Source organism: Rhipicephalus microplus, chromosome 6, assembly GCF_043290135.1.
Source record: "Rhipicephalus microplus isolate Deutch F79 chromosome 6, USDA_Rmic, whole genome shotgun sequence".
Lineage (NCBI taxonomy): Eukaryota > Metazoa > Arthropoda > Arachnida > Ixodida > Ixodidae > Rhipicephalus > Rhipicephalus microplus.
In genome coordinates, this window is record NC_134705.1 from 184,555,990 (window position 1) to 184,684,177 (window position 128,188).

At 45.9% G+C, this 128,188-nt stretch overlaps 2 protein-coding genes and 1 long non-coding RNA gene across 3 annotated transcripts; 2 read left to right on the forward strand and 1 right to left on the reverse strand.

Annotated features, from left to right (window-relative positions):
• Positions 1-1,632: 1,632 nt before the first annotated feature.
• Positions 1,633-23,208, reverse strand: LOC142765077 (uncharacterized). Its single transcript, XR_012884051.1, has 3 exons — positions 22,953-23,208; positions 22,705-22,838; positions 1,633-2,257 (listed from the first exon to the last, which is right to left on the reverse strand). It is a non-coding gene; the product is annotated as an uncharacterized LOC142765077 (long non-coding RNA).
• Positions 23,209-23,247: 39 nt separating this feature from the next.
• LOC142766107 (uncharacterized) lies at positions 23,248-115,468 on the forward strand. Its single transcript, XM_075867950.1, has 6 exons — positions 23,248-23,291; positions 23,360-23,489; positions 60,147-60,231; positions 106,219-106,264; positions 112,666-112,802; positions 114,720-115,468. Exons 1-5 carry the CDS (start codon positions 23,248-23,250, stop codon positions 112,709-112,711), a joined length of 351 nt encoding a protein of 116 aa, XP_075724065.1. The 3' UTR covers positions 112,712-112,802; positions 114,720-115,468.
• Positions 115,469-115,681: 213 nt separating this feature from the next.
• Positions 115,682-120,903, forward strand: LOC119167900 (amblin). The gene is made up of 4 exons (XM_037419382.2): positions 115,682-115,905; positions 116,345-116,524; positions 118,611-118,793; positions 120,566-120,903. Exons 1-4 carry the CDS (start codon positions 115,851-115,853, stop codon positions 120,829-120,831), a joined length of 684 nt encoding a protein of 227 aa, XP_037275279.2. The 5' UTR covers positions 115,682-115,850; the 3' UTR covers positions 120,832-120,903.
• Positions 120,904-128,188: the final 7,285 nt, after the last annotated feature.

Consider the following 128,188-nt stretch of genomic DNA (forward strand, 5'->3'; position numbering starts at 1 on the left):
TACTTACTGATCATTTCTGTGAAAGTATAACACTTAGATCTCATTCGTTAACTTTAACCTTCGTTTGAGAATTGATACCCGTGGTATTGCCATTATTGGCTGCGAGCATCACGACGACACATGAGGTGCATCGAGAAACATTCAGCCGGGCCCCGAAGTGAGAACTATTAGGTCCACCCCCAGAATCGTGGTGCACCTGCCCTTCACTTGTGACAGTTGTGCTCGCCAATTTGCCCTGAAAACTTTTAACGATTTTTTTTTGGTTTAAGTAGATACTGCGCATATTAATAGATGAAGGTTCGTTGTTACCACTAAAACATTACTCTCCGGTGAGCAGCGATGACAGAAGTCCAAATCCTTGCTCGAATTTGCCAAGAAGTTAAAGTTCCCGGCCGAGCAACCAGCAACACAAGCCTGTCGGTATGGGAGAGTCACCTATCTCAAGCAATATGGAAGGGCATAACGTGACGAAATGTAAGGGCACTTATTGCAGATTCTGTGACAGTGATGATCTGCGCAGAGATGTTTTCTTAGGTTGTAACAAATCATAGAAATGAATTTCAAGGCTGTCTTTAAGTAAGCCGCATTTATATACGCTCAAAACACTCGCGTATAGTTTGTTTCAATCAGCTAATCAGTGACCCATGCCGGGAACCCTATTGTGCGGTTCAGCGATGCAGTCATTCTAGGCGAGATGCAAGGTAATACGAGGCAGGAGAGATACGAGACATGGGTAACGACAAGTGTATATCCACAAAAAAGGGCGACGTGACCAACGGAGCGCTTTTAACATTTACGGTGGTCCTCGTACCGCACGCAGATACGCATCGGCCATTGGCAACGACGACTCCAGATGTAAGAGCCTCTGGGTGCATACTGCACACGTCTCGTTCTTGGTGATGTAAGAAACGTGTCACAATGGCCAGCGCCCATCGCATTTACATTGTTTTCCTCCCTACGGTGTGGTCTTCTGTGCATTCTTGATACCTCCTTCTCCCAATGAGCCATGCTCCCTGTAGGAGGATGGAGATCGACTTCGCTTGTCTAAAAACGAATCAGGTTTGCCCTAACGAGTGCCTTCGATGCCCCTTGTATAGATTAGACGGATGCTGGACTGCCATGCGAGGTGTAGGCCTGCTATATCTGACAGGGTAGGAAGAACGCTTTCTTTGCTGGGAATATGATCACTGTTGCAGCTGGAGACGATAAGTGTACAGTTTCCGAAACAATGTGTAATTGCACCAAAGAATGTCTCTTTGTGTTGATGCAATTATCTCATTTCAGCCACATTATGTTATATCTGTATTGCAAGAAGCGTCTATGTCTTTTTTTGAGTTACACAAAACAAGCCCTCAAGGCTTCGCAAGGCCGCACTATTAACCAGGAATGCCCAACACTTACAGCGACTCAGTCGGATTGAGCAGGATATCCAGCAACCACACGTCAGATGCACTTCTACGTGCGCGGCAAGTTACTTCTGTTGAAAACCGAATCAACTTTGCCTCTCATGTTTGCCAAAAGTTTATATTTTTCCATACAGTGTTCATGGAAGCGATTTACGTACTGTGAGAGAGACTACAGAGAAAAGAGCTTCTGTTTTCAATATAGGCGAAATAAGATAACACACAGAGAGAGAGAGAGAGAGAATACTTTATTCACAGAATCCTGCGTGGGGAAGGTGCCAGCCTCGTAGGGCGTGGTGTACCCTTCTAATGTTCTAGTCTATGCAGTCCTAGAAACACTGGGCCAAGAACTCGAAGGTTGAACCTGACCCGACAGAGGATACTTGGGTTCCCACGCCCCACGCTTGCGGGTCACGAGTTCCCGTTCTCCTCTGCCCGGCGAGGGCCCCGTCGAGCCGCTGGATCACCCATTTCTGAGATTGGCAGTCCACCGAGCGGATCCACAGCTCCATCTGCGCTGGCAGTTCTTGGCGCGCGGTGCTGTCGTCGGCACCAGTTACTGCGCCATGAGATTTCCCAGCCCTGCCACACACATCACCGTCGGCACCGTCGCACGAACCGGCGCCCAGTATCGCTGCACTGTCACACCTCACTATGGGTCCTAGTGTCGCCAGTTCTCGTTCGCATATGCTGCACATCGGGCTACATCTCGGGGACATATGGGGCGCGCCATCGCCGGGGTACACGTGCACTTCACTTGTAGGTGACGAAGCAAGACTCCGCTCGGCAAAGTTTTCGATGCGGGGCCGGGTATTCTCTTCTTCCTTCCCTGTGCCTTCTGAGTATCGTACCACCTGCGCGGAAAGCGCAGCACAGTGACAGTGAAAGCTAGAAGAGCGGCCTTTCAGAGAATTTTCAAAACACTGATTTGGTAACTACTGCAAGCACACTTGCCTCATGCCCACTAGGGCATTAATAAAATAATTTTGGGGGTAGTAGGCTGGCATTCGCTATGCTATTTTTTTGTCACTCTTCTGAGAAGCGTGGTATCCGCAAAAAACTTGCAAGGAACTTTGTGACAATCGGTCATGCAGTGGCTGACGACAACTAGGAATCATGGCTGAAGTGGGTATGCGCCACAGTTAATGGGGGAACAAGAACAAGCTTTTGTTATGGGTCGGATCATTGGACAGCCCACTCATTAAGCTATTCGCATGGTGGTAGGACTGGTTGTTCTCTCGCTGTTTTAAAATGCTTCATAAGTCGTATTACCGCGATTGCTTTCCTGTCATCAAGCCTGCCTGAGGCAAGTTTGCCAAAAAGTCACAAGCACCAGCGTAGCTCAGTGGCCGGCACCCAGTGGACCCGGGTGCGATCCCCACAGGGTCATTGCTGCTCGATTTTTAATTTTCTAATTTCGCACGATGTGGTTACGAATACCGGCGGTGGCGGACAACTGCGCGTAACCGGAGTTGCGATATTCTAACATATTTCGGTGCAAAAGGATAATAAAGGAAAGCATCATTGTGTTTGGATTAGAAGCTTGTTTTTTGAAAAAGCTTAATGCCCTGGCAAATCCCCGAATATTACAAACCTATTTAGTGCGTGCCTCGTACCATGCTAAAAATCATGATTGGCTGAGTAGGGACGACATACTTGAAGTGTTTAGAACAAACGTTCGATGACCTAATGTTTGATGTACTCTACTATAAGCCCGCTGCTAGTTAAAAAATGAAGTGCTCTATGCACAGAACATAATTTATGCGGGACAAATGAGCTTTCAGCGATCCACTTACATTTTCACAATCGTACATCACAAAAACTAACATTTTTGCAAAGAGCGAGCAGCAGAAGTCGGATGTGCATGGTAAGAGTGAATAGCGATTCCGTATACCTCGTACTCTACTGTGGGAGAGCAGAACATTGAAGCCAAACGAAAGAGACGTTTTATCCCTACATTGACCCTCGAAAATGCCTACATCATAAAAACATATGTTAGATAATATTTTCAATGTCAACATTCAGGCTAATTGACTCTTCACGAAGTATATAAACGAAAACGTACTCTGTGAACAAGCGTATGTAATTTTTTAAAGTAAAATTCACTATTAACCATCTTTTAGGTATTTCTTTTCTACACGTTCTGGTGGCATATAACGTGCTTGCGAATTGCACCTGAAGCCACCGAGACAGATTTGCATGTCAGATTCACTTTCACTTTGCACATGCATTGAATACATAAATCAAATTATCTGGGTCTAGCTCATGTCTGCAGAGCATGCCTTTCTTGTACTTGCAGCTAGACAGCTGGTGCTCTATTCTCACTTTTACACGTTTGCAATCACCTTTTGCAATATTTTAAGTTGTCAGTGAGCGCTCTATTACCGGCTTATAGCTACACCTTTCTTCTGTACTTTCAATCAGCTCCTTGTTTGGCCAAATTTATTTGTCACTTGTCAGTTTTTCATTCCCATGTAAAGGGCGTGACGGAATGACTGAAACACCCGAACAGTCTTCTTGCTTCCCCGCAGGTCACGGGATCGAATCCTGGCTGCGGCGGTTGCCTTTCCGATGGAGGCGGAAATGTTGTAGGCCCGTGTGCTCAGATTTGGGTACACGTTAAAAAACTCCAGGTGGTCGAAATTTCCGGAGCCCTCCACTACGGCGTCTCTCATAATCATATGGTGGTTTTGGGACGTTAAACCCCACATATCAAGTCTTCTTGCTTCTTTTCATCACACCCTTTCCGCACTATTGAAACCATACCCACTTACCAAATCTTCAATCCTACTTTCGCAGCGTTCTGTAACATTCCTGGTTATTTCACATGAAGACATTGCTCAGAGAAGGCATGCAGTGAGCGTAGTCTTCACTTGTGCCTATGCATACTACAAGTCAAACTGTATCTTTGTTTAAAGTGCAACAATCACTCCTGGCGCTCGTGATACGCGCGTACTCAGCTCCTACGGCTAAAGAGCTTAATTTTCCCCAGTATGCAGATTATAATAATCCTGTATTACAAAACTGCTATCCCTTTCACATGGACCCATCAAAACATTAGGGCTGCCCTATATAGAAAAAAATAATAAAATGGCCTAAATTGTCCATTTCACAGCTTTTCCCGTTGAAAGAGCGTGATCACTTGGTAATGCCTTTAATCTGACTATGTAATGTCACACTTCCAGAGCCTTACAAATATCCCTAGATCAAACTAGAAGGACGTCAAAACCACTAAAAAATGTTAAAAATCCCGAGATATAGGAAAAAATCCCTAGGCTTTGCATCTTTGCAGCCGGAGCCGTGTTTATAGAAAAATGGCAGATCCCACGTACAGTGGGAATTGATGTAATGCGAAGCACGAATGAGAAAGGTTCATACGTCACTTTAAAATCAGCTCAACTTTACGAGATGGAGGTAAATGATGCCGTAACTGACTTCCGTGTCATGAATATCGTGCTTGTATGTGTCGTTTACCTACGTCACCTATTCACGTACCGTGACACCAAATTTAGTATATGTGGAGCTAGCGAAACGGCCGCGAGCACGCTATGAGCGTGGTATGTCGTCATGTTCTTACATGACACGCGTGTCAGGATTGTCGTGTTTGCACCAGTCATATATTACGTCATCCATTGACGTCACGTGACACCAAATTTGGTATATGTGGAGCTAGCAAAACGGCCGTGGGCGCAGGCAGCATGAAGGGCCCAATATACTCCAATGTAGGGTTGACATGCGTGAACGGTGGGGACAGCGACGCTACGTTAGCAAAACGCGAGCACTCTATATATGGTCTGATGCCAGGCGCCACCAGCGTTCGTCGGCATGGCCAAACGGCAACCGATGCGAAATGCGACATGCTGCATTTCGCACCGATGCGTTACCCAGGCAACAATGCGTCTCTTTTTTTCGTGACGAGGGGACGCCGGACGCGCTGATATGCGCATGCGTCAAAGCTACGCGACGCGCCGCGCGCCTGCGAGTATATAGCCGGACCGGCGCCTGGCGTGGGAACGCCGGCGTTACGCAACAAAATGAACGCCGGCGAGCACGCGCACAGCGTCACGTCGAAATGTATTGTCGCCTTCACTGTGGTATGTAGTCAAGACTTCACATGACACGCATCTCAAGACTATCATGTTTGCACCAGTCACATACTTTCGTCGTTCACTGGCGTCATGTAATATTGGCATATGGGAAGCTAGCGAAAGACCGCGAGTGCACCATGAGTGTGGCATATAGTCATGTTGTTACATGACACGAATGTCGTGATTATCATGTTTAGATGAGTCATTTACCTATGTCACCCATTCGCATCACGTAATTCCGAGTGTGGTACATGTGAAGCGAGCGTAATGGCCGCGAGCGCATCATGAGCGTAGCATGTAGTCATGTTGTTATATGACACGCATCTCTAGCTTGTTTATTATGTTTTGCACCAGTATCATACTTTCGTCATTAATTCACATCCCGTAAACCATATTTGGTATAAGGAAAGCTAGCGCGCCAGCACATCATGAGCCTGGCATGTAGTCATGTTGTTACATGACCGACATCTCACGATTATCATGTTTACACCAGTCACATACCTTTGTCATCCATTCCCGTACCGTAATACCGAATTTAGTATATGTGACGCTAGCGAAACGGTCGAGAGCGCATCATGAGCGTGGCATGTAGTCATGTTGTTACATGACACGCATGTCATGATTTTCATGTTAGGGTCGGTCGCTTGTGTCCGCCATGCACTCATGTCATACCATACCAGTTTTGCAACATGCCACGTGAACGAAACCAGCGCAAGAGCTGCAGGACCATGAAATGTAAATCATGACGTTCATGACATACATGCCATGATTTTCATGTTATGACTAGTCATATATGTTCTCCATACAGTCATGTTATGCCATACCAAGTTTGGTATTGATACCATTATCGAAACGGCAACGAGAGCTTAAAGTCGTAGGCGGATAGATAGATAGATAGATAGATAGATAGATAGATAGATAGATAGATAGATAGATAGATAGATAGATAGATAGATAGATACGCTCAAAGTCGCCGAAGCTCGCTAAGAAATGCTTCGGATTGAAAAGTGTTTAACAATTTCAAGTACTTCGAACTCATCTATGAGAGCGCAGTAAGCCGTCTCGATAATAGAGTATGCTTAGGAAGACGCGGGACGTTAGCCTGAAGCTAGAGAGTGCTGACAGTGAAAGAACGACTCAGCGAACATCGCCGTTGAAGCACACAGACAACCGCTTCAAACGGGGCTTTCCGTACAGGGGACAGTTTCGTCAATAGGAAACTTAATCGTGTAATTGTTTCGTATATTTCCTATAGCAATCGTGTACTTGGTACTTTTAGTACAATACCCACATTCTTTTTTTTTATTTTGCAAGCACACCAAGAAATAATGTTAATGAATAAGTAACCAGGGATAATAAAAATGCCCTTATAAAAGTCCAGCTCGCTTTCCAAATCTACCCACGGGGCCACTTCCTGCCGGCACTCCCGCACTCGTCGTTTGCAAGCGACACGTGCAACTTACTCTGAGCGATGCGGCGCACATCTTTTGTAAGCTCTGGGTACCGAACCCACGCGTACTTTGTCTCAACAGGCAAGGGTGCATTCGGACGGCACGTCTACCTTCCGGTCGAATGCGGGGGTGCTGGATAATTGGGCGCTTGTTGTGAATGAGCCCACGTGCCCAGCGTGTATACGCTCGTCCGAACACTTGGTGCTTGAAGAGCAGCGTGAATTGCTGGACCATGAAAGAGAACACGCATTCAATGATGTACATGCTACGCTATACTTGAAACGCGCATGCTCATGGTTAGAGAAGAACTCTGGCAAGCATACGTTTGAACGCTTTTTAAGGGGTGGGCCTTTAGAACACCCACTCGTCGCACAATTCGGATGTCTTTAAGCCTGGCGTGATGTTACGTTTCTGCCAAGGAATATTAGGGAGATTACTTCCACTACATGTTGATTCGTATTAGGGGCGAAGCTCCTCATGACATCAGCCGTTCGTTTCCCGTTATGTTCGTAACCAGCGGTGGCATATACCCGAGAGAGCGGGTATGTGCCGTAGGAATAGACATTTAAGGGCGAAGCTCCTTAAGCCGTGGGTGGTGCGTCCTCGATGTGTGTAGTAAGTAGCCGCTTCTTGTTTAGTTCTTGGAATGTCCGCTAGATGGCGGTACTTGTATATAATCAATACATGATGAAAACACGTCAGATAGTGGTACTTAGAGTGTTCACTATAGAGACGAACCGACGTGGAGACGGACAGACGCATGGACGGAGAGATTGACCCGCGGTTGGACGGATGAACGGATGCACGAACGGACAGACAGACGCTTCACCCCACTCATCATCATTCAGTCCGTGAATATCCTGTATTTTTGTTTTGCCCCCCTCCCGAATTCCTTTCAAGCAGTAGCGTGGTTCTCTGATAAGACACCTGCTTGCCATGTAGGCTGCCGGGTGCGATCCTTACATGGAAGTTTATAATCATTTATTTTATTTTCGTCTTTCTTGATTTTTTGCTCACGTACAAGAGTATTCTTCACTCACAACCAAACACGCCGACACCAAAGCCGGAACAAGAGTTTCAGCGTAACCAGCGCCTTAACGCTCCCGCGTTAAAACGTTGTTCCCCAGCCTGTAAAATAGGCATTTCATGCACTACAGCTTCGGAGGCATCTTGTTCCCAAAAAGGTGCCGGGGTAACTTGGAAGATAGTTAAGCCATCTCTAATTGCATTTCTGTAAAATGCTCGTCCATCAACAGCACATGGGGGGCAAGCATTTCCTATAAGCATCCCCCCTTCCCTCATGCCGTCCTGTCTTTTCGACCGCCACCAGCACCTCAGCTATACCACTTTCATTTTCAGGTCGCCCTTGTCCTTCAGCGCGAGAGCAAAAAAGGCAGTTCCCCTTTCCGGTCCCCCTCCCCATTTGTGTAAGGGGGGCACCGAGTCAACCCCATACCTTTCAATAAAGCCGACACGGACTACTTAGTGCGCCTGTTTGATGCTGTGTAACGATATGTCATGCGATGGGGATTTCGACACGATTTCCTTCTTTTTTACACATTGGTATTTACGCTGTTACCATAACATATAAACCACATTTGTTAGCAGAGCTGTGTCATCGTGCTTCCTCGCGCTAAAGCATAAGATCCGCACCTCTGATCAGTAAGACCTGTGCTGTCATATTTAGTGCGCTGAGTCTGTGCTCCTTTTTCAGAATGGCGACCGAGGATGTTTAATGTTGAGTATGAATAATAGTTTACCACCTTTAGAAAGCAAGGTATCATAGGCAGTTCGTTGTTAGAAGCATGCATTTGTTTCATTAACGCTTTTTTTTTCTTTCAACACTTGCCAAGCTTGTCTTTTTTTTTTGCCGACTCAACCGTTGGGTATATGAGAGAGAAAACTGCGGGACACTTGCCCCGCCCCATCACCTCTTCGAAACGAATAACCATGGGCGTGGCGTACATGTCCCCTTGCTACTTTCGTCTTGTCTTCAACCACGAATGACTTCCCGTCTTGTCCTCACCCAGCATGAATTACACTGGCGTGGAGTTCTACGACGTAATCTACGTTCCACGAACGTCGTTTCCCGTTCTCACTTTCCTCGTTGGTGGTGGAGTAAGAGAGGTGCGGAATCCATGAATGAATCCACCTACGACAGAAACAAAAGTGAAAGCTGAATGAACCGGTTCGGCGTAACGGTGTGCCGCGTATAAGTGCCGTGTTCAAGCGCACGAATCGTCAGCGACAAGGTTACCGTGCGAGCAGCAGCGAGGTCATGAAGGTTGAGAGTGTACAGGGCTCGGCGCTGTTTCCGTGCCAGCTGGATAGACGGAAGAGCAGACGTGATATCCCCTCGTACTTGAGAGAGAGAGAGAGAGAGAGAGAGAGAAAGCGAGATTTAGAGTTCCCAGCCTAACAAAAAACGTAAAGCCGTGTTTCACCCCCGCAGTATATACATGGCAGAGTCGTTGTGGGGCTCCCGAAAGTCACGAGTTCAATCCCACTCGTTACAATCACGTGTTCATGGAGAACAAATGCTAGTGATTCGTCTACCGGGTGTTGCCAGTGCTCGCCAAAAAGCGACAGATGGCCTAAACTACCGGAGCAGCTTCACTATACGGCAAGCCCTGAAAGGGTGTTGTGGTTTTGGCGCACAAAGTCGTAAAGCGTTTTTTTCATAATTCTTTTTTTTTGCTTCATTAATGACATTTCACGATACGCCAACAAGACGCTATACATCACAAATAATCGAAAGATTACAGGTAATCATGAAGTTGACCAGAATGTTTTCACAAGGCAAATCACTCAATAAAAAAATACCGCCATATCCACGAAGTGAATGATGATGAGTGGGCGAAGCTCCGGAGGTAAACCTGGTAAACCAAGAATCCTCTGTACATTTTGCCCACTCGATTTTATTACATCGCTTCCCCTAGCGTACGTCGCCGCACTAAATCGAACGATTGCCTTCAACCAATGACACGCGCCATATGTAACATCATTCTTATTTTATAAGATATCGCGTCTTTCATCAACTACAAGTACCGCTTTCTAGTTTATAACATCTTGCATCTTTTCATCATCAGCTACAAGTGCCACCATCTAGTAAACACTACAAGAACTAAACGAGAGGTGGCTACATACAGGAGACGGTACCGCCATCTAGTGAACACTGCAAGAACTAAACTAGAGGTGGCTACATACAGGGGACGGTACCGCCATCTAGTGAACACTGCAAGAACTAAACTAGAGGTGGCTACATACAGGGGATGCACAGCCCACGCCCTAAGGAGCTTCGCCCCTAAAAAAGTTTGCTTTGAAACAGAAATTTCGGTAAATTGCGTAAAAGCCTCGCCACTCGAGATATGTCGCAAGCAACCTTCCAACAAACAAAACAATACTGATCGGACAAGAAAGTGTCACAATAAGCGGAGATGTCGAACTCTCGGGGCCTGCGCGTAATCATTCCACAATTACGGCAGTTACACATCTTTAATTTGGCGGTGAATGCTGTTACAATCGGAGCCCCTTCGTTTTTACACAACCGCGGCCCTTCGCTAACAGAACCTTGGAATCTTTATTTATTTCAGCTGCGCTGAGCGCACAATGAATGAATGAACTAACAGAATACTTGTTCAAACGACGGCATAGATAACGAGCGGCAAAAAAGTGGGCTTCAAATTACTGTTTCACGCATGGTGCACCCAGTATACGCCCTTATGACGTCCGATCAAATTTTTTTCATTGAGGCGGGTTGTGTCGGTACGGTGAATTGGCACAGTGTTCTAGTACGACCCGATATGGCTAGGGCGATGAGCGGATCGAGCCAAGGAGTCTGTTTGTGGATTACAATCTACCCTGAAGCTACCACTGCATCGGCTCCATTACACTAGCTATGCCAGGCCTTGCACCTCTCATTAGTCACAGCGCCACGTGCCATGCAAGATATCAGGTGTGAAAAGAAACCGGGAAAAAAATAGCATGAACGAGCGACATGTTCCACGGTACGAGTGGAGCGTTAGTTACTCTTGCTCTCTTATAACTGGCACATTACGGTGCAGTACGTGAAAGTCCCACTAATTCAACTTTCGATGGTGGGCTGGTACCATGCGTATTTGTGCCGTTTTCGAAAAAAAAAACCGAGTTTTTTTTACCTGTTTGTGATTAATAAAGGCCAGTGAAGCTGGTGTAAACATTTTGACGGTGAGGCGTCGCACATGCGTTCGTTTTCGCTTGTCCTACCGCCGTCGGTGGCATTGACTCGACGGCGACACGCAAGCTCGCGCTTCTTGGGGCACCGATGTTCGTCATATACTGCCACTGCTCCTCTTTGTGAATAATAATAGACGGCGCCGCCGCGGTGGTCTAGTGGCTAAGGTACTCGGCTGCTGACCCGCAGGTCGCGGGATCGAATCCCGGCTACGGCGGCTGCATTCCCGATGGAGGCGGAAACGTTGTAGGCCTGTGTGTTCAGATTTGGGCGCACGCTAAAAGAACCTCAGGTGGTCTAAATTTCCGGAGCCCTCCACTACGGCATCTCTCATGATCACATGGTGGTTTTGGGACGTTAAACCCCACATATCATTCAATAACAATAGGCGTTCGACTCATAGTGAGTCCAAAAGGGAATAGAGCACGTCGCTAGCGCGATCTCTTACGTCACTATACAACTGATAAATGCGATTGATTGAGGAGACGTATTGGAGCAAGACTGCGGTGTCTCATAAAAGATGGCTGCGCCAAGAGCATTGTGAATACTAGCGTAGACGCGCGCACGTGAGTACCATTGTCAACTAGGTCAGATAATGAAGAAACAAAATCTAAGCTCCTTCGAAACCTTCGAAAAGTTTGGTGTATAGTGTTCAATTTTGGCAATGCAAATATGAAACGCCGCCAACTCTGAGTTCTATACGACGCCACAAGATGGTGCGACGCATCGGTAGATTAACAAAACAGCTGAGAACGCGCTTAGACAGTGCTAATAAACTGGCTCGTCAGGCTATAATGCATTGAACGCCACCACGCGTCAGGCGACGCAGAGGGGTCACCAAAAGCCGCAGTTTTTTGCCCATCCGTCCGTCTTTCCGTCCACCTTTCCGTTCGTCTGTCTGTCTGTATGTATGTCTGTCAGTCCGTCTATCTCTCTGTACGCCTGACCGTCCGTCCGTTCGTCTATCTATCTATCTATCTATCTATCTATCTATCTATCTATCTATCTATCTATCTATCTATCTATCTATCTATCTATCTATCTATCTATCTATCTATCTATCTGTCTGTCTGTCTGTCTGTCTGTCTGTCTGTCTGTCTGTCTGTATGTCTGTCTGTCTGTCTGTCTGTCTGTCTGTCTGTCTGTCTGTCTGTCTGTCTGTCTGTCTGTCTGTCTGTCTGTCTGTCTGTCTGTCTGTCTGTCTGTCTGTCTGTTCATTTAGTGAACACTCCAAGCACCGCCATTTCACATCTTCACGGTTTACCGATAAAAGCATGCGAAGCTTCCCCCCACTCATCATCATTCACTCCGTGGATGTGCTGTAATTTTTTTATGAGTGGCCACGCCTTGAGTTAATGCCTGCGTGTTATTCAACTGGGAGAAATCCTTTAAACATAACAACGTTTATAGACACATATTTGTTTGCATCAAAAAGTTAATTTAAAACATAGACGGGATTTTGATATAAATTACCTCTGTTTTTTGTTTTAAGTTAACTTTAACGGTGTTATCTGTTCTGATTCAATTGCAACACCGCGCCACCCAACTGGTACATGACCAGTGGCTTTTCAAAGTAGCATACGTTCACTGTACTTGTAGCTGCTCAATTTCACGTACAATCTGATAATATTTTTGCGAGGTTAGCGGGATGACTCGGTGCTCTTCCATAGTTGAGTACGAAGTACTCGAAATCGTTAAAACATTATTTCTAAACAAACCATGATTGCCAACTAGTCCAAGTCGAAGATTTAGGCTATACAGCATGAAATGCAGCTCTTGCACGGGAGGGCTTTGTTCTCTCCCATAGTAGAGTACCTAGTGCTCCTTATCGTTAACCATTTTTTTCTAAACACACAGGAGCTGTAATATTTTGTGACTCATTTTTGTGTCGCTGTGTTTGTGTGCATCATCGAATGTACTTGTTTTTTCCCCGTCATCTCATATCTATGCTCACGTAAATGAAATCTGTTTTGTCAACATCATTATTTTATGTATAAGAAAAAAATGTCCAGTTGAAATGTTATTGACGTCTGTAACAAAAAAGTTTTCAACATTGTCATCGTAATTCTGCTTTAGGGACAGCTGTTTGCTCTCCCATAGTATAGCGTACAAAGTACCCTGAATCGTCAAACACGGTTTTCAAACAGAGGCTATAGGTTTGCTTACATATACGCTATCTTATAAGGGACATCTATCTGCTCTTTATTAGCAGAGAACAAAGTACACTAAATAGTTCAGCGCTTTTTCTAAACATACATACATACAGTCACCTTGTACGTACTGTGGCGGCGACGCTGTTTAACGGAAGTATGCCGCAAGCATCATAGAGGCGCCTATCTCGTGGCTCCAGAAAAGACGCCTGATATTGTGAACTTACCTCGATGAGCAGCTGTAAACGCACGGCGAAGAGGGTTTCTTTCGACGATAGCACACACGTTCCTTCAGAATAAGCAAGGCACAGGCCTGGTTTCTAGTCGTTTCATACAAACCGAGTGCCCACTCCAATACCCATGAATGTGTAAAATTCCCCCAAATGTTAGCAATAAATCTATTTTATTTTCCCTTCAAGTTGTGACATTCGGCTGCACAGAGATGAATTGATGTTCTAGTGTTCATTTTTAAGGTCAATACACTGTTTTTGCTTGCCTACTACGTTTCATTTTTGTACAAATTACATGTATAATACACTTCCTTTCGTTCATTCAGGGACCGCTCAGCGCCCTCATAAAATAGTCTTAATAAATTACTCTAGCGACCACGGTAGGATGCACCATATCTCTGAATCATTAATCTTTTTCACGAGAAGCTCTTAGTTACTGACCTGTCACGGGGGGGGGGGGGGTTGTCCCCAAAAACCTTCCTCTCCTGCACCTGGCTCGGGCACACAAAAGAAATGACAAATAAGACAATAAATTTCCTTCGGGGGCTCGGGTTTTCTACATGCTTCGTGCGGTCTGAGTACGACAGCATGCTTGCCCAATGTGAACTGAAGTCCATGAATGCGTTCTACCGACGGTGCGACGAAAACTCTTGATAGCCGTACTACTGTGACACCTGAGGAAGAGCTTGTCATGGGCACCCAGTGATTCTCGTATGTTGAATTGCCACTGCTCCGTTTCTTAAAGCGTCGATAACGTCGATGGTGGAGGTCAGCATGTAACATTTGCCCGCCACAAATAGAATCTTGCTGCCCCGCCGCGGTGGTCTACTGGCTAAGGTACTTGGCTGCTGACCTGCAGGTCGCGGGAGTGAATCCCAGTTGCGGCGGCTGCATTTTCGATGCAGGCGAAAACGCTGTAGGCCCGTATGCTCAGATTTGGGTGCACGGTAAAGAACCCCAGGTGGTCGAAATTTCCGGAGCCCTCCACTACGTCGTCTCTCATGATCATACAGTGGTTTTGTGATGTTAAACCCCACATATCAAATCAATCAATCAATCAATCAATCAATCAATCAATACAATCTTGTTATGGAGATTCGCAAGCTCGGTTTTCTCAATGTGCCCAGCTTTTTGCTCCACTCTATCGACGTATCCATGCCCGTTTATATGGACCATGGAGCGAAAGCACACTTGAGCATTGACGCAAACAAAAGCGTAATTACGGTAACCATGTTGGTAAATTTTACGCAGCTTTGGCAGGAAAGGAGCTCACATTATTGTAGCAGAGCGCCGCTCGTTACAAGGCGTACAACTTGCGAGGTTGATGATCATGCGAGGTCAAACAGGGATGCCCTCAATCAGCATCAAGCAGTGTTGGTGAGATTGCATCTAGATGCACTAAATTCTAACAGTAAAGTTGAACTCGCTCAATCACTCACGTAACTACGTGTGCCGCCATGGTAGGTTCAGGCGGCATGCACAAACTTCGAAAACGACAGAGAAAGTAGAAAAGAAAAGTGACATTTAATCTTAAAAAGATACGGTAGAAAGAACGCAATTACGAGAACTGATGCAACTCTTTTGTGAAACGTGTGATACAGGCAAGTTCGCGAGACTCCAACAGGAAACTGAAAACAAAATGCAGAAAAAACACGAAAAAAATATAACCGCACGAAGGGGCATAGCCAACAGCACTTATATGTGTCTATATGCGTAGTATGTAGGGTGGACCAGGAGGTATAACGTCTCTGTGGCGCCACTTCGTAACGTGTCGTGCCAAGAGCAACGTTCACATAGGCTGCCGTGTCTACAGTGAAGCACACTACTTTTCTCCTTCTGCTAAAGGTGGTCGTAAAGAAACTCCATTTACTCTTACGAGAGACATTTCCGCCTTGAGAAGAGACAAAAGTATACGAGTGCGGACGCTTGCATGCAGCGTCGCGTGTACGTAACCCGGGCCTCGTAAAAACGGCCGTTATCTCGACTTTATTCCTTTTCGATCCTGCGCGTGAAGTACATGATCAACTATAGGCTACGCTGTCCCAACCCCTAGAATGTTTCCCTTCCCCTTGTTTAGAGTCGTAACTAAACTTTTTACGGCGTTACTCCGGAAAGCAAATATTTGCCTGGTCAGTACCCCGCCTTCTGTCCTTATCTTGCTGCATTTCCGATACTGCAGAGCCTATAGCCTATGCCTCGCGTGCTATCCCCTTGTTAGCGTCACTGTTCTCGGCCCTGCTCTCACTTTTTGAAGCCGTTTCACTGCCTTGGTTCTCGTTGAAGCGCTCGCATATGAAGGTGCCGTGATATGAGCCGGGGTATTGCAACGGGTTCACGTTCAGTGGTAGTATGGCACGTGCTTTTATGTATCACCCAGCCTTGGTCTACGAGACGTGTGTAATAGACGATACTGTGAATTCTTTCACGGTAAGCACTTCCAAGCATTAAATTCGCGAGTGCATCTCGTGCTTCTATATGAGAGCAAAAGAGGCGAAAGATTGTAGTAAAAAGCCATTGGTGAGGAGGTCAATAAACTACCGTAAAGGGCGCCCTTGGCGCAAAGCAGTAAAAAAAAAGTGAAGGTACTGATAGGTAAGGTGCTTCTTGCAGACAATGTACTAGCTGTCAGAGGTGGCTATGAAATTGTGATTAAGTTTGAAAAATACGTTGACAAATGTTGACTATGCGTTATATACCTTCAACGTATCTTAAAAAGTGTATGTAAAGAATATTTTTATTGGCGGGTTCATGTCACGAGAAGCTGGTGGCAGCGCTTATTGGTTTAAATGCAAGCTGATCTTTAATAATGGCTCAAGTTGCAAGTTATAATGTTATCTTATTCATCGATTGGCTATGATAACCAATTGAAACATGACCAGTCAGTGTGTGATAAGCACTAGGTAACTCTATCAAATACACCTAAGAACACTCTGCCGGCGTAGTAAAGTAGTTCAGAGCTGCATTCGGGGAGTTACGTCCACTAATCTCTTCTTCAAGATGGGACAATATACGGCAAACACGGTTCCTTACAAGTTTCATGAAAGCACGACGCAACGAGTCCGCGAAGCTTGTGCGTTTTGGAACACTATGTACACTAGAAAAAGGACTGCACAGACACATCACTCCACCGTAGAAACGCCTCCCAGGATTACATTTCGTCTTGAACAACGTATAGCGGGCTGAACGCTGCTTCTACATGGCAGCCCACCAAATGCCGCTTGCAAGCAGTGGGCGACATATCTGGCCGACGTGGCTTAATGCACCAAATGCAAGAAATTTTTGCCACGATGGATGAGGTTGCATTGGTAAATAGCAAAAATAAAGACAACTTGACATTTTCGGTTTGAGTGTGCACAAAGGTCAGGAGAAAAAAGAAACAATCCACACGATGATGTCTCAATGAAGAAAAAAAGAGTTGCATGGCTTTCTAGCAAATGGTATCTCTCAGGCAAAGACTGGATTGTGCTAGTTCAGTTAGTGAATCGAGTGTCAGAGCCTTCAGAAGACATATAACTCATAAAAAAGCATGACGAGCGTCTTAAAAAATGGCCGCAAATAAAACCTTGAACTGAACGTCGTGTTGCGAAGTAAATGTGAAAATGCGGTGATTTTCCGAAGGTAATTGCTTGCGTGAAACGTTCTCGCAGGCTGCTCAACGAAAAGTGCAGTGTACAGTCAATATAAAAATTAGGGTACACTAAAGCTTCGCATTTCGGAGTTGAGCGCAATAGCGATATTCTGTGCCTTGTGCGTACTTCAAACACTTAACTGCAGCTCTGTATAGACTGGATGATCGGCCTTTGTTGGAACAAAGAATTCTGGGTCATTGGCTGAGCCCATCCTCAGCCCAGAAGGCTTTGAAAGCTTTGCTATGCTTTTCGTGGACAACTGGCCTCAGAGACAGGCTCTAGTGTCATATTTTTTGATGTTGACTTTTTCTGTCGCTATTTTTTTGTAATTTTATCTCTCTCTCTTTGCAACATTTCTTTTTATCATCTTTTATTCTCCTCACCCCTTTCTCTAGCACAGGGTTGCCAGCTGGTCTAAGAACTGGCTAACCTCCATGTCCTTCCGCTTAAACTTCCCTCCTCTTCTAGTGCATGAAACCTCTTCGAACTTGCTCTGCACCCACTACGTAGCTTTGAGGGAATGGGCCCAGCAGCGTGGATGCCTTTTGTAGTAAGTGACCGGTTTCAAACCACGAAGCCATTACGATAATCAGATGTTCTGACAGCCACTGGCATTGGGCGCCTGTAGCACGCATTAGTACTGCTGTATGTCATGTTGCCGCATGTGGTCGTAAAGCATGAAAGCTACTTTCTCTTCATTTCCAAGCAGAGGAAGTTCTTTTGCACTGTATTCGCAAGCAGACGCGGGGCAGTCTGGAAGGACATTAGCTTGCCACACGAACAACCCGGGTTAAATCCCTACTCGGCCCCAAACGACCCTGGTTCAGTCCCCACTCTGACCCATAGTTTTTTCTCATTTGTTTCATTTGCATCGTTGTCAACTTTTCGGTCACGCATGAGATCATGATTTTTTGCTCACAACCTACGACGCCGACACCGACACCAACGAGCTCTTTAACGCTGTCACGCTAAAGAAGTGCAAAGTACAGTCAACAGAATACAGCCAATCGAAGTACAGCTAGAAGAATAAATGTTTGCTATTTCAGCATCGCTCCTTAGCAAGAGTCAAGCCACACTGGTGCCAAGAAGACACATGGTGCGCTGTAGGTGGCAACGTGGTGCGTTCGCAGCGTGCGGCAACACGAACGTCACTGCGACGCCACCTTCCAAAGTTTCGCTCCGTTTCGGTTTCTCCTTCTTTACATAGTACCTGACCTGTGGCTGGCTTTTCTATACTTAAGGTATGGACGACCAGGTCAGTCGTGTATATATCACGAAGACCCATACGCACGTCAAGCTTGCAGGTCCTTGCTGTTTGTGTATACCTGTAGCGTCCTTTAGGAGCATGTTGGGGCCCTTCACTTGATGCTGAGTTATGGCCGAGTGAAAGTGCGACATCGTGGCCTACCCACACTGAGCAGGACGAACAGCACTTTCGAAAGCTGTGTTTCATAGGTCTCGCCCTGAAGTTTCAGTAAAAAACATATTGCAATCGGCGAGAAAAGTTCTACAAAATGTACTTACGCAACAGGGAACATTGCACAGTGTAGACTGAGCTTGGAAAGAATTGCTTGTTCGGCTAGTTGGTTTGACATTAACACTGCAGTAATCTAGCACACACAAAAAATCAATACTTGTGTAAGAGATACACAAAAGAAGACAATTTCAACGCTAGTTTTTCTGTGTTGGACAGAATCGTAATAAAGGCCAAGACTATAGAGTCCAGGAAAGAGCTTGATTTGAAGGGCTTCGTTGTCTGTCGCTTCTCACTAAACATGCCTAATATGGCAACATAACTCACACAAGACGTCTGAGAAGCTGTTCATCTCTTAAGGTTGTTGTGGTTTTGGTTTTTGCTATCACTTTCAAGCGAGGAAAGGGAGCTTGACAGCCTCCTAAATGTATATATTTTGGAGGCGAGAGGACGTACGAATATCTAGTAGCTTGCGGTTGTCCTTGTATGTTGTATTACTCAGTTGTACACGTGTAATTTGTCGCCCAAGGTACGTCCTTCAAGCGATAGTAGAATCTATTCACAGCCCCTGCATTTAAAAAGAAGGAGTTTATATATAGGGAGTAGTAGGCAAGAGAAATCACAGAGCTATGCATACCATGACAATGCGTGCAGTGGTACAAGTATACCTTCAAATGGAGCTTAGGTATCTAGAGTTTGATTATTCCAGACGTTTGCATAATCAGACACACCTTGTGGTTCGTAGTTATCGCACTCGTACCAACAGAGTATGCCAAGCTTTCCATTGATGATATATGTTTTGCAGCAATCACCTGGACATACTTAAAGACTCGATAATTTAGCCGACGTGGTTAGATAGAGACGCACAAGATCGAGTGACGTTAAGTGGAAAAAAGTCCAGGAGGTGCTTCCAGATGACCTTGCGATACTATTATAATTATACATAAACGAATAGAACGATGCTTGGCGTGCCATAAACCACCACGTTAGCGTTGATCGTTAAAGTGTTCGTTGCGACCAGAGGAGCAATCACAAGCTATGTTAACAAGTTTGGTGTGGTAATGAGCTCTTAGTTTCCTGTTCACTTTTTTTTTGAATTTTTTGCGCTTTAGTTGTATCGAAGCTGGGAAGATGCATGTGGCTCTTTAGCTCTCTGCGTCGCTGTTAGAAAGGGGGATTCCCCATCGCTCTTTTCGCTACGTCTACGAAACTTTCATGACAGGAAAGTAAATCGTGAAGTGGTAGAGTGAGAGGAGTGCACCTCGGTACTGAAAAAAAAACAACAAAAACAAAACACGATACAGAAAGACACAGGCACACTTTTGGCGTTCATCCATTCTCTGAAGCCAGAGAGGAAACAGCAATAGAAGTACATTTCGCAGCAGTGGTGCTTCTGCGCCGACCTTGACGAAATGTTTCGGAAGGCCCGCCTCGCGACCTATACGTAGGTGTCTGGCACTTGTGTATACTGTTGTAAGTCCTCATCCTATGAAGCGGTGTACAGAGAGTGTGGGTTGTGATATCTCCCCTGGAAGTTTTTAGTCTTTCTTTTTTTGCTTGTAATTTGTGCTGTTGGCCCCGGTATAAGCTTATTGGAGAATATCAAGGACGTTCATTATCGATGTTGTTGTTTGCTTTCTCTCCTCCATTACGTCATGCGTAGGACAGTAAGCATTAAGGAGCGCATTCATGACTGGCCGCAATCGTGCTTGTAGACTTTCTCAATAATAAACAAGTACACTGTAGACAGGGGCAAGGGCACTACGTGAGAGTAATGAAATAATGCTGAAGTTCGCTTGAATTTCGTTCAGTTAATAGGAAAGAAAAACAACCATTTATCTTTCCACGTTATTTTTCGTGATACTGTACACGTTAACGCAGTAGCCGATTTGTCAGCTTTGACGTACTTGTATATTTGACGCTGAGGTTTCTTTAAATACGCGAAACGATCGGAAAATGAGTCGCCACCCTGGTCCTGCTATAGTGGCTAGCATTCAAAGCTAGAGAAAATCACCGCTGAAATGACCATACAAGGACATTCACGCAAAAGTATTGAAATTCGGCAGCCGGCATCGGCGGTTTATGACATGCACTATACCAGGCCCCTACAGACGGGGATAGCTTATGAAGCTTGGAATAGCTAGAGCTGAGCTAGGTGGGGCGTATTTGCCCTTTTTGGCATTTCAATCCTATAGCAAGTTGCGGAAATACGGTACACAAATATGGTTAGACAGTATGGTATCGCTCCTTCTTTCTCGCTTGTCGTGCTTTTGCCGTTTCTATTCGCAGTGAAAATGCGTCCTCCGAATTGCAGGATCAGAGTTAATAACGCGTATAGGCCGACAGGCGACAAAGAGGTGCCACAACCCCACAGCAATTTTAAGAAATATATATTTTGTGATGTCTTTCCACTGGCAGAAACGCAACGACCGGCAACGGAGGAGCGGTACTGTCATGCGGTACCATGTTTGCATATGGTACTTCCGTAATTTGCTAAAAGAGTGAATTAGTCGACGTCTTTCATGTCCTACTTTTCCTCTTGCGTCCGTGTCTGCACGCTTTGTCTTCTAGCACAGTGGTGTCCGCTCTGAAGCGGAGCGTTGCAGTTACTAATCATACTTGAAACGCACTTTGACAATGATTGTAATATTTAGCGCAAAACAATTTGTCGTCGGCCGTATTGCGCTCAAATAACACGGTACTGCGCTGTGACTCGCCTGCGAACGGTGCATGCGTTAAGAAATCTATAGCTTGGTACTCAATCGAGTTTGCGTATCACGTTATTCAGGAACCGTCACTCAACCGTGCAACGATGAGCCATCGCATCGCACGCTCATCTCCCGAACAGCCTGATTATTTCGAGCAACTCTGATCCCCGTATCCTAGAACTTTCCTTCACTCAACGCTTCGCCTTCACTTGAAAAAGCCCACGGGAGCGCCGTCTCTAGTACAGAAGGTCACTGCACATCAGCGATAGTCTGCTGCAATTTTTGAGAAGCGCAGCGTCATTTTCAGCCGAGTGGTGGCGCAGTGCTCAACACTGTTAAGTGAAGGGTGAAAGTTGAGTGGAGGAGTGTTTGTGAATACGGGGGTAAGTAGCAAGACGGTGCCTGAGTCGTCAAGCGCGTTTTTTATTTTATTTTTATTTTTTAGTCACTAGACCCACACGTAACGTTCATTCTTTATCGGCTCCCGAGGCTACAAGAGCGTAAAAAGGGAAAGAGCGCCTAAATCCGCTCGTGATTGTCAAGTGGGCGAGAGACACGCTGCGCTCCTATATCGCACACAGGCGGCGCTGCGAATACACGCTGCGCTCACCACCAAGGAGGATGAAAGAAATTGCTGGAGTGTAAATCATTGCCTAGGAGTGAAGCCGTGCCTCTGGCAAGATGGCGGCTGCGGCAGCCATCTAACTAGGGGCATGATAAAGTATCACCGTTCAGCGATTAAGAACGGAGCGTTTCTCTCGAACGCCCAACGAGTGTAACGTGGAAACTTTTTTCGGGTCCCATAGTGCTCCAAGTGCGTCTTAGTGTTACTAGTTTTCCTTAGTGCCCGCAGGTCGCGGGTTCGATTCCCGGCTGCAGCGGCTGCATTTCCGATGGAGGCGGAAATGTTGTAGGCCCGTGTACTCAGACTTGGGTGCACGTTAAAGAACCCCAGGTGGTCAAAATTTCCGGAGCCCTCCACTACGGCGTCTCTCATAATCAAATGGCGATTTCGGTACGTTAAACCCCAAGACAAGACAAGTATTCCTTAGTGAGCCTCCGATTGGAAGCAAAGTACTTGGGGAAACTCAGTCACCCATACTCGTCTCTGTGTGTTATCTCGTCGGGAACAAACTGTCTTTTAATATAAAACTATCGTAGAATTTGCACTAACATATCAAAGCACTTGATCTCTAAGTGGGCACTATCACAAAAGAGCATGTTTCCGCCATCTTGGCAGGGGCAAAAGATGGCTTCACTTCTGCTGGCAAGGCATTGCGAGAGATTCCACTCCAGCAATTTTTCTTTAATCCTTCTTAGTTTTTACTAGCCAGGCTTACGATCAAAGCGTACCTTACCGGAGCGTGGAGTTATCAGCCGTTGGTAGTGGTGATGCAGAGATTCGAAGCAGCATGACATCTGTCTCGATGGCACGATTGTGTATGAAGCCGCACAAAAAGGCACTGTAGCATGCGCCAGCAGCGACACAACACTGACGATGAAGAACAGTATTGAAATAATAATTTTGACAAGAATGTAACGCAAGAAGATGCAAGTCCTTCTACTAAGAAAAGACATAAGACCATAACGAAAATTGCACACTGACCAGAGATAGGAAGTCATCCTTTCTTCGTTTAAACAGGTATAGCCCAAGCTGGCCTACCATATTAAAGCCACTTGATCTTTAAGTGGGCACCATCAGAAAAGAGCATGTATCCGCCATCTTGGCAGTGGGAAGAGATGACTTCACTTCTGCTGGCAAGGCATTGCGGGAGCTTCCACTCCAGCAGTTTTTTTTAATCCTCCTCACTCACCGCACGTACAAGGCGTGGTACAATAGCGAGGCTGCTGCAGATGCGTCAGACAGCCGATCCCACCGAGTGACGAACCGATTGTTCGAGATGGTCACGACCTGCGTGCGAGAGAGAGCTGTAAACAACCGGGTGTGATTGACAGCGACCGCGAAACCGGACGCGAGCGCCACCGCGGATTCAGACTCGCTCGATGAGCGAGTGTTTCGTATACTCGCCCTCGGGTACGTACGAAACGAAACGAGCCGGACGCAATTGCATCTTCGCAGACCTGTCGCTCGCTTTGTAGAGTCCAGCAGCTGCGCAGCAGGGGCTGTACATGCTCATTGAGAGTGAGTTTGTTCAATGCATATAACGAGCGCGTGCATACAGGCTAGAATACGAAGCATGCGTTGTGGTATTCGCGGATCTTGTGGAGGCGTGAAATTAACGAGATCCAGGAGAAACAGGATATTTATTTATTTACTTTATATTTATTTATTTATTGCGGGATCAAATCCCGGCTGCGGCGGCTGCATTTCCGATGGAGGCGTAAATGTTGTAGGCCCGTGTGCTCAGATTTGGGCGCACGTTAAAGAACCCCAGGTGGTCGAAATTTCCGGAGCCCTCCACTACGGCGTCTCTCATAATCATATGGTGGTTTTGGCACGTTAAACCCCACAGATCAATCAAATCATTTATTTATTTATTTATTTATTTATTTATTTATTTATTTATTTATTTATTTATTTATTTATTTATAAATGTTCTAATCTCTGGTTCTGATTACAGTAAATTGGGAGGTTGGCAATACATGACCTTGGTTCAACGAAATGTGGAGAACATAGGCGTAACCGGGTCACATATTTCGCGAGACTGCAAACAGAAAGTGGCGACAAAATACTACCTACAACAAAGGAAGGCCAGCTAACCATCTGTATGCACAAAAATACATTCGCATACACATGTTGTGTAATGCTTAGCACAAATTTATGCATACGTAAGAGAAATAAAAAAATGCAGGTTTGAAGAGTGACAAATCACTGTACACGCATAGGCGTTTCAAGGATAAATATGTTCTCATACTAAATACAAATATATTCAAAGCGAATATGGTTCCTCTTTATGTATAGGAGAGGATGTAAATTCATTTATATTAAATACAGAGAGCTCTGCGTTTATGAGTGAATGACCTATACAGTAGCAAAGGTGTGGAAACAGAAGCCATTTTTTTAATAATGAAGCAACAGTATGGTCATATTAGCAATCACTTGCCAGATTTATGCAACACTATCTGTATTAGCTATCTCTTAATTAGCTGACGCTACTTTACCTACAGGTGGTAGTGTGCGACCAAGTGTGCCAGAACAGAGCCATTTACCCCTCACTATTCTATAAACGTGGTAGCGGGGGGACGCAGAATGTATACACCGAGGTTTGCTGTCGCATTCAGGTAGACTATTTTGAGCTCCGGATGGCATTTTGACAGTTGCATATAAAATATCACATGTGCTGTTAATTCTAAAAGAATGTTTTAAATGCGAAACATTTCTTAGCAAACTTGGGCGACATTGAGCGTATCTATCCATCTATCCAGCCGCCTACGACTTTTAGCTCTCCTGGCCGTTTCGATAATGGTATCAATACCCAACTTGGTATGGCATAACATGACTGTGTGAAGAACATATCTGACTAGTCATAACACAAAAATCATGACATGTATGTCATGAATGTCATGATTTACGTTTCATGGTCCTGCAGCTCTTGCGGTGGTTTTGTTCACATGGCGTGTTGCAAAACTGGTATGGTATGACATGATTGCATGCCGAACAGAAGCGACCAACCCTAGCATAAAAGTCATGAAATGCATGTCATGTATCAACCTGACAACATGCCACGCTCATGATGCGCTCGCGGCCGTTTCGCTAGCTCCACTTATACCAAAATTGGTGTTACGTGACGTCAGTGGATGAAGAAATATATGACTGGTGCAAACATGATAATCCTGACACGCGTGTCATGCAAGAACGTGACAACATACTGCGCTCATAGCATGCTCGCGGCAGTTTCACTAGCTCTACATGTACTAAATTTGTTATCACGTGCCGTGAATAGATGACGAAGGTAAACGACACATCCAAACATGATAATTATGACACGGAAGTCACGTACGGCATCATTTGCCTCCACCTCGTCATGTTGTGCTGATTTTAAAATGACATGTCTGTCAAGATTTCTCATTCGTGCTTCGCATATCACCGATTGTCACTGTACGTCGGATCTGCCAATTTTTCCACCGTACTCTGTCACCGTCTGTACAAGCGCAGTCCTATGACCAAAGCAGGTGCGTTTCAGTAGAACGTGTTGGAATGAGAGAACTCGTTCGTACTAAATGCAAACCGCGGACTTGTATACTCTCAAAAGCCGGGAAACGATTCTTATGGACGTGCGTTCCAAAACAACTACAGGATTCTGAGAGACGTTGTACTGGAGGAAAATATCGAGCCCCTGAGGTTCTTTACCGTGAACCTAAATCCAAGTACGTGCCCATCTAACACTTTTCCTCCATCCACATGTTGCTGCCATGGTCGGAATTCAATGCTGCGACATTCGGTTCAGCACTCAAGCATCCTAATCTTTAGACCACCCAGGCGGGACAAACCGATACATGGCATTGGACTTTCACATCAGATCAAATTCTGCAGACCTTCTTGCGTCATCTGCTTGATGGTCAGAAATCAAGATTTTACAGTACTCGTAAACCTTGTTTACGATTACTGTGTTTACGGAATCATGCCAGCGAACCACGATTCGACAGTAATCGTAATCGTAAACCATGATTGTGTCCAGCAGTAATCGTAAACCTTGTCCAGTGTGTGGGCGCTTGATAATGACTGACCGGCACACTTGTCGCAAGACTCAAGGTGAAAAAAACGTATCATACGACGGATACACCACGCAAAAGACGTACGTGCGTGTGGGAGATTGTGATCTACGCCAGAAACGAGAACTCGTTCATTGAGGCTTTTACGCTATTACGCACCTCGGGTCAAGGCTATACCGCACACTGATGTCGGCGCAAAAAGCCACACCTATATCTTTGCGCAGCTCTGCTGCCCTTCGGCTTTGCGACAGCGTACGAAACGGCAACACTTATCGGGGAACGTGGGCTAATTAGTTGGACTATTTCTGGTCGGCTTGCTTTGACTTATACGCTTGTTTGATTTTCGTTTTTTTTCTGCAATATGGGCTATAGTCCTGACCCTTCCACTGAAACGTGCACTGGCATATGAAATAAATAAGCACGCTAGCTGCTCGGAAAGAAGTGTAAAGTACATAATTGTATCTGCGCCTTATGCGGAGATATGAATGAAAGCATTTCTTAAAAACCTTCACCTCACTGTCGTCCAATGAAGGAGGACCTGTTGCGTAACCCACTGACTACAGAACGAAGGCCACTGTCATTCGCAAAAATCTTTGTTTAGAGAAACTAGAGCTGACAGAGCTCTCAATGATTTGCTGCAGGACTTTTAATTGCATTGCAATACTGCAACTTGACAGCCGACAAAACACCTCGTGTCCTTTGATGTAGAAATGATAAGAGCTGTTGGATAACAGCCGGACAATCATTTGCGTAAAGCTATGCGAGAGAACGAAGTCGGTAATTGCACAAGTTGCAAATGCTTGGAAGGCTGCAGTGTGTCCAGCCGTAACGTCTAAGTTGTGTGTGCTTGCCTAAACACGTTCACCGTTTGCTGCATCCGACATCTCGAGATCGGATGTAGCGTAGCTATTGCAATGTTAGATAGAGTGAGAAAAGAGACAAATTTGAAAGAAAGGTATGTTTAACCGTCAATTTATCCGGTTCGCTGCCCTAAACATTCCAGAAGGAGAGATGAATGAAAAGAGATGTAGAATAGAAGAGAGTGAACAATAGTCACGTATGCAACTGAACGTGCACGTCATGTATACAATAGGTCGCGAAAACTTGTCGGCTTGAGGTAGGCCAGCAATGCCTTAATTCTTTTCTGCACTAAAGACATGCGTTCTTACAGTTGCCCTCAATATGAGTTTGAACATGCTGGCTGTGGTTAACGTGATACCAAACCAGAACAACGACGCCGACAAACGTTAAATTGGTTCAGAAAGTACTGCCAATTGAGATAGTTTTGTCCCTTGTTTTTTATGGGGGTGATATTTTGCAGTGTTGGTGGCATTTTGAGTGAAGACAGCGCATTGCAACTCTTACTGAGTGCCGCTGCGAATGCTCCGAGAATGCATGGCCTCCGAGCACATTCATGCATCCGGCCATTTCAATGCTGTCCACGCTGATACACACGTCACTCTTTTTCCGTTTCCATCACATCATATATATATAGTCACTGATATTGAAGTTATAATGCTCTTGAATGAATTCACCCCTCTTCCGTGGCTCGTTGTTTGGCGTCCATTGTGAAGCAAGATCCGCGCAGATACCATTCAACAACATTGATTATGGTGTCCACACATGTGGACTCCACCCTAAGACGTAAGGCACTCATGTCGGCGCGTGCCCATTGATGAAAAAATTTATCAGCACCTCTCTTTCCTTGACAACCTAATAAGCACGTTGCTCTAATATAAGTCGGCGAATAGTGCTTGAAGCCTGCACGGAAATGCTCTGGCACGTAATTGTATACTACTGTCGCCTATTGAAGCTTTGTTGAATGCAACTAGATGAATGCGGCAACCAGTTTTTCTGTGCTGTAATACGCATAGCAAGAGTTCGAAAGGTCAATAGCTGGTTTCTGTGCCTCAAAAAAAAAAAAAGAAAAATGCGCCGCACAGTTCGCACCTCAAAAGCATTGCAGCGACGTGCTCTTCAGCCATATTACAATAATGTGCGTAGAACTTAACGAGAATAACTAGTGTCACTATACAGTGCAGCATCAGATGTGCTGGTATTCGCTTGGGCAGCAACGTACCTTGTTAGGAAAATTTATCACCTACTCAGAATGAAGGCCATGGTGTTGCTACGTATTCATTTGTGAGGGAAGCTTCGCGGCTCTGGTTGCCGATTCAAATATCAACGAGGTACTATTGAGCCGTTTGAGGCAGGGTGCTTTCCGAGCTATGTGTAGCCTATTAGTTACGATAAGCGCCAGAGTCGTTAGTTAAGACGGTGTACAAAGGAGAAGATGAAGAAACTGGACTTCGCCAGATGTGCATTGAACGGTAGGGATGGACAAGCAGTTGAGCGCCCTCCTTCATTGTGGGTAGTTCAGGATATGACTCCCGGTGCCACCTGGTATCCACTGGTTCTTCTAAGCGGAAGAGAACGATTTTGATCGAGTCTGTCTCGGTGGAACAGTGGCTAGAGCGCTCGGCTGCTGACCCGCAGGTCGCGGGTTCGGTCTCAGCCGCGGTGGTCACATTTCAATGGAAGGGAAATGGTAGACGCCCGAGGGCTGTGTTACGTCAGTGTGTCTTAAAGAACAGAAAATGGCGTAATTTTCGGTGCCCTCCACTCTACAGCCTCTCTCGTAATGATATCGTTGTTTTGAGACTTACAACCTCAGATAAAATTATTAAGTATATGGACGAGTTGCATGGGTTCTCCTGGTGGCCTCCTTTTTTTTTCTCTTTTCAAGCTTTCTCCCCTTCCCAAACAAGCGGGACGCTCAATGGTATTTATTTCACTCGTCTGAAACATCGTGCTACCTCAAAAGTCTCCACACAATTTATGTTCCGTTCATCCTATGTAATTTGCAATTCATTAAACCACCCTACTGTGTTGGTGAGCTAAAAAGTCATGGGTCTTACCAATGGTGACTCACTCATTTGTTCCAAGAAAGTGAAATGACAAGCTACACACATGCACATGTGCCTCTCACTGCTATCAATTTCACATAGCATGCGTGTATATAGGACTTCTACCTTGCTAACACCATGCCACTTCAAATGGCGCCTGCAGTCAATTGGGTAATATAGAACTACAAGGAACGTGGCACTTCGGGGTGTCAACACAGAGGCCTGGTATGCATTAACAGCGATTCCAGATTTGCGCTTGTGGTCGGAATGTTTACCTAAAACCATTAATAAGATCAATGGGACGTGTAAGTGGGGAAGGTTATTTTCGATCCATCTAAAGAATTAGATCACGACCGTGTCTACATGGTAAATGCTTTGAAGCACTGTGTTGCACCATCTCTTTAGACCACTTATTTCTTTCGGCGCTCATGCTTCACTTAGAAGAGACCTCGCCCCAAAGGCCTTCAATATACAGTAACTGCTAAGTATGACCGGAAAGATCGCATGCATCAATAACCCTTGTGCCACCATTCGGGCTTTTTAAAGTATGGTGAGGTAGTACGTCTTCCTAAGGCTTTGATTTCTAGCAACTCAATAAAAAATCGTTTGCCCCCTTGCCACCTGGGAAAAGCTGCAGTTTTGGAGATGGGTATCTGTATACTTACGCAGTAAGTACTGGCGTTGCATCGGCGATAGTTTATGCTTAGCGTTGATATTCGATAATTACATGGCAGCTGCGAGGTCAAAACGGCTATCGCCAAAACAATTTCTTGGTGTTCCAGCAATTCGTGGCTGCGCGTGACTAACTTTCCAAAACATATCCCCTGGGTCTCTATAAGACGCCTTCTAACAAGGCAAACAAAAATTTAAATATCAGGTAACTGTAAAATATTGACGAATGTTGGTTTTCATACGGCATCGCAATTATTGAAAAATCACACAAAGGAATACCTAATCGAATTTGACTTGTGCTTAGTACAACATTGTATGTTGTATCAGTTTGTATTTTCTTTATTAATTTGTCTCCTGTCACCACAGTGTACTCAACAGCAGCATGTTTTAGGCTTGCAAGTGTGGCTGACTTTGTAATTATGTACTTGAGTTTTCTGATGTCAGACTGCACAAGGGAACCGAGGCCTTAGTCAGGCACTCCAGCCTTTAGGCTTGGCTTCCGTCTTTGTATTAAATGATAATAAACCTCACGCAGCTTCAGTTAAGTATAGGTAAAATAAACGGTCTCCTCAGTGTGAGTTGCTTTAAAGGTTGTAGTATTTATATTGTTATTTTATCGACACCCTTTTATAGTGCCGATAGAGGTGGCGATAGAGGAGGCAGTGGTTTACGCGATTCGGGGGTAGAATGGCAAGAAGCAGAAAATAGACAAAAAAAAAACACGTCCGGAATCTGAGTGTAGCTCAAGCTTCCCGTAAGACGAAAGTCGAACTTCCGCGTACCATATCTTGGACATGACAGAGACGCCATCTACCCAGCATGTGTGAAATCAAAACAGTAGCTCACACATTAGAAATTTCGCGAACTTGAAAGCGCAGTTGAACGTCCTGAGATATTTGATGAGGAAGACGGTGTCCTAACGTAACGAAGGTTCAATTCGAGTGAAGCTTCAATTTGTGATATGATCGATAACGCAAGCATGAGTTTAACGACACACGTTTGTTCGGTCGTTCGGGAAAATCTTTGCGCCATATCAGTTGGAGTATCGTGTTGCATCCACAGGGTTGCCGCATAATTGGGTAACCTAATATAAAGAAGTCAGTGGTATGTTATAGAGCGTGCCTTTCCTATATAATACGTGGTAGTGAATCAGTTCTTTGGATGCTTGCAAAACGGGGGAAGTGTAGTAACGAGCAAAATCGCGCTAATAAGTGTCCTTTACTCTGATTCGCTACTCCTTTAAGAAACGTGTGGCCTATGAACAGGTGTATTATATGTACGATTTTTTGTGTGATTTATTGCTCTACTTGGGAGATAGCATCCTGTCTCACATTCACTACTTTGGCTCAATTCTGAGCTGTAAATACATGCTAGACAATTGGATTTGGGCTGTTATGTGAGGTCCACACCGACCTATAATGATTGGTGTCTGCAAACTTGCGGTCGACTGTACAAGCAATAATTATTCACAAGCAATCTCTTTTCCAGTACCGTTATCGGTGCTTCGGGTTACTGATGGATCCTCCTGAGTGAGACGTATAGTACACGCCAGCATACCTGTGAGACTGCTGCGAGCGATCACAGTAAGATGAAGGCGGTAAAGCGTCTTTGCGACCACGTCCCTGACATGACAGCCGGGGGCCTTCCGTTCCACCAACAACAACGCGTCCGCTCCCAATTACCTGTCTGTCATTCGGCCTGTCCCTCTGTGACGTCTAACCTTTATCATCGCACCGAAAGTCAAGCCTCGGGACAAGCGACGCCTCTCGAACAGCTTGACAAGCCGTCCCGATCTTGTCACCCGTGACCCTTCACATCACAAAGCAAGAATGACTGGGAAAGACTGGTCGTTCTTTCTATACGTATAGCGATGCGTAGACATCCCGGTGCAGGGAACTCACAACCTGAACTGATGCGGTTGCAACTCGGGTGGTGGCAAAGCCTTAAACGCGTTCATAGATCGGCAAATTGAATCCATGTCATCTAGAGTCATTAGCATTATTTAAGGCTTAATCGAATTCAGAGTCGCCGAGATTCGATTCTATCCGCCTCAAAGCAGCTCCAGTCGTCACTGTGACACTGAAGCGTTAATCATTCAAACGCAGACACTGGAAGGTCTGAGCTTGGCTGGAGTGACTCATAAGGGCGTCTATAGCGACATGTGGACTCCTCAATATAGTAAGCGCCTGTTTCATCGTTAGGCAGAGTCAAATAAAATCATCGGACAGTGAAGTCAAGGAATGAAACTTGAGCCTTCTTAGCTGCGTTTCCTGTGAATTTTCCTGCGTATTTTGTATGGAGCTCGAAGCTTGTGATACTCGCTTGGCATTGATACCACTATATTTAAAAGCAGGAAATACCCTTATAAATGTTTCGAGTCCACTATTGTCATTTTTTTGCGGGTAGATTTGTTTACGAACCTATCACCACGTGATTCTACCATGCAGGTCTGCCACTGGCTTGGAGTGACAATCTTAAATGAATATTGAGCCACTCTTGGAAAGGTTGATAGCCCATTGTGGGAGCTCTGTGGGTGTTGCTAAACAATCACGTATATACATTTCTCTACGAGTGCACCAGCTTGAACAGCCTCTCAGGGGCACTGACTGATCCGGACAAGCGAAACGAAATTCTAGTGCACTGACCTTCTCCGACTCTAACGCTGGGAGCTTTGGGAGCATTGCAGTGGTTTCTGAGAGAAAGAGAACTGAAGGACACGCTGTTACACTGCATTGACAACGTCGATGCGTTGTTATTAGACAGTGCCTGCGTCACGACTTACTATCATCGTCGCAGGATCATCAGTTGCTTGTTTTGTACTCTGCTACAGTTTCTGTCGTTTTCTGTTTTCCATATGTATTACTTCGTACCTAGATGTTTTTTTAATCGCCTATGCCCTTCCCTTTTTATTTCGTACTCTGACTAGTTAGCTGTTTTTTTATTGTTTTTGCTGTTAAGTAATGCGTTTTCTTTTACATTTATATATAGTCCCCCTTGCAGTCTTTCCACTGTGGGACATTTTTTACTAAATTGTCTTTATTCTGTATATACAGTCATCTTTGAATAAATTTCAAATTTCTTGCTTCAAAATTCTCCCCTCGCTTCTCATCCGAGAGCAGAAGGTAGCCGACTGAATACCCTTCTCTTTGTTCACCTTCTCTTGTGGATCATACCCACTGTGGGGAATCGGCCAAGAATTGAGTGGTCCTATGGACTTTTAGAATAAAAGAGGTTATAGTATAAAAACGACCTATCTCCCAAAACCTTCTATTCTCTTCTCCGTCCTTTGCTATTTCATTTACATCCCCTTCAACATTTCGAATGTATTTCGAGTTCTTTGCTATCTCACAATTCTCTGCGCTGTATTTAAATTTAAGGGCCGTTGTCAGTTTTCCCGTACGAAAGTGGTCCTATAGCAGACCTGGAACATTTTTCTGCTCGACATTTGATCAGAATAAAATAATAATTTTATTCCGCTAATATTTACTTGTAGCCGACTTGAAGTTTCGTAGCGAAGTATGATTCAATGAGCCGACATTTGAACCTGAGAAACAACAAATGCTTTCTAGCTAGGGCGTCACAGTACCGCCACTTGTGAGGTCTATTACTTCAAGCGAGGCGGGTTTGACAGCGCCTCAACGATCATTTTAGCGCATACTGCTTGACGTGGGGAAGCTGCCAATTTGATACTTCATTCAGCTGCAGGAAATGTCTTAAGAGATGAAACGCTGTAAGAAAAGTGCCAGCCAGCTCAATCAGCTGCCGCACGCCGTCCGTTTATCCACGCTTCACAAAGCTTGCGTTGCGGGCTCTCTGTATCTGGTACCCTCTCTGTTCGTTACGTTGACGTCTGACGCCACTCTGACGTTTCTAATTACCTGAAAAGCCGGCGAGTCCCCATAGAGGCTGCCAAGGCACGTGTGCCTTGCGCCAACAGTGTAATGCAGGCGACGGCTACATCTGTAGACTGAGGTGTCCAATGAAATCCCCACACCTTTTCATAGCAATCTTTTAGAAGCAAACTATTACCATGTGACTTGATATACTTGTGTTTTTTTTCTGTTGTATCTGCGATCAGAGCAAAATACTTAGGCCAGACTGTTTGTTGTTCTTCTGTATTGCAAAAAAAGAAAAATGTTACGCAGTTCCATGCCGTGGATTTCGTTGCACAGCGAAGCTCTGCGTGCGAGTGTGTATGGGATTGCCCAGTGAGATCCCATTCATTACCAACCATTCGGCACCAGGTAATTAGTTTAATAGCCTTGCTTTGCCCTGTTTTACTCACTTGTCAGTGGTTACGTGGTCTACGTGACGCTTACTACTACGCCGGCTACTACTAATACTACTTCTGCGGCTGCTACTAATAACACTAACATGCCGCTACAGTGGTATAGTAGTTATGTTGCTTGGCCGCTAACTCACCGCATTAACGATGAAGGTGAAAATGCTTGAGGTCTGTTTACATAGATCAAAGTTCACTGTAATGAACCCCAATGTGAACGAAATTTCTGGAGCCCCCCCCCCCCCCCCATGGCGTCTCTAGTAGTCATATGATGGTTCTGGCATGTTGAAGCCTAAAAATTGTTATTTGTAGTATTTTAACACTAATTCTCATGATATATTATCACACTACCACAACAACAAGTATACTACACCCACAGCGGCTGCGATAGGGGGTATACACTAGGACAGCTTAATGTTACCGTTTTTCGAAGCAAGGCGCGTTGTCTGACTGGGTAGAGCCACACTGGTGTCCATACTGACCACGGGTGAATGCGATGTTTTACCACGTTTTCTAAGCTGTATAACAGATCCGCCTTGAATTGCACGTCAGCCATTCAGTACACGGAGTGAACCTCGCAACGAATCGTGGTGTCGGAGAACCCACAGTTTGCTAAATAAAGCTCACAGGGCGAGGAGCAGCAACAAGGAAAACAATCGGAACGTTGTAAGAGGGTGTAGCCTGTGCATTATGATAATGCCGGAACTGACAGGGAAAGAGCTGCGCAAATGGATCGCGGGTGGGCGGCAGGGACAAAAGGTCCCAATGGCCGTACACGGCGCACGTGAGCGAGCACTGCAATCACACACAATGCGCACACGGCCATTATTATGACGACGCTCGAGGACCAATCACGTGGTGCCCGGCCAGATAACGACAACACGCAAAGCGTCATTCGCAGCGGCTTCTTTGAACTTTGGCGAGTTCTCTTAAAGCCAAGTGACCATGGGCTCGATTGTACTGAGCCAGCGCGGCGGTGTCTAAGCGTATCATCTAAAGCTGTATTCACGCGATGGACGTGATCGCGGACAAATCAGTCACGTGACGTGTGACGTAATTCGGATCCCTCCACAGCCAGCATTCACACGGTAGGGGAGAATTCGCTCCACAAGCGAGGATTTCGACATTCCTCCCCGAGGACCCCAACAGAAATTCGTGCTTCTGTTGTTTCGCGAATCGGAACGCGCGCACCGAAACGGGAACGCGTTTACGACTGACATATCGTGCCGGAGTGCGCAATACATAGGCTCAAGTCGCACTTTGGTTTGTCGTGTGAATACATGCTTCAGAATGCTGAATAAAACGGAACGCTAGGGGAATATATCAAAGGGGTGTTGGCACAAACACTTTCTGTTTTTTTCGTCCATTGAGAGAACCAGCCCACAACAGCCCTGAAAATAGCACTGATAAGCGTCAATGCACCCTGAAAAAGTAGTTGCTGAATTTTTTACGTAGCTTCAGTTCCAAGTGCGTCCTGATGTCAAAATGCGGATGTCCGCTCCCTGGCTCCATCTGAGACGTTCAAATGACCATTTTGATTGTCACCACTACCAGCCATATACTGGCACTTGCAGTCACCAGAATAGACGCTGTTGCCTGACGTCACAATATAGTGTGGACTTCATTAGGTAAATCATGCGAAAATCAACCTAAATGTCAAAAGAAACTATCACTATCATTCGAGCTGCACTCCTCCTCTTAAGAATTTCTTCAACAGTAAATTAGTATGGTCTACTGATATCAGCTTCGAGAATTGATGTTTGTAGACCAAAAGGTTCTTTTTAAAAGTACTGAGAAATATAATGTTTTCATGTATTAGTTAGACTTAGTAGATCGCTTTTAAACTCGAGTCTTTGTCCACGTCTTTCAGCTCTGCCGTGCTGAGTGTTCTAAAGCACACCAACCGGCCAAGCCGAAAAGTTTTTGAGTTCATCGCGTGCCCTTGCCGAAGCTTTCTTGTGTGAATTCCTCGTTTAGAATTACGCGCCTACACGCCGAACGCACGGCATTAATCAACTTTCTGCCCTATGCGTAGCAGTACCAGAAATAATTGCTTGTTGTAGCCTGTTTTCAAATCCGCGCGAGTGAAACACGTAGCGCTTTGAAAGGGAACCGGCCACTCATTTAACAGCACTTCAGGTCAGCACAGCAGTGCGCTGTCCACATTGCAGCGCATACGCACTCAATCGTGTCTCCGTAAAACGGAACCGACTATATTAGCGAGGAATACTTCTGCGCTTTGGCGCACTACCTTTGACAAATTTATTGACCTCTGTTCGCACGGCAGTTTGCACAATGACAAACGATTTTGCTCTGACAGCTTCACGTCTTAGCCGGGTGCGTTCATTCATCCTGCAGATAATTCATTTCTGTAGTACAAAGGTCCGGAAGACCCGAGTATCTTTCTTTTTTCGCAATATTTCTCTTCGCCTCAGATTAATTTTTTTCACTAGCGTTCAAGGTCTCTGTGTGTGTGCTGGCTGGAAAGGGCGTTGCACTCGAAGATGAAGTACAAAGAAAAGTCACACAAAGTAGAGACCAGATCAAGGTAGGGACTCCGTTATAGCTCTACTGTAGGCTGCGGTAGAGCAACATTTGTACAGCAATACGAGAACAGCAGTGAGGGAGAGATAGAGAGAAAAACGAGAATGGGTGGGCATGGGAGCATACAGTCATAATCAGAGGAAAACGTATCCAAAGCTTGTCACGCCATCCAGCCTTACTTGAACGTGAACCGAAGTTCTTGCAGTGTGTTATGGTTCCACCAGCACTGACGCCGGCATCTGAATAGAACACCTGAACGGGTAGTCATTGGTCAATCATTCTTCCAAATGTAATGTTGCTGTCAGCAAACATTACCACTGGTGAACTTTCATTGGTTCCTAAGAAGGGGGGAAATAGTTTCATGAAACATTCAGCACCAGTCGATACAGAGCAGTCACACAGCGCATCGTCCCGCCAGTACATTGACTAAACTGAGACAAAAAGAGAGGAAAATAAAAATAAACGCGGAATACCGAGCTGTTTGACCAGTTGGTTCACAATCTTGCGTACAGGATTCGCTTCTTGCTTAGGCTATAGAACTAATGATTTGTGCGGAAGTGTGTACCATGGCGGGGTGGAGGGTACTATGCTAAGACTCACTATCATATTTCTCCCTCTTTTATAGCTCTCTCTCGGTGTGTCGTCGGTGTCTCCCTCTTCATTAAGACAGCTTGCCGATGAGCATTGTACCAGTTCCCGTTTCCCGCCTCAGTTCGCAGTGGTGGCAACCGGCCGACCAGTGTGGCTTGTCCTGGCTAAACGGCTCTGATTCAATTACAAAGGCGAACACCATGTTTTCTTTCGTCCCACTTCTCCTTGAGTTGGACCTCAAGCGTGTGGTACCGTAGTCATCAGCGAATCTATCGACAAAAACAGCTAAAAGAAATACCGAGTCCCACACCCTTACCTTGTCGGCATGCGTCGGCAAAGTAGCCGAAAACGAAGTGCTCTGCGTGTGTCTTTAGGTGCGCAACATCCGGTACAGAAAGAGCAGGCCCGGTCAACCACATTGAATGCCTAATCGCACTCCCTGGGTGCCAGCAGGTGTCTCCACTGCCGGGTCGCATGGTACGGAGCTACGTGCGGATGGGGGCGCCCTCCACTGTCTGCCATTACGGGCCACGGGGGTTAAACGAATCCACGGGGTTCCGCTTCCAAGACGCACTGAGCTATACCTCTGTGATTGTTCGCTTTGCCGTTCTTGTCTCGGCAAACCTTGCATGCGCTTTGTATGTACTTTGTTTTGTATCAGGTGTATGCTATTGCCCCGTTCGAAATATGAGAGGCTAGGACGGCAACTGCGATGGAGAATCAATTTCGCGCACCATTAAGTGTTACGCGCGAAAACCGCAATATTGTTGAGACCTTCATGACGCTCAACGCAAATAGGACACTCACAATCCTAATTAGTATGTTCTAACTTGCACAATTTGCTATATGATTGAGACGTGTCGTAGCACAAAATTATACGAATAATTTAGCCCGAGAGGGTGGGGGGTTGTCTTCTTTTGTTTTATTAAAATGAAAATAATTGAAAGAGTACGATGCCATTGTCACGTTCGACACCGTCTTATTGGCCAGGATGCGAACCGCTATAGTTCAAATTTAGTCCCAAAAACGTCATAAGCAGTAAGTTCATAACAATTCCAAAGACATGTTACATAGGTGAGCGAAAGTTGGCTGTTATGCAGTGCTTGCTAGAAAATAAGAAATGTCGTAAGAAATTTCGACCACGCTTTTCGCCGCCTGACGGGAGTGTACAGAGTTTCATTCAACCTCGTGTCGCGTTTCGTATTAAGCCTGATGTGCTTCGCGTTTCGTACTTAGTTCTTTGTGCTTATGTGGCGTGACTTAGAGTGTTCTAATTTGAGTAGTTGTTTAACTTAAATACGTCCCTGCTTGTCCTCATGTCGCATCTGTTTTGGCTTGCTTTTCATGTGCATTGTAGAATAAGTGCACTCTGAATTTCTCATTTGTGATAATTCTTACTATCAGTTCTACCTTGGTCTTTCGTATTTATTGTCCACTTCTTTTTACAGATACATCACGTCATTTTTAATAAAGATCCTATAACCATTAGTCTTAACATTTAGAGTTATAGAAAGAAAGGTACACTTATAAACATGGCGCAGAAACAATCAAAAGCTTGTAAACACTACCACTGCACTCACGTACCATACGACACAAGGCATCCGGATCCTTCGCAAGGTCATAAAACAGCGGACAGCTGCAAAATAAGGGTGCTTGCAAGCACACTATCACTTATCGCGCCATATTTTGTAAGAACTGGACACGTAAAAGTGATCGATTACCAAGGAGTGAATATTTATTTTTGTACATTTAAGTACAGGCCTGCTGTAAAATTCTGCACCGCGAGCTTCTTGGCGATTGGTGTACTCGTTTTTATTTCGGTTTAGCGTAATTTGCGTTATTAGTGCATGCTGCGTGTTTGGGGTCAGAACTTTAAACGATCTGGCCGCTCCAAGCCAGGTGTAACAGTCTGTTCAAGAATATTTGTAAGATAGAACATACGTGATATGAAACAATAGTACATAAGTTTACGGCCCCTACGTGTGTCGATAAGTAATGATCTGGGTTGCCTTATTATTATTCCGCTCAAGCGCACTATTCATTGCGCCTGGATAGAGAAAGAAATGATATGTAATGCTGTGCCTTAGTTGAAGCTATGAATGTGTCTATACCTTCTTCAAATGCCTTTGATTAAGGTTTATGAATGCCGCTGTTAGTCATAGCGTGCTTCAGCCACGTATTTTCTGTGTGTCTCAAGCATTCATAATGTTTGATCGGGGCTTCTTAAAAGATCGTAGCTTCCTTAGTCCACTTCCGCCACATTTTGTGCTTTTTCAGCGTTATTTGTTAATCCGCGTCACTGGTGTTAATTCAGCTGCCGTGTTAATAGAAACAATAATTAAAAGGCACTGGTTAGGCGATAGAAATTTGCTGTATTTTGTGTCATTGGGAGAACGAAGTAAATAGCTGCACGTGTTTTCTTTATTGATATGACACATTAGGAGATGTCGGTATACAGGTATGGCGCCGGCTACTCCTTAGCCCTTGAGTTGAACACGTATCTGAAAACAAACAAACATACAAAGCAGTGCATGGAAAGTAGGTTGGTATGTGGGGTTTAACGTCCCAAAACCACGATATGATTATGAGACAGGCAGTGCATGGAAAGTAGAACACTCGGGCGCACATGTCACATGACAATTAATGATAAGGAAATGTTCAAAATTCAACAAATAAAGTCTCTAATAATGTTTCTCGTTAATAATCAATCCAACCAGCACAAAACAGCAGAGCACACGTCTGGTCTTAATGAAGATGTACTCGCTCGTGTGTACATAACAGTCGACACGTCACTCACTTTAATACACACATACGATGGGTGTCATATGATACTGCGCCTAATAAGTACGACATGTGCTATACAAATGAAAGTTCGTTATTTCTTAGTACTTGTTAGCTATTCCGCTGTCTTGTATTGTACAAGTTCCTCTTTCTGCGCCTCATTCACGTAAATGAGAAAATAGTAATAAGACACTTAAACGTGGGGTTACGTAAAGGTGCTGGTGTCGAAGTCGCTGTGAATGAGTAGCCCTGTTGGATGCAATTGCAGCTGTTTACTAACAATACCACATGTGGCAAAAATGTTACCGATTAAATCTAGCCATTTACTGTACCGTGGCTTACCTCGGAAAAGTACAGACACTTTGACAGGTGCAAGGTTACGCTGACAAAGCATCAAGTAAATACGAATGCTAATACATGACGCCTAGTCAGCGGGGGGTGGACAGTGGTGCGTGAATTCCGTGCCTAGTCATACTCACGTAATTGCCCATGCATGTTGGAAATGGACGCGGTCATCTCTTCATGTAGCGGTTTGGTTCAGACTCTGCAACTTCAGGTATGACCGGCATATCGCTTGGTGGCCACGCCCGGAAGCTGAGCGTTACATTAAAAAGGGGCTGCTGCCTACCACTGTCAAATGTGCCTTGCTCGACTATATATAAGGACCTCTCAAGACGCGGCTTTGAAAGGTGTCCGTACTTATTCGTGACAGCTTTGAAATCTGCGCGTTTTACTCGTTTGTATCGCACGAAACCGCCCACGCGTAAAGGCCGTTTCACGTGACACAAAAAGTAGTGATTTTCAGGCTGCGAATTCGCTCGCAGCAAAAAAAAAGCAATTTGCTCCCGCCGCAGCCGTCGCGGCGAGCTTCCAACATGTTGGAAATTTTCGCGCTGATCGCAGCGGCGGGAGCAATTTTTGGTCGAGACCCGTCGAAACAGGGCTGGTCCGGCCAAGCCGTCGAAATAGAGTCGACGTGTTTGTTTTGGTAATGACCGATGCTGTGCATTTTAAGAATGAATTTAGACTGGAAAGCGTTCCTAAATGACGAAACAAGTAGGCCATTCGTTACCGTTCACGGAATCTTCATGATATGATAATGCACATATTGTTATATTACATTCATGCCTGTCCCTAAGAGCGGTGGCAAGAACTCGCCGCTCCAGTCGCAGATCCAAAATCACGGACCGTTCACGGTCTATGTGAAACAAAACCGCCATTAGCGACGGTAGCGAACAGAGCAATTTGAGCGAACGGAACGATTTTTTTTCGCTGCAATAGCAGCAAGTGAAACAGCCTTAAAAGTCATATGTAAGGTACCCTGACGTGTCCAATGTCGCACCTCTGTACAGCACTATTGCAAGGCTCGTCCAGGGCAATTACTCGTATACAGAGATCTTGAACGAAGCGCGTCGTTTGGGGCGTGACGCACCCAATGATGCGCCGTAACCAACTTATCTCAAAATAACGTCCATGTTCACGATTTAGAGGAGCGGATGTTTCTGATGGGCCAGGTAGAATGTTATGTAAAGTTGATATGACGTCTTTGGATTCCCGCGGTAGGTGGTCAGATTATTGGTTTGATGGTACTGTCAAACGGCGCAGCATTCATAGTCTCAATTTACGTGTACTTCTATGATTTCCTACTAACACGTGCACTGTATGATTGGCGTCGCCATATATTGTGCGCATACTGAATGGGCGAACCAATATGAGTGGGAACACTGAACTGTTACACAAGGGGTGGTCGTGGTAATATATTGAACACCGTCATGTGCTGATGTGTCAGAAAAAAAAAGAGTTTTCAAAAACGCAAGACTTTGTTTTATTTTGCCCCCTTCTCATTCTGTACTTATAGACGTTGTCAAGTTCATTTCTTTGCTTCGTCGACTGGCACGTCCTGCATAACTTTCCATGTTTGGATCACGTGGCTATAACTTATCAAATGCCACTGCAGTCGTCTTTTTTTATAGTACCAGCGTTCCTGGTAGGCCACGCAACGACAGATAAGAGCTATCTAATTCCAGAAAACAAAAGAAGAGGGTCAGATTGCATGCTTCATTTTTTCTCTGAAAAATAACTCGGATGATGCGCACCTGGTTGGAACGTGACCTTCCAACCAGGCAGCTTCAGTGGCTCGAGGCTCGCTGTAAGTCGGCAAGCCTGAAAAGAGATTGACTCCTTACCCCCCAATCATTTCCGCAAACATTTGTTCAACACATCTACGGCAATGGGCGATGGCATAGTTGGTGTCTTGCAATTAGATTAAAGCGGTTCCGGCAAAGCTAGTCCTCATTCTCACGGAACACCTCGGGGCTGTTAACGGGGAAATTTCCTGTATTTTTTTATATTCTTTCACTGAACGCCGGCATGTTCTTGTGGTCGAGTTCTGTTTGTAGGTGCGTGTGCCTGTTGCAAGATGCCAGAGGCAGTTACGCAAGCGCTGCAGAAAGATGCCTAGAGTGAAGGACCCATCATTAAGAGCACGAGGGTACTTGCACGTAATGGTTCGTCAATAAGTGCTCGTCCAGTGCGATTACTCGCCGAGAGAGCTTGAATGATCTGCGTCTTCAGGGGCGCGACGCACCCAATGATGACCCCTGACCGATTTATCTTAAAATACGGTCCATGTACACGATTGAGAGGAGCGGATGTTTCTGATGGGCCAGGTAGAATGTTATGCAAAGTTGATGCAACACCTCTGAGTTCCCGCAGTAAGTGGTTAGATTATCGGTTTGACGGTACTGTCAATCATCCACAACGATTGAAATTCAAAGCTTATCCCCAACAAGGATAAGTGATGAAGAGGAGAGTTAAAAACTCCGAGAAAGCTTGGAAGTGCCGATCCTCTCGTACCTGGGACGTAGGCAAAGTTTTTTACCTAGTTTCTTTTGGGGGGGAAGGGGGGGGCACCTCTTTGACCTGAAGTGCGGCTTGGTTGCCATAAGTGGTCGAGTGCAATTATAAGCTTTTTATGCCATGGCGAAAAAAATGAGAGGGGGGGGGGAGGCACGATCCTGCTGTGCCACACCCTGGCTAGGCTACGGCGGCGAACGCAGGGTAACATTGTAACAGGCTGCTAAATGACTGCGACCTGGTAGTGAAAGTTCGAAAACCTCTCTGTGAAAACAGCATATTACAGTGAAGGCATAAAAGAGAGAGAGAAAAGGAAAGATAGTCGTCGTATTATAATTTAAAAAAACATCAAACGCTAAAATGGTTTAAGTCTGTTACCTTTAAACGTTTCTCCAGAGCACATTCCTAATAAAAAGTGGTTGGAAAGTTTGTTTTATTCGTATAATGTTTACCCAGCCAGACATATATCTGTCAAATATGTTTATCAATGAATAATTTCAGCTCGTACAAACTCGGAAACTTTCATATTCTTTTTTCTATATTATAAATAAAATCAAATTATAATTATATTATTATTATTATTATTATTATTATTATTATTATTATTATTATTATTATTATTATTATTATGACATCTGTATATTTATGAGTGGTGCGTTGGCTTCTATGTCATCTCCATAAGTTCAGGTCACTCATGAGACACACTGGTTTTCAACGGTACTTCACTCTAATGGTATTTTGTCTTCTCAGGTTCTTATTAACAATCACCTGTCTTCTGCCTCCACTATTCTATCTTCCTTTCTCTCCCTCTATCGCCCAACATCCTTATCTTGCACTCGAAACTTCTCTGAAAGCTCATACCACCTTGAAGTATTTCTGTTAGACTGCTCCATAACGGCTACCGACAGAGCAACGTGGTCTTAACTTGAACACTCCTCCGCCACGGACAAAAAAAAAAAACGAACTGTGACAATACCTCGAATACTGCGAGCCTCCGTGAAACTCTGGCTGATTACCGTTCTTGTATCGATCACTCGGATAAACATATGAAGCGTTCTAATGAAAACGCCTCGGATATACAGCTGCATTGCGTATACACAAAGTACATATCACGATTTTGTATACTGATGATTACTGTTTGTCTTACGACCAGAGCATAACTACCTGTTGTACTTAACAATGAAGCGCTACCTCACAAGGTTGCCCAATAAGAAGAACATATAAGCTCTTCATCGAGTGATCATTTATCTCCAAGTTAGGACCATATACATGTCCGTTGTAGTTAACACTGTGGTGCGGGCTTTTAAAGTAAGTTTATATTCGGCTATTTTCTGCGAGATGAAAGTGCACTGGTTTCACGAAGCACGCGATGAGCTAGGTGTGACGCAAGCTCGAAGACCACGTGACATAAAGACGCTATCGTTTTACCTTTCCGAATGTATGTCATACATAACCAATCGAACGCCAGCATACAGTGAGCACCGAAATGTGCCTAATCGCAACGTCAATCAGCAGCAATTTCTGCCTTACGACATTCACGCCTGAATTTATTCCTAATCGGAAGCGCAGTTTTTCCGAGCACTCCCCTGTAGGTACCGATAGATGCCAGCACAGTTAGGCTATTACAAGCTGCCACGTGAAATGGAGGGCAATAAATTTGAACCCATCTGCGCGCGCCGTACAGAGTGCCTTACATCTTCATGTGGCGCTCATTCGCAGTTCGGAGTGACCTCATAATCAGGATGGTTGAAACTGCCCTCCTCTTCATGATCGGGAAGTGTAGCACATGGTGGATGAAGTCTACGTCGACGTAGGAAATATTAAAATGAGAAGGCAGACTCCGATCAATGATTGCAGCTGCGACTTGGCGTTTTGACGAGCAAAAGAGCGTTACTTTAGTCTGCACAGATCCTCAAGTTAAACACATAAACAAAAATCCACCCAAAAGAAAAACATCAAAGGATCAAAAAGACACCAGTTTTAAAAACCAAACACACGGTAGGGCGCGCTGGTTGAAGTGAAGAAACAAGAAAACAAAAGGACAGCACAAGCGTCGTAATGATCAATGAATTAGCCCACTAGTACACTTTCAACATTATCAACACATGGACACTCTTTCAGGAGCTAGGGACAAGCCTCTTCCTGACAAATTTGGTTCTACGAATTACTTTTTGAGGCGGTTTAGGTTATATGTCCTTAGCATAGGCACTAATAGCTTGAAGAGAAGTCCTCTCGTGAAGTGGTTGTGAAGGAAGAGTACAAAATCAATGGTTTCATAGCTACGCAATTCAACCAGGCAATCAACTCGCACAAGTTGACGCAGACATGTCTCTGTAACCAGTCGATGAACAAGGGTAATCTTCTTCACTAACTCACACAGACTGTAGATGGCCGGTGCGACAGGTTTCCCTTCTCCTGCCCCTATTCAAGCGCAGCTGTTGTTTTACCTTCATTGTTGGTGAATATTCGACCAGTCAGAAACGTCTAGAATTATTTCAAGGGTCAGCAACACGTATACCTAGGATGATCTAAAGCTAATAGTTCCGAATCTATCAATTCGGTCACATAACCAACGAGTTATGCGCCGGTACGCATACCCCACCACTCAATTCGCGCAGATAAAAAAAGCTCGCAATAAACGCCATGCCGAGCTGTACATGAAGTTCACTTAATATACTGATCACGTTTAGAGTCCTCAAGTAAACGCGGAACAAAACTAAAACACTCGGCGGGATAGCAGCGCCTGATCTCTTGCTTTTGCACGTGTGGTGCTAAAGATAGAGCACCTAATGTTTTGTCGTAAATGTGCCCTATCCCACGCTACATGCAACGAAACTGAAGAGACTTCTTTTTAATGACGATGTTGACAGCTATGAATCTCCACCTCGGTTGCCACAGCTCTGCTCGGGCTACATTATTCCAACTGTTTCTTTTTCTTTTTCCTTACCGCTTACGTACGTACCCTTCAGGTATCGCCTCTAACCCTGTCGGCATCTCTTCTTGAACTGAAACCGTAAAAATACAGGCTAGACACAATCACGCTGGCGTGTTTCAAGCAAACTAGCTGCGCTGAGTTAAAGACAAGGAGGAAATAATATAAATTCAGCTCCCTCTTTGTGCGGGTTAGGTTCCTTGCTAATGCATGACACGGCACCCAATAGCACGATGTCCTCCGGTTGAACAGCTCCTCAAAGGCACACTAGCGTGTATAAAATCACCTAGCAAAGTAAACATTTGCTTGAGGCGCTATCTATATGAGAGGAGCGTTCACAGTTGGCATCGACGTTCACCCATGTCTCCATCAAAGACCTTCTCTGAACGCTGTCCACGTCCGTCAACGGAAGTTGAACGCACTGCAGGTTAGGACTCATTTTATGGCCGATACCGTGAGGCGGACAGCTTAAAGGTTACGAATACGCAGAACTGAGTTACGTAATTACTATATTCGATGCCTTATATGAGAACGACTAATTGCACCGTTGACTGCGCAGACAAAGCTGCTGATGGCATTTCGGGGTGCTTCATCCGTAAAATTTTCTTCATTTTCATCACTGTTCTTAATTGATTTGTCGGTTTTAACGTCCCAAATTTAACATGTGATTATGAGAGACGCCGTAGTGGAGGGCTCCTGAAATTTCGACCACCTGGGGTTCTTTAACGTGCCACCAAGATCAGCGCACATGGGCGTACAGGATTTTCGGTTCCGTCGGAAACGCAGCCGCCCCAGCCGGGATTCGATCCCGTGACCTGCGGGTCAACAGCCGAGTACCTTAGCCACCAGACCACCACGGCGGGGCTCATCAGTGTTCTTGTCGAAGCGAGAAAAACGACGAGACTGTGATTTAGTGATTATCATTCTCTCGGGGCTTTTACAAGAGTTCTGCAGAGCATGCGAGTACAACTTCAGTAATGGCTTAGCGTGTCATTGTGTAGGTCCAGAATCGTGAGTATGCCGCTTCCACTGTTGCTCCTATACTCTATATGCTCGTAACTGGTGATCATGCAATTAGTGATGCGCAAACGGTAATTTTTTATAAAATTATCTCACACCATTTGAAGAAATAGTTTCAATTGAGAACGAGGCTGCTTACACGGGAACGTGACTCCGAGGAAAAAAATGAGAATAAATGGAATAAACATTCGATTGGCTGCCCTTCTGAGAGGGAACCAAGTTAAAATACACGAGCTTATACAAGCCGGTGCTCCTAGCGTAGGCATTGCCGGTTGCAGCCGGACCCCGTCCATGGTGTCCAATAGTACCAACGAGGGGAACAAAAGTACGATTGCTTATAAAATAACCTTCATTAGTTTGTACTGAAGCGGGCACTTTATCAACTGTGCTGCACAAATATAAGTGGACGGTTGTATGTAGTGCGTATCCAGCAATGGTGTGCGCACGGGGGGTGAGGAAGGGGGGGGGGCACCGCAAAGTCAGCCCTATACATTTACATGCAAGAGATGGGGAGGCGCGGCGACGGAATTCTACTTCCGCCCCCACCTAAACGGGAATTCTGCTCATGCTGCCCCGCCGCAGTGGTCTAGTGGCTAAGGTACTCGGCTGCTGACCCGCAGGTCGCGGGTTCGAATCCCGGCTGCGGCGGCTGCATTTCCGATGGAGGCGGAAATGTTGTAGGCCCGAGTGCTCAGATTTGGGTGCACGTTAAAGAACCCCAGGTGGTCGAAATTTCCGGAGCCCTCCAATGCGGCGTCTCTCACAATCATATGGTGGTTTTGGGACATTAAACCCCACATATCAATCAATCAATCAATCAATCAATCAATCAATCAATCCTGCTCACGCTTACGGTATCCAGCTTGGTGCGTAGAAGCGAGGCCAGCCATCGCTGTGCAACGCGTGCTTTTTGCTCGTTCTTCACTGAAGGCACACAGTGTCGTAATGTACGGAGGAGAAAGCGAGATAAGATCAAGTGGTACGGAACAAATATTTGTTTTCTGGGGCTGCCCCATAAAAGAAAAAAGCAAATAGCCCCTCCTCCCCCCTTCCCAAGTAGTGCGTGCGTGCGTGTGAGTGTGTGTGTGTGTGTGTGTGTGTGTGTGTGTGTGTGTGTGCGTGCGCCTACGACAGAATGCGAAAGGAAGAAATAAAGTGGGAATAACGGCCGCTTTTATGTGTCCGGGTTATATACGGATTTCGTCGGCTATTGGGACTTCACCAAAGTCGGCGTAACTGAAAGCGTTTTAACGACCGCCGCCGAAGAGGTGCCCCGGACGTGGTGCTGAGTACGCCGCACTTGATGCGGACGATGCCTTCCCCTGGCGCCGTAGATTTTTTTTCATCTTTCTAGTTGGTCAGAGGGTTCCTGTTTGATTGTAGTTTTTTTGTTGTTGTTCGATTGGGCACTTACGTGGCGCCACTAGCAGCCCACTAAACTTGGAGCAACTAGCTCTCTCAGGGGAGATATACAAGATGTCGTGTCCGTTTTTTATTGCGCATCTCAACATCGCCTTATCCCTAATAAATCTTCTTATATCTCTCTAAAGTCGCGGCTCTACTTTTAGACCGCATACGCCTGAATATGTTGATCTGTCCTTTCATCTGTGCGGCGGTTTCTTGTACTTTAAGCCATGCGCCTTAATATTGAAGTGACAGTACTATTGGTAGAATCGTCACACACACAAAAAAAAAAATCCATGAATACATACTGAGCGAATGCTGATGACGGTGTGAAACATTTTGTATCGGATCACGAATGGCGGCCTTCCATTTTGTTCGGCATGGTTGAGCGACTTTTATTTCGTTCTTGTGAACCTTTTGTTCTGTCGAATGCTGTGACAGATGGGTGGGTAAAACAGATATATCTGGCATGAAGAAAGGCGGGGAGGTTGCCGGAAAGCAAGCATCTGGTTTGCTACCCTGCACTGGGAAAGGGGGAATGGGAGACCCCAAAATAAGGAAAAGGCAGTGAGAGAAAGAGAGTGGAAGGGAAGCGATGTGTGGGTAAATGTGGTTGCTTATCCGGTGTAGTGGCCTTTTACTTTCTTTGTTGTGGTTAACAGCCTATTGTAAACCTTTGTGTTTCTCACAAATGTATCGGTTTCTACATTATCTGAAGACGCCGGGCGGTGGGTGCTTTACGGATGGAGTGATATCGTGCGGCCTTGAGTTGCTCCTCCTCTAAGAACGACTGTTAGAATCCAATATGAACGGAAGAGGCTTTTCGTTTGTTTATATAGATGCACAGTTCGAAACAATGCAGTCCTTTCATGTCCTGCCTCTTTCCCTACCAGAAACCTACAATCTGGGACTCTGGCGTACATGCACGATAGCGTTGGTGGCTCCAAATGCGCACATACTCATCAGTGCCAGCCATCTTCGTTCCGATTGCACGATGTAAACCTTACGATTGTCCAGAACGACAGCATATTAGCGCTGCAATTGAAGCGTGGAAGAGTGGTCAAGGCGTCTCCAGACAAGTATGGTATATCGAGAGACATTTCGACGTCGCCTGCCAGAACGGTCGGCAAGTCCGGTGCAGTTTTCGTCGGCTGTATCTCTTGGACCCAAGAGGCCACATTGCGGTGTCGCGAGGACGTTGAATTTAGCGTTAGAAAACAGAGGTGGCCATGCTTCGCGCAAGGCGATTGACGAAGTGGGCGAAAAAGAGGGATTCTCGTGAGCACGCAATAAAACAAAAAAATGAACTATTCCAAATAGGCAAAATGAGTGCTGATCTCTGTTATTTCTTAACAATCCCGTTTTGTTATCGTTAGAAGTACATGGAGCTACGAGATTGGTGTTAGTGCTGAAGATAGATAGATATGTGGGGTTTAACGTCCCAAAACCACCATATGATTATGAGAGATGCCGTAGTGGAGGGCTCCGGAAATTTCGACCACCTGAGCTTCTTTAACGTGCATCCAAATCTGAGCACACGGGCCTACAGCATTTTCGCCTCCATCGAAAATGCAGCCGGCCCAGCCGGGATAGTGCTGAACTAATTGATCCACAAGCTACGATACTCGTGCGAAGCCATCACATTGTTCTTCGTCGTGCAAAACTTAAAATGACACCAAACAAGCATTTCCTTTTTTAATAATGATGATGAATTCTGACAGTGCCCTAAGGACAACAACGTTTTTTTTTTTTGTCACCGTGTTCACGAGGTCTGAAGCGCCATGCATGTTGTCTTTGGCGTCTCGTGAGAGTTGGCTGTGCAGTCAGCGTTTTTCGATGCTTCTTTTTTAATGGATCCATCCCCCTTTGTTGTTCCCGCCTCAGCAGAGGCGATAAGTGGCCTAATGAACGTTCAATAAGACCCTTCGGGAACTATTCTCTGCATGCACAACTCACACTCTGGGTTATCACGTATGCGTCTTCTTCGTCGTCCGAAACAGCCTTCGTCTCACCCATAGCGCATCTGATCACAAGTTCCGGAAGCGCTTCCACAAAGCGTAGTGGCTTGGAGCTGCCGAGGTTCGGTGAAGGTGTCTGTTCCCCTGCCCGGCGCGAAGGGCGTTCCGGGCGTGGGCGGCTGCGCTTATCTCCGGCAATGTAATCGAATTAGGGGTGGGAGTGGGAGCGAACGAGAAGTGTTTTGATGCGGCGGCAACTGGGTGGCTGGTGTGAACGAAGATATTAATATCACGTGGTATGCTTGGGCCTCGAGCCCCGTAATGGTTCGCCACCGTGTGATTTATCGGTCACGGCAGCGGGCCTGATTTCGGGGTTGCTAGCACGGTTAGCCACACGCCGTTGCGGCCGCTTTGTTCTCGGCTGTTGTGGACCGCTGCGCCGGCACTGTAGTACATGCGTTGGAGACCCTTGCTCCTCTGCATGTGGCACGTGGCATACGTTTCAATTTTCCTTGTTCTTCGTTTTCCTGCATGTTCACTCAAGAGTTAAGCTTTCGTAAAGGCCGTATCTGTTTCTGATTATTGCACGAACGAGCTGCACCTCTGAGTTGTTATATTTTGCCGAATAATCCCAGATGAATCTTTATTAGCCACGTTGTTGATTTATTGATATGTGGGGTTTAACGTCCCAAAACCACTATATGATTATGAGAGACGCCGTAGTGGAGGGCTCCGGAAATTCCGACCGCCTGGGGTTCTTTAACGTGCACCCAAATCTGAGCACAAGGGCCTACAGCATTTCCGCCTCCATCGGAAATGCAGCCGCCGCAGACGGGATTTGATCCTGCGATCTGCGGGTCAGCAGCCAACAACCTAGGCCACTACACCACCGCGGTGAGGGTTGAAATAAAAGCGCAAACTAACGATTGTTTGGTGACATAAAGCCGCGGGTTAGTAACAGCCACTTTTGTTACTGGCATTCAGCTCCTTAACAGAACGCATATTTTTGACGTCCATACAGGGTAGCTAACAGTGTCTGTAATGTCATAGTTGCTAGTGCTGAAGTGTTAATACAGAAGAAAATCTTTGATGTTTGAGGCCTAGCGATGTTGACAGTCCGTACTGATGGAAGCTTTTAACACAGGCCATCACTGAGGTGAAGACGATCCTTCTGAGTTTTCAGTGGCTAGGTGGTTACTGGTCAGCTTTAGTATGCTGAGCATGGGCATCACCACGCACGACGGTGCTTTGTGGAAATGCCAATCTGTTACAGATAATCTCCATCACATAACGTGCTTCGTGCACGCCCTTGTGTCGTACAGAGCGTAAAGCGATATCAATTTTGATATGCATTACCTAGGTTTCCCGACCTATCTGTCATAGTTATAGGGAACAGCAGCCATCTGCAGAGCCTTCACTTTGGTTACGCTGCTTCGTACATGATAATGGTTTGGGTTTACGCGTGGTATAACAGCTCTTAACCATGCAGAACCAGAACTCAAACCTCGTTAATAATACAGGTGCATGCGTGGCAAGTTTTGATCGCCATCATTTGCACATTAGCTTCACTGGGCCTTAATTTGTTGTCAGGGCATGCCGTTAACTCATAAACACACCTATGCACTGGAAGTTAAGGCAAGAGTACCAAACACGCAGTTGGAGTAATAGTTTACCCACCCGATATTATAACTAGCAGCTCTATTTCACAACTCAAAAAAGATTGCTTTGCATACAGGAACGTTTTCAGCCGCTTTGCTGTACGTGTTCAGGATAGTGAAAGACCAAAGCTAAAAGTTTGTTTGTGTGCTCGGAACCTTTGATATGTCTCGCATCTGGATACTCGTACTTAACTCTTCTAAGGCGTTCAATCATAGATAATTAGCAATTTTCGCAATCCCATACTCATGCCCTCTTGCCACGTCCACCTGCCACCTGTCTCGTGCGGTCTGCTGAGAGCTTTGTTCAGGATATGCGTCTCAGCCTTTTTTTAATATAGTTCGAAGGGATAACTGATAAAGCAGCAATACGAGACTTGATAATATTAGTGTTTTTCCGGTGATGTCACGATGGATCAGTCGCCACGGCATTATCCTGGTTCGGTAGCAGGTAGCCAAGAGTTCCGGCGTGAAACCTTGTCCGATAAATATTCGACGCATGCGCGTTCCAACAAGATTTCTAAATTATAAATGGTGTTCACGCATTTACAGGAGCTCACACGAACAGAAATGTGTACAGCACACTGAAAGTGTGCTTTATGAATGCAAGCAAACGGGACGCTAAGCTTGAGCGTGCAGAAATGTTGGCTATACACTTAAGCGTAATTTGATGTTTAGAGCAACCGACCAGCGGCAAGACATCAAGACCATTTCGCACGTTGTACTATCAGGGAGGGCCTTCTAACCTCCATGCAGTCGCACCCGGATGTGAACCACGCCAGAATACTGAGAAACGAACAAGGACCTCCTCTCCGTTCCAGTGACTGTTGTAAAGCACAGAAGACCATATAGGTATCGGGTGCACCTCTCGTATAAAGACATCCCGCTTCCAGCACGAGAACTCACGCCACGGAGAGCGCAGTACAAGAAGCGAGAGCCGTCGCGAATCGGTCGAACGGCTGAAGGCACGGCTGCTGACAGCTCGCGTGACCGACGTGGCCCCTCCGGAGTGGCATGGCCGGGTAATGCGAAGATCACGACCGGCGCCAGTTTCTTACGAGACTACGGTGGTCAGTTGTACAACCGCTTTCTCATTTTTTTCTTCTCTCTTTCTGTTCTTCATTATTGAGATACACCTGTACCACCTTCGGCGACAGCCAGAACCAGCTGAGTGCGAAGGATCTTTAGTGGCGCCAATGACAGAACGGATGTAACAGCCCTCGAAAGTCGCCTTCACCTCATATAGCAGCGCGTTTTCTGCATGGGTACACACGTCCTGCATACCATTCTAATAAGGCCGTATGCTTCCACAAAAATTGTTACTGAAATATAAGAAAATATATGGCACATATACGGATCCTATAAATTTTTTTTAGGGGCGAAGCTCCTCAGGGCGTGGGCTGTGCGTCCCCTGTAGCCTGTATGTAGCCACTTCTAGTTTAGTTCTTGCAGTGTTCACTAGATGGCGGTACCGTCCCCTGTATGTAACCACCTTTAGTTTAGTTCTTGCAGTGTTCACTAGATGGCGGTACCGTCTCCTGTTTGTAGCCACCTCTCGTTTAGTTCTTGTAGTGTTTACTAGATGGTGGTACTTGTAGCTGATGATGAAAAGATGCAAGATGTTATAAACTAGAAAGCGGTACCTGTAGTTGATGAAAGACGCGAGATCTTATAAAATAGGAATGATGTCACATATGGCGCGTGTCATTGGTTGAAGGCAATCGTTCGATTTAGTGCGGCGACGTACGCTATGGGGAGCGATGTAATAAAATCGAGTGGGCAAAATGTACAGAGGATTCATGGTTTACCAGGTTTACCTCCGGAGCTTCGCCCACTCATCATCATTCACTTCGTGGATATGGAGGAATTTTTTAATTTGGAATTCACAAAGTATTGTAAAGTGTTTTAACCCACATGACGCGGCGAAATTGATTGATTTGTGGGGTTTAACGTCCCAAAACCACCATAAGATTATGAGAGACGCCGTAGTGGAGGGTTCCGGAAATTTCGACCACCTGGGGTTCTTTAACATGCACCCAAATCTGAGCACACGGGCATACATTTCCGCCTCCATCGACGCGGCGAAATCATCATGACTACTTAGAATATGGGACAAAGAGTAATCACGGAAGGAAAACAAAATATCGGTTAGAGCACACAGTACCGGTACTACCATACCGTGCCCAGCAGTTATCTTGTAAACAGGGAATGTGTTTAGAGAAGGTGTTTGGCGATTTAGAGTACTTGGTACTCTACTATGAAAAGTTGAGAGCCGTCCCAAATACTATGACGTCCGCTTCGGCGGATTCTAGAGCATTTGAAGAAACGAGAAGTGGTGTAGAAAAAAAAGCGGTCGACAATGCAGAACACGATGCACTCTACAATTGGAGCAGCGTGAAAGAGCCAATGTGTTTTTTTAAAGTTAATAATGAAATAGAGTACTTGGTACTCTACTATGAGAGAGCATAAAGCCGTTCCTTAGAGCCCTCAACCTTGACAGCAAGTGGAAACTGTTTCAGCCCTGCTTACTAGCAGTAATTTTTAACAAGGAACGAACATGATATGGCTTGTGTTGCCCAAAACAAACCCCTCAATATGTCTCTCGTTTTTCTAATCACTTCCGAATATATAACGTGTTCTACAAAGAAACAACGCGAGTGTTCCAAAATCAATTTTATAATTAGCTACTGCACCCGAATCATTTTATACCGTCTTATTATGATACTTTATCCTTCAGTTCCTTAGGGATCGGAACACCTACCGCTTCCCCCTACGCGAGGCCGTGATATAACCGCAGAAAGATATGAGCCACCGTATCTTTCATATCTTGAAGCACCCTTTCGGAACGCTCTCTGGGAGTGTTGTGAGTGATTTTAGATGAAAAGAAAAGTGAGCCCCGTAACAGTCTTTCAGGGGAAGGACACCTGAACAGTAGCTCACAAGGGGTGGGGGTTAAGGAGGAATTAAAAAGATAGGATTAAAAGATAAAGAGCTAGAGAGGAAGGAAAGAGTGAGGCGCAGGGACAGCGGACGACAGAAAACGACGAAAGTAAGGAGGAGATGGGAAAGATGGACACGGTCGCAGGAGTCCGAGGACGGAGCACCACTCGGCGAGAGCTCTTGTCGGCGTCAGGAGATGGCGTAGGGGGAGCCCAGTCGGCCAGAGCTGCACTGTCGTCGGATATCGCGGGGGCACAACCAGTCGGCACGAAATCCAGAGAGCGAGTCAGCGAGTGGTGTCCCGTATACACGTGGTTCAGTCTGCGGCAATTAAACGGTGCCGCCTCTTGCTTCATCGTCTCGCAGTGGCAACGACACACTTCACAGACCCTGATAGTATGTGATTTGTAAGTAGCCCTTACTCTACGAGGAGTACTTTATCTGTTTGATACGAGTGGTCGCGACGGATTCGACATGAAAAGGCAGGTAGGCGAAGGTTCCTTGGGCGTGACGTAACCCTTGAACTTTTATCTTTCCTGGCCTGGAGGTGTCGCTGCTTTATCACGAAGTTTAAGCGCATGCGCTAATCTGTCTTATTGAATTCTTGACACTTACGTACGGGCCTTCCTCTTATCGATTGATTGATTGATATGTGGGATTTAACGTTCCAAAACCACAATATGATTATGAGAGACGCCGTAGTGGAGGGCTCTGGAAATTTCGACCGCCTGGGGTTCTTTAACGTGCACCCAAATCTGAGCACACGGGCCTACAGCATTTCAGCCTCCATCGAAAATGCAGCCGCCGCAGCCGGGATTCGATCCCGCGACCTGCAGGTGAGCAGCCGAGTACCTTAGCGACTAGAACACCGCGGCGGGGCTTCCTCTTATTGAGGCATAAAGTAAACGCATCCATGGAATTACAAGAAATACGCGGGTGTCATTGAAGGTCGTTCGTTGTTTGGTATTTTACAGTTCGTGGTGCATCGTTCACATGTCAGCATAATAGATGACGAGATATTACTGTTTATGTCAGTCCTGATGGTTGTATTTTGCTCCAAGGCCGGACCATGGCACTAGGGCGCACAAAATAGACAGCGATTTTCAGGTTAGATTCTTCAAGTTTACTGGCACCCGGACAGGATACATACCTTATCAGAAGTGACCAATTTGGGATTGTATACTCGCAGCTTCCACTCAACACTACTCCCCGTTATCCTTATAATAATAGCACGAGGTAAAAGGAGACTAATTCAGATCTGCAAAGTCCGGATGTTTCACGCTTGTGTGTAAAGTGACTGAAATAATAACGGTGCGTCCAGAACGGTGGCAATCAGAATAGTGATAATGATGATTATTTTGCTGGTGGTAATGTGTGGCGTACTATCTAGATTAAAGGAAATGCGAACATGAAAAGCGTTGCTTTGTACTCAATCGAACTGTGACATGCCTTGGTGGTGGCAAGGCAGAATTTTTTCTCTAAGCTGGCGTCATGGTAGCGCTAAAATCTCGGTCCGCTTGCACTCATGCACGGCAAGTGTTCATCACTTGCTAGTTATGCCTGGCCCTCGGAACACACACGCAGTCTGACATCTTTTTATAATGTTTGAACTAGTATGCTCTTAGCGGGACTGCTCAGTGCTCTTCCACAGTTGAAGACGAACTACTCAAACTCCTTAAACATTTTTTCTAAACAAATTGCAAGCCAGAACGAAATTTCACGGTTCTATAGTATGCGGAGACACCGGCTGAAAGCTCAGATTTACCGAGCAGCATCCAAGGTACGTCGCAGTTCGATTGAGTCGTTGCCACGCTTTCCGCGCCATGCACGTTCTTTGAATCGCGATAGCGCGCCGTTACAACTGCACTAAACGTACGCGGTGCTTGCATCAACGTGTGAGTCGTAATATATCCTATAATTGGCATGCCACCTGAATGCGAAAGAAAACGACAGTTGTTTGGTGTCGCATATTACATGCTTAATAAACGCAAATCGCTGCTGCACAGCGAAACAGCTGGCGTCTCGCTTTAATAAACGCAATAAGTATACTTACTCGTACCCTTTTACTGGGCTCGTGGTTTTTCTTGTCGACTGTATTTAACCATGCCGGTGAAGCTCGGCATTTTTCGTTTTGGTTGGAAATCTGTGCAATCTGAAAACTTCATACCGGCACGATTCCCGCGCTGTGTTGTGATCTTCACCGGCAGGGCTGAATAATGTCTTCCACTTGCATTGATTGTTTTCGCATCAAAATAATGCAATGGGGCCCAGATGACGCGTTACGGGGTAGCGGCATGAATAGGTGCTTTGTCGTATTTTATTATCTAATATGCGCCGCTTGATATTAATTTGGCACCAGGCACCACATATGCCTTGGCAGTTCCAAACAAGGCGGCCATCTTGGTGCGAGAGTGCGCCGGCGGCCATCTTGGTGCGCCGGCAGCCTAGGCACCTGGGTGCGAGATAGGCGGGCTTTGTTATATAAGGGGCTACCAAGTGTGACGAATGCAACAAAGTGCGTCAATCTTCTACGCTTATTTGGTATATTGAAATTTCGCACGGCCCGCATGGGAACAGAACGTGGGCTGTTGGCAAGACTGGTTTTTACACTAACCTTGTACAAACTACGGCGGCGATGCTGTTTAGCGGAAGTACGGCACAAGCCGCATAGAGGCGCCAATCCCGCACTATACAGAAATTACGGCTCATTGTGTGGAATTACCTAGATCAGCAGCTGGAAACGCACGGCAAAGAGGCCTTCCTTCGACGATGGCACACACGTTTCTTTAAAGTAAGAGAGGCACAGTTGAAGTTTCCAGTTGTCCCGTATACTAGCCATGCGCCCACTCTAGTACGCATGCATAAGTGTTATTCTGTAAAATGTGATTAACTTGATTCATTTTAATTTTTCTTTGACGTGTAACATATGGATACCCAGTTATCAATTAGAATTTGGTGCTCATTTGTAAGATGTATGCACTGTCTTGCCTTGTTTTCGATGTTTCGTTCATGTACGTACAAGTTGAGTGTACAAGAAACTTCCCTTTTTAAATAAAAGCCCAAAGATTGTCCTGCCTGGCAGCAAAGCTTAAGCATTGTCAAGATAAGCACGTGAGATTGAAGGATGATCACCTCGATTGAAGTGTGGGCTCGAAGAGCCCACCCTTTAAAAGGAAAAAATAGCAGGCAGTTAGCTATATACTGACAATGATTTACAAGTTTACGATATATTGAGTGCAACCGCAGTATTTCTTTATTTTGATGTACACTTCTCCCAAAGTACGTGAATGCTGTAGGTACACACTGTGTTTTACTAATTCTTCGTTTAGAACAGATATAGTAGGCAGTTCGTTCATTGTACGCCGAAATGTGCCTTTTCGTTTGCAATTTCAGTAAAAAAAGCGGCACGATTTATTTTCATCGCAGGGTGTGCTGAGTGGCAACGCACTGCATGTCCAAAAACTTCACTGTAAGTTGTAATTTATTACCGCAACATGTTCCCCGACCCCAGTTTATTGTGGTATTGGGGCACACCGCAACTTTCATTCAGGAGGAACGTTCGCGTCCTTAATTAACTTCGGAGTGTCCGCAACAGCGTTCGCATCTATCTTTTTTTCTATTTGAATACTCACATGACTGTAGATACTGAATGGTAGACAGCAAAAACTGTCCCGTAAGTATAACACCATAGCTAAAACTGATATACGTTTGCCGAAATTGCTTTCAAGAAGCCACGAGCTCAGTATATAGACGACACCCTCTCATTCTATAGCATGGGTACACCCAAGGAGGCGCACATTCGCCAGCAAGCAGGCAGTGACAATAGCAGGATGCCGATTTCGCGATAACGATCTTCAGTGGCCAACCGCATGCACGCGATTATCTTGCGATAAACGACAGCCAACAGGATTACCCGTCGCGGGGGCCCGCCGCTTGTCGCGTCACGTGTTTGTGGAACACTACAAAGGATCGCTCTTTGCCCGGAAGCCAGGGAGACAATTTCCGGCAACATGGCTGCACCCCTAATCCTCGCTTCGGTTGCGATTCAATCTCGAGGCTTGCTGTCTGCGCGTACTTCAAGGAATGCAAGGCATTGACCGCCTTTTTTTTTACATTCGCATCTCACAAGGAGATTGAGAGAGTGGCCATATTTTGTCGTAAATAATGTTATCGAATATTTGTCGTGATGCTTCGATGGTAGATTTCGACAATTACCGTCACCCGCAGCAATATGAAATCTTCATGCGAAATGCGTCGTAGCCATAGTGGCGTACGCTTTTGAGCATTCCGTCATGGTTAAACTAAAGAAAGCGCTCGTGTGGCTTCCTGATGCCACACAAGACAGTAATAAACTTGGCATGTTGTCATCCACCCACTTTTAAACGCATTTTCGCCCCTGTGGGGTATGCACGCAATAGCATTTAATCTAGCAACAACGATACTTAGTTGCCGACATGCGGTTACAGCCGTCGCGGTGGGATGAAGCCAGTTTGTCACTGTCGCTATAGCTTAAAAATCACGTACATGCTGTTGGGTCTTAAGAAGTGGGCTGCTGGCCGCACTAAAAAAGATGGGTGGAGGGGGCGGTGTGCCCTCCCTGAGGAGTGAAGCCACGAAAGCCCCTCAATGCTTGCATTAGGAAATAGTGACTAAACGGAGCTGTATGATCCATTGTTTTTTCGCTGTAGCGTTTTACGCTACACTCCCCCTCCCCCGCCCACGCTCTCTCCCCTCACACAAATGCCGAAAAGTGGAGTAGCCTAGGTGCTTATACTTCATCCTCTCCACAGCCAGTTAGTAATCACCACGGTATGGTGTGAACTTGTCAACTTCCACCACGCAGTGATCGTTTTTTATGGGCGGTGACTTCTGAATGCAGGCAGCATCTCACTGACCCTATTGTACACACACCTAGCGGTGATTCGGTTTTTAAGCGATACCCGATTAGCGTGACGTCAGTCACCCTTAGTGGTGATTCATTACACGTTTACGATCAGCTTCTCGTGCAATCGTTCAATATGCTTATCAGTGGTCTCTGCGCGTGCGCAATATGTGATTGTGCGCGCTTACGTATCACTGTCGCGGGATGTCTATTTTCCATCTGTGAACACTATCGCCGCGCTAACGACTAAGACAAATGGAAACTGATCGGGCCCGAATGAGACATCGTCGTGCACACTTGCTCACCGATTTGCCGTAAGATGGTGCTCCGTGAGCAGTTATTAGGAAGTTTTAGAATATCGCACCACGAGACCTTGCAGTGCGGTTGCTGCCACTGCGCATGCGTTGTAACGCGAGTCGGCGTTCGCGTTCGTGGACCGCACGCAAAAAATCCGAAATTGCGTGCGGTAATGGCGGCCCGCAAGTGGCCCGCAAGCGCTGGTTTCGAGGCTACGGGCGGTGATGGCGGCCCGCATGTGGCCTGCAAGCGCTAGTTTCGAGGCTACGGTGTCGCTGCGATCGTGCGTTGCGGTTCGCAGCAGGGCAAACGCTATTATAAAACTAATATGGCGCCCGCAACACCCGCAGCGCCTGCAAACGGTATCCTAAATCTCTTTATTAACTGGGGCGTTCTGTGTCCGCAGCTTCCCATTGGTGAGCCATGGTGTGAGCAGGGACTACGGTGGCCTAGTTCTTGCTCCACCAGTGAAGACGGACTTCGTTGCAGTGGTAAGTAGAGGATGACGAATGGCACTTGATGCGGCAACTGCATACTGTATTATAGATTCCTTCGTCTGTCTTTTGTCAGGAAAAAGACATGCGATTGATTGCTTCTTTTACGAATGATTCGTGGAGCGGTCATGGACAGACAGGCCGATCCTGTAGTGGAGGCTTCTAAGTGTGGATGATAAACATCGCGCACAATTTGAACAGGTCTTGGGATGCCAAGATAGCTGAGCGTTTTTTAATCAGCCGAATAAGGCACACGTGTGGCAGGCCAATGCATTGAGCGTAAGATGTAACAGCCTTTCTAGGTGCCAGTTTCAGCTGTCGTATCATTAGTGTTACTGTTATTCTAAGGGAGTGATATTGTTACGTGAAAATGACACGAGGCGTGTCTATTTAAAATCTACATTTAAACTGATGCGTATGGCGTCGGCTAAGATGGAAGCAGCACGCACAACCAACAGACCACTTCCTCGTTGTCGTCTTCTGACTGCTGATACGTCAGCTACGTAGCATTACCCCCACCCCCGGTGGTAAAAGCGCCGTCTCGGTGCACATTAACTCTTCAGTAGGCAGGTGGTAAGGTTTTAGCCTTCTGACGTGCACAACATCACTGTGTGTGGTTGCAGGCAGACTTGTGGTCTCAGATGCAGGAATGATCTCATAGGTGACGTCGGTTACCTGGCGGATGATACGGTAAGGACCCATGTAGCGAGACAATAACTTCTCTGATAAGCCAACTCGACGAACTGGGCACCACAGGAGAACAAGAGAACCGGGTGAGAAGTGAACGTCAGCATGCCGGCTGTCGTAGATGGCTTTCTGGGTGGGTTGCGATGCCGAAAGTTTGGAGCGGGCAATCTGGCGTGCGTGGTCGGCACGAGCAATAGCGTCGCGTGCATATTCGTTTGACGGCGTTGTAGCGGTTGGAAGTACGGTGTCGAGTGGTAACGTCGGATCACGGCCATAAAGCAAATAAAAGGGTGAATATCCAGTGGTGTCGTGGCGCGAAGAATTGTACGCGAAGGTCACGTGAGGTAGCGCCAGGTCCCAGTCATGGTGGTCGGAGGACACATACATCGCGAGCATGTCCGTTAGGGTCCGATTTCGCCGTTCGGTAAGGCCATTTGTTTGGGGATGAGAGGAAGTGCGCAGAAGATCGTCGATCACACGGGACAAAAATGCGCGGCCACGATCCGTGAGTAATTGGCGAAGAGCGCCATGGTGTAGGATGACGTCGTGGAGCAAAAAGTCCGCAACGTCAGTAGCGGTGCTGGTGGGGAGCGCTCGAGTAATGGCATACCTAGTCGCCTAGTCTATAGCAACAGCGACCCACTTGTTGCCCGATTTCGACTCGGGAAAAGGACCGAGAAGATCTATACCAACACGGAAGAAAGGTTCGGTAGGGATGGAGATCGGTTGAAGAAGTCCAGCCGGGGGCGCAGTAGGTCGCTTCCTACGTTGGCATTTATCGCAGGAGGACACGTACCGGCGAACGGACCGGGCGAGACCGCGCCAAAAGAAGCGGCGACGCACGCGGTCGTACGTCCGAGATACACCCAGATGACCTGCAGTTGGTTCATCGTGAAGCTCGTGCAGCACGGTTGAACGCAAATTTTTCGGCACGACAAGAAGGAGCTCAGGGCCATCTGGCTGGAGGCTACGACGGTACAGCGTGCCATTCAGGAGGACGTACATGCGAAGTGACGTGTCGTTCGGAGCAGATTCGAGACGGTCAATAAGTTGTCGCAGAGAAGCATCACGACGTTGTTCATCACGTATCTGAAGAAACTGGGACATTGACATGACGCTGAGGCTAGGCTCGATGTCTGGTTCGTCGGGCTGATCAACAGGGTAGCGGGATAAGCTATCGGCGTCCAGATGGAGACGTCCAGACTTATAAGCAACCGAGTAGGAATACTCCTGTAGGCGTAATGCCCAACGACCAAGTCGTCCAGTGGGGTCCTTCAGAGAAGAAAGCCAACACAGCGCGTGATGATCTGTGATGACACGGAAAGGACGGCCATATAAGTAAGGACGGAATTTCGAAACCGCCCAAACAAGAGGGAGACATTCCCGTTCTGTTATAGAATAATTGCGCTCAGACTTAGAAAGCAGACGGCTTGCGTACGCGATTACACGGTCGTTGCCCCGCTGAACTTGCGCCAAAACTGCACCGATTCCGTGACCACTCGCGTCTGTTCGCACTTCTGTGGGAGCATCGGGGTCGAAATGTGCAAGAATAGGAGGTGTCGTTACAGCAGTGATTAGCTGAGAGAAGGCGTCAGCTTGAGGAGGGCCCCAAGAAAATGGAACGTCTTGTTTGAGAAGGTCGGTGAGTGGCCGGGCGAGTGCCGCAAAGTTTTTAACGAACCGGCGAAAGTAGGAGCAGAGGCCCACAAAACTACGAACATCATGGACAGAGCGTGGGACTGGGAAGTTTGTTACAGCGCGTACTTTCGCCGGGTCTTGCCGTACGCCGGCAGCGTCAACAAGGTGACCCAATACGGTAATCTGACGAACACCGAAGTTGCACTTGGAGGAATTGAGCAGCAGGCCGGCCCGTCGAAATATGGATAGAATGGTCGAAAGGCGTTCATGGTGGGTTGCAAAGGTAGGTGAGAAAATGATCACGTCGTCCAGGTAACACAAACATGTCGACCATTTAAATCCTTGTAGGAGCGTGTCCATCATTCTCTCAAAGGTCGCTGGAGCGTTGCAGAGTCCGAATGGCATGACCTTGAATTGGTAAAGACCGTCAGGGGTAACGAAGGCGGTCTTTTCTCGATCCATTTCATCTACAGCAATTTTCCAGTAGCCAGATCGGAGGTCGAGAGATGAAAAGAAGGTGGCGCCATGGAGGCAATCAAGGGCATCGTCAATGCGTGGTAGAGGGTACACGTCTTTTTTGGTAATTTTGTTGAGGTGGCGATAATCAACGCAGAAACGCCATGAGCCGTCTTTCTTTTTTACTAATACCACGGGAGATGCCCAAGGGCTCGTTGATGGTTCGATTACGTTTTTCGTAAGCATTTTGGCCACTTCTTTCTGAATCACTTGTCGCTCAGATTCTGACAAGCGGTACGGCCGACGGTGAATGGGTGCAGAGTCACCAGTGTTGATTTGGTGAGTGACAATTTTAGTCTGGCCCAAGGGACGATCGTTAGTGTCGAAAATGTCACTGTATGAGGCCAAAACTTGGCAGAGGGCGTCGGCCTGGTGAGGCGACAGCTCCGGTCCAATCATGTTTAGAAAAATAGCATCGTCTGATCTGAGTGACCGTGAGACTGCGCTTCGATCAAGAGCAGATACAGCGACAACACTGACATCGTCCTCTGTTATGGCAGTTAGCTGGGCTAGAGACATCTGGCAGGGCAACACTTGAGGGGTGAAACCAAAGTTAAGGAGCGGAAGTAACACACAGTTATCCGCTATGGTCGCGACGGTATAGGACACAGTAACACTGTGCGTCAGCCGAACGTCAGTAATTGGTGTAACGATATAATCACCGTCAGGAACGGGAGGGGTCGATGACAAGGACACGTACGTGACGGCTCGAGGTGGCAGGCGAACGAAAGTGGTTGGGCTCAAGCGGCTGGTGGGCTTTGCAGAGTAGTCGGCAAAGATTGGTAGATCAAGGCTGAGGGTACCAGACGAACAATCAATTAAGGCCGAGTGTGGCGAAAGGAAATCAAGGCCAAGTATGAGGTCATGAGGGCAGCGGGCTAGCACGGCAAAAAGGACCACGGCGTGACGACCGGCAATGCTGACACGAGCAGTGCACATTCCGATTACTGGTACAGTACCACCATCGGCCACACGTATTGCCTGCGTCGTAGATGGCGTCATAATCTTTTGTAAGCGGCAGCGTAGAGAAGCGCTCATAATAGACAGGTGCGCACCTGTGTCAATGAGGCCGGTCACAGGAACATGGTCGACTTGTACTTCAAGCAGGCTATGGTGCGTGGGAAGCGTCAGTAGAGGATTTTTGGCCGTCATTGGTATTGCAGCTTCACCTCTATAAGCTGCAATATCTAGTTTTCCTGCTGCGGTCGTCCAGAGAAGCTCGGCGAGGAAAAGCGCCGAGGTTGCGGAGAGCGGGATTGGCGACGTAGCGGCGACGGGGAGCGAGAACGGCGCCGACCGGACGAAGGGGCGTCAGGGTAGCGGCGACCGGGCAAAGGGGCGTCAGTGGAAGGCTCGTAAGATGACGACGAACAGAAATTGAAGGGTGTGGCGACTGAACGTCGAGGGGTCGTCGGATGCATGAGCGCCGAGGTAGAGAAAGTCTGACGTGGTTGGTTTGACCAACGGCGGCGGCAATAGCGAGAAACGTGCCCAGGCTGGTGGCAGGAAAAACAAATAGGCCGGTCGTCGGGTGTTCGCCATTCCGAAGGGTTACGGAAGGGCATTGTTGGAGGTGAATGGCGAGCGTGTCCTCGGGAGTAGGACGGGGCTTCAGGGTGAGTCAAGGGACATGCTGATGGAAGTCCGAGATTCGCAAACTCCTGCCTCACCACAGCTTGTATTAACGCCACTGACGGCTGTTGTTGGTCAGAGGCGAGCGTTGCGAAAACGGGTGGCTCAAAAGGAGCCGGACAGGCGGCTTCGATTTCCCGACGAACAATGCGTGTGACGTTGTCATACGTTGGGGACTGGCGGGCGGCTTCACACGATGAGGTCGCGGCCGTGTTGGGCAGCCGGGTGAATCACTGAGTAATACGGCGGCTCTTGGCTTCTCGAACCGCCGGCACTCTTTAATAATGGCGTCGACGGTGGCAACGTTGTTGTAAACTAGAAATTAAATGCGTCGTCTGCTATGCCTTTCAGCACATGGGCCACTCTCTCCGACTCACTCATGTGCTCGTCAATCTGGCGGCATAGGGCGATGACGTCGTGAATGTACGCGACGTACGACTCCGTCGACGTCTGTGCACGAGCCGCCAGTTGATTCCGCGCTGCCATCTGCCGCCCAACGGTGTCGCCATAAAGGTCGCGGATCTTCTCTTTAAAGGAGTCCCAGCTCGTAATCTCCGCTTCGTGCGTCTCGAACCCCACTCGCCGTGGGCCATCCAGGTAAAAAAGCACATTGGCCAGCATAAGAGTCGGGTCCCACCTATAGCTTGCGCTGACTTGTTCATACCGGTTGATCCATTTGTCGACCTCAACGCCATCCTGACCGGAAAATACACCGGGATCACGAGCAGGAGGCAGAACCACGTATGTAGAAGTCACGGTAGGGGCAGGTGGCGAAGACGATGGTTGTTCAATCTGTGACATGGTTGGACCTATGATGATGCGGCCGTTGCGGAGCTTTGTGATGAAGACGGGGAAGTACCCAGCACGTCCACCACAAAGATGTTACGTGAAAATGACACGAGGCGTGTCTATTTAAAATCTATATTTAAACTGATGCGTATGGTGTCGGCTAAGATGGAAGCAGCACGCACAACCAACAGACCACTTCCTCGTTGTCGTCTTCTGACTGCTGATACGTCAGCTACGTAGCAATATAATGCTAAGGTTGCCACAAATCCACGCCTTTTGCAGATACTAACCATGGTCCGAATTCAACAAGGCTGTCGTCAGGTAAGAGGGTGTGTTTGTGGATTTATGATGAAGTTGCGCTGAGCAAAATGCACTTTAGTCTAACCAAAAGAGAAACACACATCGAGGACAGGACAAATGCAGCGCGATTGTGCTGCTCTTGCTTTTTTTTAAGACTTGCATTTCGGTCAGCGCAACTACATTACACTGCGGTACCAACTAGCTATTGAAGGTGTGCTGGACGTTATTGCGGAATTAAAGGTGGTTGTTTCTCACAGCGCCCTTCTTGCGATTCTACAAAGCAGTAGAGAAACGTATAACAGTTATATTTCTTGGCCACCAGAATTGCAACTAATTTTTTCTGAGCTTAGTTCCATAGTCTACGGCCATTAATGATCGTATATTGAGGTTAAACGCGACAACATCACGACGTCATTATGATTATATAATTGTTAGCAATTAACGTCCTAAAACAATCGTATGATTATAAGAGACATCATAGTGGAGGGCTCCGAAAAATTCCACCACCTGGGATTCTTTGACGCTCACCTAAATCTAGGCACACGGGCCTCATGCATTTTCGCCTCCCCCGAAAATGCGGCAGCGGCGGCCGGAGATTTGATCCCGTCACTTGCGGGTCGGCATTCGAGTGCCATAGCCAATAGACCATAATGGTGGGTGTTGTGATTATGAGACATGGTTGTAGGGTTCTGGTGATTTCGACCATTTCTTTTGCCTCCATCGAAATACGACAGCCCCGGCCAGTATCGAACCAACGACCTTCGAGTCAGTAGCTACGCAGCGTAACCATGGCACTGCCTAGGCACCTCCATTACTCTTGGAGCTCATAGATGGAAATTGTGATTGCAATTATCAAAAACATGACTATGCTTTTCTCAAGTGAAATTTGTTGTGTGCAGTGGAGAATCATTAATGTGGTTTATATACTATAGCAAAAGATTAGTTCTAATCAGTAACCGCTGGCGCTGATGAAATTTCGGTGTTGCAACAGACGACCTTTCTTCATTTCTTGGCCATCTCTTTTGTCGTGTGGCTGACATTACTCCGACATCTTAAAGATACTCCAGTAGGCCATAATCACTGTATTGAAGAGAACATCTCTTATGTTTGCTGGGGTCTTCATGTAAGACTGGGCTATCATCACATGTACAGGCAAGCCAGCCAGACTCTTAATCAGCAGCAACTTTTTTGCCTAGTATTTCTTGCCTAGTAAAGACCGTATTCAAACACAAAAACTTCCGTCGCTGTTGATTCTTGATGATGTCACTCTCTCATTGATGGCAGAGATTATCTCAGATGCCATGCAATTTGGATTCACCTTCCAGAAGGAGTCCTTGGCAGCGATTGGTCTGAACCAAGGAGGATTTAAAAAATTGCTGGAGTGGAAATGATTGCGCAGAAGTGAAGCCGTTCCTCTGGCAAGATGGCGCTTGTGGCGGCCATCTTACTAGGGGCATGATAAAGTATCGCCGTTCAGCGATTAAAAACGAAGCGTTTCCCTCGCACGCCCAACGAGTTTATTGTGGGAACTTTTTCGGGTCACATAGTGCTCCAAGTGCGTTTTACAGTTACTAGTTTTCCTTAGTGAGCCTGTGATTGGAGGCAAAGTTCTATGAAGATTCAGTTATCCATACTCGTTTCTGCGTGTTATTTCATCGGGAACAACTATCCTTTAATACAGAACTAACGTAGCATTTACATAAAATATCAAAGCCACTTGATGTTTAAGTGGGCACTATCAGAAAAGAGCATGTTTCCGCCATCTTGGCAGTGGCAAAAGGTGGCTTCACTTCTGCTGGCAAGCCATTGCGGGAGCTTCCACTCCAGCAATTTTTCTTTAATCCTCCTTGGTCTGAACACCATCGGTATCCCCGTAGCTCGGTTCTTGTGATGGGGGACCACCGTGCAAGCTTCCTCGTTTTCTTTGGGTGCTTCTGCATCTATCTGTGTCATGTCATTAAGAAAGTATGTCGATGTGGCGTCATCATTGTGAACCACTTCTCCCTCCTCTGCGCGCTTCTTCGTACACTGCGAGGCCTCGCTGTTCTCTGTATGGGACGTTGCTATCGTTGCTGAGCCTGCAGCAACTTGAAGTTGATCGGGAAGGATAAAAAGAGCTCCACTTGGCGCTAGCGGCATCTCGATCTCTGTCATACCCGGGCTTTGCCAGCTATGTGGCACTTGCCTGCTAAGGGACAATTTCGAACTCCATGCGTATAGTGAAACACTGACTACCACTCTGGAGGCAGTCCACTCTGGAGACAGTCCACCCACCACACGCGCCGAAAAAAGATTCTGAACTCAATATAATAACTGAATTAAGAGAGCGAAATGAAGCTACCACCGCGTTACCGCTATTTTCTTTTCTCAAGCACATACTGCGTTCACAACCTCCACTTGCAATTTCCGACAAAAGCGTTGCCGCGATCACTCGAATGCGTTCTCACTTTTAGACTATTGCTGAATGCTAACATCGTTCTTCATTTGCAAACTTTGACGGATGAGACTGCTAGACGAGAAATAAGAGAAAAGGCAGTTTTGTAGCGGTGGCACAATGATAAATCTCGACGCACTGCGGGCATTCCGGGTCTTTATCACCTTTGCCACAGCGCAGCTCACTTGGAAGGCGAGCCCGTCGTGAATGAAACAAATATATAGCTGAAAGCTTTAGGTGTTAAATGTTTGATCGATCGGCTCTCAGTCGGCAAGAGGCGAACCCGAATTCAGCGGGCGGCGCGGGTGCTTTCAAAAGAGTCTGGCGAAATCGAATTAGAGCCATTCCAGGAGGTGTGAAAATGGCAAACGGCTCGACACGTGTTCGCCACACAAAGCGCGGCACGAGTTCTTTCTGCGATTCCGCAGAGTCCGTCGCTCACGCTTTGAGCAACGATGCGGGAGACCCCGCTGCGACAATACTTAAGGTTTCCGGATAATACGAAGTTTCGCCTATTTCGTTTTGTATTTTGCCATGATGACGCCATGTGTTGTTATGTGGTACAGCGCCTTCCATTCATCACTCTTGTACTTGGATGAGCTTTGGATCGCCGTGTGTGGGCAAACAGCCACACGGGTTCATCTTTTACTTATGTGGTCGATAGTCTTTCTGACGCTTCGTTGCCTTCATTTCTCCTATTTTGGGGCGGGAGGCTGGGCCTTCGCGAAGAATGCGTTGCTTTTTTTGCGAGGTTACTGTACACATCTATCTCGCGCTGCGAGCATGACGCGCTCTGGGTGCGTTGTTTACGTGCCTTAAGAAGCGTGAAATTGAGCGGCAAGGTTGTGCAAATGTTATAGTTCTGCTATACGGCGTACTAGAACCACAGAGTAAAGGTACATGCCTCTACTGCAAGACATTTTTTCCCCCAGATAGCTGGGAGAAAGGGCATCACGGGAAGGGGCTGACGGATGGTTCGTCTCGCGTATCTTTCAGATGTTTGAATATTTGTTCGTGCGCTGTTCATGTTCATTTCACAGGAAGGTTGCCGATGTGTTGAAGACAGACAAGTGAACTCATGTTTTACAACGATTTGCTACGCGTGAGCCACTCTGCTCCACTTGTACATCTCCGCATTTAAGTAAGCTGAAAACATACAAAAGGATTTCTCTAGAGCAATTCCTTCGTCGACCTCTTTTCATCTCCCCGAGTAGTGTAACCGCAGATCGAATATACGCACTATGCCAAAGCGACCACAAACATTAATCTATTTCTCATGTACATGAACTGACGCAATTCACGGATGGGATTTTCTTCTTTACATAATTCTGCACGCCATATTCAATATTTCGTTTGAAGAGCTCCTCTTCCTTCCATCTAGAAAGTATTTTTGTGAGCAACCATAGCTACGTTCGTCCGACAGCGTCGGGTCGCTTGTATCATTCCCTCTGGGCTCATGTAGAGCATCGCTGGCTCACGTCCGTCAGCGTCAATCTTCCTCCTCAGCGTTCCTCAGAGACGCCTACCATACTTTTCATTTCTTCGTTGGCTTCGTGCTTTAAGTCTACCTTCACCGCCTCGCCGATGAGCGGCATTTGGCACTTGGCGAGACTTTCGCGGCGCGGAAACCAACGCCCAGTCTCGGCGCCTTGTTAGCCCTTCGCAATGGGAATCTGTTTGCCTTGCACGCCACTTCTCCTCGTCTGTCGTGTTAACAGTCAAAACGGCGCGCGAAGGGGGTCGACCATTCGGCGAGACGGAACAGACCGGCCGCCAACAGAGGTACGGCCGAGTGATAGCTGAGGGGCGTGAACGGCCAGCAAGAACTCGGAAAGGGGCGAACCGCAACACCCGACGGATGGATTAAACCGACTCTCGCGCCATCGTAAAGTTGGCCCTTGGGCTAAGATATTTAGTGACGAGTTTGTTTCGGTGGCATTGTAGGACATCACCTAGCTTGTATACACTGATCTCTATACTACCTACGTCTGTGGCACCTTGAGCGATTTGCTTCCGTTTCCACGGCCCCACTTCCCTCTGTACCTTGCAACCACGTCAGATGTTCTGTTGGCGCGCATGTTTGAGTCCACGTGCAGGACATGTTGCATATATAGGTATACGGTCACTCCAGCAGCATTATCATTGAGTGGCGTGCTACGAAGAGAAAGCCTTTTGTAAAAAGGGCCACGTAGGGTAAAATGTTTCAAACTTACTGTCATGAAACATGGAAGGGATGAAACGTGTAGTGTGCGCTGATGTTTCCCACAGACGAATCTTTACTTTTTAACAGATGTTCGACAGAAGCTAAAAAAAACTGCGCTGGTCGAAGTGTGCCAATAGCAATAAGGTCACCACTGACTGGACAAACACTTTTATCGTGAGCCCACACTTAGAAAGCGTCTTACTATGCACCTTGTATATTAGGGCGATGTAGAAGATGCACTAGCGTGTATGACAGCTAGCTCTTCTTAAAGCTTTAGCTCTTCCTCCTCTCTGTAATATCCAAGAGCAGCTTATGCAACAGTGCGTACTTAAAACGCAAATAACTCTTCATAGTTTTAGAGCGCATCTTTGAAGCGCCTGTTCCTGCTATGAGCAGCGTTGCCGTCCCTATTTCCGTCAGTGGTGAAACCATTAGACATGAATAAGTATAATAATAAAGTAATACGCAAGATTACATGGAATGTAAACGTGGGCCCTCTGCATGGCAGTCGCGTATTCTAGTACGGAGTCATGCCGGTGCTGGAAGCTCATTTGTAAAACACTTCATACAGGCGTCATGTTGGGCAAAGAATCGCGTTAGCTATGTCATATAACGTGACAGAAATGTGAAACGAGAACCAGCCATCACAAAATGCTAATTTCACGACGAGTGTGTTGTCCAATGTTTCTATCCACTGCAAAGTGCTCAGCCATTTTTCTTCCATGTCATCAGCCACATGTAACATTAAGAAAGTGCACGTTTTACCTGACGTACCTGTACTGGGCACCTGTCTTATCCGCGGGAAGAAGAATAAGGTGAAATAGGTGCTGCTTACTTCGCAAACATTATCATTTGTGATTTACTGCGTAGCTGATACCTCACCGAAATCCAAAACTTCCAACATCGTTGGCCCTGCCCCAACACAAAGCTACTTACAGGATTCGTATTACGTAGTGCCGTATTCGTCAATAAATTGCTCTGTGGCAGCAATGAGGTGGCTCTGGGAGCACTCTTTTTACATTAACTGTCGCAGGAGGAGTGCTGTCGTAATTACGAAAGTGCTTAAACGACAATGCGTTTTGCGTATACCGACCACTACACCTTGAATCGGGGAAGCTATTACCAGAATTTTGAATAAATGTTCTCTGTTCTATCCAGTTCTGTTTTTTTTTCTGTAGAGAGGTTGAGGTCCATATTGCCTCGGCTACACCATATCAGTATGTTCTGCAGTGAAACAAAATAAAAGAATAATTCTGAATCGTGCCAAAAAATAAACAATTAGCAAAAAAGAAAAAAAACAATAGAAAACTAAACCTAGATTAAATATCATGCCGATGTACAGTTACTTGCAATGATTGCAGCCATAAACAAGTTGTAGCTTTGCAGGCAACGCAAAAATTTCTTTATTTTGGCTTGAACCTTGTACACATGAGCAAAGTTGGTGACCACGTTCTAAATATCTAGATTTACGGCGGCTAAAGTTCTAGTTATTTATCTTCTCCAACGCTTCTACAGTGTGCGCGACTAATTCCGCGTCTCGCATCCGTAACCCCTCTCTCCCCATCCACGTTTTCTCCGTTTCGACCCACACCACGTTAGGACGTGTTCTTACCGGTGTGTGGGCCGCGTCCGAAACGAAAAATGTGCGTTATGCCATAACAAAGACAAAAATAAGAACGACAAGCAATCTGGAAGCGTGGCACTGCCTAGCTTGATGCACCTGCGTAGGTGCCGGCGCCACAGAAGCTGTGGGTACAATGGCCCGGACACAACGCGTCCCCGACCACGCGTTTTGGTTCCCGCAACTTCTCAGCCACAATTCCTGACCACGCGCGCATCACTTTGCTTTTTGCTGCCTCGTGCAAGTTTTAGCCCTTAAGCTCCGGTGTCGCCGTATTCAGTGGAGCCCAGAACGACGACCATGACCACTGAAAGATCGTTGACACCTCACAAAGGAGATGCACCGAGATGGTCTCGATGTGTGCGACCGAGATCTTCGTAGGTGTCCACCAACACGAGACCAGCAGGCGGCGCGCTTTTCTCCACCATGCGGCTGCATATATTGAATTGAATAGTGGCGTAATGAACTTGGCCCGTCATTATCTCAACATCCTGTTGTCTAGGCTTTGGCAGGCGTCTGCGTAGATGTGGGTTGCGTCCGGGGACGTGTGCCGTCTGCGATGGCTCCCATGACGCCTCCGCGTTCCGCTTATGACCCGGAGAGAATATTGTTTGAAGTTGCATCACATTCGACTCTAGAAGCAGAGGAGTTCCTCTTAATCGCCGCTGCGGCCATACTCAGATAATGAGATAGTTCATTACGTTCCTGACATTTTACTGGTTAATAAAGTGTGACAGACAGACAGACAGACAGACAGACAGACGGACGGACGGACGGATGGACGGACGGATGGACGAACGGACGGACGGACGGACGGACGGACAGACAGACAGACAGAAATTTCAGCGTTCAAGTATCACAAGAAGGAGTATCCTCTTTAAAAATGGTCACCATCCATCCGTCCGAACTTGCGCGTGCACCGAAGCTATTTCTACCTATATCAAACACTACACCTGCATAAAAGATAGAACCTGCAATCAACCACCACCGTGCTATCATATTGTGAGAAATCGTTCAGACATCACACCGTTTACAGACACATATTTGTTTGTATCAAAGACGCTATCATAAAAGATGTGGTGAAACTTTGAATGACATTTACTGTGTTTGTTTTAAATGCTGTTGCCTTTAGTATATGTATTAAACAGATTAGAAAACTCTTGTCGTCCACGTAGTACTAGATTGGTGGCTTTTCAGAATCGCATAATTTCATTGTGCTAGCTAATCTTTGGCTCCACGATCAGTGACAGTGAGGACAGGTGGCGTTGAATGTAGTACTCTAAACTTTTTTTGTAAACATACAATGTATATAAAATACATCCAGCAAAGGCACCGACGCTGGTGCTCGCGTTGCCTTTGAGGCCCACAGGACGGCTTTAGGCACTCCTATAGTAGAGTGCCCTGTACTCTAAATCGTTACCCACTTTTTTCTACCCCCCCATCGTATCATGATTATCGCATGAATTGGCAGATCAACACTGGGCTGTCCACCAAGCCCGCGAGGCGGCTGAGGAGCTTGGCATCTCAGTCCCCACGTAGGAGCTGCCCGGAGACTTCCTCCACATCCTCCTCACATGTCCCACCTTCCCACATCCCCCACCTCCGGCTGTGGCAGTGTCATACTGGGAGACCATCATGACCAGCACTTCTGCGTTCGATCAGCGCCGGATCATCTCGTGCGCCATGAAGAGGATCGCACTTCAAGGGCTTTCCTTTGCTTTGTAAGGGTGCCTCCTCACCGCGAGGGAGCACCCACGTGCCATGAGGGGGCTCGGCCCCCACGCTATACAGTGGCAATAAATGTTTCTACCACCACCTGCCCGCAGCACAGTGATCTGTGTTTTGGAGGACCAAATAAAAATTTATCCAATCCAATCGCATGAATTCTTATGCACACGTATGCTAACATTGTCATCATCATCATCATCAGCCTGACTACGTCCACTGCAGGACAAAGGCCTCTCCCATGTTCCGCCAGTTAACCCGGTCCTGTGCTTGCTGCTGCCAATTTATACCCGCAAACTTCTTAATCTCATCTGCCCACCTAACCTTCTGTCTCCCCCTAACCCGCTTCCCTTCTCTGGGAATCCAGTCAGTTACCCTTAATGACCAGCGATTATCCTGTCTACGCGCTACATGCCCTGCCCATGTCCATTTCTTCTTCTTGATTTCAGCTATGATATCCTTAACCCCCGTTTGTTCCCTAATCCACTCTGCTCTCTTCTTGTCTCTTAAGCTTACACCTACCATTTTTCTTTCCATTGCTCGCTGCATCGTCCTCAATTTAAGCTGAACCCTCTTTGTAAGTCTCCAGGTTTCTGCTCCGTAGCTAAGTACCGGCAAGATACAGCTGTTATATACCTTCCTCTTGAGGGATAGTGGCAATCTACCTGTCATATATTAAGAGTGCTTGCCGAATGTGCTCCACACCATTCTTATTCTTCTAGTTACTTCAATATCGTGCTTCGGCTCTGCGGTTATTACCTGCCCTAAGTAGACATAGTCTTTTACAACTTCAAGTGCACTATTACCTATCTCGAAGCGCTGCTCCTTGCCGAGGTTGTTGTACATTACTTTCGTTTTCTGCAGATTAATTTTAAGACCCACCTTTCTGCTCTCCTTGTCTAACTCCGTAATCATGAGTTGCAATTCGTCCCCCGAGTTACTCAGCAATGCAATGTCATCGGCGAAGCGCAGGTTACTAAGGTATTCTCCATTGACTCTTATCCCTAACTGTTCCCATTCTAGTCTTCTGAAGACCTCCTGTAAGCACGCGGTAAATAGCATTGGGGAAATCGTGTCCCCCTGCCTTACACCCTTCTTGATTGGTATTCTGTTGCTTTCTTTATGAAGCACTATGGTAGCAGTTGATCCCCTGTAGATTTCTTCCAGAATGTTTATATATACTTCATCTACGCCCTGATTTCGCAGTGTTTGCTTGACATTGTCATGTATATTTGAGCAATGCTGTCTTTCTATCATAGTAGTAATGTTGGTCGTGGTATATAGATCTGTCGAAGTAAACGTGCCCATCACTGGAATGTAGTGAAACCTTTGTTTTTTTTTTGTACGTAGTGTAAATAAACTTTGTTCTAAACGGGCACTTTGCTTTTAGGGGGACACCTGAGTTCTCTCCCATAGTTGAGAACGAAGTACTCGAAATTGTTAAACATTTTTTTTCTAAACGCAGCAAAGCCGTGAAAGTCACAGCTTTTGCTGACTTGATGCGGTCTTATAGGCCCACGGGACGGCCTAGTGCTCTCCCATAGTAGAGTACCAAGTACTCTAAATTGTTCCCCAGTTTTTTTTCTAAACAAATGCTTTCATATCAGTCGAAAAGCAAGGACGGCTTACTGCCCTCCCGTAGTTGAGTACGAAGTACTCGATATTGTTAAACATTTTTTTGTAAACGCAGCAATGCCGTGAAAGTCACAGCTTTTGCTGACTTGATGCGGTCTTCCAGGCTCACGGGACGGCCTAGTGCTCTCCCATAGTAGAGTACCAAGTACTCTAAATCGTTCACCAGTTTTTTTTCTAAACACATGCTTTCATATCAGTCGAAAAGCAAGGACGGCTTACTGCCCTCCCGTAGTTGAGTACGAAGTACTCGATATTGTTAAACATTTTTTTGTAAACGCAGCAATGCCGTGAAAGTCACAGCTTTTGCTGACTTGATGCGGTCTTCCAGGCTCACGGGACGGCCTAGTGCTCTCCCATAGTAGAGTACCAAGTACTCTAAATCGTTCACCAGTTTTTTTTCTAAACACATGCTTTCATATCAGTCGAAAAGCAAGGACGGCTTACTGCCCTCCCGTAGTTGAGTACGAAGTACTCAAAATTGTTAAACAATTTTTCTCAACACAGCAATGCTGAGAAAGTCACAGCTTTTGCTTACTTGATGCGGTCTTCCAGGCCCACGGGACGGCCTAGTCACTGCTCTCCCATAGTAGAGTACCAAGTACTCTAAATCGTTCACCAGTTTTTTTCTAAACACATGTTTTCATATCAGTCGAAAAGCAAGGACGGCTTACTGCTCTCCCATAGTTGAACACCAAGTACTAAAAATTGTTAAACATTTTTTCTAAACACTTTTTCTAAACACACATATAGCCCGTTCGCACTCTATCGGTATATTGTGATAATCTTAAAAAAAAGGCTATTCTCTTTGTTCTATACGAAACCTGTTCAATTTGAGGTTCCCAAAAGATTTTCGTTCTCAAGTAGTTGTAATTTGAGCTATTTTTTTTGATATCGTGACGTTGTTTATGCAGTAATAAACGTTTGACGACAATCGTGCTGTTAACTCTATGTAAGCTACTTATAATGGTATTATCACTGCTAATATTCACGTAATAAACAAATATCCTAAGTACAATTTAATATGCAGATTTCTGCTATAAAATACCTATGGTGCCCGTTTAAGGATCTCCGGAGAACCACTCACGTTCCCTAGAGCCCCTTTTAACCATGAAGTCCATTCAGAACTCCTAAGGCAATCAAATAAATTGGATTTACTTCATCTGTCTTGTATTGCTCGTAGATTTTTGAGAGATTTATTAACCGGTGTTTTTGTAGCAAGACCTACCACCCGCTTGCAATATTCCACCTGCCGAAAGTTCGCGATGATGCGTCACTACTTGTAACCCAGAAAAATGTCATTAGTTCACGAGAAGCGAAATAATTACATTGACCACCTGCGACTGTTTACGTACTGCGATAAAAATGGGCCTCCTGCTCTCAATCAACGATGGAGCAAGAGAGTGGCATCCATGTTGACACGAAAAATAAACATTGGAACTGAACAATGGAGCTTCAAAGATGGTAACGCAGCAACGTGAGACGTGGAGCCTCATCGTGCGTTGACTACAACGACTGCAAAGAAACGTACGTAGCCACCCATAGCAGGCCAATGCCGCACGACGACGCGTGACAGCCTCGGCCGTCAACTCGAGACAACTGTAGGGTGGGGCTTGTGAGACGACGTAGAGCGCCCATACAGCGACGTTCGGTGTACTGGAAGATTAGTTCTACAACATGCTTTGAACGTAAGCATCCACTCTTGTAAAACTGCTCTTTCACGTAAAATACCAATGCGTTTCGCTACAACAAAGTCATGTAAAACATGCTAGAGAATACTGGCGTCTCTCCTGTTAAACGCGTTGATTCACGTTTCCCAATTCAAAGGTAGCGAAGACATTCGCTGATACCTTGCACATTCCCAGATTTATTATTTTTTCGCGTAATCGTCGCACTGGAAGTTAGTTTCACCCACCTGCACGTTTTGGACTGATACCTATCATGAGATCATAAGGGTCACGTACGGCGTCGTAGTTGTCCACCGCCGCTGGCCACCGTAACCACTATCGCACGAAATAAAAAAAAAGTGACAGCATATGCATAGGGTGAATGATGGAGAGTGGGGCGAAGCATCCGTCCGTACATTCATCCTTGCTTCTGTCCGTCCATGCGTCCGTCTGCGTGACCGTTCATGCGTTCATCCACCTGTCCGTGCGTGCGTCTGTTTGTGCGTCCGCACATCCATCCGTGCGTTCATCCCTGCGTTCATCCGTGCATCCGCCCCTGCGTACGTCCATGCGTCCATCCGTCCATGCAGCCGCCCATCCGTCCGTCCATGCATCTGTCTGTGTGTCTGTTCGTCCATCTAGTCAACACTCCAAGTACCAACATCTCGCTTCTTTCGATCATATATTCCCCATATAGAAGCACCGCCATCCAGCGGACATTCCAAGGATTAAACGAGAGGTGGCACACGCACACTTTCTTACGGCTTGCGCTTCGGGTCTACTTCCCACTTTTAACGACCTCGAGTTCATGGTATATACTAGTTACAGTATTCATGGCACTGCGGCCCAACGCTCGATAAATCTTTCTAAAACCAAGGAGGTTACGCCCATCGAAATAATGAAACCTGGTACACCATCGAAATGCAGTCAACGACCTAAGCATGAAAAAAGGAGCGTAAAACTATGTATTCAGAAAAAAAAGGCACATCCTACGTACAGCGGGAATCCATGATATGCGAAGCACGAACAAGGAAGGTAACGTTGTGGTGATTTTAAAGTGACATATCAATGATATGTCACTATAAAATCACCACACCGTTACGAGGTGGAGATAAAATAGGCCGTACATGACTTCCGTGTCATGATTATCCTGTTTGAATGTGTCGTTTACCTTCGTCATCTATTCACGTCACGTGATGCCAAATTTAGTATATGGGGAGCTACCAGAACGGCTGCGAGCACGCTATAAACGTGGTATGTGTTCATGTTCTTACATGACACGCGTGTCATGATCGTCATGTTGACACCAGTCATATGCCTTCGTCATCCATTGACGTCACGTACCACCAAACTCGGTACATCTGTAGCTAGCGAAACGGGCGTGAGTGCATCATAAAGGGCCCAATACACTCCAACTTAACGTTGACACGCGCGCACGCTGGGCACGGCAACGCTACGTTAGCAAAACGCGAGCACTCTATAGCCCGACGCTAGGCTCGACCGGCGTTCGTCGGCGCGGCTCTACGGCAACCGACGCGAAACGCCACAAGCTGCATTTCGCGCCAATGTGTTGCGCAGCGTCTGACTTTTCGTGAAGCTGGGACGCTGGATGCACTGAAACGCGCATGCGTCAAAGCAACGCAGCGCGGCACGCGCCTGTGAGCGGCGCCTGGCGTGGCAACGCCGGCGTGACCTGACGAAACGAACGCCGCCTTGCACGCGCACCGGGTCACGTCAAAGTGTATTGGCACCTTGACTGTGGCATGTAGTCATGTTCTCACACGACACGGATCTCATGATTACCATGCTTGCACCAGTCACAAACCTTTACCATCCTTTGACGTCACGTAATACTGAATTTGGCGTATGTGAAGCTGGAGAAATGGCCGCGAGCACATCACGAGTGTGGCATGTAGTCATGTTGTTACATGACACGCATGTTGTGATTATCATGTTTGGATTTGCCATTTGCCTGTGTCGTCCTTTCGCGTCACGTAATACCGAATTTGGTACACGTGAAGCTAGCGAAACGGCCGCGAGCGCATCTTCAGCGTAGCATGTAGTCATGTGTTTACATGAAATGCGTCTCATGTTTATCATGTTTGTGCCAGTATCCTACCTTCGTCATCCGTTTACGTCCCGCAATACGAACTTGGTATAAGTAGAGCTAGGGAAACGGCCGCCAGCATATCGTGAGCGTGGCATGTATTCATGTTGTTACATGACACGCACCTCATGATTATCATGTTTGCACCAGTCACATACCTCCGTCATTCATTCGCGCACCGTAATACCAAATTTGATGCATGTGACGCTAGTGAAATGGCCGCGAGCGCATCATGAGTGTAGCATGTAGTCATGTTACATGACACGCATGTCATGATTTTCATGTTAGGGTCTGTCGCTTGTGTTTGCCATGCAATCATGTCATACCATACCAGTTTTGCTACATGCCATATGAACGAATTGATTAGGAACATTGCAGATGAGATTAGGAAGTTTGCGGGTATAAATTGGCAGCACAGGACCGGGTTAACTGGCGGAACATGGGAGAGGCCTTTGTCCTGCAGTGGACGTAGTCAGGCTGATGATGATGATGATGATGACGATGATATGAACGAAACCACCGCAAGAGCTGCAGGACCATGAAATGTAAATCATAACATTTATGGCATACATGTCATGATTTTCATGTTATGACTAGTCAAGTATGTTATTCATACAGTCATGTTATGCTATACCAAGTTTGGTATCGATAGCACTTAAACGGCCAGGAGAGCTAAAAGTCGTAGGCGGCTAGATAGATAGATAGATAGATAGATAGATAGATAGATAGATAGATAGATAGATAGATAGATAGAAAACCGCCAAAGTTCGCTAAGAAATGCTTCGCGTTGAAAAGTGGTTAACGATTTAGAGTAATTGGTACTCTACTATGGTAGAGATAAGCTTCACTGGTCACTGGAACGAGAATGACGTTTAATATGTAACTAATGCACAGACCAACGTTTCATAACGTGTCGTAGCTTCTTTTAGACCCTCTGTTTCGATCAGGTTCCCCAGCTTGCAGTACACAGTTTGCTAAAAAAAACCTTACAATTGAAAGCAAACTGATATAAAATTTGCATCCACAGCAGGACGACACCATCAACTATTAACCAATTGACGAGCTGCAATGCTAGCATGCGGACTTTGTGGCTGTTTTTGTGCTCGTAATCACAAAACGCGGCACCCCTAATGTGCAGTGATGACGCGCGTGTCGTGATGTTGCAGGTACAGCTCTCTTTATTTCACGGCTGTAGGGCTGAAATATGCGTCTGTAACTTATACCAAGCAATGAATGGGGCATTATTTGATGGACCTGTCGCAATTATTAAGGTGAAAGCATTGGATACCCCATGGCTTGCGAAGAAGTGACTGCTGATGTCGGCGTCAACATTAAGGGTGTACCAGCCTGGGCCGGTGTGCACCAGCCTGAAGCGACTAGCCAAAGCAGTCGCTTTGCGACCACTTGCGACCGTTCGCGACTGTTTGCGACCAGTCGGAAATGGTCGCGCGACCGCTACTAGTCACCGGTGTGCACCAGCCTTAAGTTTTTTTTTTTCTTGCCGTTGGTCTCCGCGATTGCCGGAGCTATCTCGGAGGCCTCGGTTTCGCGTTTCATTGTACACCGAGAAAGTGGACACGCATGCTCCCCGTTTGCAGTACATACAAGCGGATGACAACCGTCAACAGAACATTTTATCACGCGCAAGAAAACAGTTCAACGCACAGGAAGCGAGAAATCGATGGAGAATGCAACTGCAATGGCGAAAATCGCCAGGGCTATTTGTGCCGAATAAAGGGAACTTCGTACCTATTATCGTACCATAGATTGCTCGTGTATGCACTTTATCGCTTCTGCATCATGTCCAAGCTTAACGCATTTAGGCGTTACAGAACGAACGTCCGACTGCTTGCCTGTAACTCGATGACAAGCGATGCTCTCACTTGCCCTTAAAGTGTCAGTTGCATTACGCCGAATTAAGAGAAAGATATTTCGCATTGTACCCACAGATTGTTTTGATGAGCTTGCTACGTTTTTGAAGCAAGGTTGGATTTTAGTAAGAAGCTTGCCAGGTCCTTGATTTTCATGAAACGGCGCCTCAAGACCAACAAAAGAGGAGGGCCTATGCACGTTCGCTTGCGGATGGTTCACTTGCACTACCCATTTATTGCCGGTGCGTCAATGAGGGCGCTTGGGCAGAGTCTGACGTATATTGAAGGGAAAAAATAGTTTTGAACGCCGGGCACATCGTCTGCTGCGGTGTGAAGAAATGCACGATCAAGAGGCCGTGCTCGTGCATGCAGAAAACCTCGCCTTTGACTGCACGACGTCTGCACAGCCGCATCCAACATATTTCGTGATTCTTGAAGCTCAGCAAGAAAATGAATAATTCCTACTACGACTCGCTGTACCTGTCCGACTACGCTGGTTCACTACCGAATTCAGAATAACCGTAGTAGAAATTGCCAGCGACAAAATATGAAGCACCAGCCAACCACCAAAGTGAGACCGACTTAACGATGGCATTGATGGCTGCGTGGGCATCCCCAAAACGAAGGTTACGACGGATGCCGCATGGCGACGCCACTATCTGTAAAAGTTGCGAATACTAGCGTATCATATGGATATGTCTGTCAGAAAATTATGCACTCGCAACACGAAATGTCTCGCGAAGCTTGCTTGAGGCACAAGAACCTTGAAAATAAAATTCATAATATTTATTAAACATGGCAACGCAACGTATAAGACAGGCTGCAAGATTCCAAGTTTGATAGTGCAGGTGGTGTCATTTATGATGTGGTTCCCGTCGTCTCATAAGCAGTCGCATTTTTTTCTTGCTCAAAGCATAAACGCGGATAATTTCTGCGCACTTTTTTTTATACTTTGATATAGCCCTATGAAAGAATGAAATTGTCCTAAGGGAAAAATGGTATTGTACTGGGTAATCTCCTGCGGCTTATCCACGAACATTTGTTCCACCTGATTCCTTTTCCTGAAGTAACCCTATGGCTGCGATCAAACTTTTTTTTCTTTATCTGTGTGGTCCTCTGCCATTTTTTGTTGAGGCCGGACCAGCCGATATCACCATGTGCACAACCAATGCCTCCGAGACCGAGAGGCGTTTGACGATGTTCACGCTAGAAAAAGTGCTCATACGCCACGGTATCATGGTAGAAGGCAGAATAATCATCATCCTTTACTAGTTTGTGTGGCTGTCCAAAGAACAGAGGAGGCCCGTCTTATTTTGTGTGACACCGGCTCAAGCATTGTCCTCTCCTGTTTTAAGGTGCACTCCATCACGATCACGTTCAACTACTTGAACTGAAATTATAAATTAAAATGTCAATCGTCCTGCACTGGTTATAAAAAAAAATTGGCTGACCCCCTGGAAACCTCGTGGTCTCCACTATAATAAAATGCTTCACTGCACTTCTGACAAGTCGACGTCCTATGGTGTCTACGAACATCCTTTTCACGGTGTGCACATCTCATTACATGCTTAGTATGCTAACCTTTTGTTTTCACTTAACGATTCGTCTTAAGTAACTTCTTTTTTCCTCCCTGTAAGTTCACAGTATGCAAGTATGCTGTTCTCCCTGCTCCAATTTTCTATATCTGGCCCATACAGTCCCTATAGGATGTGACGAGCAAGCGAGTAAGCAACCAAAGGCGAGCAAGCGACGAGCGACCACAGGCGACGAGCAAACATGAGGCTTTTTTCTGCACGATCTAGCCACCTCATCAAAAACACTGGCTACGTCTTGACATCATTTATGACGAAAAACGGGTAATGTTAATTTTGACTAGGAAAGCGCTGCAGCAGTGGATTAGCTGGATTCTGGTGTTGTTTAGAAGCGACCGCCGATGCTAAAACAGAACGTGGTTCCATGCAGCTGAAGCCGGGGGTCAGGTCATTAGAGCGCAAATGGGAACGACTCATTTCTTGTTCTCTAGAGCAAGTTGTATATTTCTTTTTCACGTGCTTAAGCCTTCCTTGTTTACTGCTGGAAGAAAGAAAGCTTATCTAGAACTCTCTTTAGGGACTGGCTTTCTGTGTAGGGCCTTCCGTCACCGAGTCTTCCGCACAAAACGGTCTGATTCAATTACACGGGTAAACGCAATTCAACGCACAGGCAAACACGGGAATCGTCTTATGGGAAACACCATTACCAATTTGAGAAGAAAAAAGTGTACTCCACAACTATACAATGACTGCAGCGGCGAGAGTCTGTGCCGTAAGACAGTTTCCCTCCTCTGGTGTGTTCGTACTCGATCGCAGTGCCGCATCCGGTACGAAAGAGCGGCGGTCAACCGTACAGCGCGAATCTCCCGCAGAGTGCTGACGTAGCCTTTGCGCTTCGAATGGACCGCTGTGTCTCGACTGTGCTACCATGCTGGAGGGCGCTTCAGTCGGCCGCCGCCACCATTCTGGGTCACACTGGGGTTAAACGAAACCACGGGGTTCCTCCTTTTTAGTTGCGTCTCTTCCGATCTTGCTCGGATGTTTTAGTGTGGAAAGCCGTGCTTTATTTATTTCTTTTCTCTTTATTTCTTTACTTTCTGTACTTTGTTTTCTCATTTATTTATTTAACTTCTCTTTTCTTCTTTCTTTCTTTCTTTCTTTTCTTTATTTCATTTTTTCTTCTTTTTTGTAAATAAACAGGAAATGGAAAGCACTACCACGATATAAGCACGATAGCACAATACAAGAGTATTTACATTGCAATTTGGTGCCCTTCTGCATCCAAGCCGCAGGACACAAAGCTTTCAAAAAGCTATAATCACTGACTACGCAGCAGCTAAAATTGATGGGGACATACCACCGAGAAAAATGGTCATTATAGAAGTTGAATTACAAATATAACGACTGTAAAATTTCATAGCCAAACTTAAGGAAAGCGTAGCGCAGAAAAAAAATTAATCTTTGACCTCACGTTGCAGGCAAAAGAAACAGTTTTGTCTCAGCGTGGCAAAACAACGCTCTGAATAGTGAGCACTGAATGGTACGTTCCAGCGAGCAGTGATTGGGCAGGGATCTAATTGCCGCACATATTTGCTACGTGAAAATTTATGCGTAATTTACTACTGGACATGACCAGTCTATCGAGGTTTCTATCTTTACTCTTACTCTATATATACGTAAGTTGAAGTAGAAAGGGGGGCGGGCACTTTCGGCATTTCTTAGCCTTCTAGTCTGCATTCGCAGCTAAACTTGCATGGGTAGTGCACAATTCAAGCGGGAAGTTCAAGAATCAACCTGCGTATTTCTACTTGCCTCCCATTGATGGGTCAGAAAAATGTTGATGATCAGTTGTCAAGGCTCCCTAAAACACGCGAGCCTAATTTTATAGAGCAACACGTGGCCTGTAACTCACAATAAATTGTTAAAGTCAGCCAAATTCGCTTTCTTTTCTCGCGATGAACGATGGTATACATGCTATAAAATCTATGTGTCACAAGTCCAAGTATCACGCCATTGTCAAATTTTAGCGCGATTGTGTGTTAGTGGGGCAGTGCGAGAGGCATCGACATGGCTGTGCGTTCGCGCGCGATCGCACTGAAAGCATCGCGTTTGAAGAAGAAAGACTAAAGGGGCTCAAGGTCACGAGGTTCGCGTGACGTACCCTCTTCCCCCATACCATCTCTCCCTGCATAACTTCCAGCGCGTTCATCGAGACAATATAGACCCACTCCATGTTTGTAAACACAGCTAGGCCGATGTCGACATTATGTGCAAACTTATAGCGACGTCCGCACGTAACTTCCGCCATAAGCGCTGAGGGCTGCGATGTGCGCCAACAAACAAAACTAGACGCGACTCCCATCCTATACCGCGACGCAGTTCGTTGGCATACCGTTTATTTTTCTCGTTGCTTGAATGAGAACACCACATGCACCACTGAAAACCCAGCAGAAATCGTGGTAGGCAGAGCGTCTTTTGCCTACCAAGACAGCGCTACCACATTTTCGTGACGTAAGTCCGGCGGAATTTGTCTATAAGAGGGAATGCGATTTCAGCGTCCTTCGAACTTTCGTGACTCCACCCGTACGCGACGGATTCTAAGGATATTTGCGGCGATCAGTTCCTGAGGGGATAAGATCCTGTAGTGAATTCATTCCATGATTACATTGAAAAAAATGTAGCGGGACCACTTTATGAGTCCGGAGAACAAACTGAGAAGGTACGGCAATATGTTGTGCATTGTTCAGAGCTCACAGCTGTAATCAATGCGCCTATACGTAAGACGTTGGACTGGTTGCTTCGCTAATTTTTATTGCGAGCGGACTAGGTTTTGTATTATTCTGTGTTTCTTTGTTTTAGTCTATGAGAGAACGCACAGCCTATTTGGCCGCGAGGGCCTCCACTATAGAGAGGCCATCACTGCGATCGTTTTGACGTCCCAGATAGGAGAGTAGTTGTAGAGTATGGCAGCTTTGCTTTCGTGACAACCTTGGCAAAGTCCCCCATGCCAGCATCGGTTCTTTGTCACAGTTTTACTATCCAAATTGGATACTTGAGTGCCACCGGGGGCACCAATTCGTAGTTTGCTTGCCCGTATTATGAGGGCTTACCGCTTTTTTAAGCACTGAGCTTCAAAACAAAGGGAAGCACCCACGGTGTTCACAGCAAAAGCGCAAGAAATGCGGTGTTCTAGCAGACAACACAGGCCGGAATTCTATGAGTGACGTCATCATGTAAGTGATGCCACGGTATGTCCTCGAGGGCAATATTTTACTATTAGGCGTTTGTTTTTTAGCCTTGCTCCTGTTTTTATTTGCCGAAATGAAGCTTTTCTTCTATGAAGTCTTTGTAATATAAGGAGCATGAAAATTTTGGTCCCCCAGGCAGGACGCTGTAGGTAATGGCTGTTAGTGAAACTGAACAGGAGCACCCCCGCTATTTTGATTGATTGATTGATATGTGGGGTTTAACGTCCCAAAACCACATCCCCCGCTATTTTGAAGTTACATAGCTCACGAGTTGTTTATTAGCGTTATTCAGCGTAACCAGAAAAAAATACAAGCTATAATTTTCCGCACATTATCGAAGTACTTCGTTTGTTGTTGTATTTTTTTTTGGCAGAGCACGCGTACATTTTTCCAAGGGTTATGAAATGCTTTGCCAATAATTCATGCGATGATCTAGTATACTGGACTTGAGTGCCTCAAATGCATACCAAGGAATGTGCGATTACCGTGGCGAGAGTTGTCTATCAAGAGATACGAGACAAAAAGGGCTCTATGACGTAATTGCTAGGCCTCAATACGAAAGGACTGCAACAGTTTACTCGCCGATCTGAACCGGACGTTAGAGTAAGGATTACGATCAGCGTAATACCTTTTCAACATTCTTTATGGTGAGGAAAAGAATGAAGCTGCATCCCACACCATAAGAATATAGCAGGAAGTGCCAATTGGAAAACGGAATAGGGCAAAGTCAAGTTAAAATTTTTGGGGTAAAAGATGCCAAGGATAAGGAAACTCCATCCTCGGACATTCCGCAAAACCTTTTTGTGTGTTTTGCAAGGTTATTCTTGCTGCTAACATGCATGCTTGGCCGAGTTTTAATCTTTGGTGGTGAATTCTTGCGAATGGTAAACCTCGGAGCTGTTCTTCGACTTTCTGGCTTGTCTTCTTTTCTGCAGAAGAGCACACAGCAAGAGGCAGATACAAATATTTGAAAATGGTCCACAAGTATACTGAATTATGTTGACCATATTCATTGACTGCTGACCCCCTGGTCACGGTATTCAATCCCGGCCACGACGGCCGCATTTCTACATAAGGTTAAATTTCTTGAGGCCCGTCCATGCCTCGATGCTTCAATGCCACTCCATGCCTCATTGGGCGTCAGCAGGGTGTGCAAAAGGGGCACTCGCCCCATGCAAGCCTCAGCAGCAGTCGCCCTCATCTAAGCTACACCAGTGCTCTCCCCCTCAACAACACTGGACTGCTCCTCCCTGGAGACAATTCTGCCGACGTCCTTGCGTGCCTGCCATAAGTTACCTCCGCGAAAAGCTTGCTTCTCCGCTTACCATAAATAAAAACATGTACGTGTCGAAAGCTTAAGTTTACTGCATGATACTTACTCGACTTTCGTTAACTGTAACAGAGGGACCACCCGTATACAAGAAAGTACACGAAATGAGTCAGGGTCACGCAACGTGTCTCAAAGCTTAGGATAGGGTTGTAATTAGGTAAGACGAAAAGGAAAGGTAATTTAGCGACCGGCGTTAATTACGATAAGTAACTGTCGGTATGTTGTTGAACTGTTGAATTAATGTTGCTGGGACAGCCCAACGTGTTTCTCACCCGTAAATGCGTCGCTGGATTCTACTTAGCTTGTGCCCGCCAAAGCACACCCTCTGTGGCAGGTACAAACTTATCCAGCACCGCTGCCATCGCTAGCCTATAGAAAGAGTAGCAAATAATAGGAAAACAAAGAAAAGAGATGGTGATTCATTGACTGTCCAGTGCGCCGCGTGAACCTGCGGAGCTAGCCTCTATCGTTTACACCAAAGGTTAATTGAGTAGGCACATTAAGCGTTGGTTAGCTCCCCGACGCAGTATTTTTGGGCCCAGCATGCATACACAGAGGCGAACATGCTCTTAAAAGTATCTAAACAGCAAAGGCAGCGAAATAAGTATCGAGATGGCGAGTGGAAGAGCGCAGAAAAGTTCAGAAGTTACTTGAGTTGAGTTGAATGAACTTTATTTGTCCAACGGTTGTTGCTGTGCCCGGGGCTAGGCTGTCAGGGACACATCGTTCAAGGAACATCTTCCGAGGTTCTCGGCGACAGCCCTGGCCCGCTGAACGGCCCACACCTGGTCTTCGAGGGCCTCATTGAGAAGGGCGCCTTGCCATCGCTCAGCAAGGCGCCCCATTTCGGAGGGTCCCTCAGTTGACGTCGTACTTTCTCGTGGGTTATCTTCGTCTCTTGCGCATTGCCAAAGTATATGTGCCATGTCGGCCCGTTCGTGCGCGCACCACGGGCAGCCAGGCGACGGGTGCAGCGTGGGCCATAGGCGGTGCAGATGGTAGGGGTTGGTGAAAGTGCCCTTCTGCAGCCTTCTCAGGCCCACCGCCTGCGACCTGTCCAGGCGCACGTGGGCTTGCGGAACTTTCTTCCATTCTTTTCTATAGTGCTCAAGCGCGTTGTGGTACGTGGCAGGTAATTCTTCTGCATAGCAGTCGGCGCACCTCTGTTGCCTTGTCTCTTCTGCACCAACTTCAGTTGACGCAACAACTGTACGTGTAGTAGTAGTAGGTGTGAAAAGAAAGACGCTGTACAAATGATGGAACGTATGAACGTTTGCGGATACGTCTGGCGAGAAAATTTACAATCAGTATAATTATATTGTTATGTACAATGCAAGATGAAGGTCTCTCACAGCGATGTCAGTTCACCGCGCAATTTTATACTTCTTCATGCTTCCAACTTTTCTATGATTTCAACTCCACTACACAGTGCATCACATTGCGTTGGTCGGTTACTAGAATTTTGGGTGAAAACGCGTGCGTATTCAAAATGGGAACAGATATTACATAACTAACACTTCAATAATGAGGGAAAATAAGGGCGTTTAAGTAGCGGCTGTTGACGTCCTGCGGCACTCCACAGAGATCTACGTAGGTCGCATTTCGCTCACACAGGTTGAAAAACGGTAAAATCGTATTAAAATGAACGACATGACGGGACTGTTGCGTTTCGCAGAGTGGTTGACTTCTACCGGGCACTCAAATTGTTGGTATTGTACCTATGATCCACTACGGCGAACGGCCGCCCGATCATTATAATGTACTTGTGAACTTCCTTACAACCAAGCCCAGAGTGCCTCTCTTGTGAAGGAGAACGGTCCTTTAACCACCCGGTGTCCCTGTTTTAAAACAAGTGCCATCGAAGTCCGAGTGCCATCAAAGCTCAAAACGTGTGCCTCACCGGCTTGAGTTGCAAAGTCAATATTGGATGGGCGTAATTTAAATGTTAGATGCTATAATTTATTTGGTGGCTAAAGAAAATGCGGGCTCCATTAAAAAAAGACAATGTCGCTAAGCATCAAGTGAACTGAGCAGTACAACATTAGCGATGTTTTCGCCAACTGTCTGGACACCACTGGTTATGCTTACGTCTGAAGGAAAACACACAGTTGAGCTCTGTAGGTGGTCCAGTCCGCAGTATCGCATACATCAAATGCTCGCCGCCATCATGAGGCAGGCCCTCAACTTGAAAAGATAAATGGTTGCGTTTTTAAACAAGGCGTATCACTAATACTAATAAGCGCACGTAATACTTGGGACGTTGGTGTGGAATCACTTCGTTCTGATCGCTAGAAATATATTGTGGCACTTATTTGAATAACTGCCAAAGATGCTATTTCTATGATGCTTTTTTGTTCACATTTTGCTGCTACGTAAAAAACTAAAAGGGTCATTTCTGGTTATTATTAAGGAAGGTGAAGGAGGGTTCTGGGGCTTGGCTATTATACACTGTAAACAGAAATAAGCCGAGATGGGAGTAAATGACCTTGTCCTCTAGCGCACACTCAGATGGGAGTTTTCTGGGAGGGAGTAAAAAATTTACTCCCCATCAGTAGGGGGTTTTTGCATGGTGCCAGGGGGGTTTTTATTTACATCCATAGGGGAACTTTTTCAGGTCAGTATGAGAGTAAACTTTTTGCATCGACCAAGAAAAAAATTACGTCAGCAGCCGTACCATGCGCAAGCGTAACTTTAAAAACATTATATTTAATGCGCACAACAATGATTACAGTACACACATTATCACAACGTTCACGTAATATCACAACGCTCGCACTCACCACAGCTTGCCACACGCAGTACACACCTAACATATAGTCACCGGGTATATATAGGCACCACATTTTTACCTCCCATGTAGCCCTGGTGACAGCCTTTTTTCGCTAATAATTAAGCAACAAATACGCACGGCGTAAGTATGAACTTGTGGTGGCCTGATGTAAGCACTTCAGCACACATGCCTTTTATCCTAAGCCTGCCTAATATTTGATATTTTTCAACTATAGCGAAAAAGTTTTATCAGTTGGCGCTCTGTCGTACGAGCTGAGTTTGCATTAGCAGTACTGTTTGTGGACCAGTAAAATGCACTGGATCATACACAAAGTGCGCGCGGTCTTGAATGAACACATCAACGAGGCACATTTAGCAGCTCCAGCGATGAACCGAGGTAGACCGCCGCTACCGCATTCGACGACTAGGCCTCACTCACGAGTACGGCACGGTGATTCGATAAATGAGAGCTGGCGATCACAAAATGCTTGCTCATGTGCAGTTTACGTCTCATCGTTTTTTCCATGCACAGAAATAGGTGTACGCAATCCACGCAGTTTAAGCTACGGAGCGATAGATTAAACGAATGAGACGGTTCGCAGTCGCTGTTCCCGTTGCTCGCATGCACGGCGGCCGGTGCGCAGTGCGAGCTCGATACGATGCCGGCTTGATACCGACGCCATAGCGAGGCCTTTCTACCACTTAGATGTTGCAGCCGGTGAAATACCGGTGACACTCCGAGAACTCACCATCGGCGGAGACGGGGCGAGCGCGTCGCCGGCGCAACTCTCAGACAAGTTGCCGGCCAGCCTGCCGTAGTCGAGCGAAGCCTACTTCGAACCGCTTGGAAGTTTTACGGTGCAATTGCTCACAATCGTACTCCGCCTCGTTCGGCGCTCGTTTTGTAGTTAGTCATTGACAGCTGCGGTCGCAAGGTGCAGAAGACTGTTATACATCCCAGCAGCCTTCATTGTTTGTGAAACACATTCTTTGCCTCGCCGGTGGTCGGTGCTAGCTCGTAGCGCTTGCCGCGGTGGCGGGCGCGCAGTGCGAGCTTGGTACGATGCCGGCTTGATACCGACGGCATAGCGAGGCCTTCTTACCACCTAGATGTTACAGCCGGTGAAATACCGGTGACACTCCGAGAAGCCACTATCGGCGGAGACGGGGCGAGCGCGTTGCCGGCGCAACTCTCACACCGGTTGCCAGCCAGCCTGCCGTAGTCGAGCGGAGCCTACTTCAGACCGATTCGAAGTTTTTGACGGTGAAACTCGAGGAGCAGCCGCTGACGATCGTAACAGCTTACTTTTGCTACCATTAATCTATTCTTCGAAGTTTTTTGTTACTCGGCTCTTTGAAGCGCGGCATTCACGGCGTTTCGTTGAGGAATCGGACCGATGTGCAGTGTGGTTTAACGGTGCGAAATATATTGAAATGTTCACAGTAAATACCAAACAGTCATTGCTATTCTTCGCTGCACTTATAATTTCATTGCCTGTTGACAGATGCTTACACGGTTAGCCACACAAAGCACATGTGTTTCACACCGACGTGCAAACATATGCCCGTACACACACACACGCACACACACACACACACACACACACACACACACGCGTCACGCCCAAAGAGGGTTTTTAAAGCTCTTATAGGGAGTTTGTAACCAGGTGACCTGACTCCCTGGGGAGTTTAACAAGGTCATGTCGTTCATAAACTCTGTGATTAAGCAGGGGGCGTTTTACGATGGCATGTGCCGAGTTCACTCCCTACCAGGGAGTAAATAATTCGGGCAGGGGAGTTTTGTGGGCTCATGTGCTGGAGAAACTCCCATCTCGGCTAACTTTTGCTTACAGTGTAGCCACGTGTGGGTGAAAATACATACATACATACATACATACATACATACATACATACATACATACATACATACATACATACGTACGTACGTACGTGCGTACATACATACATACATACATACATACGTACATACGTACATACATACATACATACATACATACATACATACATACATACATACATACATACATACATACATACATACATACATATATACATACATGCGTACATGCGTACATGCGTACATACATACATACATACATACATACATACATACATACATAAGCGTAAATTGTAGCTGATGCTAAAGCTGGTAACGAGGAGACATAAATAATGCCAGCGATAACTGAACATTTCAGTGCACGCTACAGTTCATCTGCAAATTAAGAAATACGTGTTCCTATATGAACAAGCCAGCCCTTAGTGGCTAGACTTGCGGGACCTCTGCAACAAATAAGTACGAGATCTTTACAGCCCTCCCGGTTGGCGGAATGCAGACAAGCCAATAACAACTTAGATCCCCCGGCTCATGACGAGTTATAGCCCGAGCGAAAGCCATAACTCGATTGAGCCTTGCACGCATACAGCTATACGTCCCATTCCTTTCTAGGTCATGTCGACCAAGCTAGCCGTTTATACACTCTGCGGGCAAGCATGCCGGTTTGGCCGACGATTTCTTTCGTTATATATTAATGCGTCTATTTTATCCGCAGTGTGTTCCCTCTTGCGCGAGCCAAGTGTCTTGTTTGTTCCACGTCAATGCGCAAACACAATTTCGGCATGTATACGCCCTTTGTGAAGTATCCGACGCATGCAGGCAGCAACGATAACTAAATCTACCTGGGAGGTCTTTCGAAAAGGTGCCGTGGTGAACGGGTTCATAGTGATGAATAGCTGTACGCATTTGTTCTTGCGCCACTTAGCATTATACAGAAAGGTTTACGTTAACTGCGTTCAGTAAACAATGTTTAGCAAGGAGGGATGGGGTTTATAGTAAAAAAAAGGCGATATAGGTTTGAAAAAGCATAGAAGAAAGGAGAAGGAGAGATAAAATCATTTTTCGTTAGTCAATGTATTGATCTTCTCACCACCCTCCTTTGCAAGTCTTTTCGGTCTAACATGGCTTACCGCTGCTTCGCGGATCGCTGGTATTGCGAGCCTTCTGGACCTCACCAAGATTTGCGCTTTTTCCGTGACTGACCCACCCTTGAGCAAGCGACTTTTAAAGACGATAGTCTTTCTTGTGCACCTTTGACGCAAAAATTTTTGTCTGTCTATCTGTCTGTCTGTCCACTCTTACCGGCATCGGGTACTTGAAACGGCCGACCCCATCCGCAGCGATTACCAATGTTGCTCAAGGTTGAGCGTTCATGCTTGTGCAATTGTCAATTAAAAAGCAATTATTGCGCATGTCTGGGGCACCACAACAACACGCATATATTCTGCATATGCATCTCTTACTAGAAAACGCATACATAAGTAATTTTAGGTACTGTAGCGCTTATCCCGCTGCGCTTACCATGCAACGCTTGTACTGAACGGGGAGTGTTTCCAACGCTTTGCTAAGACGAGATGGTGGTGGCACCTATCCGTCGCCTCGCGTTTTACACCTTATCACCTCTGAGATGGGCGCGCACGGCCACGCGCTTTGTTTTCCAAAAGAAAGGACCAGATGTCGCTCATGTCTCACGTGTGACGTGACTTGAGGCGCTCGTTCGCCTCCGCTGCACGCTTGAGGCACTCTAACGCAGCGCCTCCGGAATACCATTCGCCGATTTTCTTGCGCCGAACATCAAATTAATGTTTTGTTCACTCTCTCCACACGCAAGACTATCGTCTTTCGACGACATTTGCAGATTACATGCATATACGGGGCCAATTTTTTATGTGCTGAGACCGTATGTGACGCGATGTTATGTGACTTCCTTGTGATGCCATATAGAGACGTGATCAATAGATGATGATTGCTCTCATCACTCGATATACAACGCTGATGACGATGGCCAAATTTTATATTAATTGAGGCGCATTAGTTGTGCCGGCATCTCTTTCGGTCTCCAGCGGATGATTCAGTTTAGAGCCACATGAGGCACTTTCCTGGAGTAGTGGCAGGTGGCCGCATGATGTGGAGTTGCACTTATGATGCGTGGCTGGCTGACCAACCCTTCCCAAAGCCCATTTTTTATTGACGTCATGTAAAGATATGTGGGCGCACAAATTAGGCACCGACTGCTCCATATCCTTCGCAGGTATCTCACACAGAGCACATAGGGATCAAGTCTCTAAGGGCAAAACATCCACTGCACACACAACATAGAATTATTACAACACAATATACAATATATAATAGAACACAAGGGAGCATTTGTGCTAATAGTAAACTGCTGATGGCTTGATCGGCGCCTGCTAGCGAATACAAAGTGACCCACTTATTGTGAAATCAAGAGTGGAGATTGGGCAGCAGCAACCACAAAATTATCTTTCAGACTTGATAGATTGTAAGCATGCTTGAGTGTGTGTGCAATTCCACTGGATGAAAAGCATATAGAGTGCTTCTGTATGGTCCAGTCATCCACGAAAACGCTATCAACCTGTCGTCGCCAACGTCCGGCTTACCGCTTGCGTGAGCATCTCTACAATGAGTGTACGCTCCCGTTTTCGCAGAGCCGTGCCATATTCCTGTACAGCTGACTGCTGCATCGTGACAGAGGATTACGTGGTTGCCGACAGGGCTCGCTGCGATCGTGAGGAGCGTAACAACGAGACGAAGCTGTCTACAGCTTCATCACTTTCCTCCGCTTTTCATCCGGACTTGCTCCGTCACTTCCCGGTTGTTCTTTAAGCTTCATCACTTTCCTCCGCTTTTCATCCGGACTTGCTCCGTCAATTCCCGGTTGTTCTTTAAGCGACCTTCTTTGAGAGGCTTTGTGCAGCGGCGTTGCCTCTGTCATTCAGGGGTGCAGGGAGAGCGATCTCTTGGGTCGTGTCTGTCGGCTTTTACGGTCGACTGAGCACCGGCCGCATTAGTGGCGACGTCTCAATATCTGTGCCGCTTCTTTTGAAGGTCTCTTAGACTCGCAGCTAAGTAGAGAACCAATGACCTTGGAATTCGAAAATTATGTGTTCGGTTTCTGCAGGCCACAAGTTCGTTTTGTTGCCCACTTTAATTTTTTTACGTTTACCTCACAATTACTACAGCACCGTTAAACAAATAGTATTTCTTACGTTTTGCTTGGTTTCGTTATCTCTTGGTGTCATTAGGTTTTTTTTTCTAACGTAGAAAACGAAAATCTGATAACTTTCCATTTTCTCCATTTATAGCACAAGTATGGAACTAAGTCCTATTGGAACGTCCGCACTCAGTCATTTGTGCAACTGAAAGCTTCCCCTGTTTAATGGGACACACTTGGAAGGAAGCTCTCCCCGAAACGAGGAGGAGGAGAGAAGACCCCCTGCTGCAATGAGTAGGGGAGGTCGGTGGAGGTCGCTCTCAGCGGGGCACGATGGGCACGCTTTTGGACCGGATTTGTTCTTGGGCGTGGAGGGTGTCTGTACGTGGAGCGGGACAAGAAAGACGCCGTCACCACGCTGCCCGCGCCGGATTTGAAACGACTCGAGCAAGATCGCAAATCAGCCCCCGCTGCTGATTTGGACCGTACTTTATAGGCGTGTCCCACAATGTGCAAGCTTAGGGAGCCGAGTCGACGCTGACTTCAAACAAAGTGTCTATAGCTCAGATGGTGGTCTTTGGATAGGAAGAATGCGAAACGTCATCATGGGAGCCATTTTTTGAAATAAGTTTAATGAACCCCGTAAGGCCCAGTTTTCTACACAAGTTTCCGTGCCTCAAATTGCCAATTGAAGCGCTGAAAATTTCACGTAAAACTAATAGTTGTACTTTCGATGAGCCGTGATGAGCTATCCAGCAGTATATACACTAATAACTAATTTAAATATTGTTGTATAGCTTAAATAGTAACATTTCACTCAAATTTATAAATGTATTCCCCCCCCCCCCTGCCCGTTTCCTAAGGTCCGGAGGAAAACTCAATGATTCCTTCAAGGTAGTTCTTCAGGCCGAACATGGTGGGAGCATTTCAGTGGTTCTACGCCGGTTCAGCTGCGGCTACTACTCTTTTAGGACAAGGTGGCCTGTTTCATCATGCTCGTAACAAAAAGAGCATTCACCAACACAAGGCTATTGTGCTTCAGTTGTTCACAAATCTTGACTCAGTGGAAGGTCGAATACAGCAAATATATGCCATGCGAATTTGTAGCGTAGTGGAAGGCGATAGGTGACGGAATGTACATTTCATGGAAATGGTGAGATGTCTTTTTCATCGCGACAATACAGAACTCCTCTACGGGTATATGGAAACATAACGCGATCTCTCAAGTAGACGTACGAGAAGTGGTACTGGTACTCTGGAGCCATGTTTTGTGACAAACATCGCTATAATTAAAATGAAATAAGTGAGAAAGATCATGCACATAAATTTAGGTACGAGTCAAGTTCTATCTACAGGCTGACAGAACGTAGTCTAACCTATGGGTCGTAACTAAACTGATTATTCGGTTAGGACGCAAAAGACTCACCCGACTAGGCTAGAGGATCGGTGCAGGTGGCTGTTAATGGCATCTTTATTCTCTTTCTCCACAAAAATCTTGCATCGTCTAATAAATGAATAAATTAAATATCTATTTTGTGGCGACGGCTTTTAAAAAGAATTCACATCAGGACTTCGTTAGGTCCGCCCTTTCAACTCGCATCCTAATCTCGGCCATTTTTCAATTTCCGACGCCACTGTGGGCGTGAGCCTCTCCACAAGTATAGACGGTAGCACGTTCGGTGCCCACAGAGATGAGGGGTGGACATCTCTGCTCTCGCATCTTGCTCTCCTTAGCTCCTTTATACATCAGGTGAGCTACTAGAGGGTACATGCGAAAACGCCTATTGAAATATTCGTCCCGGAGCACCTCTCGGGTTTTGAGATCGTGACGGAGATACGCAAAGCAGAAGAATGATGGCAGTGGGAAAACTCCTGATGGACGACGCTAGCCACCGCAGTCTTTTTCTGTGCATGCACCTGCTGTTGTTGGAGTAGCGTCGGGGGAGTGTTTTTGAAATGCCAGTCAGCGACTAGACGGAAGGATCTGTACGCGCGCTTTGTCATAAGTTTGGCAGTGGGATTGTGGCATTGCCAGTGAACAAACAAAACGTGCAACCAGGCGCTGTGTGAAACGTTAGGAATTTGCAGGTCCATCGTTTTCTGCAAAAGCTACACGTGTTTTATTCCAAGGCGTTTGCTTATCTATTAATAAAAACTCTTCTCTGACCGAACTCCGGAATGGTGAAATGGTGGACTTCGTGCTATCTGTAGCAGGGTTGTATGCGCTACCGACAAAAAAGCAGCTAAAGACGTTACTCGTTACGCAATAGAAAATGACTTCTTAAGGTTATAAATTGTCAACAAATGATCAGAAAGAGTGCCAGGCCTGTGCGGGGCACAAAGCACTGTGACAACGAAAGCAGAAAAAAACAAAGTTTTCAGCAACAGTTCAGATCTCTCTTGGGGCAAGTAATATAAGTACACTCGCAAGGTATTCCTAGCTTCATAAATAGTATTTTTTATGAAGTAAGGAAGCACAACCATGTCATAGTATTCGTCATTCTGCCAAGAAGGGGAGGTGCTCTGTACACATCTGCAAGTCCTTGCGTGCCCTTTGTTCACGCTGTGGCTGATCACCATGAAAAATTGTGACTGAGTACTTCCCAGTGGGTGGGGAAGTATTTAACCACGCCCACACCACGCAATCCACAATGTGTGGCACATGGTCGTTATGTTTTTTTCATCCCACTATATTAAATGTGTCAACTTCATACCTTTCCCGACGTCAGGATTACGGAGGGTGTTTTCTGCGTACGAGTTTCAAGCACTAGTGAAGCTCTGTCGTTCGACTGCTTGCGCATATATTGCACGAACAACAAAATCCTTAAACTGCACAGTTTCGTAACAACTATTTGCAGCACAAATGATTCTTGACCCTTTAGGCTTTGAGGGAAAATGTGAACGTTCATGCGATGGCGTTTTAGTTCTGCTTTGCTATATACGTATGTCTGTAGAGAAGCAGAGGTAAGAAAATTTCATTTTGCAAACTAAACTGAGAAAGGGCGCCATGGTTCTACAGGGAACAACTTGCAGACAAGTAGAACTTGTAGAATTCAAGTAGAAGCTCTATTTCTAAGCAGTCGTCGGATAGCACGCCTCAGTTCCCAGGGAATATATTGCCAGCAGCTACGATAAACAGGCACTCTGCGGACGCAGTACATGATATTCCCTTAATCAAAGCCTGGCAGTCCGATAGCCGTCCGTCGTTCTGCGACATGAGGAAAGCTCTAGAATTGTTGCGCATACGATACGGACATCTTTTACAGCGGAAGTTGCTATGAAATCACTTTTCGGGCCATGCGTATTTGCATGTTGTGAGCCGCTGCCGCCGCTGGTGTCCGTAACCACATCGCATGAAATTAAATAGAAAACCTTGCACCAATGAGAGAGTGAGGCTTGAACCCGGGTCCGCTGGGTGTCAGCCCAGTATTCCACCACTGAGCTACTCCCGGGCTTGTCAGTTGTTGTCAAACTTGCCTAAGGCAGGCTTGAAGTCGGGAAAGCAATCGCGTTTATACGACTTATAAAGCGTCATAAAACAGCGAAAGAACGAGTCGTCACACGATGCGAATAGCGTAACGAGTGGGCCGTCCAATGTTCAACCCATTAAAAAAACTTGTTCTTGTTCCCCTATTAACTGTAGTGCATACCCACTTCTGCCGTAATTCCTCATCGTCGTCAGCCACTGCGTGAACAATGGGCACAAATTTTCTTTCAAGTGTTTAGCAGATACCACGTCTTTCAGAAGAACGACGAAAAATAGCATAGCGAATGTCGGCCTACTACCCAAAAGCTTATTATTAATGCCCTAGTGGGTACCAAGCAAGTGTCCTTGCAGTAGTTACCCAATGAGTGTTTTGAAAAGGCTCTGAAAGACCGCTCTTCTAACTTTCGCTGTGACTGTACCACGCCTACCGCGCAGGCCTGGCATTTTTGTGCAAGGCTTCGGAGATGATAGCGATAAAAAGTAACGAGTAACGGGAAACTTTGCGTTACCAAAAAAAAAACTGTACGTACATTGCTCAATACAGTTATGAAATTGACCCAAGTGCATTACTAAATTACCTGAACAAGTTGACGCCTTACCCATACTGGCATCACTTTAAAGTTGGAGCGCTTTGCAGCATACACTGCTCTGTACGCAGCCGAGTTTCCCACCGGCTACCTGGTTTACAATGTGTGTGCCCGACATTTATTTTTATTTTACTATACCGTCCGCTTCATTTGGGCCATCACAAGCCTGGAAAACGAAGAGAACACACACACTCAGAAAATAATGCATTCCCTATAGGAACAATCTTAAAGTAATATATCACAAGAAGTAAGAGGAGATAGGATACATGCGACACTTACGCAAGACCACGCATTTCTCGGGTCCTCCAAACAATCACACCCAGCAGCAGTGGCATGGCCAGGACGTGACACACCAAGCCCTCCCCATCCCGAAATGTATTTCGCCATGGCACACAGAGCTAAATCCCCCCCTCCAGATAGATAGATAGATAGATAGATAGATAGATAGATAGATAGATAGATAGATAGATAGATAGATAGATAGATAGATAGATAGATAGATAGATAGATAGATAGATAGATGGATAGATAGATAGATAGATAGATAGATAGATAGATAGATAGATAGATAGATAGATAGATAGATAGATAGATAGATAGATAGATAGATAGATAGATAGATAGATAGATAGATAGATAGATAGATAGATAGATAGATAGATAGACATGCTCAAAGTCGTTGAAGTTCGCTAAGAAATGCTTTGAATTTAAAAGATTGGAACTTAGAGCTTCAAGACAATAGGCCGATGATTAGATACGTACACAGTAGAAGGTGGGAAGGACGGAACGCGGAAATCGGAGACAAACGCCTCTAACGCACGTGGAATATAAGCCCGGTCAAGCCTGTTGGAGGGTCGTCCGCGTCGCCATGTCCAAACAAAGGTATTTCCGTGCATTACATTGTGTGCGTCCAGTAATGAAAAGTGGTAAACAAGGCGTCGCAGCTCGCCTGAATTCCAAGCAGATTGGCCCCAGTCAGGACCTTGTATGTACAACGTTTCACGTATTAAGAACGCAGTTGAAGTCAAATAATCAAATAATCAGTCGCCTATCAGAATGACATTACGACCGTCAAGAAAAAACACATCTAGGTCTCTAAGAAGCCATTGGACTGTCCAGCTTGTGATGGCCCATACACTTGTACACAGTATCCTTAATCTGAAAGAGAAGTAGCGGCAGTCTAAAGCCAAGAGCTTGTCAACACCATCGTAGAAAGCATAATTGCAGCTTCAATATTCGCTGTTATTCATTTCATTTTTGTTCTGTATGGTTCTTGCTTCTTGAGGCTCGTGAGATGGTACATTGGAGACACTCAAGAGGAGTTCCACCTGGAAGAGAGGTGGTGGAAGAAGGGGTATCGATGTACTGTGGTGACAAGTACGGGAATGTCGCGGTATATAACTTATAACACACCGGCACCTTCACTGAAGCCTTACGTCGTGCCGACGCTCATTAAGGGCGTACCAAAGGGCAAACAACCGTAACGACGTGAGGCGGGGACAGAGTGGAGATCGTGATCATAAGGTTCGCGCGCGACCGAAAAGTTGAGTGCACAGCGGCACCTTAGGTTGACTATAGAAGTGATAGAAGTGCCCTCCTCCTATTTGCACATCTTCCATTGGCCGTGGGACCCACCGTTCCGAGCTGTCATGCTGCTCTGTAGCACCCCTGGCTATACCACACCCTTTAAGTCAATACATGTAGCAGAATATCGTACAGCTTCGATATGGTAGGCATTAAATAGAAGAAGAAAAAAGCATGCAAGATCCGAGTTCATAGTTTTACGTATGTTATGTAATCATTGTGATGGGGAAAAAAGAGCTCTGTTCTGTGAGTTTTCCGAAGGCTGGTCTAGCCAGACTTTTTTGGCGGTATACGTTAGCTTTAACCGCGCCCTCTTTAGGACCGCACCTGCCTAATCTCCGGGACTATCTCAAGCTCGCCGATTCAAGCCACGGACGACATGATGCAACAGGCAATGCCAACTTGACGAATGTGCCCTCCGCCACCGTTATCGCAGTTTTGAAGTCGCATGAAGGGAACGAAGAATTCCGTTTACGCTTGAACGGAGTCCAGGATCGCCGCTTACAGCACTGGATGCCACTTGGTGGCTAGGTCACGGGCGCCCTCTATCGAATTTAGGTTTTATATTTAGGCAAGGTTGCCGTGTGAAGCCAATGGTGATGGGAAACTATAGCGAGTGTTATCAATTAGGCTGACAACTTTGCGGCAGAGTGTGAAGAGGGACACATCTGAACCGCGTCTCTTGAGAGATCTTGTTGCTTGCTTATTATATGCGACGACCTTGCGTTACATGTACACAATTTTTCTTGTCGTTGTTTTTTTTTTGCTGACTGAGATCAGCATCCAGGGATCCGGAGGATGACAGATCGTAACACGTCGTCATCACGAACCGGAATGATTTTCGAGATTTGGCCGTCGCTCTTCCTAATCATTCAACGCAGTCTTTGCGTCACCGAGGCACTGCAGTTTCAAGTGAAACGCTTTCCAGCTACGTGGATCGAGGACGCTTCCACGCTGTCAGTCGTAACAGATAGCTTCTAATTTGGGGTGAAGGCCGTATTAAGACAGGATCGCCATGTTCAAAAGCAGCACTACCACCGTGAGCCTTGGTTAATACATTTATGGCTTCACTTGGAGGCATTCTCACCAATTATCAGTGAAAGACTCAAGTCAAATAACACTATAGTATGAACAGTACTAGTGGCAGTGTAGTGTCACATGTCACTAAACTGCCAGTATAGTGTAGCTTGCGTTGATATAGTGATACTGGCAGTGTATTGCAGCAAATTGCACAGTACTGCCAGTAGAGTGTGGTAGCATTCGCAATCAATGCCCACGGGTTATAGGTGTCGTGCCGTGCAACCGATAATAGCTGCGGGAAGAGCGTCAGCACGGGACCTCACATAAAAAAGAATATATCCCGCACGGACGTGTGCCCGTACCCCTTTCACCTGATGAACGCTTTATCGTCAAATGTATATCGAACCAAAGTACTTTAGAAAAACGATAGAAAGTGCTGAATGTTCGCTACCTCATTTTTTACCGGCGAGAGATGGTGGTGTTAGCTGATCGACAGGGCATCAACGGCGCATTGAGTTATTCGGTGCGTGCTGCAGTAAACTGTGCTAACTAGAATTAAGCGGTACTGCCAGATAATAGGGAGTTTTAGAATAGCGCACCGCGAGCCCTTGCGGTGCGGTCGCTGCCACTGCGCATGCGTCGTAACGCGAGCCGGCGTTCGCGGCCCGCCCGCAGAAAATCCGAAATATCGGGCGGCGTGTGCAGCCCGCATACGGCACGCAAACGCTGGTGTCGAGGCTATGTGTAGTTTCCATGCATTTGAGTTTGCGGGGCAGCTATGGTCCCTAGATTGTTTCCTAGGAGGGCCGAACGTTATTCTAAAATTCATACGATGCCCGCTATGCCCACAAAGCCCGCAGTGCCTGTAAACATTATTCTAAAGCTCCCTAAGTGGTATACATCGAGCCCGCCTGACGGATTTGCCGCAGTATTGTAGCCGTTAGCGAGTAGCACGACATTGCCGTGGTGGGATTGAATGTTAAACGTGGCGATGGTTTGCAAAGATATTACGCCGTCGTCCTTATTTGCGCTGTCAGCAACATGGAGTTGCTTCCTAGATGGAACACAAGCGCACACCTTCCCGTTACCGAGAGTTTGAGCCACACTGCAGTCATGCTCAGACTCTAACCGAGCGTAATTCACTCCACTTGGATGTTGCAGGTTTCATCAGCGCGATCGAAACAAAGGATATCGAGAAAAAAATACACATGTATGCTTTTCGCAACGTCGGAATTTCGAAAATTCGTCGAACAACGTCACTAGAAAAGTACAGGTGAAGTGCAGAAGAAGTTGGCCGAGATAGCCATCATAGCAGAAGGGCGAGGGTTAGAGTCGTAATTCCACGTTTCATCGCTCAGCCCTTTCACTTCGCCGGTCGAGCTATAGAGCGCGTTAGTGGCATGCGGCGCTCCATAAAATGTATACTGTATTGGGGCTACATGCAATGCACCAGAAAACCTATGCTTTTGTTTTGACCTCGCTAAAGGATACTATATGATAAACACAAACGAACTGACTTATGAGCGTGAAAAAAAGAATATTGACGCACGAGGGGATGTGAAGTGACACTCGCACCTAGTGAGTTAGCAGCTGGTCTTTGAACGTCCCTTTCGCTCTCTGTGTGTATCAGCTATTAGATGCGGAGCATCTTATACTCGCGCCTTGTAGTGCGCCGTCCGCGCCGTCCGCGCCGTCCACACCGCTTCTCGAACATTCGACAGCAGACGCGCGCGCATGCGCCGTCGCGCCGTCGCCCACTCTTCCACCATCTGTGCATCCCTTCCTCCTCTACACACCGCGCGCGCTTCACTCCTCCACCATCTGTGCACCCTTCCTCCTCTACACACCGCGTTCGACATCTACAATTCTCCTGATTCTCCAGTGGACGCGCATGTGGCGTCGCGCTTCGAGAACATTCAACAGCTGACAGTGCATGCGCCGTCGTGCTGTATATATACTCAAGGTCGGCGCTCGCTCGCTCAGTTGCCGCTCGTCGGTTGGTTTGTACGGCGCGTCGACGTCCAAGGTCGCGGTGAAATGAATTCCAACGAATCCACAAACACAATGATCGACGTCCCTTCGACCAGCGCCGCCCTTTCGCATACGTGTGTACGTGTTCACTCATTTAACACCCCCTCCTACAACCACGTTAACCAATTTAGCCATCGACCCAAGTAAGTCGCAATTTAACACCCCATTTCACAACCACGTTAACCAATTTAGCCATCGACCCAAGTAAGTCGCACTTTAACACCCCGTTAACCAATTATATGCTCCGCATCCTCCTCAGTGTTCCCCCGAGGGAAGCTGCGGGCAATTTTTTTTACGGACAGGTTTGACTACCGCAATATTCGGCTGTTTTTGTTTTGTTTTTAGTATCTTGAACAACGAAACGAACAGTGCTATGGTAGACGCACACGCATGAAAACAGTTGGATTGTTGCATGCCACATTTCGTGGTAAAAATTATTCAAATCGCAATGTAATCGAAAAAACAACATTGCATTAACAGCACAAGATGGCGGCACCCAGCCGTCTTGCGGAAATTCGTCTATTCAGCCTTCTACGTCCAACGGAAAAATTCCCGTCGTCAAGATGGTTTCTTTCAAGATCACCGCTGAAAGCAATCTGAGGAATTCCTTCCACCGAACGACTTCGACAACACCAACATCGCTTCACTGACCATGCACATTCATTCACCTGGGTGCGGGCAAAATTTTGCTCTTAAACCTGTCAAGAGACTAATCGCTGGCATTCTTTATTCTTTATTCGAAGTATACCTGCAGCGCCCGAAAGCGTTATAGCAGGGAGGTTACAGATTCGAAAGAAACAAATTTTCATTTACAGCAGACACTTGTACACTTGTGAGCCCATTACACTCATGTATTGTTCTGACAAAAGAAGAATTTGCAAAAATTCCAGTCCTGGGACGGTATTTCCTCAGTTTAAAAGGATGATCAATTCGATTTAACAAACAATACGGCGTCTGTAAATACATATCCTTATTGATTCCAGTTTTATTATTAAATATTAGATATAAAAGTTTTAATTGTGCATTGTGCGGCACTCTATCGACGAACTCGCAAAAACAAGAGGCGCAGCGTTGTCCATGTTTTCGAGAGCAAATCGCCAGCCCGCACGACTTTCGGCGTACAATAAATGTTATGGGATTCATGCACAACAAAAGCCCTGGCGAATTCTGTACGCTTCGGAAATTTCGACCACCTGGGGCTCTTTAACGTGCACCTGAATCTGAGCACACGTGCCTACAACGTTTCCGCCTCCATCGGAAATGCAGCCGCCGATGCCGGGATTCGATCCCGCGACCTACTGGTCAGCAGCCGAGTACCTTATCCACTAGACCAGCGCGGCGGAGCAAGCTCAAAGCTAAACTACGTGCGAGAAGTACGCGCTCAAGAGGCGGCATGAACTAACCGAAAGGTTGTTAAAGTTGTCGCGACGGACGCCCCGAGCCGGCTTCTCTTATATGGCAGACCTCCGAATCCTGTACACCATAAAATTGACACCGTCAAAACAAAATGCTGCCTTTCGGCTGCGATACCGCGTAGACTCAATCCGATAGGACCGATGCTGTCCAGGGGTTATCTACAACGATAATACGTATTTACGGCAACGGTGTCGTAATATTACTCGTGTGCGGCAAACACGGCGTTAATCCTTCGTTCGAGCCAGCGCGCATGTTAGCAATCAGTTTCGCCCGTCCGAACGGTGCCGCACGCCAACTTAAGGAATGTTTATCTCAAAACTGACTTTGATACCGACAAATGCCATCGCACACAAGGTCACGTTCACAGTCAGGTGTTATGCCTAGGTGGAGAGGTTTTAACTAAACATAGAACTGGTTACATATCTATCACGGCTTGAGTATGACGTGGGTGGGCTCTGTGGGGTGCGACGACGTCTAGAGAATGGCGGGATAAAGCTAATCTGCCTAATAAGATTAGTGCCGAATTAAAGTGCGTGGGAATGCGTTAGTGCGCAGGCACTCAAAGCACCGCTGCTTTACAGTCTCCGAACACCTAGCGGCTGATACCCGTGGCGAACCGTGTAAAAAAAGCGTAAACAACAAGCGTGAGTGTTGAAGAAACCCGGCACCAGTTGTCGCATTGTCTGTTCAGTGGTGACCACTGTTAGGGTGAACAAAGTTTTTTGAACCTCCTTGGTGTGAACGCGCGAGCGGGTGGCCAACACCACTGTCAATGCCGCGTAAAAGTCATCGCCGCAAATATTGCGCATGCGCAGCATGTATCTATGATGTGGTGCGTGTGGTAGAAAGAGTGTATCGCAGTGCACATGCTGCGCATTTGCAGTGTTTCCAACAATACCTGTTACGTGGTAGTGTTTGTGCCTTCTGCCACGTGATCGCATGTTCACCCAAACATGTAATCGTATAGCCCCACTAGGAGCGTGATAACTAAAAGGCTGTCCCTAGCCCGGGATTCAAAAGCGCATGGAAATGTGCATTAATATAGAGTTGACATTATGCGGTGAGAAGTTGAGATTATTGGCGAAAGAAAGAAATAGGGGACGCTTAAGCATCGTTTTTTAACTACTGCAGAGATTCGTGGCCGTCTGCGCCAAAGGATGCCGCCAAAGACTGGTGGGTAAGTAGGGCATCATTTTTTTAGTTAAAACAAACTAGGCTGTTTGGCAAGATGACCACAGAACTACCGGCCTTTAACCTTGGCTCCGGCGGGGAACACACCACTTGCAAGAATGCTTGTTTGCGCGGTCCCAACTGCGAAGTGTGGCAGCTTGGGCTAGGTGGTATGACATGACGATAGTTATAGCGCGGGAACAGAACGACGACAAGAAGGACACTTCTCGTCTCTGTGTCATCGTTCTGTTCTCGCGCCCAACTTTGAAAGCGGCAAGCTGCGTAAGAGAATACTGCGAATTTCGATGTCCTTGCTAATTATAGTTAAAGTGGAAAGGTGAGTACCAGCGCATATAGCGGCAACGTGAAACAACTGAAGAACGGGAGCTTGAGTGAGCTGATAGCCGGGCGGAGGAAGCCGAACGCCGCCAGCGATGGTCTTTAGAGGCAGCAATGGACGCCTCATGCTCGACTTCGGCGATGGCTTCGGAAACAAATGAAGCGGCAGTAGCGAGTGCCTGCAGTACAGAACGTTGGTGCACGGCCACTGGTTGGACCAGCCATATGATTAGGTGGGTAAACTGTACTTCGACTACGAGGGTGGGGTAAACAAGCATATATGCGAAGTGATTTAGCTCAATTTTTTTCGAGGCAGGACAAGATGATGCGGGGACACAGGTGCTAACCTTGAACAACAGCAAACAAAAAAAAACAATTGCATCTGGTTGACACGTATTCGTACGTTTAACCGACACTTAAGCATGCACAGATACGTTTTCATCGAGCAAGACATGTTCTTTGTTTGTCAGAGATAGTGACGGAGTACTGACACAACCGTTAGCCAGCCCACGGATAGTATTCGATTCTACGATAAATCTAGTGCATTCATTGAGGTGCCCACAAACAATGGGACATTCATCAAAAAGCGGATTGCACTGACGCGCTAAATCACTTCACTTATGGTGCACCAACCAGGCCGGAAGTCAGCCCTTACTAAAAACAAGCATTATCAAGTACACCAAATTCTCGCTTGCATAACTGAGCTAGCCGAGCTAAGGCACAGGTATTCTTCTCATTATGCGTGATAGGTGTTGCGGACAGTTACAGTGGTGAACTACGCCAACGAAATCGGTTGTTGCTTCGGAGAATGCGTTGGCGTTGCAAAATGAAATTCATGCCTTGCAAGCATAGCGACATAAAAAGCTATAGAATATACATGGCGCGGTGGTAAAATATATGTTCTTCGAAGGCCGCAAAGGTCTCGTACTCTAGGAAGCAAGTTTAATTGGAAAAGTATTAGGTGCGCTTTTAGAGACGAAGGGCAACTGCTGGAATTCATGGTAGGGGTGCCCGTGAGAACATTTATGCCAACTGTTTACATAGAAGGCAGGGCGTTCAGGTTGTTGGTATTGATCGACATTTATTTTGTAAGCACTATAGGCACGTACGTAAGACGAGTGAAAGAGCCAGGACAAGCGCTACTTCAAACTGAAATTTTAATAGAGGAGTACACCAAACGCATATAGGCGTAACCACCAGAAGGAAAAACAAATGAAAACTAGACAAGATTAAAGGAACAATCGAAAAAAGCCATGGTATCACTATGCAGATTACATTAGCGCCAACACGTGTCCAGAACGTATGCTCCTGGAAGGACCTAATCCGGCGCATATGCTCGAGTCTTTACTTAGTCCGTACCAAGTGAAAACTTTGTTAGACATCATGCCGATAGCGTCTGCAAAAGCCCGAAGGGGTGCATTATGTGACTATCTTATGCGCACACTCCGAAAAGTGCAGTTCCTTGCTTGTCAAGGCAATCTAGGAGAACTAACCACAATAAAATCAACCCACTTCATCTGAGCAACGTCGACAATTAGCCTAGAGTCAACATCCGAGTCCTGATGTTTCAGTCATACTGTCGAGGCCGCTGAGGTGAAGACAGATGATTTTATAGTGGTTAGTGCTCACTCGATTGCCTTGACAAGCAAGTAGCTGCACTTTTCGGAGTGTGCGCATAAAGCAGTGACATAATGAGCCCCTTCGCAATTTTGCAGACGCTATCTGCGTTATGTCTAACAAAGTGCGCACTTAGCCCCGTTTCACCGCATATGCTCTGGACACGTGTTGGTGCTAATGTACTCTGCATATGGTACCAAGACTTTTTTTATTGTTCTTTAATCTTGTCTAGTTTTCATTGTTTATTCTTCTGGTGGCTACCCCTATATATATTTGGTGCTCCCTTCTATAAAAATTTTAGTTCAAAGTAGAGCTTGACCTATGTCCTTCACTCGTCTTACGTACGTGCCTTTAGCGCTTACAAAAGCTATAAAACTATTTGCAATCGCCCTTATGCTGCCAGTGTGGTTGACGTTACCAGTAAAGCAAGCAGAATTATTCTGAACATGCTCTCGGAAGAGATTGGTTTCACACGAACCACTGGGTTCCCATAGCGAAGAAAAAAAAATCAAATTTTAGTTGTACTCAGTAGCTGCAGTGCCAAAGAATACCGCTGACTTCGTTGAGGTGGGCTAGTTGGTGCATAATTTTTTAAAAAAAAAAACGTGGCTGATTCCCTTATATATGAGTTGGTGTAGCACCAAAGTGAAATGCGTCTTTCAAGAGGTGGTTGAGCGCTTATTGCGCATTGTTTCAGCAGCAGCAACAAATTGTTGCGAAATAATGGTAGGAGCTGCAAGCAGCTCCAAACTTGCAGCGCACACCTCACGCAGGGAGCACGCACGAAATTGGAGTACAAAGGAAGAGCGCGGGCTAACAACTGTCACAGCTCAACACTCGAAGCGCATTGTTCAAACGGAGAGAAAGAGGCACGAAACGAGCGCGCAAGTATATACAGTAAAAGAGCGAATAAATGTCGCAATTCATCCTGCGTCGTATGTCAGCAGCGCTATCCTTTCGTAAACGCGGCTGTGGCAGCGTGTGATGTGACCTTCGTCATCCCCCGAACCGAGTTTGATAAGCGCGCGTGCAGGAGAGACCATGCTCCGTGGGGTCGACGCTTCGTGAAGGCGATGACCTGCAGAGCACGCCCAACGGGAGCCTGTCGCGCCATTTCGCCAATGATGACGAAAACGCTCTAACGTTTTGAAGCTCCGAGGATCGTCAAATAGCGTATGTTGTATATAAATGGTTTTCCCTTAACATTCCAAACAACGTACGCTCTGTGGCGTAGTGGTTAGAACCGCGCACTGGGAATCGAGAGGTTGCTGGTTCAATTTCGCGCCACGTATACTTGCTTTCTGGTTTTGTGCTTTGCAATCTCTTAGTATATATTTTATAACGTCACTTCCATGACGGAAGTACGCTAGCGAAGCCATGGTAGATCCTTCAATAAAACACTTTTATCTTTTAAAAAACAGCGCAAAAACACAACGAAATAAGGTGACAGTAGGATGGACGCTGACTGCCAGCTGTATTTTTTATCGACGAAACCAAGATTATGTCGGTACACGCAAGAAGGAAAAGCGATTAGATTACAATTCTCAGTCATGTGCGTGACGTCAAATAGCTGATTTCTTTTTCAAACAGATCAAGCGACGGAGCGCCTGCACATAGATCGCCCCATTGGTGGGTGGCAAAGCCTCCAATAGCCTAAACAGTGTTGCAGTTTATTCGATGGCTAACAAGAAGGATAACATGTTTATAAGGTGTGTTATTGCGATACGTGTTTTTTTACTCATACTAGTCGAAGTCTTCGTCATTTATTTTTCTCTCTTCCTCATCTTCTTTCCTCTTTTTCCCTTCTAATCTTTGTTTCCTCTGTTTCTTCCCTCCTCCTGAAAGAGTGAGCAGGCGTTGTGCCCGTCCAGGTGGCAGTTGCCAGCTTGCTCTCTCCCTCTTTCCTCTGTGTTCTTGTGTATCTGTGTATGCAAATCAAATAATAATAATAATAATAACCACAGACAGACAGACAGACAGAGGACGGATGTATAGATGAGCGGACGGACAGAAATACGAGCGGGCGGGTGGGATCAAAATACGTTAAGTCTGCTAAGAAATCCAACACGTTTGAAATGACTAATGGAGCTTGCATATCACATCGCTAACCAAAAATTGTGTGTAGACTTACTTTTATGCTGTCTGCGGCAGCACGACTCAAGTAGGACGAAAAATACAAGTAGCACACCTACTCGTATATTTGGAGTTTGGTAGTATAGCTCAGCGTTGGGCCATTTATGGCAGTTTTTGATTTTCTTGAGGGGTGTGCTAAAAAAAATTGTAAGGACTCTGTGTAAATTCCAAAGTGTTGATGGCGTATGCTTGTGGCCATTTGATTACGGTCAGCTTTTTTTTTTACTATCCTTGTGAAATAGCGCACGAACTGATTGTGTGCTCTCTTTTTTTTACCTCGAGTCGCAGCGAGACACCCAACTATTCTGTTTCCGTTTCACTTGTGTTCGTATTCTCACACTAAGTGCATTTTTCTGACGACATCAGTGCTTTAACGCTCATAAGGCTCATTTAACCTCACGCGTGAGGGGTGAGATGCCACAGCTGACGCAGGGAGTGAACACGGGTCACCGCGAATATGAGCATGGATATGAGACATGAAGGACTCTCGTCTTGAGCTGCGTCGCCCACAGACACATGTTCCTGTCGTTAACGTCCGCATGCTGCATTCAATTGTGGTCCGTAGTTTTTCTAAGCTCACAAATTTAAGCAAATGACATTTAGTAATAACAGAAATATTGTACGACCGCCAACTCACGAGGTGCACACATATAAGTAGACGCAACTCTTTTAAGTAGAACACCCGCGCGCACACTTCCGTACACGCGCACACACACAACATGTACCTAACGAAGTACGTCTGTGGCGGGTGTGAAAGGGCTTGAATTTTAGTCACACAAAAGGTGGCTACAGAAAGATCGAGACAACTGGAGATTGAAAGAAGATTCTGAACGAAGCCCTCTCTCGAAGTGAGGCTTCACCCCGTGCTTAAGTGACTCAATATATAAAGAAGGGAACTTCAGTTCGACCGTTTATGTGCTTTGTAACCTGGCACGAAAGAACGCTACCAGGCGAAGCAACCAAACAACGAACAACGGCCAGCTTATTGAACCCCGCATCGGCCTTTTCTGCCAGGCGCGGCATATGCCCTATTGAGTGCTCCTTCCTGTCGACGCCCCTCTCTGAGTCACGCTTATCTGAATGAATCGACGCACAAAATGCGAAACAGGAAGAAGACTATTACGAGCATCAGCTCATTGAGACGTCCCCGGTAGGCGGCGTTTAAGTCTCTGTTTGGGCTACACGTCACGAATAACGGACGATGTGTGGTCTCTTAAGAAGTTGGCATTCCTCCCACTGACGAGCGTTCAGAGAGAGAGGTCAATCAAATGTCTACTCACCCAGTAAATATTTCTCTGAGACCACCCCGCCATTCCCAACATAGACCTTGATTCAAGGGCGAAAGATGGATGCCCAGTAGTGGACCCGTATTAGTCGGCTGAACCGGAAGATGAGTAGTTCTCACCGACCTTTTATTTTCTGGCATTTATGAAAGACGCTAGCACCGCGAAGCTTCGTCTTTATTCATACCTCGTAAAATGTGTAAGGTAGATTTGTTTAGAAAAATTTATTTACAGCATGTACAGAACACAAAGGCTTCATACCATTCCAGTAACAGGGCATATACACTTCGGCACATCTATATTTCATGACTAACATCACTACGTTACAGTGAAGACATTTGCTCTAATATACATGACAATCTTGGCATATATGTACACAAGAACTCAATGCGATATCATGATACAATGGTATAACGATACAATAGATGCAATGAAACACGATATGCAACAAATGAAATCATATAAAACAACTCAACGGGCGCTGCTTAGCACCAAGTCGGTCGAAAAATGAGTTGTATCTTTTCATGTTCCACCTCGACGAAAGCGCACGACCAATGCCGCAGAAACTTGTGTTTAGAAAAAGTTGTTAACAATTTAGAGTACTAGGTACTCTACTATGGGAGAGCTGAAAGCCGTCCCGAGTATCTATTGTGGTCACATCGAGGATGGAACCCAGCGCAAAAGACCACACATTTAGGGATTCTTTCGAGGTGTTCATCTTTTGGCGCTGGTAAGTGTTGACACGTTCTTCCTAGGTGTTCGTCTTTTGGCGCTGGTAAGTCTGACACATTCTTCCTAGGCATTTATATTTTGGGTCTGGTAAGTCTACCTTAAAAAGGAAGCAACTCACCCAAGCAGAAGTTTTATAATAAAATGTGGCGAGTTTCGAAGCGTTGAGATCGTATGTGCCAACTGAATAATCGTGTCTTGATCACTTACCGGTTGGCAGAGTAATGATAACTGTTCCTTGTATATACAAATACCTTGTTAAAGTTCGTCTGGTGTATGATTGTGTTATTTTTGTTTTTTCTTGCAGGGAACTCATTAACATGGACGTCGCTCAAGCATGTGAATCCCAATGAAGATTCAGTTTTTCCGATTCAATGCAGAATTTGCGCATGCCACCACCTAGTGGAAGACAGCGTCAGTGTTAGCAAAAATAAACGATAATCTGTAAGTAGAGTAATTTGTCATAAAGTAATTCAAGAGTAAACTGTCATAATAAACCATCCCCATTAACCGATATAAACACTACAATAAACCATCACTATTATTGACTGTCTAAAGAATCCCATATCTAGCACAGAATTGGCGTATCCCATGGTTCTTTATTACTTTATATCTGCTAGATATATAACTTCATAGCAGCAAGTAAACACTGTTTTTTTATATGCGTGCGGAAATTATATAGAACCGATACATGAGTTTCATTCTATAAGGAACGCTTTGTTATACGGATAACTTTTGCTTTCTACTCTGGCGCATGCATTCGTGGCAATGCAAATTGTGATATACAAGGTCAGTGCCAAATTTTGTCAGAAATAATATTTAAGAATGGTTTATTCAAAATTAGTTGACATTATTTTAAGAACATTTAAATGTACTCTGCTCCTCGTCCAATGCACTGTTGACAACGCTTCAATGAGAACCTCATTCGGAGAGGTCGTCTAAGATGTTTTTACCGTCTTCAGTTTTTATGCAGAATTCCTTTCGGGGTTCAAATGAATCATTGGGAACAAAACTTGGCCCCGTATCTGCATGTTACACTGCAAATGCCGTCGAAAGACTATAGTCTTGCGTCTTGAGAGAGTGAACAAAACGTTTATTTGATGTTCTGCGAAGGAAAATCGGTGAATGGTATTCTGGAGTCACTGCGTTAGAGTGACTCAAGCGTGCAGTGCAGGAAAAAGGTTGAGCGGAGGCGAACGAGCGCATCAAGTTACGTCACACGTGAGGCATGAGCACTATCTGGCAGTTATCCTGAAAAACGAAGCGCGCGTGTCTTCTGCGCCCGTCTCGGAGGTGATAAGATGTAGAACGCAAGGCGACGGGTGGGTGCCACCACCGTGTCGTCGTAGAAAAGCGTTGGAAACACTTGCCTTTTCGTGCAAGCGTTGCATGGTCAGCGCAACGTGATAAACGATATGGTCCTTAGAATTACTTGTGTATGGCTTTTCTAGTAAGAGACACACATACAGAAAATTGACGTGTTGTTATGGTGCCTCAGATATGCGCAATAATTGCTTTTTAAATGACAATCTCACAAGTATGAACGCCGAATCTTAAGCAATATTGGTGGGCGCTGCGATTGGGGTCGGCAGTTTGGAGTATCGTTTGGCCACTTTGGTGCTGTTTAGGGTACTGTTAAGGGTGTACAAACAGACAGCTGGACAGACAGACAGACAGACAACAGACCGACAGCCAGACAGACCAAAACTTTTGAGACGAAGGTCCCCAAGAACGACTATCGTCTTTAAAAATGAGCAGTGGCTTAGTTAGGTTATATTTGATATACGTAGCACGAGCTATGGTTGAACGGATGGACTCACGAGCCACAGATGGACGGATTAAGGGATGAACCACGGATGGACGGATGAGCCTTAGACGGATGGATGGACGAACAACAGGTTGGCGGTTGGACGGACGAATGAACCCCGGAGTGACGGGCGGATGGCCGACCACGGTACGACAGATGTACGGACTAGTGGGCGAGTTTCTCACGTGGGTAAAGCGCCCGCCCAGTAGCGACACGTCACTCCAAGAGCAGCCCGCCATTCGGCGCGCCAGCTGTGCGCCTTGTGACACCACTGCTGCTCCTCGCGCTTGCGCAATACTGCTCACCGTAACCCACACGAAATTACTCAACCTCGGCCAGTGTACTTTACGATACAAACATTTTGGTGGTGCTAAACCGAGGCCTAAAGTTGGGTATACACCCAGCATGCAGCTTGGAACCGTCAGCGTAGTCTGAATCCTCCTTCCTCTTACTCGTAAGGACTTCTGGCACCATTTCCGTGCTGACTTTCGTCATTGAAAAATCATTCGTTAAAACATGATGAACCGTTGATTTGGGGTATACCCCTTTTCCAGGATCGTCCGAGTTTCCCGAGATCATCCAAGTCAATTTAGAGACACAACCGGTGTCACCACTGGAAGGAAAGCATATTTTGGGTGTAAATTGTGTGCGCAATAACGGGTCAAGTAGCATTCTTTTGGTGAGAACAAGGTGAGTCTAAGAATGTCATTAACTTGCAATTCACTCTTTATGTCATTTATTTAGATGCTTCAAACTGAGTCCTGTAAAATCGTAATGCATTTACAAGTAGCTATAAGCATTTCGACGACAGCGTGAGTACGCTTTTTTGCGTACTCCTCAAATATTCATGTTTTAGAAAAAAATATTTCTATATTAAAATTCAATGTAAAATCTCAAAAGTCAAGCATCGGACTGTCTTACGAGTGCATACCTTGGCCGATGGAAAGAAAAATATTGTACTATATGCACACATTTCGTGTGCTTATGGTGCATTTGACTTCTTGAAATTTTGGCATTATCAATTTACAATTAAAAATAAGATTGTTCGCATTTGCGAATTGTCTATTCGACGCGTAGGTCAAATCGAAGTGGATTTGGTCTCTCCGTCGCTCCAACGGAATAGGATAGGATGCAATTAGGTTACGTCATCTTAGAGATTTCCCGTTGCCCGCACACCCCTAAAACGAGAACGTGCGCGGTGAACTTCCAGGAACGGCCTCGAATCTGCACTCGCCGAAAAAAGCGTGCAAGTTTATCGCTTATGAACATTGTTTTATTCTTTCCTAAACCGAAACACATGCAACCTACGCAGGTCCGTTCGCACAAGTGCTGCCCGCCATGTACCGTCTTCAGAAAACAATGGCTCCCTCATTGTGGCCGTGGCTCCTTTGACCATTGTATCAAGATGCAAAAGGAAACTGTGAGCACAATGCATTCATGTGATGGCGCCAACTGTATTGCCGAAGAGGTATGCACGGCAAGGCAAGATATTGTTTCCTTTAAAGCACTACGCACGTTCGTGCGAGAAGTATTTTGAGTGGCCAAGAGGGCAATATACTTAATTCAGCGGATCAACAGCTTATTGAATGTAATCGAACTGCTTCGAAAAATAGCAGTCAGAGACGTGTTTTATCATGGTATAATGTGAACCATCTACGGAAAGTAAATGTAGAACAAAAACAGTTATGAATTTTCGAGCTGCTACCGTCGCTGCCTTTCTCACGTTGACATTCTCTATAGGTAAGCACTGGATACCTGGCATCGCTTGTTTAGGATTTTATTTCTCCATTTTATAGACTCAATTCTTATGTCTGCAATCAACGTTTGTTCAAAATACATATTTATAAATCTCCTTGACACTGCGTTTGAGTAAGGAATGTTCCAGATAGATAAGCATTTGAGAGGGTTGAACACTTTGGCCGTCTACGCATGCTCTTCATGTCCTTCTTGAGAATATTCTATGTTCCGATGTTACGTGATTCACGCATTTCACTTTTCGATATGAGTATTTTCTGAAATGTACTATCTTAGAAAGTGAGTAACAGAATTAAACATACATAATCTGAATGGAGAGGATTAGCGACAAGTTAGAAGTATTTAAGCGTGCTATCATCGAAATAGCTATTCCTTGTTGTAGTGGACGTTTGCTGCATTCTCACTTCAGTTTCTTTTTCCCTAGCGGCTGCTCAGTGGCGCCTACGGTGCTACAGAAAGCCGAGGGCCGGTTACTGCTACGGGAGGCTTCTCAGGTGGTTCTACGACCACAAAACGAGGCAATGCAGGATGTTCACATACAGCGGTTGCTTCGGCAACTACAATAGGTTTTCGACCGAACAAGAATGCCTGCAAGTTTGTTCGTGTAAGTGTTGACATTTCATAGCCAATGGGGAAGGGGGGTAGGGGGTCGTTTTTGTCTCCTCTTGTACGCGCAGGCATCGAACTATATGGCTTGCTGTTTGTACCCTGAATCTCCACCACTGGTGAGGCATGTGCGGCTTCATTAGAGTCGACCTCTGTCTGCCACATGTTGATAATTTCTACAGATCAGGAAGTTGTGCGAATGATGACGATATTCTCAGATGGCAAAGAAGAATAAGCAAGTGCAGGTAACAATATTTGCGACTTCTAAAAAGATAAAATGGTGGAAAGATGACAGAGTACAGGAGACAAGTGCTCTTTTTGCGTTTGCTTGCGTCTCTGGCAGTAGTTTTACTTCACAAACAAACCTGACGTAGCCAGCAGGGGCGGGGAATTAAGGAATGTTGGCTAAGTCAACCTCCCCCTCCTCCCAAATTTTCTTTCACATTCACATGTGCACATATGCATGCACGGACACAAACACACGCATGAATATCCATTAAACATGTAAAAGCTCTACTTCCATCCCCCCCCGTGCACACGCAATCATGAATAGAAAACATTTCTGGCTTCGCTACTGAGAAGTAAAAATATTAACTGTGACGTATAACCTCCCATCCTTTCAAGAACTTTCTTGCCAACTCACCCTTATGTGTGTGCAGAGTTGGTTAAGTATCGATGTGGGTTTTGTTGAAGGAAAGTTTTTTCATGATGCCAGTGCGTTGTGGTTGTTGTGATGACATTGTTATTGTCACAACTTTGCAGAGTAATTTTCGTCTGATATGTTTCAGCATGCACTTTCGTATATGCATAAATAACCCGTTTATAAAAAAACATTAAGTTGGTGCTTCGGGCTCTAGTTTAAACAGGCCTGCGTACTTTCTAACAGAGAGCGAATCGGCAGTACCGTCACATGAAAGAATCGCAACATCCCTAGCATCAAAGTCTTAGGAATAGCGATAATATTTGGCGGCGATATATCACTTTGCATAGGGTTGTTTTTTTTTTTTGCTTGGGTCACAGTAGTTCGTTTAGATGAGGCGTTGCCATATAACTTCATTACATGGTCTTCAGCTCCGATGCAACTGCTGCGTAACAGTACTGAATGCTGGCTGTATTTAGATGCACACTCAAATTCTAGAGCACAAGATAACAAGAAACCAAATAACTGGATGAAACATACGCAATATAAGTTGAGTTAGAGTAACCTTACGCTTATCCTAACACTTAATATAACCTAATCTAACAGTTTTAACAAGTGAAAAGTTAAAATATGTAAGCGTTGCATTCTTCTACATCCTAGAAATTAGCAGCTAGACTATTTCATATTTATGCAATCACACGGAAGCACTCGCAACATACGCGTCGGAAACTAACGAGTGTAGATCGCTTCGGTATTTTGTACCATGCACTATTATTCTGGTGTCCTGGTAGTTACGTACGGGTAATGAAAGTCTATCATCTCTGTTATAGTTTGACTTTCTGGACACATGCGTTAGGCGCTGCTTTGCGTTCTCGTTTTTTACTTTAGCACTTTCTCCCTCTCTATTATTTTTCTCCCCTTTCCCCTGCGCTCTTTTAAGGTAGCAGACCAGATTTAACGTGGCTATCCTCCCTGCCTTCTCTTTGCTTTCTCTCTCTCTGCTTCACTGCTACCCTTATATGAGGCCTCGTACAAAGCGTTAACAGTGAACTCAATTATGACGACGAAATTGCCCCGCCACGGTGGTCTAGTGGCTAAGGTACTCGGCTGCTGACCCGCAGGTCGTGGGATCGAATCCCGGCTGTGGCGGCTGCATTTCCGATGGAGGCGGAAATGTTGTAGGCCCGTGTGCTCAGATTTGGGTGCACGTTAAAGAAACCCAGGTGGTCAAAATTTCCGGAGCCCTCCACTACGGCGTCTCTCATAATCGAATAGTGGTTTTGTGACGTTAAACCCCACAAATCAATCAAGCTATGACGACGAAATTATGATGCCCCTTCCCTTATAACATAGAGCAGGTGGTCAGGCAGTGCAACCAAGCCGACCTCTCCATACGCCCTTGCTATCTTGAAAACGTTTCTCTCCACTTTCGTTTTCGTTCCAGCAAGACGACGTTCCCAGCCAGTCTGCGGCATGGGTCCGGAAATGGGGATGTGCAAATCCTCCGTTCCGATGTGGTATTTCGACGCCGGCATGGGCGTCTGTCGCGGATTCGTCTACAGTGGTTGCGGAGGAAACAGCAACAAGTTCTCAACCTGCGAAGAATGTATGAACAGATGCAGTGGCGGTGAGTCCTTTCTTAAATTGCTACTTCATGTGACACTGCTGGTAACATCGAAGATACTGTGAAAGTTTTTACGAAGGGATTTCGGTGCCGCAAGCATGGGCTGTATTCGGGAATTACCGTTTTGGGATACTTAGCAACTAGACTAATACTTATGTAGTAGACTCGTGCTCACAAAAAACGGTCGGGTTTGTGAATTTGACGCAAGACACTATTACGTAACGTCACGATATATAAAAAATCAAAGAAACATTCGCACAAGAGCCCATGTCGATGGCTCCTATTTGCCTCACGTAAAATTTACTATACATCTTTTAGTCTGGGAAATTATTAATCATTAGTTAAATGCTATGTAAACGAGAGTGAGTAACCAATCACGTGTCCACCAATTACGATTGGCTCACGAACGCTGTAATTGAAGTGGTCTGACTAGTTGTGTCTCTTTGTTCCAGTTATTTTTCTAAGAAGCCTCAATTTCTTAACCACCCTCCTGGGTTCAAATTTATAAAACTGTTTGTTCGTAGAGAAACAGCAGTCTTGTGTTCGGTTATCGCTTCCGCCAACAATACACCTTACATCAGGAATATAGGCGTGAATTCTCTTTACGAACACTTTGACGCGATAGCCCAGTAGGACAGACTGTTGGGCTATAGTTGGTCCTATGTGACGCGTCCGCACTGGAGGGGGCGAGTTTGAATCGCAAAGACAAAAGAGCGTGCTTTTGCGTCCGCTTCCTTTCCTTCCAGTTGAGTTCATAACCCTTGCGCTACATGGTTAAGAACGGTGTGAGAATACGAGAGAACAAACAAGTCAAGTCAAGTCAAGTCAAGTCAAGTTTATTAAATAGTTCAGTTGAGTTACATGGTTAGCTTTATTACAGCAGGAGGTCCCTAAGTTTCAGAGAAACTGACAGGGGGACCTCCTATGGCTACATGGATGGAGGAATTACAAAAAATACAGCAATAGTATACGGACTTGTGAGTATTAAGGAATAAGCTTGATTAACAATAAAAATACGATCAATACACAACATAATGGTAATACTCACAATTGAAAAATAACAAGGAACATGAACGAAGAAAACATGAGGATGGGCGCCAGCCCAACAGAATACATCGGTGACTTCAATTTTCTTTGTTTGGTGTTTCTCCTGTTCAGTTCAATTAAACTCAATTTCAATTTATTTACCAGAAAAACAATCTGGAGGGACACTCGGGCAAAAAGCTGTCGCGGCAGGTTGACGCCGTTCTTAACCATGAACCCACACCAACCCTCCCAACTGTCAGTGCCACTGCGCTACACTTGAAACCAAACAACACATAATTTCCGATATGGTTTACTTGGCCTAGTTCTGTTGCTTTGATTGGGTGTATCTAACAAAGTAACGAGCCCTTCGAAGAATTCCCGTCATTTTCTTGATTGATTTGATTGATTTGTGGGGTTTAACGCACCAAAACCACCATATGATTATGAGAGACGCCGTAGTGGAGGGCTCCGGAAATTTAGACCACCTGGGGTTATTTAACGTGCACACAAATCTGAGTACATGGGCCTACAACCTTTCCGCCTCCATCGGAAATGCAGCCGTCACAGGCGGGATTTGATCCTGCGACCTGCTGGTCAGCAGCCGAGTACCTTAACCACTAGACCACCGTGGCGGGGCGCCCGTTATTTCGTGATTACTTTGAGGGTGTTTTCGCAATTTGTGCAAATGCATGCAGGTTGCGCTTGGTTTGAACGAGAAAGTAATTTTATTTATTTTCTATTTATATCAGATTACCACGCCCGAGGAATATGCAAGTTCCTTGCACAAAGATTCACCAAGCAGTTCTACAAGAGGGAGGCCACCAAATCACGCGAGAGTGTACGGTCGTCTGAAAGCAAGGGAAGCCTTAGTTATCCCATTCTAAATCCAGAGGAACCACGAGAAAAAGGCATGGGAGTTTATGCTTCTCCAGGTAGACCTCCTCCGTCGGCTTGGATTCAAGACTCGGCGAATAGTTCAATGCATCCACATGTTTTAATAAAAGGCAGCAGGTAGTCAGCATGGTGCTTCTCACTTATCTAAATAAAATTCTTCCGCGACAAATAAAAATTGTTCTTCCATCGTCAATTTACGTGTCGTCAAAAAAACTTATTTTTTCTTGGGGGGGGGGGAGACGATTAGGATCGGGGGCTTATAGTTCTTGTAATATAAAAAGAACAATAAAACAAAGGTGACATTCTAAAGGAGCACTTCATCGGCAACGCCAGCTGCCGTTTTGGAAATTAGCCTGCTTTGATCTTTCTCGGCGTTGGGATGATAGAGGCTGTGTGGAGGCTCCGACCGAGACGGCTACAAATAATGGTGAGTGACAGATTCTGAACGCGTCGACTGGTGATGAAATGCAATAAAATTTTGTGTGACCCCGCATAATAATTTATGATTTTATCGGTATTTGGAAAGCATGCACTCTTCCTGGCAGGTTTTCATCCAGATTTTCGCGAGTTTTAACGTTGTAATTAACCAAGCACAATCGCCACACATTTCAGTTCTTGCTCAGTTTATTTTATTTAGCTTCTCCCTTCCCCCCCCCAAAAAAAAAACTCGAGAAGGCAGGTGAGGGGACACCAACTTGTCGCGTCCGGGATTATGGCACAAAGGATAGCGCGCCTAACTGCGGATCAGCGGATTTCAGGTTTGAATCGTTAGAGCTACGTGGTGTATCTTTTTTTTACATTAAAAAAGAAACGAAAGGCAGTTTACGGTAAAACAACCATTCCTGTCCGTACCTGTGGTGCAACGTACAACGCGCCTGACTATGGATTGGGAGGTTGAAGGTTTGAGTCCTAGCAGGTTCACTGTACTTTTTCTTTCCTCAATTAACAAACAACAGAAATCCTATTAGGATAAACCTACCTCTCGTCTGCGGTACACGTGGCGCAAAGTATAACGCTTCTGACTACGGATAAGGGGACACACGGTTAGAATCCTGGCAGGTTTGCCCTGTTTTCTTTTTCAACTCCGCTGATAGACAAGCTTACTGACATGTTTTGGCCGCAAATAACACACACGCAACATAGAGGAACACTCAACGACAAGCACTTGTGCTGCTTGTGCTTGTGGTTGAATATTCCTTTACTTTGTGTAAGTGTGTTATTTGCGGCCAAAGCATGTAAGTAAGCAAGTACCAACTAGGCCAACAATCAGTATTGTTACAATATATCATAGACAACCAATCGCAGATATTGTAACGATTGATGTACGTACGACGTTTAAAAAGGCTTCCGAGCAAACGCTTCCCTCGAAGCGCCTCCTTCTCTGCAATGTGCCGAAAACAGCTTGAAAAAGTTGAGTCCTTTATCAGGCATGATAAGGCTCCACTTTTGTACAACGTCACAACTTTCAACGATTGATCTATGTACAACGTTCAAAGAGACTTCCGAGCAAACGCGTCCCCTGGTGCGACTAGTTCCCCGCCACGCAGGTGAAAAATAACTCGAAAACGTTTAGGACATTATCAGGTATGATAAGGCTCAGCTTCTGTCTGACGTCACATGTAGCAATAATTGATAAACGTAGCGCGTTTTTGAGCCTTGCGAGTAAAGCCTAACATTGCAGGTTCAATGCCAGCATGTGACATTGGCTGAGAGGTTGTTTTCGTTTCATAACCAACAGGTCGCAGGTTCGAACCCCACTGTCGGACCCTTTACAATGTAGAATTTGTTAAAGCATGTGAAGTTTTGTTCTTCAGAGCTCTGCCACGCTCCACCTAGTGGCAACTCAGCGGAGTTGAAACCCCGGGCCTCACTGTCCCTGTCGCCAAGTCACCCCCTTGTGGAGGGCGACAAATTTTGAGAAAAATAAAATCTAAGGACTTTACTGAACTATGGACTACAGGTGGATTCGAACCACTGACATCCTAGTTATGAAATCAAAACGTAACCACTCAGCCACTATGACATGCTGACATTGAAGTTACAAAGTTAGGCTGAACCTTCTCCTTTTAAATCTTCTGAAACTGATAACCGCATATTACCATCAATAAAATTTAAAAAAAATACTTCGCATGAATAGGTAAATCAATGCGTTTTTGAAGGTTATATGTGGTTATCATTTACGAAAGATCTACAAAGTGAAAGCTCAGCCTAACAATGTAGCTTGAATGTCAGCATGTTACAGTAGCCGAGAGGTTAGATGTTCATTGCATAACTTGGAGGTTGGTGGTTCTATAAATTCTTCTTCACCAAATAGAATTTGTTAATGCCATTGAAATTTTACCTTTTGAAACTCTGTGGCACTCCATCTAGTTGTAACTTGGTGGAGTGGCAACCCAGGGCCTCCCCGTCCAATGCCGTCAAGCCTCCACTAGGTGGAGCGCAATAAACCTTGAGAAAAATTCAATTTTAAAGACAAACACTTCCCCTGAAGTGACTGCTTCCCTACAGAGCACATTGAAAACAGCTCGAAAAAGTTAGGCCCTTATCATGCACGATAAGGCTCAAACTTTGTCTGACGTCACAACTTGTAACGATTGATGTACGTACGGCGTTTAAAGAGGCTGCCAAGCAAACGCTTCCCCTCATGTGATCGCTTGACCGCAATGCACGTCGAAAACAACTCGAAAAAGTTGGGGCCCTTATCAGGCATGATAAGGCTGAACTTTTCTCTGATGTCAAATCTTGTAAATATTATATACGTAGCACGCTTTTGGCACCTTTCGAGCAAACATGTCCCCTGATGTGTTTGCCTGCCCGCAACTCACGTCGAAAACGACCCGAAAAAGTTTAGGCTCTTATCAGGCATGATAAGGTTCAACTTTTGCGTGACGTCACAACTTGCAATGATTCATGTAGCTACCACGTTTTACTAGGCTTCCGAGCAAACGCGTCCCCTGATGTGTTTGCTTCCCCACAACGCACGTTAAAAACGACTAAAAAAAGTTGAGGCCCTTATCAGGTATGATAAGGCTCAGCTTCTGTCTGACGTCACATGTAGCAACATTTGATATACGTAGCGCGGTTTTGAGCCTAGCGAGTAAAGCCTGATATTGCAGGTTCAATGCCAGCATGTGACATTGGCTGAGATGTTGTTTTCGTTTTATAACCAACAGGTCGAAGGTTCGAATCCCACTGTCGGCCCCTTTTCAATGTAGAATTTGTTAAAGCATATGAAATTTTATTTTTTAGAGCTCTGCCGCGCTCCACCTAGTGGCAACTCAGCGGAGTTGAAACCCCGGGCCTCACTGTCCCTGTCGCCAAGTCACCCCCTTGTGGAGGGCGACAAATTTTGAGAAAAATAAAATCTAAGGACTTTACTGAACTATGGACTACAGGTGGATTCGAACCACTGACATCCTAGTTATGAAATCAAAACGTAACCACTCAGCCACTATGACATGCTGACATTGAAGTTACAAAGTTAGGCTGAACCTTCTCCTTTTAAATCTTCTGAAACTGATAACCGTATAGTACCATCAATAAAATTTAAAAAAATACTTCGCATGGATGGGTAAATCAATGCGTTTTGAAGGTTATATGTGGTTATCATTTACGAAAGATCTACAAAGTGAAAGCTCAGCCTAACAATGTAGCTTGAATGTCAGCATGTTACAGTAGCCGAGAGTTTAGGTGTTCATTGCATAACTTGGAGGTCGGTGGTTCTATAAATTCTTCTTCACCAAATAGAATTTGTAAAGCCATAGAAATTTTACCTTTTGAAACTCTGTGGCGCTTCATCTAGTGGTAACTTGGTGGAGTGGCAACCCAGGGCCTCCCCGTCCAATCTCGTCAAATCTCCACCAGGTGGAGCGCAATAAACATTGAGAAAAATTCAATTTTAAAGACAAACACTTCCCCTGATGTGACTGCTTCCCTACAGAGCACATCAAAAACGGCTCGAAAACGTTAGGCCCTTATCATGCACGATAAGGCTCAAATTTTGTCTGACGTCACAACTTGTAACGATTGATGCACGTACGGCGTTTAAAGAGGCTTCCAAGCAAACGCTTCCCCTGATGTGGCCGCTTAACCGCAATACACGTTGAAAACGACTCGAAAAAGTTGGGGCCCTTATCAGGCATGATAAGGCTGAACTTTTCTCTGATGTCAAATCTTGTAAATATTATATACGTAGCACGCTTTTGGCACCTTGCGAGCAAACATGTTCCCTGATGTGTTTGCCTCCTTGCAACTCACGTAGAAAACGACCCGAAAAAGTTTAGGCTCTTATCAGGCATGATAAGGCTCAACTTCTGTGTGACGTCACAACTTGCCGCGATTCATGTAGCTACCACGTTTTACGAGGCTTCCGAGCAAACGCGTCCCCTGATGTGTTTGCTTCCCCACAACGCTTGTCAAAAACGACTTAAAAAAGTTGAGGCTCTTATCAGGTATGATAAGGCTCAGCTTCTGTCTGACGTCACATGTCGCAACAGTTGATATACGTAGCGCGTTTTTGAGCCTTGCGAGTAAAGCCTTATATTGCAGGTTCAATGCGAGCATGTGACATTGGCTGAGAGGTTGTTTTCGTTTCATAACCAAGAGGTTGCAGGTTCGAATCCCACTGTCGGACCCTTTACAATGTAGAATTTGTTAAAGCAGATGAAATTTTATTTTTTAGAGCTCTGCCACGCTCCACCTAGTGGCAACTCAGTGGAGTTGAAACCCCGGGCCTCACTGTCCTTGTCGCCAAGTCGCCCCCTTGTGGAGGGTGACAAACCTTGAAAAAAATAAAATTTTACGGACTTTATTGAACTATGGACCACTGGTGGATTCGAACCACCGACCTCCAGGTTATGAAATCAAGACGTAACCACTCAACCACTATGACATGCTGACATTGAAACTACAAAGTTAGGCTGAACCTTCTCCTTTTAAATCTTCTGAAACTGATAACCACATATTGATTTATTGATTTGTGGGGTTTAACGTCCCAAAACCACTATATGATTATGAGAGACGCCGTAGTGGAGGGCTCCGGAAATTTCGACCATCTGGGGTTCTTTAACGTGCACCCCAATCTGAGCACACGGGCCTACAACATTTCCGCCTCCATCGGAAATGCAGCCGCCGCAGCCGGGATTTGAACCCGCGACCTGCGGGTCAGCAGAATAACCACATATTACCATCAATAAAATTTTAAGACATACTTCGCATGGATGGGTAAATCAATGCGTTTTTGAAGATTATATGTGGTTATCAATTACGAAAGATCTACAAAATGAAAGCTCAACCTAACAATGTAGCTTGAATGTCAGCATGTTACAGTAGCCGAAAGGTTAGGTTTTCATTGCATAACTTGGAGGTCGGTGGTTCTATAAATTCTTCTTCACCAAATAGAATTTGTTAAAGCCATTGAAATTTTACCTTTTGAAACTCTGTGGTGCTCCATCTAGTGGTAACTTGGTGGAGTGGCAACCCAGGGCCTCCCCGTCCAATGTCTTCAAGTCTCCACCAAGTGGAGCGCAATAAACCTTGAGAAAAATTCAATTTTAAAGACAAACACTTCCCCTGATGTGACTGCTTCCGTAAGAGCACATCGAAAACGGCTCGAAAAATTTAGGCCCTTATCATGCACGATAAGGCTCAAATTTTGTCTGACGTCACAACTTGTAACAATTGATGTACGTACGGCATTTAAAGAGGCTTCCAAGCAAACGCTTCCCCTGATGTGACCGCTTTACGGCAATGCACGTAGAAAAATACGCGGAAAAGTTGAGGCCCTTATCAGGCATGATAAGGCTCTACTTTTGTCTCACGTCACAACTTGCAACGATTGTTGTACCTACCACGTTTTAAGAGGCTTCCGAGCAAACGGGTCCTCTCATGTGACGGCTTCCCCGCAGAGCACGTCAAAAACGACTCGAAAAAGTTGAGGCCCTTATCAGGCATGATAAGGTTCCACTTTTGTCTGACGCCCGAACTTTTGTCTGACGCCCGAACGATTGATGTGCGTACCGCATTTTAAGAGGCTTTCGAGAAAACACTTCCCCTCATGCGTTTGCTTGCCCGCAATGCACGTCGAAAACGACTCAAAAAAGTTGGGGCCCTTATCAGGCTTGATAAGGCTGAACTTTTCTCTGATGTCAAATCTTGTAAATAATATATACGTAGCACGCTTTTGGCACCTTGCGAGCAAACATGTCCCCTGATGTGTTTGCCTCCTTGCAACTCACGTAGAAAACGACCCGAAAAAGTTTAGGCTCTTATCAGGCATGATAAGGCTCAACTTTTGTGTGACGTCACAACTTGCCGCGATTCATGTAGCTACCACGTTTTATACGAGGCTTCCAAGCAAACGCGTCCCCTGACGTGTTTGCTTCCCCACAACGCATGTCAAAAACGACTAAAAAAAGTTGAGGCCTTTATCAGGTATGATAAGGCTCAGCTTCTGTCTGACGTCACATGTAGCAACAGTTGATATACGTAGCGCGTTTTTGAGCCTTGCGAGTAAAGCCTAATATTGCAGGTTCAATGTCAGCATTTGACATTGGCTGAGAGGTTGCTTTCGTTTCATAACCAACAGGTTGCAGGTTCGAATCCCACTGTCGGACCCTTTACAATGTAGAATTTGTTGAAGCATATGAAATTTTATTTTTTAGAGCTCTGCCACGCTCCACCTAGTGGCAACTCAGCGGAGTTGAAACCCCGGGCCTCACTGTCCTTGTCGCCAAGTCGCCCCCTTGTGGAGGGTGACAAACCTTGAAAAAAATAAAATTTCAAGGACTTAATTGAACTATGGACTACTGGTGGATTCGAACCACTGACCTCCAGGTTATGAAATCAAGACGTAACCACTCAGCCACTATGACATGCTGACATTGAAGCTACAAAGTTAGGCTGAACCTTCTCCTTTTAAATCTTCTGAAACTGATAACCACATATTACCATCAATAAAATTTTAAAACATACTTCGCGTGGATGGGTAAATCAATGCGTTTTTGAAGGTTATATGTGGTTGTCACTTACGAAAGATCTACAAAATGAAAGCTCAACCTAACAATGTAGCTTGAATGTCAGCATGTTTCAGTAGCCGAGAGGTTAGGTGTTCATTGCATAACTTGGAGGTTGGTGGTTCTATAAATTCTTCTTCACCAAATAGAATTTGTTAAAGCCATTGAAATTTTACCTTTGGAAACTCTGTGGCGCTCCATCTAGTGGGAACTTGGTGGAGTGGCAACCCAGGGCCTCCCCGTCCAATGTCGTCAAGTCTCCACCAAGTGGAGCGCAATAAATCTTGAGAAAAATTCAATTTTAAAGACAAACACTTCCCCTGATGTGACTGCTTCCCTAAGAGCACATCGAAAACGGCTCGAAAAAGTTAGGCCCTTATCATGCACGATAAGGGTCAAATTTTGTCTGACGTCACAACTTGTAACGATTGATGTACGTATGGCATTTAAAGAGGCTTCCAAGCA

Bases quoted from the DNA above. Each gene is read 5' to 3' on its own strand.
- LOC142766107 (XM_075867950.1), top strand. From the start codon at position 23,248: ATGGTCACGACCTGCGTGCGAGAGAGAGCTGTAAACAACCGGGT. The intron at 23,490-60,146 runs GTGAGTTTGTTC...CTGTGTCCGCAG, and splicing joins GCTGTACATGCTCATTGAGA to CTTCCCATTGGTGAGCCATG. The intron at 60,232-106,218 runs GTAAGTAGAGGA...TAACTACTGCAG, and splicing joins AGACGGACTTCGTTGCAGTG to AGATTCGTGGCCGTCTGCGC.
- LOC119167900 (XM_037419382.2), top strand. From the start codon at position 115,851: ATGAATTTTCGAGCTGCTACCGTCGCTGCCTTTCTCACGTTGACATTC. The intron at 115,906-116,344 runs GTAAGCACTGGA...CTTTTTCCCTAG, and splicing joins CACGTTGACATTCTCTATAG to CGGCTGCTCAGTGGCGCCTA. The intron at 116,525-118,610 runs GTAAGTGTTGAC...TTTTCGTTCCAG, and splicing joins ATGCCTGCAAGTTTGTTCGT to CAAGACGACGTTCCCAGCCA.